This window comes from Salvelinus fontinalis, unplaced genomic scaffold (genome assembly GCF_029448725.1).
Source record: "Salvelinus fontinalis isolate EN_2023a unplaced genomic scaffold, ASM2944872v1 scaffold_0453, whole genome shotgun sequence".
NCBI classification, from domain to species: domain Eukaryota; kingdom Metazoa; phylum Chordata; class Actinopteri; order Salmoniformes; family Salmonidae; genus Salvelinus; species Salvelinus fontinalis.
Window position 1 is genome coordinate 8,162 of NW_026600662.1, and position 144,179 is coordinate 152,340.

The 144,179-nt window shown below is 42.8% G+C and overlaps 1 protein-coding gene across 1 annotated transcript; it reads right to left on the minus strand.

The window, feature by feature from the left end:
• Positions 1-38,428: 38,428 nt before the first annotated feature.
• LOC129846088 (speckle-type POZ protein-like A) lies at positions 38,429-93,291 on the minus strand. The gene is made up of 9 exons (XM_055914082.1): positions 93,104-93,291; positions 81,074-81,195; positions 80,731-80,882; positions 80,460-80,587; positions 58,618-58,795; positions 51,106-51,161; positions 50,859-50,981; positions 38,752-38,894; positions 38,429-38,664 (listed from the first exon to the last, which is right to left on the minus strand). The coding sequence occupies exons 1-9, from the start codon at positions 93,179-93,181 to the stop codon at positions 38,589-38,591; spliced, it is 1,056 nt and encodes a 351-aa protein (XP_055770057.1). The 5' UTR covers positions 93,182-93,291; the 3' UTR covers positions 38,429-38,588.
• Positions 93,292-144,179: the final 50,888 nt, after the last annotated feature.

Genomic DNA, 144,179 nt, shown 5'->3' on the forward strand with positions numbered 1-144,179 from the left:
GAGGTGGTGTGCCCATACTCCCTATTATTATTATTATGAGGTGGTGTGCCCATACTCCCTATTATTATTATTATTATTATGAGGTGGTGTGCCCATACTCCCTATTATTATTATTATTATGAGGTGGTGTGCCCATACTCCCTATTATTATTATTATGAGGTGGTGTGCCCATACTCCCTATTATTATTATTATTATGAGGTGGTGTGCCCATACTCCCTATTATTATTATGAGGTGGTGTGCCCATACTCCCTATTATTATTATTATTATGAGGTGGTGTGCCCATACTCCCTATTATTATTATTATTATGAGGTGGTGTGCCCATACTCCCTATTATTATTATGAGGTGGTGTGCCCATACTCCCTATTATTATTATTATTATGAGGTGGTGTGCCCATACTCCCTATTATTATTATTATTATTATTATTATTATTATGAGGTGGTGTGCCCATACTCCCTATTATTATTATTATTATTATGAGGTGGTGTGCCCATACTCCCTATTATTATTATTATTATTATGAGGTGGTGTGCCCATACTCCCTATTATTATTATTATTATGAGGTGGTGTACCCATACTCCCTATTATTATTATTATTATGAGGTGGTGTGCCCATACTCCCTATTATTATTATTATTATGAGGTGGTGTGCCCATACTCCCTATTATTATTATTATGAGGTGGTGTGCCCATACTCCCTATTATTATTATTATTATTATTATTATGAGGTGGTGTGCCCATACTCCCTATTATTATTATTATTATTATTATGAGGTGGTGTGCCCATACTCCCTATTATTATTATTATGAGGTGGTGTGCCCATACTCCCTATTATTATTATTATTATTATTATGAGGTGGTGTGCCCATACTCCCTATTATTATTATTATTATGAGGTGGTGTGCCCATACTCCCTATTATTATTATTATTATTATTATTATGAGGTGGTGTGCCCATACTCCCTATTATTATTATTATTATTATTATTATGAGGTGGTGTGCCCATACTCCCTATTATTATTATTATTATTATTATGAGGTGGTGTGCCCATACTCCCTATTATTATTATTATTATTATGAGGTGGTGTGCCCATACTCCCTATTATTATTATTATGAGGTGGTGTGCCCATACTCCCTATTATTATTATTATTATTATTATTATTATGAGGTGGTGTGCCCATACTCCCTATTATTATTATTATGAGGTGGTGTGCCCATACTCCCTATTATTATTATTATTATGAGGTGGTGTGCCCATACTCCCTATTATATTATTATTATTATGAGGTGGTGTGCCCATACTCCCTATTATTATTATTATTATTATTATTATTATGAGGTGGTGTGCCCATACTCCCTATTATTATTATTATTATTATTATGAGGTGGTGTACCCATACTCCCTATTATTATTATTATTATGAGGTGGTGTGCCCATACTCCCTATATATTATTATTATTATTATTATGAGGTGGTGTACCCATACTCCCTATTATTATTATTATTATGAGGTGGTGTGCCCATACTCCCTATTATTATTATTATGAGGTGGTGTGCCCATACTCCCTATTATTATTATTATTATGAGGTGGTGTGCCCATACTCCCTATTATTATTATTATTATGAGGTGGTGTGCCCATACTCCCTATTATTATTATTATTATGAGGTGGTGTGCCCATACTCCCTATTATTATTATGAGGTGGTGTGCCCATACTCCCTATTATTATTATGAGGTGGTGTGCCCATACTCCCTATTATTATTATGAGGTGGTGTGCCCATACTCCCTATTATTATTATGAGGTGGTGAGCCCATACTCCCTATTATTATTATTATTATGAGGTGGTGTGCCCATACTCCCTATTATTATTATTATTATGAGGTGGTGTGCCCATACTCCCTATTATTATTATTATTATGAGGTGGTGTGCCCATACTCCCTATTATTATTATTATTATGAGGTGGTGTGCCCATACTCCCTATTATTATTATTATTATTATGAGGTGGTGTGCCCATACTCCCTATTATTATTATTATTATGAGGTGGTGTGCCCATACTCCCTATTATTATTATGAGGTGGTGTGCCCATACTCCCTATTATTATTATTATGAGGTGGTGTGCCCATACTCCCTATTATTATTATTATTATTATGAGGTGGTGTACCCATACTCCCTATTATTATTATTATTATTATTATGAGGTGGTGTGCCCATACTCCCTATCATTATTATTATTATGAGGTGGTGTACCCATACTCCCTATTATTATTATTATTATTATGAGGTGGTGTACCCATACTCCCTATTATTATTATTATTATTATGAGGTGGTGTGCCCATACTCCCTATTATTATTATTATGAGGTGGTGTGCCCATACTCCCTATTATTATTATTATGAGGTGGTGTGCCCATACTCCCTATTATTATTATGAGGTGGTGTGCCCATACTCCCTATTATTATTATTATTATGAGGTGGTGTGCCCATACTCCCTATTATTATTATTATGAGGTGGTGTGCCCATACTCCCTATTATTATTATTATTATTATGAGGTGGTGTGCCCATACTCCCTATTATTATTATTATTATGAGGTGGTGTGCCCATACTCCCTATTATTATTATTATGAGGTGGTGTGCCCATACTCCCTATTATTATTATTATTATGAGGTGGTGTGCCCATACTCCCTATTATTATTATGAGGTGGTGTGCCCATACTCCCTATTATTATTATATTATTATGAGGTGGTGTGCCCATACTCCCTATTATTATTATTATTATGAGGTGGTGTGCCCATACTCCCTATTATTATTATGAGGTGGTGTGCCCATACTCCCTATTATTATTATTATTATGAGGTGGTGTGCCCATACTCCCTATTATTATTATTATTATTATTATTATTATTATGAGGTGGTGTGCCCATACTCCCTATTATTATTATTATTATTATGAGGTGGTGTGCCCATACTCCCTATTATTATTATTATTATTATGAGGTGGTGTGCCCATACTCCCTATTATTATTATTATTATGAGGTGGTGTGCCCATACTCCCTATTATTATTATTATTATGAGGTGGTGTGCCCATACTCCCTATTATTATTTTTATTATGAGGTGGTGTGCCCATACTCCCTATTATTATTATTATGAGGTGGTGTGCCCATACTCCCTATTATTATTATTATTATTATTATTATGAGGTGGTGTGCCCATACTCCCTATTATTATTATTATTATTATTATGAGGTGGTGTGCCCATACTCCCTATTATTATTATTATGAGGTGGTGTGCCCATACTCCCTATTATTATTATTATTATTATGAGGTGGTGTGCCCATACTCCCTATTATTATTATTATTATGAGGTGGTGTGCCCATACTCCCTATTATTATTATTATTATTATTATTATTATGAGGTGGTGTGCCCATACTCCCTATTATTATTATTTTATTATTATTATTATGAGGTGGTGTGCCCATACTCCCTATTATTATTATTATTATTATGAGGTGGTGTGCCCATACTCCCTATATTATTATTATTATTATGAGGTGGTGTGCCCATACTCCCTATTATTATTATTATGAGGTGGTGTGCCCATACTCCCTATTATTATTATTATTATTATTATTATGAGGTGGTGTGCCCATACTCCCTATTATTATTATTATGAGGTGGTGTGCCCATACTCCCTATTATTATTATTATTATTATTATTATTATGAGGTGGTGTGCCCATACTCCCTATTATTATTATTATTATGAGGTGGTGTGCCCATACTCCCTATTATTATTATTATTATGAGGTGGTGTGCCCATACTCCCTATTATTATTATTATTATTATGAGGTGGTGTGCCCATACTCCCTATTATTATTATTATGAGGTGGTGTGCCCATACTCCCTATTATTATTATTATAGAGGTGGTGTGCCCATACTCCCTATTATTATTATTATGAGGTGGTGTGCCCATACTCCCTATTATTATTATTATTATGAGGTGGTGTGCCCATACTCCCTATTATTATTATTATTATTATGAGGTGGTGTGCCCATACTCCCTATTATTATTATTATTATTATTATTATTATGAGGTGGTGTGCCCATACTCCCTATTATTATTATTATTATTATTATGAGGTGGTGTACCCATACTCCCTATTATTATTATTATTATGAGGTGGTGTGCCCATACTCCCTATTATTATTATTATTATTATTATTATGAGGTGGTGTACCCATACTCCCTATTATTATTATTATTATGAGGTGGTGTGCCCATACTCCCTATTATTATTATTATGAGGTGGTGTGCCCATACTCCCTATTATTATTATTATTATGAGGTGGTGTGCCCATACTCCCTATTATTATTATTATTATGAGGTGGTGTGCCCATACTCCCTATTATTATTATTATTATGAGGTGGTGTGCCCATACTCCCTATTATTATTATGAGGTGGTGTGCCCATACTCCCTATTATTATTATGAGGTGGTGTGCCCATACTCCCTATTATTATTATGAGGTGGTGTGCCCATACTCCCTATTATTATTATGAGGTGGTGAGCCCATACTCCCTATTATTATTATTATTATGAGGTGGTGTGCCCATACTCCCTATTATTATTATTATTATGAGGTGGTGTGCCCATACTCCCTATTATTATTATTATTATGAGGTGGTGTGCCCATACTCCCTATTATTATTATTATTATGAGGTGGTGTGCCCATACTCCCTATTATTATTATTATTATTATGAGGTGGTGTGCCCATACTCCCTATTATTATTATTATTATGAGGTGGTGTGCCCATACTCCCTATTATTATTATGAGGTGGTGTGCCCATACTCCCTATTATTATTATTATGAGGTGGTGTGCCCATACTCCCTATTATTATTATTATTATTATGAGGTGGTGTACCCATACTCCCTATTATTATTATTATTATTATGAGGTGGTGTGCCCATACTCCCTATCATTATTATTATTATGAGGTGGTGTACCCATACTCCCTATTATTATTATTATTATTATGAGGTGGTGTACCCATACTCCCTATTATTATTATTATTATTATGAGGTGGTGTGCCCATACTCCCTATTATTATTATTATGAGGTGGTGTGCCCATACTCCCTATTATTATTATTATGAGGTGGTGTGCCCATACTCCCTATTATTATTATGAGGTGGTGTGCCCATACTCCCTATTATTATTATTATTATGAGGTGGTGTGCCCATACTCCCTATTATTATTATTATGAGGTGGTGTGCCCATACTCCCTATTATTATTATTATTATTATGAGGTGGTGTGCCCATACTCCCTATTATTATTATTATTATGAGGTGGTGTGCCCATACTCCCTATTATTATTATTATGAGGTGGTGTGCCCATACTCCCTATTATTATTATTATTATGAGGTGGTGTGCCCATACTCCCTATTATTATTATGAGGTGGTGTGCCCATACTCCCTATTATTATTATTATTATTATGAGGTGGTGTGCCCATACTCCCTATTATTATTATTATTATGAGGTGGTGTGCCCATACTCCCTATTATTATTATGAGGTGGTGTGCCCATACTCCCTATTATTATTATTATTATGAGGTGGTGTGCCCATACTCCCTATTATTATTATTATTATTATTATTATTATTATGAGGTGGTGTGCCCATACTCCCTATTATTATTATTATTATTATGAGGTGGTGTGCCCATACTCCCTATTATTATTATTATTATTATGAGGTGGTGTGCCCATACTCCCTATTATTATTATTATTATGAGGTGGTGTACCCATACTCCCTATTATTATTATTATTATGAGGTGGTGTGCCCATACTCCCTATTATTATTTTTTATTATGAGGTGGTGTGCCCATACTCCCTATTATTATTATTATGAGGTGGTGTGCCCATACTCCCTATTATTATTATTATTATTATTATTATGAGGTGGTGTGCCCATACTCCCTATTATTATTATTATATTATTATTATGAGGTGGTGTGCCCATACTCCCTATTATTATTATTATGAGGTGGTGTGCCCATACTCCCTATTATTATTATTATTATTATTATGAGGTGGTGTGCCCATACTCCCTATTATTATTATTATTATGAGGTGGTGTGCCCATACTCCCTATTATTATTATTATTATTATTATTATTATGAGGTGGTGTGCCCATACTCCCTATTATTATTATTATTATTATTATTATTATTATGAGGTGGTGTGCCCATACTCCCTATTATTATTATTATTATTATGATTATGAGGTGGTGTGGCCATACTCCCTATTATTATTATTATTATTATTATGAGGTGGTGTGCCCATACTCCCTATTATTATTATTATGAGGTGGTGTGCCCATACTCCCTATTATTATTATTATTATTATTATTATGAGGTGGTGTGCCCATACTCCCTATTATTATTATTATTATTATTATGAGGTGGTGTGCCCATACTCCCTATTATTATTATTATTATGAGGTGGTGTGCCCATACTCCCTATTATTATTATTATTATGAGGTGGTGTGCCCATACTCCCTATTATTATTATTATTATTATTATTATGAGGTGGTGTGCCCATACTCCCTATTATTATTATTATTATGAGGTGGTGTGCCCATACTCCCTATTATTATTATTATTATGAGGTGGTGTGCCCATACTCCCTATTATTATTATTATTATTATGAGGTGGTGTGCCCATACTCCCTATTATTATTATTATGAGGTGGTGTGCCCATACTCCCTATTATTATTATTATTATGAGGTGGTGTGCCCATACTCCCTATTATTATTATTATTATGAGGTGGTGTGCCCATACTCCCTATTATTATTATTATGAGGTGGTGTGCCCATACTCCCTATTATTATTATTATTATGAGGTGGTGTGCCCATACTCCCTATTATTATTATTATTATGAGGTGGTGTGCCCATACTCCCTATTATTATTATTATTATTATTATGAGGTGGTGTGCCCATACTCCCTATTATTATTATTATTATGAGGTGGTGTGCCCATACTCCCTATTATTATTATGAGGTGGTGTGCCCATACTCCCTATTATTATTATTATTATGAGGTGGTGTGCCCATACTCCCTATTATTATTATTATTATGAGGTGGTGTGCCCATACTCCCTATTATTATTATTATTATTATTATGAGGTGGTGTGCCCATACTCCCTATTATTATTATGAGGTGGTGTGCCCATACTCCCTATTATTATTATTATTTGAGGTGGTGTGCCCATACTCCCTATTATTATTATTATTATGAGGTGGTGTGCCCATACTCCCTATTATTATTATTATTATGAGGTGGTGTGCCCATACTCCCTATTATTATTATTATTATGAGGTGGTGTGCCCATACTCCCTATTATTATTATTATTATTATGAGGTGGTGTGCCCATACTCCCTATTATTATTATTATTATGAGGTGGTGTGCCCATACTCCCTATTATTATTATGAGGTGGTGTGCCCATACTCCCTATTATTATTATTATTATTATGAGGTGGTGTGCCCATACTCCCTATTATTATTATTATTATTATGAGGTGGTGTGCCCATACTCCCTATTATTATTATGAGGTGGCGTGCCCATACTCCCTATTATTATTATGAGGTGGTGTGCCCATACTCCCTATTATTATTATGAGGTGGTGTGCCCATACTCCCTATTATTATTATTATGAGGTGGTGTGCCCATACTCCCTATTATTATTATTATTATGAGGTGGTGTGCCCATACTCCCTATTATTATTATTATTATTATGAGGTGGTGTGCCCATACTCCCTATTATTATTATTATTATGAGGTGGTGTGCCCATACTCCCTATTATTATTATGAGGTGGTGTGCCCATACTCCCTATTATTATTATTATTATGAGGTGGTGTGCCCATACTCCCTATTATTATTATTATTATGAGGTGGTGTGCCCATACTCCCTATTATTATTATTATTATTATGAGGTGGTGTGCCCATACTCCCTATTATTATTATTATTATGAGGTGGTGTGCCCATACTCCCTATTATTATTATTATTATGAGGTGGTGTGCCCATACTCCCTATTATTATTATTATTATGAGGTGGTGTGCCCATACTCCCTATTATTATTATTATTATGAGGTGGTGTGCCCATACTCCCTATTATTATTATTATTATGAGGTGGTGTGCCCATACTCCCTATTATTATTATTATGAGGTGGTGTGCCCATACTCCCTATTATTATTATTATTATGAGGTGGTGTGCCCATACTCCCTATTATTATTATGAGGTGGTGTGCCCATACTCCCTATTATTATTATTATTATGAGGTGGTGTGCCCATACTCCCTATTATTATTATTATTATTATTAGAGGTGGTGTGCCCATACTCCCTATTATTATTATTATTATGAGGTGGTGTGCCCATACTCCCTATTATTATTATTATTATTATTATGAGGTGGTGTGCCCATACTCCCTATTATTATTATTATTATTATGAGGTGGTGTGCCCATACTCCCTATTATTATTATTATTATGAGGTGGTGTGCCCATACTCCCTATTATTATTATTATTATTATTATGAGGTGGTGTGCCCATACTCCCTATTATTATTATTATTATTATGAGGTGGTGTGCCCATACTCCCTATTATTATTATTATTATTATGAGGTGGTGTGCCCATACTCCCTATTATTATTATTATTATGAGGTGGTGTGCCCATACTCCCTATTATTATTATTATTATGAGGTGGTGTGCCCATACTCCCTATTATTATTATTATTATTATTATGAGGTGGTGTGCCCATACTCCCTATTATTATTATTATTATGAGGTGGTGTGCCCATACTCCCTATTATTATTATTATGAGGTGGTGTGCCCATACTCCCTATTATTATTATTATTATTATGAGGTGGTGTGCCCATACTCCCTATTATTATTATTATTATGATTATGAGGTGGTGTGCCCATACTCCCTATTATTATTATTATTATGAGGTGGTGTGCCCATACTCCCTATTATTATTATTATTATGAGGTGGTGTGCCCATACTCCCTATTATTATTATTATTATTATTATTATGAGGTGGTGTGCCCATACTCCCTATTATTATTATTATTATGAGGTGGTGTGCCCATACTCCCTATTATTATTATTATTATGAGGTGGTGTGCCCATACTCCCTATTATTATTATTATTATTATGAGGTGGTGTGCCCATACTCCCTATTATTATTATTATGGGGTGGTGTGCCCATACTCCCTATTATTATTATTATTATGAGGTGGTGTGCCCATACTCCCTATTAGTATTATTATTATGAGGTGGTGTGCCCATACTCCCTATTATTATTATTATGAGGTGGTGTGCCCATACTCCCTATTATTATTATATATTATTATTATGAGGTGGTGTGCCCATACTCCCTATTATTATTATTATTATAGAGGTGGTGTGCCCATACTCCCTATTATTATTATTATTATTATTATTATGAGGTGGTGTGCCCATACTCCCTATTATTATTATTATTATTATTATGAGGTGGTGTGCCCATACTCCCTATTATTATTATGAGGTGGTGTGCCCATACTCCCTATTATTATTATTATTATGAGGTGGTGTGCCCATACTCCCTATTATTATTATTATTATGAGGTGGTGTGCCCATACTCCCTATTATTATTATTATTATATTATTATGAGGTGGTGTGCCCATACTCCCTATTATTATTATGAGGTGGTGTGCCCATACTCCCTATTATTATTATTATTGTGAGGTGGTGTGCCCATACTCCCTATTATTATTATTATTATTATGAGGTGGTGTGCCCATACTCCCTATTATTATTATTATTATTATTATGAGGTGGTGTGCCCATACTCCCTATTATTATTATTATTATTTGAGGTGGTGTGCACATACTCCCTATTATTATTATTATTATTATGAGGTGGTGTGCCCATACTCCCTATTATTATTATTATTATGAGGTGGTGTGCCCATACTCCCTATTATTATTATGAGGTGGTGTGCCCATACTCCCTATTATTATTATTATTATTATGAGGTGGTGTGCCCATACTCCCTATTATTATTATTATTATTATATGAGGTGGTGTGCCCATACTCCCTATTATTATTATGAGGTGGCGTGCCCATACTCCCTATTATTATTATGAGGTGGTGTGCCCATACTCCCTATTATTATTATGAGGTGGTGTGCCCATACTCCCTATTATTATTATTATGAGGTGGTGTGCCCATACTCCCTATTATTATTATTATTATGAGGTGGTGTGCCCATACTCCCTATTATTATTATTATTATTATTATGAGGTGGTGTGCCCATACTCCCTATTATTATTATTATTATGAGGTGGTGTGCCCATACTCCCTATTATTATTATGAGGTGGTGTGCCCATACTCCCTATTATTATTATTATTATGAGGTGGTGTGCCAATACTCCCTATTATTATTATTATTATGAGGTGGTGTGCCCATACTCCCTATTATTATTATTATTATTATGAGGTGGTGTGCCCATACTCCCTATTATTATTATTATTATGAGGTGGTGTGCCCATACTCCCTATTATTATTATTATTATGAGGTGGTGTGCCCATACTCCCTATTATTATTATTATTATGAGGTGGTGTGCCCATACTCCCTATTATTATTATTATTATGAGGTGGTGTGCCCATACTCCCTATTATTATTATTATTATGAGGTGGTGTGCCCATACTCCCTATTATTATTATTATGAGGTGGTGTGCCCATACTCCCTATTATTATTATTATTATGAGGTGGTGTGCCCATACTCCCTATTATTATTATGAGGTGGTGTGCCCATACTCCCTATTATTATTATTATTATTATTATGAGGTGGTGTGCCCATACTCCCTATTATTATTATTATTATGAGGTGGTGTGCCCATACTCCCTATTATTATTATTATTATGAGGTGGTGTGCCCATACTCCCTATTATTATTATTATTATATGAGGTGGTGTGCCCATACTCCCTATTATTATTATTATTATTATGAGGTGGTGTGCCCATACTCCCTATTATTATTATTATTATGAGGTGGTGTGCCCATACTCCCTATTATTATTATTATTATGAGGTGGTGTGCCCATACTCCCTATTATTATTATTATTATTATGAGGTGGTGTGCCCATACTCCCTATTATTATTATTATTATTATGAGGTGGTGTGCCCATACTCCCTATTATTATTATTATTATGAGGTGGTGTGCCCATACTCCCTATTATTATTATTATTATGAGGTGGTGTGCCCATACTCCCTATTATTATTATTATTATTATGAGGTGGTGTGCCCATACTCCCTATTATTATTATGAGGTGGTGTGCCCATACTCCCTATTATTATTATTATTATGAGGTGGTGTGCCCATACTCCCTATTATTATTATTATTATTATGAGGTGGTGTGCCCATACTCCCTATTATTATTATTATATTATTATGAGGTGGTGTGCCCATACTCCCTATTATTATTATTATTATTATGAGGTGGTGTGCCCATACTCCCTATTATTATTATTATTATTATGAGGTGGTGTGCCCATACTCCCTATTATTATTATTATTATGAGGTGGTGTGCCCATACTCCCTATTATTATTATGAGGTGGTGTGCCCATACTCCCTATTATTATTATTATTATTATTATGAGGTGGTGTGCCCATACTCCCTATTATTATTATTATTATTATTATGAGGTGGTGTGCCCATACTCCCTATTATTATTATGAGGTGGTGTGCCCATACTCCCTATTATTATTATGAGGTGGTGTGCCCATACTCCCTATTATTATTATGAGGTGGTGTGCCCATACTCCCTATTATTATTATTATGAGGTGGTGTGCCCATACTCCCTATTATTATTATTATTATGAGGTGGTGTGCCCATACTCCCTATTATTATTATTATTATTATTATGAGGTGGTGTGCCCATACTCCCTATTATCATTATTATTATGAGGTGGTGTGCCCATACTCCCTATTATTATTATGAGGTGGTGTGCCCATACTCCCTATTATTATTATTATTATGAGGTGGTGTGCCCATACTCCCTATTATTATTATTATTATGAGGTGGTGTGCCCATACTCCCTATTATTATTATTATTATTATGAGGTGGTGTGCCCATACTCCCTATTATTATTATTATGAGGTGGTGTGCCCATACTCCCTATTATTATTATTATATTATGAGGTGGTGTGCCCATACTCCCTATTATTATTATTATTATTATGAGGTGGTGTGCCCATACTCCCTATTATTATTATTATTATGAGGTGGTGTGCCCATACTCCCTATTATTATTATTATTATGAGGTGGTGTGCCCATACTCCCTATTATTATTATTATTATGAGGTGGTGTGCCCATACTCCCTATTATTATTATTATTATGAGGTGGTGTGCCCATACTCCCTATTATTATTATTATTATGAGGTGGTGTGCCCATACTCCCTATTATTATTATTATTATTATGAGGTGGTGTGCCCATACTCCCTATTATTATTATTATGAGGTGGTGTGCCCATACTCCCTATTATTATTATTATTATGAGGTGGTGTGCCCATACTCCCTATTATTATTATTATTATGAGGTGGTGTGCCCATACTCCCTATTATTATTATTATGAGGTGGTGTGCCCATACTCCCTATTATTATTATTATTATTGAGGTGGTGTGCCCATACTCCCTATTATTATTATTATTATTGAGGTGGTGTGCCCATACTCCCTATTATTATTATTATTATTATGAGGTGGTGTGCCCATACTCCCTATTATTATTATTATTATGAGGTGGTGTGCCCATACTCCCTATTATTATTATGAGGTGGTGTGCCCATACTCCCTATTATTATTATTATTATGAGGTGGTGTGCCCATACTCCCTATTATTATTATTATTATGAGGTGGTGTGCCCATACTCCCTATTATTATTATTATTATTATTATGAGGTGGTGTGCCCATACTCCCTATTATTATTATGAGGTGGTGTGCCCATACTCCCTATTATTATTATTATTATGAGGTGGTGTGCCCATACTCCCTATTATTATTATTATTATTATGAGGTGGTGTGCCCATACTCCCTATTATTATTATTATTATTATGAGGTGGTGTGCCCATACTCCCTATTATTATTATTATTATGAGGTGGTGTGCCCATACTCCCTATTATTATTATTATTATATGAGGTGGTGTGCCCATACTCCCTATTATTATTATTATTATGAGGTGGTGTGCCCATACTCCCTATTATTATTATGAGGTGGTGTGCCCATACTCCCTATTATTATTATTATTATTATGAGGTGGTGTGCCCATACTCCCTATTATTATTATTATTATTATTATGAGGTGGTGTGCCCATACTCCCTATTATTATTATGAGGTGGTGTGCCCATACTCCCTATTATTATTATGAGGTGGTGTGCCCATACTCCCTATTATTATTATGAGGTGGTGTGCCCATACTCCCTATTATTATTATTATGAGGTGGTGTGCCCATACTCCCTATTATTATTATTATTATGAGGTGGTGTGCCCATACTCCCTATTATTATTATTATTATTATTATGAGGTGGTGTGCCCATACTCCCTATTATTATTATTATTATGAGGTGGTGTGCCCATACTCCCTATTATTATTATGAGGTGGTGTGCCCATACTCCCTATTATTATTATTATTATGAGGTGGTGTGCCCATACTCCCTATTATTATTATTATTATGAGGTGGTGTGCCCATACTCCCTATTATTATTATTATTATTATGAGGTGGTGTGCCCATACTCCCTATTATTATTATTATTATGAGGTGGTGTGCCCATACTCCCTATTATTATTATTATTATGAGGTGGTGTGCCCATACTCCCTATTATTATTATTATTATGAGGTGGTGTGCCCATACTCCCTATTATTATTATTATTATGAGGTGGTGTGCCCATACTCCCTATTATTATTATTATTATGAGGTGGTGTGCCCATACTCCCTATTATTATTATTATGAGGTGGTGTGCCCATACTCCCTATTATTATTATTATTATGAGGTGGTGTGCCCATACTCCCTATTATTATTATGAGGTGGTGTGCCCATACTCCCTATTATTATTATTATTATGAGGTGGTGTGCCCATACTCCCTATTATTATTATGAGGTGGTGTGCCCATACTCCCTATTATTATTATTATGAGGTGGTGTGCCCATACTCCCTATTATTATTATTATTATGAGGTGGTGTGCCCATACTCCCTATTATTATTATTATTATTATGAGGTGGTGTGCCCATACTCCCTATTATTATTATTATTATGAGGTGGTGTGCCCATACTCCCTATTATTATTATGAGGTGGTGTGCCCATACTCCCTATTATTATTATTATTATTATGAGGTGGTGTGCCCATACTCCCTATTATTATTATTATTATGAGGTGGTGTGCCCATACTCCCTATTATTATTATTATTATTATGAGGTGGTGTGCCCATACTCCCTATTATTATTATTATTATGAGGTGGTGTGCCCATACTCCCTATTATTATTATGAGGTGGTGTGCCCATACTCCCTATTATTATTATGAGGTGGTGTGCCCATACTCCCTATTATTATTATGAGGTGGTGTGCCCATACTCCCTATTATTATTATTATGAGGTGGTGTGCCCATACTCCCTATTATTATTATTATTATGAGGTGGTGTGCCCATACTCCCTATTATTATTATTATTATTATGAGGTGGTGTGCCCATACTCCCTATTATTATTATTATTATGAGGTGGTGTGCCCATACTCCCTATTATTATTATGAGGTGGTGTGCCCATACTCCCTATTATTATTATTATTATGAGGTGGTGTGCCCATACTCCCTATTATTATTATTATTATGAGGTGGTGTGCCCATACTCCCTATTATTATTATTATTATTATGAGGTGGTGTGCCCATACTCCCTATTATTATTATTATTATGAGGTGGTGTGCCCATACTCCCTATTATTATTATTATTATGAGGTGGTGTGCCCATACTCCCTATTATTATTATTATTATGAGGTGGTGTGCCCATACTCCCTATTATTATTATTATTATGAGGTGGTGTGCCCATACTCCCTATTATTATTATTATTATGAGGTGGTGTGCCCATACTCCCTATTATTATTATTATGAGGTGGTGTGCCCATACTCCCTATTATTATTATTATTATGAGGTGGTGTGCCCATACTCCCTATTATTATTATGAGGTGGTGTGCCCATACTCCCTATTATTATTATTATTATGAGGTGGTGTGCCCATACTCCCTATTATTATTATTATTATAGAGGTGGTGTGCCCATACTCCCTATTATTATTATTATGAGGTGGTGTGCCCATACTCCCTATTATTATTATTATTATGAGGTGGTGTGCCCATACTCCCTATTATTATTATTATTATTATTATGAGGTGGTGTGCCCATACTCCCTATTATTATTATTATTATGAGGTGGTGTGCCCATACTCCCTATTATTATTATTATTATTATTATGAGGTGGTGTGCCCATACTCCCTATTATTATTATTATTATTATGAGGTGGTGTGCCCATACTCCCTATTATTATTATTATTATAGAGGTGGTGTGCCCATACTCCCTATTATTATTATTATGAGGTGGTGTGCCCATACTCCCTATTATTATTATGAGGTGGTGTGCCCATACTCCCTATTATTATTATTATTATGAGGTGGTGTGCCCATACTCCCTATTATTATTATTATTATGAGGTGGTGTGCCCATACTCCCTATTATTATTATTATTATGAGGTGGTGTGCCCATACTCCCTATTATTATTATTATTATGAGGTGGTGTGCCCATACTCCCTATTATTATTATTATTATGAGGTGGTGTGCCCATACTCCCTATTATTATTATTATTATGAGGTGGTGTGCCCATACTCCCTATTATTATTATTATTATGAGGTGGTGTGCCCATACTCCCTATTATTATTATTATGAGGTGGTGTGCCCATACTCCCTATTATTATTATTATTATGAGGTGGTGTGCCCATACTCCCTATTATTATTATTATGAGGTGGTGTGCCCATACTCCCTATTATTATTATTATTATTATTATGAGGTGGTGTGCCCATACTCCCTATTATTATTATTATGAGGTGGTGTGCCCATACTCCCTATTATTATTATTATTATTATTATGAGGTGGTGTGCCCATACTCCCTATTATTATTATGAGGTGGTGTGCCCATACTCCCTATTATTATTATTATTATGAGGTGGTGTGCCCATACTCCCTATTATTATTATTATTATGAGGTGGTGTGCCCATACTCCCTATTATTATTATTATGAGGTGGTGTGCCCATACTCCCTATTATTATTATTATTATTATTATGAGGTGGTGTGCCCATACTCCCTATTATTATTATTATTATGAGGTGGTGTGCCCATACTCCCTATTATTATTATTATTATTATGAGGTGGTGTGCCCATACTCCCTATTATTATTATTATTATTATTATTATGAGGTGGTGTGCCCATACTCCCTATTATTATTATTATTATTATGAGGTGGTGTGCCCATACTCCCTATTATTATTATTATTATGAGGTGGTGTGCCCATACTCCCTATTATTATTATTATTATTATTATGAGGTGGTGTGCCCATACTCCCTATTATTATTATTATTATGAGGTGGTGTGCCCATACTCCCTATTATTATTATTATGAGGTGGTGTGCCCATACTCCCTATTATTATTATTATTATGAGGTGGTGTGCCCATACTCCCTATTATTATTATTATTATGAGGTGGTGTGCCCATACTCCCTATTATTATTATTATTATTATTATGAGGTGGTGTGCCCATACTCCCTATTATTATTATGAGGTGGTGTGCCCATACTCCCTATTATTATTATGAGGTGGTGTGCCCATACTCCCTATTATTATTATGAGGTGGTGTGCCCATACTCCCTATTATTATTATTATTATGAGGTGGTGTGCCCATACTCCCTATTATTATTATTATTATGAGGTGGTGTGCCCATACTCCCTATTATTATTATTATTATGAGGTGGTGTGCCCATACTCCCTATTATTATTATTATTATGAGGTGGTGTGCCCATACTCCCTATTATTATTATTATTATTATGAGGTGGTGTGCCCATACTCCCTATTATTATTATTATTATGAGGTGGTGTGCCCATACTCCCTATTATTATTATGAGGTGGTGTGCCCATACTCCCTATTATTATTATTATGAGGTGGTGTGCCCATACTCCCTATTATTATATTATTATTATGAGGTGGTGTGCCCATACTCCCTATTATTATTATTATTATTATGAGGTGGTGTGCCCATACTCCCTATTATTATTATTATTATGAGGTGGTGTGCCCATACTCCCTATTATTATTATTATTATTATGAGGTGGTGTGCCCATACTCCCTATTATTATTATTATTATTATGAGGTGGTGTGCCCATACTCCCTATTATTATTATTATGAGGTGGTGTGCCCATACTCCCTATTATTATTATTATGAGGTGGTGTGCCCATACTCCCTATTATTATTATGAGGTGGTGTGCCCATACTCCCTATTATTATTATTATTATGAGGTGGTGTGCCCATACTCCCTATTATTATTATTATGAGGTGGTGTGCCCATACTCCCTATTATTATTATTATTATTATGAGGTGGTGTGCCCATACTCCCTATTATTATTATTATTATGAGGTGGTGTGCCCATACTCCCTATTATTATTATTATGAGGTGGTGTGCCCATACTCCCTATTATTATTATTATTATGAGGTGGTGTGCCCATACTCCCTATTATTATTATGAGGTGGTGTGCCCATACTCCCTATTATTATTATTATTATTATTATGAGGTGGTGTGCCCATACTCCCTATTATTATTATTATTATGAGGTGGTGTGCCCATACTCCCTATTATTATTATGAGGTGGTGTGCCCATACTCCCTATTATTATTATTATTATGAGGTGGTGTGCCCATACTCCCTATTATTATTATTATTATTATTATTATTATTATGAGGTGGTGTGCCCATACTCCCTATTATTATTATTATTATTATGAGGTGGTGTGCCCATACTCCCTATTATTATTATTATTATGAGGTGGTGTGCCCATACTCCCTATTATTATTATTATTATGAGGTGGTGTGCCCATACTCCCTATTATTATTATTATTATGAGGTGGTGTGCCCATACTCCCTATTATTATTTTTATTATGAGGTGGTGTGCCCATACTCCCTATTATTATTATTATTATGAGGTGGTGTGCCCATACTCCCTATTATTATTATTATTATTATTATGAGGTGGTGTGCCCATACTCCCTATTATTATTATTATGAGGTGGTGTGCCCATACTCCCTATTATTATTATTATTATTATTATGAGGTGGTGTGCCCATACTCCCTATTATTATTATTATTATGAGGTGGTGTGCCCATACTCCCTATTATTATTATTATTATGAGGTGGTGTGCCCATACTCCCTATTATTATTATTATTATGAGGTGGTGTGCCCATACTCCCTATTATTATTATTATTATTATAGAGGTGGTGTGCCCATACTCCCTATTATTATTATTATTATGAGGTGGTGTGCCCATACTCCCTATTATTATTATTATTATGAGGTGGTGTGCCCATACTCCCTATTATTATTATTATTATTATGAGGTGGTGTGCCCATACTCCCTATTATTATTATTATGAGGTGGTGTGCCCATACTCCCTATTATTATTATTATTATGAGGTGGTGTGCCCATACTCCCTATTAGTATTATTATTATGAGGTGGTGTGCCCATACTCCCTATTATTATTATTATGAGGTGGTGTGCCCATACTCCCTATTATTATATATTATTATTATTATGAGGTGGTGTGCCCATACTCCCTATTATTATTATTATTATTATTATTATGAGGTGGTGTGCCCATACTCCCTATTATTATTATTATTATATTATTATGAGGTGGTGTGCCCATACTCCCTATTATTATTATTATTATTATTATTATGAGGTGGTGTGCCCATACTCCCTATTATTATTATGAGGTGGTGTGCCCATACTCCCTATTATTATTATTATTATGAGGTGGTGTGCCCATACTCCCTATTATTATTATTATTATGAGGTGGTGTGCCCATACTCCCTATTATTATTATTATTATTATTATTATGAGGTGGTGTGCCCATACTCCCTATTATTATTATGAGGTGGTGTGCCCATACTCCCTATTATTATTATTATTGTGAGGTGGTGTGCCCATACTCCCTATTATTATTATTATTATTATGAGGTGGTGTGCCCATACTCCCTATTATTATTATTATTATGAGGTGGTGTGCCCATACTCCCTATTATTATTATTATTATTATGAGGTGGTGTGCCCATACTCCCTATTATTATTATTATTATTATGAGGTGGTGTGCCCATACTCCCTATTATTATTATTATTATGAGGTGGTGTGCCCATACTCCCTATTATTATTATGAGGTGGTGTGCCCATACTCCCTATTATTATTATTATTATTATTATGAGGTGGTGTGCCCATACTCCCTATTATTATTATTATTATTATTATGAGGTGGTGTGCCCATACTCCCTATTATTATTATGAGGTGGCGTGCCCATACTCCCTATTATTATTATGAGGTGGTGTGCCCATACTCCCTATTATTATTATGAGGTGGTGTGCCCATACTCCCTATTATTATTATTATGAGGTGGTGTGCCCATACTCCCTATTATTATTATTATTATGAGGTGGTGTGCCCATACTCCCTATTATTATTATTATTATTATTATGAGGTGGTGTGCCCATACTCCCTATTATCATTATTATTATGAGGTGGTGTGCCCATACTCCCTATTATTATTATGAGGTGGTGTGCCCATACTCCCTATTATTATTATTATTATGAGGTGGTGTGCCCATACTCCCTATTATTATTATTATTATGAGGTGGTGTGCCCATACTCCCTATTATTATTATTATTATTATGAGGTGGTGTGCCCATACTCCCTATTATTATTATTATTATGAGGTGGTGTGCCCATACTCCCTATTATTATTATTATTATGAGGTGGTGTGCCCATACTCCCTATTATTATTATTATTATGAGGTGGTGTGCCCATACTCCCTATTATTATTATTATTATGAGGTGGTGTGCCCATACTCCCTATTATTATTATTATTATGAGGTGGTGTGCCCATACTCCCTATTATTATTATTATGAGGTGGTGTGCCCATACTCCCTATTATTATTATTATTATGAGGTGGTGTGCCCATACTCCCTATTATTATTATGAGGTGGTGTGCCCATACTCCCTATTATTATTATTATTATTATTATGAGGTGGTGTGCCCATACTCCCTATTATTATTATTATTATGAGGTGGTGTGCCCATACTCCCTATTATTATTATTATTATGAGGTGGTGTGCCCATACTCCCTATTATTATTATTATTATTATTATGAGGTGGTGTGCCCATACTCCCTATTATTATTATTATTATTATTATGAGGTGGTGTGCCCATACTCCCTATTATTATTATTATTATGAGGTGGTGTGCCCATACTCCCTATTATATATTATTATTATGAGGTGGTGTGCCCATACTCCCTATTATTATTATTATTATTATTATGAGGTGGTGTGCCCATACTCCCTATTATTATTATTATTATTATGAGGTGGTGTGCCCATACTCCCTATTATTATTATTATTATGAGGTGGTGTGCCCATACTCCCTATTATTATTATTATTATGAGGTGGTGTGCCCATACTCCCTATTATTATTATTATTATTATTATTATGAGGTGGTGTGCCCATACTCCCTATTATTATTATGAGGTGGTGTGCCCATACTCCCTATTATTATTATTATTGTGAGGTGGTGTGCCCATACTCCCTATTATTATTATTATTATTATGAGGTGGTGTGCCCATACTCCCTATTATTATTATTATTATTATTATGAGGTGGTGTGCCCATACTCCCTATTATTATTATTATTATTATGAGGTGGTGTGCCCATACTCCCTATTATTATTATTATTATTATGAGGTGGTGTGCCCATACTCCCTATTATTATTATTATTATGAGGTGGTGTGCCCATACTCCCTATTATTATTATGAGGTGGTGTGCCCATACTCCCTATTATTATTATTATTATTATTATGAGGTGGTGTGCCCATACTCCCTATTATTATTATTATTATTATTATGAGGTGGTGTGCCCATACTCCCTATTATTATTATGAGGTGGCGTGCCCATACTCCCTATTATTATTATGAGGTGGTGTGCCCATACTCCCTATTATTATTATGAGGTGGTGTGCCCATACTCCCTATTATTATTATTATGAGGTGGTGTGCCCATACTCCCTATTATTATTATTATTATGAGGTGGTGTGCCCATACTCCCTATTATTATTATTATTATTATTATGAGGTGGTGTGCCCATACTCCCTATTATCATTATTATTATGAGGTGGTGTGCCCATACTCCCTATTATTATTATGAGGTGGTGTGCCCATACTCCCTATTATTATTATTATTATGAGGTGGTGTGCCAATACTCCCTATTATTATTATTATTATGAGGTGGTGTGCCCATACTCCCTATTATTATTATTATTATTATGAGGTGGTGTGCCCATACTCCCTATTATTATTATTATTATTATGAGGTGGTGTGCCCATACTCCCTATTATTATTATTATTATGAGGTGGTGTGCCCATACTCCCTATTATTATTATTATTATGAGGTGGTGTGCCCATACTCCCTATTATTATTATTATTATGAGGTGGTGTGCCCATACTCCCTATTATTATTATTATTATGAGGTGGTGTGCCCATACTCCCTATTATTATTATTATGAGGTGGTGTGCCCATACTCCCTATTATTATTATTATTATGAGGTGGTGTGCCCATACTCCCTATTATTATTATGAGGTGGTGTGCCCATACTCCCTATTATTATTATTATTATTATTATGAGGTGGTGTGCCCATACTCCCTATTATTATTATTATTATTATGAGGTGGTGTGCCCATACTCCCTATTATTATTATTATTATTATGAGGTGGTGTGCCCATACTCCCTATTATTATTATTATTATTATTATGAGGTGGTGTGCCCATACTCCCTATTATTATTATTATTATTATGAGGTGGTGTGCCCATACTCCCTATTATTATTATTATTATGAGGTGGTGTGCCCATACTCCCTATTATTATTATTATTATTATTATTATGAGGTGGTGTGCCCATACTCCCTATTATTATTATTATTATTATGAGGTGGTGTGCCCATACTCCCTATTATTATTATTATTATTATGAGGTGGTGTGCCCATACTCCCTATTATTATTATTATGAGGTGGTGTGCCCATACTCCCTATTATTATTATGAGGTGGTGTGCCCATACTCCCTATTATTATTATTATTATGAGGTGGTGTACCCATACTCCCTATTATTATTATTATTATGAGGTGGTGTACCCATACTCCCTATTATTATTATTATTATGAGGTGGTGTACCCATACTCCCTATTATTATTATTATTATGAGGTGGTGTGCCCATACTCCCTATTATTATTATTATTATGAGGTGGTGTGCCCATACTCCCTATTATTATTATTATTATGAGGTGGTGTACCCATACTCCCTATTATTATTATTATTATGAGGTGGTGTACCCATACTCCCTATTATTATTATTATGAGGTGGTGTGCCCATACTCCCTATTATTATTATTATTATGAGGTGGTGTGCCCATACTCCCTATTATTATTATTATGAGGTGGTGTGCCCATACTCCCTATTATTATTATTATTATTATTATGAGGTGGTGTGCCCATACTCCCTATTATTATTATTATGAGGTGGTGTGCCCATACTCCCTATTATTATTATTATTATTATTATTATGAGGTGGTGTGCCCATACTCCCTATTATTATTATGAGGTGGTGTGCCCATACTCCCTATTATTATTATTATTATGAGGTGGTGTGCCCATACTCCCTATTATTATTATTATTATGAGGTGGTGTGCCCATACTCCCTATTATTATTATTATGAGGTGGTGTGCCCATACTCCCTATTATTATTATTATTATTATTATTATGAGGTGGTGTGCCCATACTCCCTATTATTATTATTATTATGAGGTGGTGTGCCCATACTCCCTATTATTATTATTATTATGAGGTGGTGTGCCCATACTCCCTATTATTATTATTATTATTATTATTATTATGAGGTGGTGTGCCCATACTCCCTATTATTATTATTATTATTATTATGAGGTGGTGTACCCATACTCCCTATTATTATTATTATTATGAGGTGGTGTGCCCATACTCCCTATAATTATTATTATTATTATTATTATGAGGTGGTGTACCCATACTCCCTATTATTATTATTATTATGAGGTGGTGTGCCCATACTCCCTATTATTATTATTATGAGGTGGTGTGCCCATACTCCCTATTATTATTATTATTATGAGGTGGTGTGCCCATACTCCCTATTATTATTATTATTATGAGGTGGTGTGCCCATACTCCCTATTATTATTATTATTATTATGAGGTGGTGTGCCCATACTCCCTATTATTATTATGAGGTGGTGTGCCCATACTCCCTATTATTATTATGAGGTGGTGTGCCCATACTCCCTATTATTATTATGAGGTGGTGTGCCCATACTCCCTATTATTATTATGAGGTGGTGTGCCCATACTCCCTATTATTATTATTATTATGAGGTGGTGTGCCCATACTCCCTATTATTATTATTATTATGAGGTGGTGTGCCCATACTCCCTATTATTATTATTATTATGAGGTGGTGTGCCCATACTCCCTATTATTATTATTATTATGAGGTGGTGTGCCCATACTCCCTATTATTATTATTATTATTATGAGGTGGTGTGCCCATACTCCCTATTATTATTATTATTATGAGGTGGTGTGCCCATACTCCCTATTATTATTATGAGGTGGTGTGCCCATACTCCCTATTATTATTATTATGAGGTGGTGTGCCCATACTCCCTATTATTATTATTATTATTATGAGGTGGTGTACCCATACTCCCTATTATTATTATTATTATTATGAGGTGGTGTGCCCATACTCCCTATCATTATTATTATTATGAGGTGGTGTACCCATACTCCCTATTATTATTATTATTATTATGAGGTGGTGTACCCATACTCCCTATTATTATTATTATTATTATGAGGTGGTGTGCCCATACTCCCTATTATTATTATTATGAGGTGGTGTGCCCATACTCCCTATTATTATTATTATGAGGTGGTGTGCCCATACTCCCTATTATTATTATGAGGTGGTGTGCCCATACTCCCTATTATTATTATTATTATGAGGTGGTGTGCCCATACTCCCTATTATTATTATTATGAGGTGGTGTGCCCATACTCCCTATTATTATTATTATTATTATGAGGTGGTGTGCCCATACTCCCTATTATTATTATTATTATGAGGTGGTGTGCCCATACTCCCTATTATTATTATTATGAGGTGGTGTGCCCATACTCCCTATTATTATTATTATTATGAGGTGGTGTGCCCATACTCCCTATTATTATTATGAGGTGGTGTGCCCATACTCCCTATTATTATTATTATTATTATTATGAGGTGGTGTGCCCATACTCCCTATTATTATTATTATTATGAGGTGGTGTGCCCATACTCCCTATTATTATTATGAGGTGGTGTGCCCATACTCCCTATTATTATTATTATTATGAGGTGGTGTGCCCATACTCCCTATTATTATTATTATTATTATTATTATTATTATGAGGTGGTGTGCCCATACTCCCTATTATTATTATTATTATTATGAGGTGGTGTGCCCATACTCCCTATTATTATTATTATTATTATGAGGTGGTGTGCCCATACTCCCTATTATTATTATTATTATGAGGTGGTGTACCCATACTCCCTATTATTATTATTATTATGAGGTGGTGTACCCATACTCCCTATTATTATTATTATTATGAGGTGGTGTACCCATACTCCCTATTATTATTATTATTATGAGGTGGTGTGCCCATACTCCCTATTATTATTATTATTATGAGGTGGTGTGCCCATACTCCCTATTATTATTATTATTATGAGGTGGTGTACCCATACTCCCTATTATTATTATTATTATGAGGTGGTGTACCCATACTCCCTATTATTATTATTATGAGGTGGTGTGCCCATACTCCCTATTATTATTATTATTATGAGGTGGTGTGCCCATACTCCCTATTATTATTATTATGAGGTGGTGTGCCTATACTCCCTATTATTATTATTATTATTATTATTATGAGGTGGTGTGCCCATACTCCCTATTATTATTATTATGAGGTGGTGTGCCCATACTCCCTATTATTATTATTATTATTATTATTATGAGGTGGTGTGCCCATACTCCCTATTATTATTATGAGGTGGTGTGCCCATACTCCCTATTATTATTATTATTATGAGGTGGTGTGCCCATACTCCCTATTATTATTATTATTATGAGGTGGTGTGCCCATACTCCCTATTATTATTATTATGAGGTGGTGTGCCCATACTCCCTATTATTATTATTATTATTATTATTATTATGAGGTGGTGTGCCCATACTCCCTATTATTATTATTATTATGAGGTGGTGTGCCCATACTCCCTATTATTATTATTATTATGAGGTGGTGTGCCCATACTCCCTATTATTATTATTATTATTATTATTATTATGAGGTGGTGTGCCCATACTCCCTATTATTATTATTATTATTATTATGAGGTGGTGTACCCATACTCCCTATTATTATTATTATTATGAGGTGGTGTGCCCATACTCCCTATATTATTATTATTATTATTATTATGAGGTGGTGTACCCATACTCCCTATTATTATTATTATTATGAGGTGGTGTGCCCATACTCCCTATTATTATTATTATGAGGTGGTGTGCCCATACTCCCTATTATTATTATTATTATGAGGTGGTGTGCCCATACTCCCTATTATTATTATTATTATGAGGTGGTGTGCCCATACTCCCTATTATTATTATTATTATTATGAGGTGGTGTGCCCATACTCCCTATTATTATTATGAGGTGGTGTGCCCATACTCCCTATTATTATTATGAGGTGGTGTGCCCATACTCCCTATTATTATTATGAGGTGGTGTGCCCATACTCCCTATTATTATTATGAGGTGGTGAGCCCATACTCCCTATTATTATTATTATTATGAGGTGGTGTGCCCATACTCCCTATTATTATTATTATTATGAGGTGGTGTGCCCATACTCCCTATTATTATTATTATTATGAGGTGGTGTGCCCATACTCCCTATTATTATTATTATTATGAGGTGGTGTGCCCATACTCCCTATTATTATTATTATTATTATGAGGTGGTGTGCCCATACTCCCTATTATTATTATTATTATGAGGTGGTGTGCCCATACTCCCTATTATTATTATGAGGTGGTGTGCCCATACTCCCTATTATTATTATTATGAGGTGGTGTGCCCATACTCCCTATTATTATTATTATTATTATGAGGTGGTGTACCCATACTCCCTATTATTATTATTATTATTATGAGGTGGTGTGCCCATACTCCCTATCATTATTATTATTATGAGGTGGTGTACCCATACTCCCTATTATTATTATTATTATTATGAGGTGGTGTACCCATACTCCCTATTATTATTATTATTATGAGGTGGTGTGCCCATACTCCCTATTATTATTATTATGAGGTGGTGTGCCCATACTCCCTATTATTATTATTATGAGGTGGTGTGCCCATACTCCCTATTATTATTATGAGGTGGTGTGCCCATACTCCCTATTATTATTATTATTATGAGGTGGTGTGCCCATACTCCCTATTATTATTATTATGAGGTGGTGTGCCCATACTCCCTATTATTATTATTATTATTATGAGGTGGTGTGCCCATACTCCCTATTATTATTATTATTATGAGGTGGTGTGCCCATACTCCCTATTATTATTATTATGAGGTGGTGTGCCCATACTCCCTATTATTATTATTATTATGAGGTGGTGTGCCCATACTCCCTATTATTATTATGAGGTGGTGTGCCCATACTCCCTATTATTATTATTATTATTATGAGGTGGTGTGCCCATACTCCCTATTATTATTATTATTATGAGGTGGTGTGCCCATACTCCCTATTATTATTATGAGGTGGTGTGCCCATACTCCCTATTATTATTATTATTATGAGGTGGTGTGCCCATACTCCCTATTATTATTATTATTATTATTATTATTATTATTATGAGGTGGTGTGCCCATACTCCCTATTATTATTATTATTATTATGAGGTGGTGTGCCCATACTCCCTATTATTATTATTATTATTATGAGGTGGTGTGCCCATACTCCCTATTATTATTATTATTATGAGGTGGTGTACCCATACTCCCTATTATTATTATTATTATGAGGTGGTGTGCCCATACTCCCTATTATTATTTTTTATTATGAGGTGGTGTGCCCATACTCCCTATTATTATTATTATGAGGTGGTGTGCCCATACTCCCTATTATTATTATTATTATTATTATTATGAGGTGGTGTGCCCATACTCCCTATTATTATTATTATTATTATTATTATGAGGTGGTGTGCCCATACTCCCTATTATTATTATTATGAGGTGGTGTGCCCATACTCCCTATTATTATTATTATTATTATTATGAGGTGGTGTGCCCATACTCCCTATTATTATTATTATTATGAGGTGGTGTGCCCATACTCCCTATTATTATTATTATTATTATTATTATGAGGTGGTGTGCCCATACTCCCTATTATTATTATTGTTATTATTATTATTATGAGGTGGTGTGCCCATACTCCCTATTATTATTATTATTATTATGATTATGAGGTGGTGTGGCCATACTCCCTATTATTATTATTATTATTATTATGAGGTGGTGTGCCCATACTCCCTATTATTATTATTATGAGGTGGTGTGCCCATACTCCCTATTATTATTATTATTATTATTATTATTATGAGGTGGTGTGCCCATACTCCCTATTATTATTATTATTATTATTATGAGGTGGTGTGCCCATACTCCCTATTATTATTATTATTATGAGGTGGTGTGCCCATACTCCCTATTATTATTATTATTATGAGGTGGTGTGCCCATACTCCCTATTATTATTATTATTATTATTATTATTATGAGGTGGTGTGCCCATACTCCCTATTATTATTATTATTATGAGGTGGTGTGCCCATACTCCCTATTATTATTATTATTATGAGGTGGTGTGCCCATACTCCCTATTATTATTATTATTATTATGAGGTGGTGTGCCCATACTCCCTATTATTATTATGAGGTGGTGTGCCCATACTCCCTATTATTATTATTATTATGAGGTGGTGTGCCCATACTCCCTATTAGTATTATTATTATGAGGTGGTGTGCCCATACTCCCTATTATTATTATTATTATGAGGTGGTGTACCCATACTCCCTATTATTATGAGGTGGTGTGCCCATACTCCCTATTATTATTATTATTATTATTATTATGAGGTGGTGTGCCCATACTCCCTATTATTATTATTATTATTATTATTATTATTATTATGAGGTGGTGTGCCCATACTCCCTATTATTATTATTATTATTATTATGAGGTGGTGTGCCCATACTCCCTATTATTATTATTATTATTATGAGGTGGTGTGCCCATACTCCCTATTATTATTATTATTATTATTATGAGGTGGTGTGCCCATACTCCCTATTATTATTATTATGAGGTGGTGTGCCCATACTCCCTATTATTATTATTATTATGAGGTGGTGTGCCCATACTCCCTATTATTATTATTATTATGAGGTGGTGTGCCCATACTCCCTATTATTATTATTATTATTATGAGGTGGTGTGCCCATACTCCCTATTATTATTATGAGGTGGTGTGCCCATACTCCCTATTATTATTAGTGAGGTGGTGTGCCCATACTCCCTATTATTATTATTATTATTATGAGGTGGTGTGCCCATACTCCCTATTATTATTATTATTATTATGAGGTGGTGTGCCCATACTCCCTATTATTATTATTATTATTATGAGGTGGTGTGCCCATACTCCCTATTATTATTATTATTATGAGGTGGTGTGCCCATACTCCCTATTATTATTATTATTATGAGGTGGTGTGCCCATACTCCCTATTATTATTATGAGGTGGTGTGCCCATACTCCCTATTATATATTATTATTATTATGAGGTGGTGTGCCCATACTCCCTATTATTATTATTATTATTATTATGAGGTGGTGTGCCCATACTCCCTATTATTATTATGAGGTGGCGTGCCCATACTCCCTATTATTATTATGAGGTGGTGTGCCCATACTCCCTATTATTATTATGAGGTGGTGTGCCCATACTCCCTATTATTATTATTATGAGGTGGTGTGCCCATACTCCCTATTATTATTATTATTATGAGGTGGTGTGCCCATACTCCCTATTATTATTATTATTATTATTATGAGGTGGTGTGCCCATACTCCCTATTATTATTATTATTATGAGGTGGTGTGCCCATACTCCCTATTATTATTATGAGGTGGTGTGCCCATACTCCCTATTATTATATTATTATGAGGTGGTGTGCCCATACTCCCTATTATTATTATTATTATGAGGTGGTGTGCCCATACTCCCTATTATTATTATTATTATTATGAGGTGGTGTGCCCATACTCCCTATTATTATTATTATTATGAGGTGGTGTGCCCATACTCCCTATTATTATTATTATTATGAGGTGGTGTGCCCATACTCCCTATTATTATTATTATTATGAGGTGGTGTGCCCATACTCCCTATTATTATTATTATGAGGTGGTGTGCCCATACTCCCTATTATTATTATTATTATGAGGTGGTGTGCCCATACTCCCTATTATTATTATGAGGTGGTGTGCCCATACTCCCTATTATTATTATTATTATTATGAGGTGGTGTGCCCATACTCCCTATTATTATTATTATTATGAGGTGGTGTGCCCATACTCCCTATTATTATTATGAGGTGGTGTGCCCATACTCCCTATTATTATTATTATTATGAGGTGGTGTGCCCATACTCCCTATTATTATTATTATTATTATTATTATTATGAGGTGGTGTGCCCATACTCCCTATTATTATTATTATTATTATGAGGTGGTGTGCCCATACTCCCTATTATTATTATTATTATTATGAGGTGGTGTGCCCATACTCCCTATTATTATTATTATTATGAGGTGGTGTACCCATACTCCCTATTATTATTATTATTATGAGGTGGTGTGCCCATACTCCCTATTATTATTTTTTATTATGAGGTGGTGTGCCCATACTCCCTATTATTATTATTATGAGGTGGTGTGCCCATACTCCCTATTATTATTATTATTATTATTATTATGAGGTGGTGTGCCCATACTCCCTATTATTATTATTATTATTATTATTATGAGGTGGTGTGCCCATACTCCCTATTATTATTATTATGAGGTGGTGTGCCCATACTCCCTATTATTATTATTATTATTATTATTATGAGGTGGTGTGCCCATACTCCCTATTATTATTATTATTATGAGGTGGTGTGCCCATACTCCCTATTATTATTATTATTATTATTATTATTATTATGAGGTGGTGTGCCCATACTCCCTATTATTATTATTATTATTATTATTATTATTATGAGGTGGTGTGCCCATACTCCCTATTATTATTATTATTATTATGATTATGAGGTGGTGTGCCCATACTCCCTATTATTATTATTATTATTATGAGGTGGTGTGCCAATACTCCCTATTATTATTATTATGAGGTGGTGTGCCCATACTCCCTATTATTATTATTATTATTATTATTATGAGGTGGTGTGCCCATACTCCCTATTATTATTATTATTATGATTATGAGGTGGTGTGCCCATACTCCCTATTATTATTATTATTATGAGGTGGTGTGCCCATACTCCCTATTATTATTATTATTATGAGGTGGTGTGCCCATACTCCCTATTATTATTATTATTATTATGAGGTGGTGTGCCCATACTCCCTATTATTATTATTATGAGGTGGTGTGCCCATACTCCCTATTAGTATTATTATTATGAGGTGGTGTGCCCATACTCCCTATTATTATTATTATTATGAGGTGGTGTGCCCATACTCCCTATTATTATTATTATGAGGTGGTGTGCCCATACTCCCTATTATTATTATTATTATGAGGTGGTGTGCCCATACTCCCTATTATTATTATTATTATGAGGTGGTGTGCCCATACTCCCTATTATTATTATGAGGTGGTGTGCCCATACTCCCTATTATTATTATTATGAGGTGGTGTGCCCATACTCCCTATTATTATTATTATTATGAGGTGGTGTGCCCATACTCCCTATTATTATTATTATTATTATTATGAGGTGGTGTGCCCATACTCCCTATTATTATTATTATTATGAGGTGGTGTGCCCATACTCCCTATTATTATTATGAGGTGGTGTGCCCATACTCCCTATTATTATCATTATTATGAGGTGGTGTGCCCATACTCCCTATTATTATTATTATTATGAGGTGGTGTGCCCATACTCCCTATTATTATTAAGAGGTGGTGTGCCCATACTCCCTATTATTATTATTATTATGAGGTGGTGTGCCCATACTCCCTATTATTATTATTATTATGAGGTGGTGTGCCCATACTCCCTATTATTATTATTATTATGAGGTGGTGTGCCCATACTCCCTATTATTATTATTATGAGGTGGTGTGCCCATACTCCCTATTATTATTATTATTATGAGGTGGTGTGCCCATACTCCCTATTATTATTATGAGGTGGTGTGCCCATACTCCCTATTATTATTATTATTATTATTATAGAGGTGGTGTGCCCATACTCCCTATTATTATTATATTATTATGAGGTGGTGTGCCCATACTCCCTATTATTATTATGAGGTGGTGTGCCCATACTCCCTATTATTATTATTATTATGAGGTGGTGTGCCCATACTCCCTATTATTATTATTATTATTATTATTATTATGAGGTGGTGTGCCCATACTCCCTATTATTATTATTATTATTATGAGGTGGTGTGCCCATACTCCCTATTATTATTATTATTATGAGGTGGTGTACCCATACTCCCTATTATTATTATTATTATGAGGTGGTGTGCCCATACTCCCTATTATTATTTTTTATTATGAGGTGGTGTGCCCATACTCCCTATTATTATTATTATGAGGTGGTGTGCCCATACTCCCTATTATTATTATTATTATTATTATTATGAGGTGGTGTGCCCATACTCCCTATTATTATTATTTATATTATTATTATGAGGTGGTGTGCCCATACTCCCTATTATTATTATTATGAGGTGGTGTGCCCATACTCCCTATTATTATTATTATTATTATTATGAGGTGGTGTGCCCATACTCCCTATTATTATTATTATTATGAGGTGGTGTGCCCATACTCCCTATTATTATTATTATTATTATTATTATTATGAGGTGGTGTGCCCATACTCCCTATTATTATTATTATTATTATTATTATTATTATGAGGTGGTGTGCCCATACTCCCTATTATTATTATTATTATTATGATTATGAGGTGGTGTGCCCATACTCCCTATTATTATTATTATTATTATGAGGTGGTGTGCCCATACTCCCTATTATTATTATTATGAGGTGGTGTGCCCATACTCCCTATTATTATTATTATTATTATTATTATTATGAGGTGGTGTGCCCATACTCCCTATTATTATTATTATTATGATTATGAGGTGGTGTGCCCATACTCCCTATTATTATTATTATTATGAGGTGGTGTGCCCATACTCCCTATTATTATTATTATTATGAGGTGGTGTGCCCATACTCCCTATTATTATTATTATTATTATTATTATTATGAGGTGGTGTGCCCATACTCCCTATTATTATTATTATTATGAGGTGGTGTGCCCATACTCCCTATTATTATTATTATTATGAGGTGGTGTGCCCATACTCCCTATTATTATTATTATTATTATGAGGTGGTGTGCCCATACTCCCTATTATTATTATTATGAGGTGGTGTGCCCATACTCCCTATTATTATTATTATTATGAGGTGGTGTGCCCATACTCCCTATTAGTATTATTATTATGAGGTGGTGTGCCCATACTCCCTATTATTATTATTATTATGAGGTGGTGTACCCATACTCCCTATTATTATTATTATGAGGTGGTGTGCCCATACTCCCTATTATTATTATTATTATGAGGTGGTGTGCCCATACTCCCTATTATTATTATTATTATGAGGTGGTGTGCCCATACTCCCTATTATTATTATGAGGTGGTGTGCCCATACTCCCTATTATTATTATTATGAGGTGGTGTGCCCATACTCCCTATTATTATTATTATTATGAGGTGGTGTGCCCATACTCCCTATTATTATTATTATTATTATTATGAGGTGGTGTCCCCATACTCCCTATTATTATTATTATTATGAGGTGGTGTGCCCATACTCCCTATTATTATTATGAGGTGGTGTGCCCATACTCCCTATTATTATCATTATTATGAGGTGGTGTGCCAATACTCCCTATTATTATTATTATTATGAGGTGGTGTGCCCATACTCCCTATTATTATTATTATTATTAAGAGGTGGTGTGCCCATACTCCCTATTATTATTATTATTATGAGGTGGTGTGCCCATACTCCCTATTATTATTATTATTATGAGGTGGTGTGCCCATACTCCCTATTATTATTATTATTATGAGGTGGTGTGCCCATACTCCCTATTATTATTATTATGAGGTGGTGTGCCCATACTCCCTATTATTATTATTATTATTATGAGGTGGTGTGCCCATACTCCCTATTATTATTATGAGGTGGTGTGCCCATACTCCCTATTATTATTATTATTATTATTATTGTGAGGTGGTGTGCCCATACTCCCTATTATTATTATTATTATGAGGTGGTGTGCCCATACTCCCTATTATTATTATGAGGTGGTGTGCCCATACTCCCTATTATTATTATTATTATGAGGTGGTGTGCCCATACTCCCTATTATTATTATTATTATTATTATTATTATTATGAGGTGGTGTGCCCATACTCCCTATTATTATTATTATTATTATGAGGTGGTGTGCCCATACTCCCTATTATTATTATTATTATTATGAGGTGGTGTGCCCATACTCCCTATTATTATTATTATGAGGTGGTGTACCCATACTCCCTATTATTATTATTATTATGAGGTGGTGTGCCCATACTCCCTATTATTATTTTTTATTATGAGGTGGTGTGCCCATACTCCCTATTATTATTATTATGAGGTGGTGTGCCCATACTCCCTATTATTATTATTATTATTATTATGAGGTGGTGTGCCCATACTCCCTATTATTATTATTTATATTATTATTATGAGGTGGTGTGCCCATACTCCCTATTATTATTATTATGAGGTGGTGTGCCCATACTCCCTATTATTATTATTATTATTATTATGAGGTGGTGTGCCCATACTCCCTATTATTATTATTATTATGAGGTGGTGTGCCCATACTCCCTATTATTATTATTATTATTATTATTATTATGAGGTGGTGTGCCCATACTCCCTATTATTATTATTATTATTATTATTATTATGAGGTGGTGTGCCCATACTCCCTATTATTATTATTATTATTATGATTATGAGGTGGTGTGGCCATACTCCCTATTATTATTATTATTATTATTATGAGGTGGTGTGCCCATACTCCCTATTATTATTATTATGAGGTGGTGTGCCCATACTCCCTATTATTATTATTATTATTATTATTATTATGAGGTGGTGTGCCCATACTCCCTATTATTATTATTATTATTATGATTATGAGGTGGTGTGCCCATACTCCCTATTATTATTATTATTATGAGGTGGTGTGCCCATACTCCCTATTATTATTATTATTATGAGGTGGTGTGCCCATACTCCCTATTATTATTATTATTATTATTATTATTATGAGGTGGTGTGCCCATACTCCCTATTATTATTATTATTATGAGGTGGTGTGCCCATACTCCCTATTATTATTATTATTATGAGGTGGTGTGCCCATACTCCCTATTATTATTATTATTATTATTATGAGGTGTGCCCATACTCCCTATTATTATTATTATGAGGTGGTGTGCCCATACTCCCTATTATTATTATTATTATGAGGTGGTATGCCCATACTCCCTATTAGTATTATTATTATGAGGTGGTGTGCCCATACTCCCTATTATTATTATTATTATGAGGTGGTGTACCCATACTCCCTATTATTATTATTATGAGGTGGTGTGCCCATACTCCCTATTATTATTATTATTATGAGGTGGTGTGCCCATACTCCCTATTATTATTATTATTATGAGGTGGTGTGCCCATACTCCCTATTATTATTATGAGGTGGTGTGCCCATACTCCCTATTATTATTATTATTATTATGAGGTGGTGTGCCCATACTCCCTATTATTATTATTATTATGAGGTGGTGTGCCCATACTCCCTATTATTATTATGAGGTGGTGTGCCCATACTCCCTATTATTATTATGAGGTGGTGTGCCCATACTCCCTATTATTATTATTATGAGGTGGTGTGCCCATACTCCCTATTATTATTATTATGAGGTGGTGTGCCCATACTCCCTATTATTATTATTATGAGGTGGTGTGCCCATACTCCCTATTATTATTATTATGAGGTGGTGTGCCCATACTCCCTATTATTATTATTATTATTATTATTATGAGGTGGTGTGCCCATACTCCCTATTATTATTATTATTATTATTATTATTATGAGGTGGTGTGCCCATACTCCCTATTATTATTATTATTATGAGGTGGTGTGCCCATACTCCCTATTATTATTATTATTATTATTATTATTATGAGGTGGTGTGCCCATACTCCCTATTATTATTATTATTATGAGGTGGTGTGCCCATACTCCCTATTATTATTATGAGGTGGTGTGCCCATACTCCCTATTATTATTATTATTATGAGGTGGTGTGCCCATACTCCCTATTATTATTATTATGAGGTGGTGTGCCCATACTCCCTATTATTATTATTATTATGAGGTGGTGTGCCCATACTCCCTATTATTATTATTATTATGAGGTGGTGTGCCCATACTCCCTATTATTATTATTATGAGGTGGTGTGCCCATACTCCCTATTATTATTATTATTATTATTATTATTATGAGGTGGTGTGCCCATACTCCCTATTATTATTATTATTATTATTATTATGAGGTGGTGTGCCCATACTCCCTATTATTATTATTATTATGAGGTGGTGTGCCCATACTCCCTATTATTATTATTATTATGAGGTGGTGTGCCCATACTCCCTATTATTATTATTATGAGGTGGTGTGCCCATACTCCCTATTATTATTATTATTATTATTATTATGAGGCGGTGTGCCCATACTCCCTATTATTATTATTATTATTATGAGGTGGTGTGCCCATACTCCCTATTATTATTATTATTATGAGGTGGTGTGCCCATACTCCCTATTATTATTATTATTATGAGGTGGTGTGCCCATACTCCCTATTATTATTATTATTATGAGGTGGTGTGCCCATACTCCCTATTATTATTATGAGGTGGTGTGCCCATACTCCCTATTATTATTATTATTATGAGGTGGTGTGCCCATACTCCCTATTATTATTATTATTATTATTATTATGAGGTGGTGTGCCCATACTCCCTATTATTATTATGAGGTGGTGTGCCCATACTCCCTATTATTATTATTATTATGAGGTGGTGTGCCCATACTCCCTATTATTATTATTATTATTATTATTATTATTATTATGAGGTGGTGTGCCCATACTCCCTATTATTATTATTATTATGAGGTGGTGTGCCCATACTCCCTATTATTATTATTATGAGGTGGTGTGCCCATACTCCCTATTATTATTATTATGAGGTGGTGTACCCATACTCCCTATTATTATTATTATTATGAGGTGGTGTGCCCATACTCCCTATTATTATTATTATTATTATGAGGTGGTGTACCCATACTCCCTATTATTATTATTATTATGAGGTGGTGTGCCCATACTCCCTATTATTATTATTATTATGAGGTGGTGTGCCCATACTCCCTATTATTATTATTATTATGAGGTGGTGTACCCATACTCCCTATTATTATTATTATTATGAGGTGGTGTACCCATACTCCCTATTATTATTATTATGAGGTGGTGTGCCCATACTCCCTATTATTATTATTATTATGAGGTGGTGTGCCCATACTCCCTATTATTATTATTATTATGAGGTGGTGTGCCCATACTCCCTATTATTATTATTATGAGGTGGTGTGCCCATACTCCCTATTATTATTATTATTATGAGGTGGTGTACCCATACTCCCTATTATTATTATTATTATGAGGTGGTGTGCCCATACTCCCTATTATTATTATTATTATGAGGTGGTGTACCCATACTCCCTATTATTATTATTATTATGAGGTGGTGTGCCCATACTCCCTATTATTATTATTATTATGAGGTGGTGTGCCCATACTCCCTATTATTATTATTATTATGAGGTGGTGTACCCATACTCCCTATTATTATTATTATTATGAGGTGGTGTGCCCATACTCCCTATTATTATTATGAGGTGTGGTGCCCATACTCCCTATTATTATTATTATTATTATTATGAGGTGGTGTGCCCATACTCCCTATTATTATTATTATTATTATGAGGTGGTGTGCCCATACTCCCTATTTTTATTATTATTATTATGAGGTGGTGTGCCCATACTCCCTATTATTATTATTATTATTATGAGGTGGTGTGCCCATACTCCCTATTATTATTATTATGAGGTGGTGTGCCCATACTCCCTATTATTATTATGAGGTGGTGTGCCCATACTCCCTATTATTATTATGAGGTGGTGTGCCCATACTCCCTATTATTATTATTATTATGAGGTGGTGTGCCCATACTTGCTATTCCAGTTTTTCCCATCTTTACAGCCCAGCTGTCGGAGGACGCTGCACCTACAGGAGATAACAGAGCAGCGCTGAGAGAAAGTAAACACGGCTGGCAGGAGGGATTCATCACTGGGACTTTCTACAGATACTTGCCTGTTGATAAAATCTATGGCTTGTGCTTTGAGCTGCTCGGCACTGTGTAAATCCGCCAGGATGAGGGTATCAGCCACGTTCTCCACAGAGAGGCTGTTGCACAGAGCCTCTTCACACATCACCTTTAAACGCTCCAAGGCATACTGGTGGAGAGAAAGGGTGGTTAGGGTTGGTTAGGGGTCAGAACGGTCTGAATAGAAGAATAACACAGTCTAACAGTGTACTGGGAGAGAAGAGAATTGACTCTGTACCGTAATACCCTGTATATAGCCTCCACATTGACTCTGTACCGTAACACCCTGTATATAGCCTCCACATTGACTCTGTACCGGTACCCCCTGTATATAGCCTCCACATTGACTCTGTACCGGTAAACCCTGTATATAGCCTCCACATTGAATCTGTACCGTAATACCCTGTATATAGCCTCCACGTTTACTCTGTACCGTAACACCCTGTATATTGACTCTGTACCGGTAACCCCTGTAAATTGACTCTGTACCGGTAAACCCTGTATATAGCGTCCACATTTACCCTGTATATAGCCTCCACATTGACTCTGTACCGTAAAACCCTGTATATCGACTCTGTACCGTAATACCCTGTATATAGCCTCCACATTAACTGTGTACCGGTAACCCCAGTATATAGCCTCTACATTGACTCTGTACCGGTAACCCCTGTATATAGCCTCCACATTGACTCTGTACCATAATACCCAGTATATAGCCTCCACATTGACTCTGTACCGGTAACCCCTGTATATAGCCTCCACATTGACTCTGTACCGTAATACCCTGTATATAGCCTCCACATTGACTCTGTACCGTAACACCCTGTATATAGCCTCCACATTGACTCTGTACCGTAACACCCTGTATATAGCCTCCACATTGACTCTGTACCGTAACACCCTGTATATAGCCTCCACATTGACTCTGTACCGTAATACCCTTCTTTTTAGCCCCGCTATTGATATTTTACTGCTGTTTTTAAATTATTTATTAGTCTTATCTCTTATTTTTCTTAAAACTACATTGTTGGTTAAGGGTTGTAAGTCGGCATTTCACTGTAAGGTCTACACCTGTTGTATTCGGCGCATTAAAAAAATAAAAATTGATTTTAGGGTTACAATCATCTTGGCTCCTGGACTCTATCCACGCATTTCAAGGCTGCGTTGAAACAATGACTGGTAAATGATCCAGGACCAGCTCAGTTAATCCCTACCATTGTGACAATGAGTTGTCATAATGCTGCATTAAAAGTACATTATCCTAGGGCGTTGGCAGACACAATGTAAGTAACTTAACTTATGTCCCCCTAACTGCCCTGAATACCTTTGTTAATCCTACAGCTATTGGATGCAGTAATCATGAGCCGATGAACCAGAGTTACACTGAGGTGGTGTGTCCTAGTAGGAAGACCACTGTTAACACTGAGGAGGTGTGTCCTAGTAGGAAGACCACTGTTAACACTGAGGTGGTGTGTCCTAGTAGGAAGACCACTGTTAACACTGAGGCGGTGTGTCCTAGTAGGAAGACCACTGTTAACACTGAGGTGGTGTGTCCTAGTAGGAAGACCACTGTTAACACTGAGGTGGTCTGCCCTAGTAGGAAGTCCACTGTTAACACTGAGGTGGTGTGTCCTAGTAGGAAGACCACTGTTAACACTGAGGTGGTGTGTCCTAGTAGGAAGACCACTGTTAACACTGAGGTGGTGTGTTCTAGTAGGAAGACCACTGTTAACACTGAGGTGGTGTGTCCTAGTAGGAAGACCACTGTTAACACTGAGGTGGTGTGTCCTAGTAGGAAGACCACTGTTAACACTGAGGTGGTGTGTCCTAGTAGGAAGTCCACTGTTAACACTGAGGTGGTGTGTCCTAGTAGGAAGACCACTGTTAACACTGAGGTGGTGTGTCCTAATAGGAAGACCACTGTTAACACTGAGGAGGTGTGTCCTAGTAGGAAGACCACTGTTAACACTGAGGTGGTGTGTCCTAGTAGGAAGACCACTGTTAACACTGAGGTGGTCTGTCCTAGTAGGAAGACCACTGTTAACACTGAGGTGGTGTGTCCTAGTAGGAAGACCACTGTTAACACTGAGGTGGTGTGTCCTAGTAGGAAGACCACTGTTAACACTGAGGTGGTGTGTCCTAGTAGGAAGACCACTGTTAACACTGAGGTGGTGTGTCCTATAGGAAGACCACTGTTAACATTGAGGTGGTGTGTCCTAGTAGGAAGACCACTATTAACACTGAGGCGGTGTGTCCTAGGAGGAAGACCACTGTTAACACTGAGGCGGTGTGTCCTAGTAGGAAGACCACTGTTAACACTGAGGTGGTGTGTCCTAGTAGGAAGACCACTGTTAACACTGAGGTGGTGTGTCCTAGGAGGAAGACCACTGTTAACACTGAGGTGGTGTGTCCTAGTAGGAAGACCACTGTTAACACTGAGGTGGTGTGTCCTAGGAGGAAGACCACTGTTAACACTGAGGTGGTGTGTCCTAGTAGGAAGACCACTGTTAACACTGAGGTGGTGTGTCCTAGTAGGAAGACCACTGTTAACACTGAGGTGGTGTGTCCTAGTAGGAAGACCACTGTTAACACTGAGGTGGTGTGTCCTAGTAGGAAGACGACTGTTAACACTGAGGTGGTGTGTCCTAGTAGGAAGACCACTGTTAACACTGAGGTGGTGTGTCCTAGTAGGAATACCACTGTTAACACTGAGGTGGTGTGTCCTAGTAGGAAGACCACTGTTAACACTGAGGTGGTGTGTCCTAATAGGAAGACCACTGTTAACACTGAGGTGGTGTGTCCTAGTAGGAAGACCACTGTTAACACTGAGGTGGTGTGTCCTAGTAGGAAGACCACTGTTAACACTGAGGCGGTGTGTCCTAGTAGGAAGACCACTGTTAACACTGAGGTGGTGTGTCCTAGTAGGGAGACCACTGTTAACACTGAGGTGGTGTGTCCTAGTAGGAAGACCACTGTTAACACTGAGGTGGTGTGTTCTAGTAGGAAGACCACTGTTAACACTGAGGTGGTGTGTCCTAGTAGGAAGACCACTGTTAACACTGAGGTGGTGTGTCCTAGTAGGAAGACCACTGTTAACACTGAGGAGGTGTGTCCTAGTAGGAAGACCACTGTTAACACTGAGGTGGTGTGTCCTAGTAGGAAGACCACTGTTAACACTGAGGTGGTGTGTCCTAGTAGGGAGACCACTGTTAACACTGAGGTGGTGTGTCCTAGTAGGAAGACCACTGTTAACACTGAGGTGGTGTGTCCTATAGGAAGACCACTGTTAACACTGAGGTGGTGTGTCCTAGTAGGAAGACCACTGTTAACACTGAGGTGGTGTGTCCTAGTAGGGAGACCACTGTTAACACTGAGGAGGTGTGTCCTAGTAGGAAGACCACTGTTAACACTGAGGTGGTGTGTCCTAGTAGGAAGTCTACTGTTAACACTGAGGTGGTGTGTCCTATAGGAAGACCACTGTTAACACTGAGGTGGTGTGTCCTAGTAGGAAGACCACTGTTAACACTGAGGTGGTGTGTCCTAGTAGGAGGACCACTGTTAACACTGAGGTGGTGTGTCCTAGTGACCACTGTTAACACTGAGGTGGTGTGTCCTAGTAGGAAGACCACTGAGGCGGTGTGTCCTAGTAGGAAGACCACTGTTAACACTGAGGTGGTGTGTCCTAGTAGGAAGTCCACTGTTAACACTGAGGTGGTGGGTCCTAGTAGGAAGACCACTGTTAACACTGAGGTGGTGTGACCTAGTAGGAAGACCACTGTTAACACTGAGGTGGTGTGCCCTAGTAGGAAGACCACTGTTAACACTGAGGTGGTGTGCCCTAGTAGGAAGACCACTGTTAACACTGAGGTGGTGTGTCCTAGTAGGAAGACCACTGTTAACACTGAGGTGGTGTGTCCTAGTAGGAAGACCACTGTTAACACTGAGGTGGTGTGTCCTAGTAGGAAGACCACTGTTAACACTGAGGTGGTGTGTCCTAGTAGGAAGACCACTGTTAACACTGAGGTGGTGTGTCCTAGTGACCACTGTTAACACTGAGGCGGTGTGCAATAGTAGCTCACCCTGCACTATCAGCTCCAATGTAAATAACATGAGTAAGTCTACTTATGATAAGTATCCCAGTAAAGCACTAAAACAATCAAGCAACGAGGAAAAGTGCTAAAAAATATCCCATATTAAGAACCAAGGTCCATGAAGTTGAAAACATGCTTGTAACAGACGACATTCATATTCTGACTATCTCTGAAACTCTCTTAGATAACACCTTTGATGATACAGTGGTAGCAATACATGGTTATAACATTTACAGAAAAGACAGAAATACCAAAGGTGGAGGTGTTGCTGTTTATATTCAGGACCACATTCCTGTAAAGCTTAGAGATGATCTAATGTTAAAAACTGTTGAAGTAATATGGCTACAGGTTCATCTGCCTCACCTAAAGCCAATTCTGGTGGGAAGCTGCTATAGACCACCAAGTGTTAACAGTCAGTATCTGGATAACACGTGTGAAATGCTTGATAATGGATGTGATATCAACAGAGAGGTATATTTTCTGGGTGATTTAAATATTGACTGGCTTTCATCAAGCTGCCCACTCAGGAAAAAGCTTCAAACTGTAACCAGTCCCTGCAACCTGGTTCAGGTTTTCAGTCAACCTACCAGGGTCGTTACAAACAGCACAGGAATTAAATCCTGTATTAATCACATCTTTACTAATGCTACAGAAATTAGCTATAGTAGCCATATCTAGGTAAACCAAAGTTCCAAAGTCTGGGCCTAATATAGTGTATAAGAGGTCATACAATAAGTTTTATAATGATTCATATGTTGTTGATGTAAAGAATATTTGTTGGTCTGTGGTGTGTAATGAGGAGCAACCAGACGCTGCACTTGACACATTTATGAAACTACTTATTCCAGTTACTAATAAGCACCCATTAGAAAATGACTATTAAAACTGTTAAATCTCCTTGGATTGATGAGGAATTGAAAAATGGAATGGTTGAGAGGGATGAGGCAAAAGGTATGGCAAATAAGTCTGGCTGCCCAACTGATTGGCAAACATACAGCAAATTAAGAAATCATGTGACTAAACTGAATAAAAATAAACTATAGTATGAAACAAAGACTGATAGTAAAAAGCTTTTTCTTAAATTACATTTTGGGGAAAAAGCCAACTCAGCTCCATCATTCATTGAATCAGATGGCTCAATGAATCAGATGGCTCAATGAATCAGATGGCTCAATGAATCAGATGGCTCAATGAATCAGATGGCTCATTGAATCAGATGGCTCAATGAATCAGATGGCTCATTGAATCAGATGGCTCATTGAATCAGATGGCTCATTGAATCAGATGGCTCAATGAATCAGATGGCTCATTGAATCAGATGGCTCATTGAATCAGATGGCTCATTGAATCAGATGGCTCAATGAATCAGATGGCTCATTCATCACAAAGACCACTGATATTACCAACTACTTTCATGACTTTTTCATTGGCAAGATAAGCAAACTTAGGGATGACATGTCAGCAACAAACGCTGACACTACACATCCAAGTATATCGGACCAAATTATTTTTGAATTCCGTAAAGTGAGAGTGGAAGAGGTATTGTCTATCAGCAATGACAAGCCACCAGGGTCTGACAACTTGGATGGAAAATTACTGAGGATAATAGCAGACGATATTGCCACTCCTATTTGCCACATCTTCAATTTAAACCTACTAGAGAGTGTGTGCCCTCAGGCCTGGATGGAAGAAAAAGTCATTCTGCTACCTAAGAATAGAAAAAGCCCCCTTTACTGGCTCAAATAGCCAACCAATCAGACTGTTACCAATCCTTCGTAAACTTCTGGGAAAAAATGGTGTTCGACCAGATACAATGCTATTTCACAGTAAACAAATTGACAACAGACTTTCAGCTTCTAGAGAAGGACATTCAACAAGCATAGCACTTACATAAATGACTGATGATTGGCTGAGAAAAATTGATGGTAAAATGATTGGGGGGGCTGTCTTGTTAGACTTCAAATCAAATTGTATTGGTCACACGCGCCGAATACAACAGGTGTAGACCTTACAGTGAAATGCTTACTTACAACCCTTAACCAACAATGCAGTTTTAAGAACCCCCCCCCCCCCCCCAAAGTAAGAGATAAGAATGACAAATAATTAAAGAGCAGTAGTAAATAACAATAGTGGGGCTATATACAGGGGGTACTGGCACAGAGTCAATGTGGAGGCTATATACAGGGGGTACTGGCACAGAGTCAATGTGGAGGCTATATACAGGGGGTACTGGCACAGAGTCAATGTGGAGACTATATACAGGGGGTACCGGTACAGAGTCAATGTGGAGGCTATATACAGGGGGTACCGGTACAGAGTCAATGTGGAGGCTATATACAGGGGGTACTGGCACAGAGTCAATGTGGAGGCTATATACAGGGGGTACCGGTACAGAGTCAATGTGGAGGCTATATACAGGGGGTACCGGTACAGAGTCAATGTGGAGGCTATATACAGGGGGTACCGGTACAGAGTCAATGTGGAGGCTATATACAGGGTGTTACGGTACAGAGTCAATGTGGAGGCTATATACAGGGTATTACGGTACAGAGTCAATGTGGAGGCTATATACAGGGTGTTACGGTACAGAGTCAATGTGGAGGCTATATACAGGGGGTACCGGTACAGAGTCAATGTGGAGGCTATATACAGGGTGTTACGGTACAGTCAATGTGGAGGCTATATACAGGGTGTTACGGTACAGAGTCAATGTGGAGGCTATATACAGGGTGTTACGGTACAAAGTCAATGTGGAGGCTATATACAGGGTGTTACGGTACAGAGTCAATGTGGAGGCTATATACAGGGTGTTATGGTACAGAGTCAATGTGGAGGCTATATACAGGGGGTACCGGTACAGAGTCAATATACAGGGGGTACCGGTGCAGAGACAATGTGGAGGCTATATACAGGGTATTACGGTACAGAGTCAATGTGGAGGCTATATACAGGGTGTACCAGTACAGAGTCAATGTGGAGGCTATATACAGGGTATTACGGTACAGAGTCAATGTGGAGGCTATATACAGGGTGTACCAGTACAGAGTCAATGTGGAGGCTATATACAGGGGGTACCAGTACAGAGTCAATGTGGAGACTATATACAGGGTGTTACGGTACAGAGTCAATGTGGAGACTATATACAGAGGGTACCGGTATAGAGTCAATGTGGAGGCTATATAAAGGGTGTTACGGTACAGAGTCAATGTGGAGGCTATATACAGGGTATTACGGTACAGAGTCAATGTGGAGGCTATATACAGGGGGTACCGGTACAGAGTCAATGTGGAGGCTATATACAGGGGGTACCGGTACAGAGTCAATGTGGAGACTATATACAGGGTATTACGGTACAGAGTCAATGTGGAGGCTATATACAGGGTGTACCAGTACAGAGTCAATGTGGAGGCTATATACAGGGGGTACCGGTACAGAGTCAATGTGGAGACTATATACAGGGTGTTACGGTACAGAGTCAATGTGGAGACTATATACAGAGGGTACCGGTATAGAGTCAATGTGGAGGCTATATACAGGGGGTACCGGTACAGAGTCAATGTGGAGGCTATATACAGGGCATTACGGTACAGAGTCAATGTGGAGGCTATATAAAGGGTGTTACGGTACAGAGTCAATGTGGAGGCTATATACAGGGGGTACCGGTACAGAGTCAATGTGGAGGCTATATACAGGGGGTACCGGTACAGAGTCAATGTGGAGGCTATATACAGGGTGTTACGGTACAGAGTCAATGTGGAGGCTATATACAGGGTGTTACGGTACAGAGTCAATGTGGAGGCTATATACAGGGTATTACGGTACAGAGTCAATGTGGAGGCTATATACAGGGTGTTACGGTACAGAGTCAATGTGGAGGCTATATACAGGGGGTACCGGTACAGAGTCAATGTGGAGGCTATATACAGGGTGTTACGGTACAGAGTCAATGTGGAGGCTATATACAGGGTGTTACGGTACAGAGTCAATGTGGAGGCTATATACAGGGTGTTACGGTACAAAGTCAATGTGGAGGCTATATACAGGGTGTTACGGTACAGAGTCAATGTGGAGGCTATATACAGGGTGTTACGGTACAGAGTCAATGTGGAGGCTATATACAGGGGGTACCGGTACAGAGTCAATATACAGGGGGTACCGGTGCAGAGACAATGTGGAGGCTATATACAGGGTATTACGGTACAGAGTCAATGTGGAGGCTATATACAGGGTGTACCAGTACAGAGTCAATGTGGAGGCTATATACAGGGGGTACCGGTACAGAGTCAATGTGGAGACTATATACAGGGTATTACGGTACAGAGTCAATGTGGAGGCTATATACAGGGTGTACCAGTACAGAGTCAATGTGGAGGCTATATACAGGGGGTACCGGTACAGAGTCAATGTGGAGACTATATACAGGGTGTTACGGTACAGAGTCAATGTGGAGGCTATATACAGGGTATTACGGTACAGAGTCAATGTGGAGGCTATATACAGGGTGTACCAGTACAGAGTCAATGTGGAGGCTATATACAGGGGGTACCGGTACAGAGTCAATGTGGAGACTATATACAGGGTGTTACGGTACAGAGTCAATGTGGAGACTATATACAGAGGGTACCGGTATAGAGTCAATGTGGAGGCTATATACAGGGGGTACCGGTACAGAGTCAATGTGGAGGCTATATACAGGGTATTACGGTACAGAGTCAATGTGGAGGCTATATACAGGGGGTACAGGTACAGAGTCAATGTGGAGACTATATACAGGGGGTACCAGTACAGAGTCAATGTGGAGGCTATATACAGGGGGTACCGGTACAGAGTCAATATGGAAGCTATATACAGGGGGTACCGGTACAGAGTCAATGTGGATGCTATATACAGGGGGTACCGGTACAGAGTTAATGTGGAGACTATATACAGGGGGTACCGGTACAGAGTCAATGTGGAGGCTATATACAGGGGGTACCGGTACAGAGTCAATGTGGAGGCTATATACAGGGGGTACCGGTACAGAGTCAATGTGGAGGCTATATACAGGGGGTACCGGTACAGAGTCAATGTAGAGGCTATATACAGGGGGTACCGGTACAGAGTCAATGTGGAGGCTATATACAGGGTGTTACGGTACAGAGTCAATGTGGAGACTATATACAGGGTGTTACGGTACAGAGTCAATGTGGAGGCTATATACAGGGGGTACCGGTACAGAGTCAATGTGGAGGCTATATACAGGGTGTACCGGTACAGAGTCAATGTGGAGGCTATATACAGGGGGTACTGATACAGAGTCAATGTGGAGACTATATACAGGGGGTACCGGTACAGAGTCAATGTGGAGGCTATATACAGGGGGTACTGGTACAGAGTCAATGTGGAGGCTATATACAGGGGGTACCGGTACAGAGTCAATGTGGAGGCTATATACAGGGCGTTACGGTACAGAGTCAATGTGGAGGCTATATACAGGGTGTTACGGTACAGAGTCAATGTGGAGGCTATATACAGGGTATTACGGTACAGAGTCAATGTGGAGGCTATATACAGGGTATTACGGTACAGAGTCAATGTAGAAGCTATATACAGGGTGTACCAGTACAGAGTCAATGTGGAAGCTATATACAGGGTGTACCAGTACAGAGTCAATGTAGAAGCTATATACAGGGTGTTACAGCACAGAGTCAATGTGGAAGCTATATACAGGGTGTACCAGTACAGAGTCAATGTAGAAGCTATATACAGGGTGTTACAGCACAGAGTCAATGTGGAAGCTATATACAGGGTGTACCAGTACAGAGTCAATGTAGAAGCTATATACAGGGTGTTACAGCACAGAGTCAATGTGGAAGCTATATACAGGGTGTACCAGTACAGAGTCAATGTAGAAGCTATATACAGGGTGTACCAGTACAGAGTCAATGTAGAAGCTATATACAGGGTGTACGGTACATTTACATTTTTGTCATTTAGCAGACGCTCTTATCCAGAGCGACTTACAGTAGAGTGCATGCATTTTATTACATTTTTACATATTAAATACATTTTTATTTTTGACTATATACAGGGGGTAATGTGTTAATGTGCGGGGCACCGGTGTCGAGGTAATATGTACATGTCGGTAGAGTAAAGAGGGAAGAGTAGCTAATGGGGATCCCTAATAAACCACAGGAAGAGTAGCTAATGGGGATCCCTAATAAACCCCAGGAAGAGTAGCTAATGGGGATCCCTAATAAACCCCAGGAAGAGTAGCTAATGGGGATCCCTAATAAACCCCAGGAAGAGTAGCTAATGGGGATCCCTAATAAACCCCAGGAAGAGTAGCTAATGGGGATCCCTAATAAACCACAGGAAGAGTAGCTAACGGGGATCCCTGATAAAGCCCAGGAAGAGTAGCTAATGGGGATCCCTAATAAACCCCAGGAAGAGTAGCTAACGGGGATCCCTAATAAACCCCAGGAAGAGTAGCTAATGGGGATCCCTAATAAACCCCAGGAAGAGTAGCTAACGGGGATCCCTAATAAACCCCAGGAAGAGTAGCTAACGGGGATCCCTAATAAACCCCAGGAAGAGTAGCTAATGGGGATCCCTAATAAACCCCAGGAAGAGTAGCTAACGGAGATCCCTAATAAACCCCAGGAAGAGTAGCTAACGGGGATCCCTAATAAACCCCAGGAAGAGTAGCTAATGGAGATCCCTAATAAACCCCAGGAAGAGTAGCTAATGGGGATCCCTAATAAACCCCAGGAAGAGTAGCTAATGGGGATCCCTAATAAACCCCAGGAAGAGTAGCTAATGGGGATCCCTAATAAACCCCAGGAAGAGTAGCTAATGGGGATCCCTAATAAACCACAGGAAGAGTAGCTAACGGGGATCCCTGATAAAGCCCAGGAAGAGTAGCTAATGGGGATCCCTAATAAACCCCAGGAAGAGTAGCTAATGGGGATCCCTAATAAACCCCAGGAAGAGTAGCTAACGGGGATCCCTAATAAACCCCAGGAAGAGTAGCTAACGGGGATCCCTAATAAACCCCAGGAAGAGTAGCTAATGGGGATCCCTAATAAACCCCAGGAAGAGTAGCTAATGGGGATCCCCAATAAACCCCAGGAAGAGTAGCTAATGGGGATCCTTAATAAACCCCAGGAAGAGTAGCTAATGGGGATCCCTAATAAACCCCAGGAAGAGTAGCTAATGGAGATCCCTAATAAACCCCAGGAAGAGTAGCTAACGGGGATCCCTAATAAACCCCAGGAAGAGTAGCTAATGGAGATCCCTAATAAACCCCAGGAAGAGTAGCTAATGGGGATCCCTAATAAACCCCAGGAAGAGTAGCTAATGGGGATCCCTAATAAACCCCAGGAAGAGTAGCTAATGGGGATCCCTAATAAACCCCAGGAAGAGTAGCTAATGGGGATCCCTAATAAACCCCAGGAAGAATAGCTAATGGGGATCCCCAATAAACCCCAGGAAGAGTAGCTAATGGGGATCCTTAATAAACCCCAGGAAGAGTAGCTAATGGGGATCCCTAATAAACCCCAGGAAGAGTAGCTAACGGGGATCCCTAATAAACCCCAGGAAGAGTAGCTAATGGAGATCCCTAATAAACCCCAGGAAGAGTAGCTAATGGGGATCCCTAATAAACCCCAGGAAGAGTAGCTAATGGGGATCCCTAATAAACCCCAGGAAGAGTAGCTAATGGGGATCCCTAATAAACCCCAGGAAGAGTAGCTAATTGGGATCCCTAATAAACCCCAGGAAGAGTAGCTAACGGGGATCCCTAATAAACCCCAGGAAGAGTAGCTAATGGGGATCCCTAATAAACCCCAGGAAGAGTAGCTAATGGGGATCCCTAATAAATACAAATACACCTAATGGGGATCCCTAATAAATACAAATACACCATCTCCCCATAACAGTACAGGATAGTGGGAAAGAAGCACGGCACAGAACGTAGGGTTACAGTCTCCTCGCGTAACTCAACGTCTGACACTATGACTTACTTTGTCAGCAGCTGCCAGCAGGTTGTCGGCCATCTTGTCCAGGTTGGGAGCTTTCCCTGTGTAGATGAATCCCATCATCTCCTTAAACACGTCTGGCTCCACATCACTGATGTCCACACGGTTCTGAGACAGGACAATAGTGTGTTTGAAATCCCTGTGTCTACTATGTGGAGTAAAGCGGTAGTATCTTTCATCTCTGGAACGGTCATTCCGGTCAAATAAAAAAGGTCAATAAAACTAGACCCACCTTTTTACTCTCCTCCATCTCATGTTCAAACATGGCGTTAAAGACGGGGGATCTTGCTGTCAATCAAAGACAACAACATCAGTAAGATTCGAGGCAAAAACCCCATAACATATTAACACATTTTCATGTTGCAGCTACTGGCAATATTCAATTAGGGTCAGGGGTTAGAAACCAGGTACTGCTGGACGGAGAGTAAGGGAGATAGAGGGAGAGGAGGGCTAAGGTCAGGGATTAGAAACCAGGTACTGCTGGACGGAGAGTAAGGGAGATAGAGGGAGAGGAGGGCTAAGGTCAGGGGTTAGAAACCAGGTACTGCTGGACGGAGAGTAAGGGAGATAGAGGGAGAGGAGGGCTAAGGTCAGGGGTTAGAAACCAGGTACTGCTGGACGGAGAGTAAGGGAGATAGCCAGAGGGAGGGGAGGGGTAAGGTCAGGGGTTAGAAACCAGGTACTGCTGGACGGAGAGTAAGGGAGATAGCCAGAGGGAGCGGAGGGGTAAGGTCAGGGGTTAGAACCCAGGTGCTGCTGGACGGAGAGTAAGGGAGATAGCCAGAGGGAGGGGAGGGCTAAGGTCAGGGGATTAGAAACCAGGTACTGCTGGACGGAGAGTAAGGGAGATAGAGGGAGAGGAGGGCTAAGGTCAGGGGTTAGAAACCAGGTACTGCTGGACGGAGAGTAAGGGAGATAGCCCTCCCTCTGGCTACGGTCAGGGGATTAGAACCCAGGTACTGCTGGACAGTGGTGGTGTAGTAGTGGTGGTATAGTAGTGGTGGTGTTCTATTAGTGGTGTAGTACTGCTGGACGGAGGGGTATTACCTGCTAGGATGGATTTGTGTGCCTTAAACTCCTGCCCTCCCACATAACGGGAACTAGTAGTTTAGTTGTAATGGTGTATTAGTGGTGGTGTTGTATTAGTAATGGTGGTGTAGTAGTAGTGGTGGTGTGATAGTAGTGGTGGTGTCATAGTAGTGGTGGGGTAGTAGTAATGGTGTAGTAGTAGTGCTGGTGTAGTAGTAGTGGTGGTGTAGTAGTAGTGGTGGTGTAGTAGTAGTAATGGTGTAGTAGTAGTGGTGGGGTAGTAGTAGTAATGGTGTAGTAGTAGTGGTGGGGTAGTAGTGGTGGTGTAGTAGTAGTAATGGTGTAGTAGTAGTAATGGTGTAGTAGTAGTGCTGGTGTAGTAGTAGTGGTGGTGTAGTAGTAGTGGTGGTGTAGTAGTAGTAATGGTGTAGTAGTAGTGGTGGGGTAGTAGTAGTAATGGTGTAGTAGTAGTGGTGGGGTAGTAGTGGTGGTGTAGTAGTAGTAATGGTGTAGTAGTAGTGGTGGTGTAGTAGTAGTGGTGGTGTATTAGTGGTGGTGTAGTAGTAGTAATGGTGTAGTAGTAGTGGTGGTGTAGTAGTAGTGGTGGTGTAGTAGTGGTGGGGTAGTAGTAGTAATGGTGTAGTAGTAGTGGTGGTGTAGTAGTAGTAATGGTGTAGTAGTAGTGGTGGGGTAGTGGTGGTGGTGTAGTAGTAGTGGTGGTGTAGTAGTAGTGGTGGTGTCATAGTAGTGGTGGGGTAGTAGTAGTGGTGGTGAAGTAGTAGTGGTGGTGTAGTAGTAGTGGTGGTGAAGTAGTAGTGGTGGTGTAGTAGTAGTGGTGGGGTAGTGGTGGTGGTGTAGTAGTAGTAATGGTGTAGTAGTAGTGGTGGTGTAGTAGTAGTGGTGGTGTAGTAGTAGTGGTGGTGTAGTAGTGGTGGTGGTGTAGTAGTAGTAGTGTAGTAGTAGTGGTGGTGTCGTAGTAGTGGTGGTGTATTAGTGGTGGTGTAGTAGTAGTAATGGTGTAGTAGTAGTGGTGGCGGCCTCCCGGGTGGCGCAGTGGTCTAGGGCACTGCATCGCAGTGCTAGCTGCGCCACCAGAGTCTCTGGGTTCACGCCCAGGCTCTGTCGCAGCCGGCCGCAATCGGGAGGTCCGTGGGGCGACGCACAATTGGCATAGCGTCGTCCGGGTTAGGGGTTAGGGAGGGATTGGCCGGTAGGGATATCCTTGTCTCAGTATGTAAAAAATTTAATAAAATGTATTCACTCTACTGTAAGTCGCTCTGGATAAGAGCGTCTGCTAAATGACTAAAATGTAAATGTAAAATGAGTAGTAGTAGTGGTGGTGTAGTAGTAGTAATGGTGTAGTAGTAGTGGTGGTGTAGTAGTAGTAATGGTGTAGTAGTAGTGGTGGTGTTGTATTAGTGGTGGTGTAGTAGTAGTGGTGGTGTAGTAGTAGTAATGGTGTAGTAGTAGTGGTGGTGTAGTAGTAGTGGTGGTGTAGTAGTAGTGGTGGTGTATTAGTGGTGGTGTAGTAGTAGTAATGGTGTAGTAGTAGTGGTGGTGTAGTAGTAGTAATGGTGTAGTAGTAGTGGTGGTGTTGTATTAGTGGTGGTGTAGTAGTAGTGGTGGTGTAGTAGTAGTAATGGTGTAGTAGTAGTGGTGTAGTAGTAGTGGTGGTGTAGTAGTAGTGGTGGTGTAGTAGTAGTGGTGGTGTATTAGTGGTGGTGTAGTAGTAGTAATGGTGTAGTAGTAGTGGTGGTGGTGTAGTAGTAGTGGTGGTGTAGTAGTAGTAATGGTGTAGTAGTAGTGGTGGTGTTGTATTAGTGGTGGTGTAGTAGTAGTGGTGGTGTAGTAGTAGTAATGGTGTAGTAGTAGTGGTGTAGTAGTAGTGGTGGTGTAGTAGTAGTGGTGGTGTAGTAGTAGTGGTGGTGTTGTATTAGTGGTGGTGTAGTAGTAGTGGTGGTGTAGTAGTAGTAATGGTGTAGTAGTAGTGGTGTAGTAGTAGTGGTGGTGTAGTAGTAGTAGTGGTGGTGTTGTATTAGTGGGGGTGTAGTAGTAGTGGTGGTGTCGTAGTAGTGGTAGTAGTAGTGGTGGTGTAGTAGTAGTGGTGGTGTTGTAATAGTGGGGGTGTAGTAGTAGTGGTGGTGTCGTAGTAGTGGTAGTAGTAGTGGTGGTGTAGTAGTAGTGGTGGTGTAGTAGTAATGGTGTAGTAGTAGTGGTGGTGTCGTAATAGTGGGGGTGTAGTAGTAGTGGTGGTGTCGTAGTAGTGGTAGTAGTAGTGGTGGTGTAGTAGTAGTGGTGGTGTTGTAATAGTGGGGGTGTAGTAGTAGTGGTGGTGTCGTAGTAGTGGTAGTAGTAGTGGTGGTGTAGTAGTAGTGGTGGTGTAGTAGTAATGGTGTAGTAGTAGTGGTGGTGTCGTAATAGTGGGGGTGTAGTAGTAGTGGTGGTGTCGTAGTAGTGGTAGTAGTAGTGGTGGTGTAGTAGTAGTGGCGGTGTAGTAGTAGTGGTGGTGTAGTAGTAGTAGTGGTGGTGTAGTAGTAGTGGTGGGATAGTAGTAGTAGTAGTAGTGGTGTCGTAGTAGTGGTGGTGTCGTAATAGTAGTGGTGTCGTAGTAGTAGTGGTGGTGTAGCGGTGGTGTAGTAGTAGTGGTGTAGTAGTAGTAGTGGTGTCGTAATAGTAGTGGTGTAGTAGTAGTGGTGGTGTAGTAATAGTGGTGGGGTAGTGGTGTAGTAGATGCAGTGTATTAGTGATGTAGTAGTAGTTTAGTAGTAATGTAGTAGCAGTTGTGTAGTAGTATTGGTGTAGTAGTAGTGGTGTAGTAGTAGTAGTAGTAGTAGTAGTAGTTTAGCAGTAGTAGTAGAAGTAGTGTATTAGTCGTGTTGTTGTAGTAGTATAGGAAAAGTTTAGTAGTGGTGTAGTAGTAGCAGTGTATTTGTGTTGTAGAAGTGAAGTAGTAGTGTATTAGTGGTGCTGTAGTAGTATTGCAATATTAGTAGCAGTGTAGTAGTGGTGTAGTAGTACTTTCGTAGTGGTGTAGTGGTAGTAGTAGTGTAGTAGTAGTAGTGTTGTTATGGTAGTAGTAGTAGCAGTAGAAGTAGTGTAGTACTGATGTTGTAGTAGTATAGCAAAAGTTTAGTAGTGGTGTAGTAGTAGCAGTGTATTCGTGATGTAGAAGTGTAGCAGTAGTGTATTAGTGGTGTAGTAATAGTAGTAGTAGTAGTGTCGCAGTAGTTAAGTAGTGGTGTAGTAGTAGTGTTGTAGTAGTAGAAGTAGTGTATTAGTCGTGTAGTAGTAGTAGTAGTAGGTGTAGTGTAGCAAAAGTTTAGTAGTGGTGTAGTAGTAGTAGTGTATTCGTGATGTAGAAGTGTAGTAGTAGTGTATTAGTGGTGTTGTAGTAGTATTGCAATATTAGTAGCAGTGTAGTAGTAGTAGTAGTTCTGTAGTGGTAGCAGTAGTTTAGTAGTGTATTGGTGGTGTAGTAGTATTAGAAGTATTGTAGTAGTAGAAAAGTATTGGTGGTGTAGTAGTAGTAGTGTATTCGGGATGTAGAAGTGTCGCAGTAGAGTAGTACTGTAGTAGTAGTAGTAGTAGCATTAGTTGTGTATTAGTGGTGTAATAGTAGTAGTGGTGAAGCAGCAGTTTAGTAGTGGTGTAGTAGTAGTAGTGTAGCAGTAGTATTGTAGTAGTTGTAGTGTATTGGTGGTGTAGCAGTAGTTTAGTATTAGTGTAGTAGTAGTAGTAGTAGTAGTGTTGTTGTAGCAGAAGTAATGTATTGGTGTAGTAGTAGTGTATTAGGGATGTAGTAGTAGTGATGTAGTAGTGTAGCAGTAGTTTAGTAGCGGTGTAGAAGTAGTGGTGCAGTAGTATTAGTGGTGTAGTAGTCGTTTAGTCGTAGTGTATTAGTGGTGTAGCAGCAGTAGTGGTATATTGGTGGTGTAGTAGTAGTGGTGTAGTAGTAGTGGTGTAGTAGTAGTAGTAGCGGTGGTGTAATAGTAGTAGAAGTAGTGTATTTGTGACGTGGTAGTAGTCGTAGTAATAGTGTAGCAGTAGTGTATTCGTGATGTAGTATTAGTAGTGTAGCAGTAGTTTAGTAGTGGTGTATTAGTGGTGTAGTAGTAGTGTATAGATGGTGTAGTAGCAGAAGTAGTGGAGCAGTAGTTTATTAGTGGTGTAGTAGTGTTGTAGTAGTAGTATCAGTAGAAGGAGTGTATTAGTGGTGTAGTACTAGTAGTGTAGCAAAGTTTAGTAGTAGTAGTAGTAGTGTATTCCTGATGTAGAAGTGTATCAGTAGTTTTAGTGGTGTACTAGTAGTATTGCAATAGCAATAATAGTAGTAGTAGTGTATTAGCGGTGTAGTAGAAGTAGTATTATAGTCATAGTAGTTGTGTAGTAATAGTCAAAGTGGCGTATTAGTGGTGAAGTAGTAGTAGTGTAGCAGTAGTTTAGTACTAGTGTAGTAGTAGTAGTAGTAGTTTAGTAGTGGTGTAGTAGTAGTAGTACTAGTGTTGCAGTTGTATTTGTGTAGTACTGGTAGCGTTGTAGTAATGGTGTAGTAGTAAAGGTGCAGTAGTAAAGGTACATTATTAGTGGTGTAGTAGCAGTGTAGTAGTAGTTGCAGTAGTAGTATAATAATGGTGTAGTAGTTGTAGTAGGCAAAGTAGTAGAAGTCTTAGCAGTATGGTGGTATATGTAGTTGTGATGTCGTAGCTGTGTAGTAGTAGTGGTGCAGTCCTGTAGTAGTGTAGCAGTTGTAGTAGTGTAGATGTAGTAGGAGTAGCAATGTAGCAGTGATGGAGTAGTAGTAGTGTAGTGGTAAGGTAGGAGTAGGAGGTGTGGATTGGTAATGGTGTAGTAGTGTAGTAGTAATGGTGCAGTAGCATAGTAGTAGTGAAGTGGTAATGGAGTAGTAGTAGTAAATGAGTGGTGTAGAAGTAATGCATTAGTGATGTAGTAGCAGTAGTAGTAGAGGTGTAGTAGTAGTATTGAAGTAGTAGTAGAAGTGGTGCATTAGTGGTGGTGTAGTAGTAGTGTAGTAGTATTGTAGTAGTGGTGTAGTAGCAGAAGAAGTAGTGTATTAGTAGTGTAGCAGTAGTATAGTGGTGGTGCAGTAGTAGTGTATTAGTGATGTAGTAATAGTAGTGTGGCTGTAGTTTAGTAGAGTGTATTAGTGGTGTAGTAATAGTAGTATTATAGTAGAGGTAGTGTATTGGTGGTGTAGTAGTAGTAGTAGTAGTGGTCTAGTAGAAGTAGTGTTGTAGTAGTAGTAGACGTAGTGTTGTAGTAGTAGAAGAAATGTATTGGTGGTGTAGTAGTAGTTGTGTAGCAGTAGTTTAGTAGTAGTGTAGCAGTAGTGTATTAGTGGTGTAGTAGTAGTATAGCAGTAGTTTAGTAGTAGTTGTAGTGTTGTAGTAGAAGTAGTGTATTAGTAGAAGTAGTAGTAGCAGTATTGTATTAGTAGCAGTAGTGTTGTAGTAGTGGTAGTAGTAGGAGTAGTGTTGTAGTAGTGGTAGTAGTAGGAGTAGTGTTGTAGTAGTGGTAGTAGTAGTAGAAGTAATGTATTAGTGGTAGTGTAGCAATGGTGTAGTATTAGTAGCGGTGTAGTAGTAGTAGTATATTAGTAGTAGTAGCAGTGTATTCGAGATGTAGTAGTAGTAGTATATTAGTAGTAGTATCAGTGTATTAGTGGTGTAGTAGTAGAAGTATATTAGTAGTAGAAGTGGTGCATTAGTGGTGGTGTAGTAGTAGTGTAGTAGTATTGTAGTAGTGGTGTAGTAGCAGAAGAAGTAGTGTATTAGTAGTGTAGCAGTAGTATAGTGGTGGTGCAGTAGTAGTGTATTAGTGATGTAGTAATAGTAGTGTGGCTGTAGTTTAGTAGAGTGTATTAGTGGTGTAGTAATAGTAGTATTATAGTAGAGGTAGTGTATTGGTGGTGTAGTAGTAGTAGTAGTAGTGGTCTAGTAGAAGTAGTGTTGTAGTAGTAGTAGACGTAGTGTTGTAGTAGTAGAAGAAATGTATTGGTGGTGTAGTAGTAGTTGTGTAGCAGTAGTTTAGTAGTAGTGTAGCAGTAGTGTATTAGTGGTGTAGTAGTAGTATAGCAGTAGTGTAGTTGTAGTGTTGTAGTAGAAGTAGTAGTAGCAGTATTGTATTAGTAGTAGTAGTGTTGTAGTAGTGGTAGTAGTAGGAGTAGTGTTGTAGTAGTGGTAGTAGTAGGAGTAGTGTTGTAGTAGTGGTAGTAGTAGTAGAAGTAATGTATTAGTGGTAGTGTAGCAATGGTGTAGTATTAGTAGCGGTGTAGTAGTAGTAGTATATTAGTAGTAGTAGCAGTGTATTCGAGATGTAGTAGTAGTAGTATATTAGTAGTAGTAGTAGTGTATTAGTGGTAGCATATTAGTAGTAATAGTAGTAGTGTATTAGTGGTGTAGTAGTAGTAGTAGTATATTAGTAGTAGTAGTAGTGGTGTAGTATTAGTAGTATATTAGTAGTAGAAGTATATTAGTAGTAGTAGTAGTGTATTAGTGGTAGTATAGTAGTAGTAGTGTATTAGTGGTGTAGTAGTAGTAGTATATTAGTAGTAGTAGTGTATTAGAGATGTAGTAGTAGTGTATTAATGGTGGTGTAGTATTAGTAGTGCATTAGTGGTGTAGTAGTAGTGGTGGTGTAGTAGTAGTGGTGGTGTAGTAGTAGTGGTGGTGTAGTAGTAGTGGTGGTGTAGTGTTACCTGCCAGGATGGATTTGTGGGCCTTGAACTCCTGCCCCCCCACATAGAGGGAACAGTCAGTGAAGCGGGAACACTGCCACAGGTTCCCCAAGTCATCTGACAGCTGGCACTCTGGAACCTTCAGCATGTTCATGTTGGACTGACCAGAGATGTTCACCGAGTCCTGAACCACACTCACCTAGAATAAAATATAACATACAATACATTATCTATACATTTACATGATCAATACATTATCTATACATTTACATGATCAATACTAAACCATGTTGGGCTGGCCAGAGATGTTCACAGTCCTGCACCACACTCACCTACAACACAATACATGAATCTCTACTAAAACACTATGTGGACGGACACAATAATAGATGGTTTGGAGAGAATTTCTAAAGCCTTGTTCACACTGCAAGCCTTAATGCTCAATCCGTTTTGGAATACTGACTGTCCAAACAGCAAGTTAAAAGTGACATGGCTACGCTAGTTGTCTGAGTAATGATGTGTGTTTGCGCAGTAATGTAGGCTGATCGGTTGTGGTGCTCGTGCTTGCTATCACTCAGAAGTTATGTTGCAGCCCAAGGTGACAATGCCTGCCAATGGACATTTTCCAGTTGCTTTGACAGACGACGCAACATATCCACCCCGCTGATCCTCAACACAGGGGCCCCACAAGGGTGCGTTCTGAGCCCCCTACTGTGGTGAGGGTAGGTAACAACATATCCACTCCGCTGATCCTCAACACAGGGGCCCCACAAGGGTGCGTTCTGAGCCCCCTACTGTACTCCCTGTTCACCCACGACTGCGTGGCCATGCACGCCTCCAACTCAATCATCAAGTTTGCAGACGACACTACAGTGGTAGGCTTGATTACCATCAATGACGAGACGGCCTACAGGGAGGAGGTGAGGGCCCTCGGAGTGTGGTGTCAGGAAAATAACCTGCACAACGGTCTGCACAACGCATCACCGGGGGCAAACTACCTGCCCTCCAGGACACCTACACCACCCGATGTCACAGGAAGGCCATAAAGATCATCAAGGACAACAACCACCCGAGCCACTGCCTGTTCACCCTGCTATCATCCAGAAGGCGAGGTCAGTACAGGTGCATCAAAGCAGGGACCGAGAGACTGAAAAACAGCTTCTATCTCAAGGCCATCAGACTGTTAAACAGCCACCACTAACATTTAGTGGCCGCTGCCAACATACTGACTCAACTCCAGTCACTTTAATAATGGGAATTGATGGAAATTATGTAAAAATTTATCACTAGCCACTTTAAACAATGCCACTTATTATAATGTTTACATACCCTGCATTACTCATCTCATATGTATATGTATATACTGTACTCTATATCATCTACTGCATCTTGCCATCTTTATGTAATACATGTATCACTAGCCACTTTAAACTATGCCACTTTATGTTTATATACCCTACATTACTCATCTCATATGTATATACTGTACTCTATACCATCTACTGCATCTTGCCTATGCCGTTCTGTACCATCACTCATTCATATATCTTTATGTACATATTCTTTATCCCTTTACACTTGTGTGTGTATAAGGTAGTAGTTGTGGAATTGTTAGGTTAGATTACTTGTTGGTTATTACTGCATTGTCGGAACTAGAAGCACAAGCATTTCGCTACACTCGCATTAACATCTGCTAACCATGTGTATGTGACAAATACAATTTGATTTGATTTGATTTGATAACCAGCTCTGCTAGGGCAAGTAAAATGGTCAGAGTGAGCGGTTCTCTCATTTGTGTCTGGAAGTAGCTAGCCAACATTAGCCAGTCAACAGGGCTATCCTCTCCCCTGCCTGCCTACGACCACCAGAGCCAAGACCACACCACCAGAGCCAAGACCACACTAGCCCCCCAGCTACACCACCTCCAGACTGCTGAGAGACAGGCTGGTTCTGTTAGAGGTATGGGTTACTGAGCTGAAGGAGCAGTCCCCCAGCTACACCACCTCCAGACTGCTGAGAGACAGGCTGGCTCTGTTAGAGGTATGGGTTACTGAGCTGAAGGAGCAGTCCCTCAGCTACACCACCTCCAGACAGGCTGGCTGTGTTAGAGGTATGGGTTACTGAGCTGAAGGAGCAGCCCCCCAGCTACACCACCTCCAGACTGCTGAGAGACAGGCTGGCTCTGTTAGAGGTATGGGTTACTGAGCTGAAGGAGCAGTCCCCCAGCGACACCACCTCCAGACTGCTGAGAGACAGGCTGGCTCTTTTAGAGGTATGGGTTACAGAGCTGAAGGAGCAGTCCCCCAGCTACACCACCTCCAGACTGCTGAGAGACAGGCTGGCTCTGTTAGAGGTATGGGTTACTGAGCTGAAGGAGCAGTCCCCCCAGCTACACCACCTCCAGACTGCTGAGAGACAGGCTGGCTCTGTTAGAGGTATGGGTTACTGAGCTGAAGGAGCAGTCCCCCAGCTACACCACCTCCAGACTGCTGAGAGACAGGCTGGCTCTGTTAGAGGTATGGGTTACTGAGCTGAAGGAGCAGTCCCCCAGCTACACCACCTCCAGACTGCTGAGAGACAGGCTGGCTCTGATAGAGGTATGGGTTACTGAGCTGAAGGAGCAGTCCCCCAGCTACACCACCTCCAGACTGCTGAGAGACAGGTTGGCTCTGTTAGAGGTATGGGTTACTGAGCTGAAGGAGCAGTCCCCCAGGCTCTGTTAGAGGTATGGGTTACTGAGCTGAAGGAGCAGTCCCCCAGCTACACCACCTCCAGACAGGCTGGCTCTGTTAGAGGTATGGGTTACTGAGCTGAAGGAGCAGTTCCTCAGCTACACCACCTCCAGCCTGCTAAGAGACAGGCTGGCTCTGTTAGAGGTATGGGTTACTGAGCTGAAGGAGCAGTCCCCCAGCTACACCACCTCCAGCCTGCTAAGAGACAGGCTGGTTCTGTTAGAGGTATGGGTTACTGAGCTGAAGGAGCAGTCCCCCAGCTACACCACCTCCAGACTGCTGAGAGACAGGCTGGCTGTGATAGAGGTATGGGTTACTGAGCTGAAGGAGCAGTCCCCCAGCTACACCACCTCCAGACTGCTGAGAGACAGGCTGGCTCTGTTAGAGGTATGGGTTACTGAGCTGAAGGAGCAGTCCCCCAGGCTCTGTTAGAGGTATGGGTTACTGAGCTGAAGGAGCAGTCCCCCAGCTACACCACCTCCAGACAGGCTGGCTCTGTTAGGGGTATGGGTTACTGAGCTGAAGGAGCAGTTCCTCAGCTACACCACCTCCAGCCTGCTAAGAGACAGGCTGGCTCTGTTAGAGGTATGGGTTACTGAGCTGAAGGAGCAGTCCCCCAGCTACACCACCTCCAGACAGGCTGGCTCTGTTAGAGGTATGGGTTACTGAGCTGAAGGAGCAGTCCCTCAGCTACACCACCTCCAGCCTGCTAAGAGACAGGCTGGCTCTGTTAGAGGTATGGATTACTGAGCTGAAGGAGCAGCCCCCCAGCTACACCACCTCCAGACTGCTGAGAGACAGGCTGGCTCTGTTAGAGGTATGGGTTACTGAGCTGAAGGAGCAGTCCCCCCAGCTACACCACCTCCAGACTGCTGAGAGACAGGCTGGTTCTGTTAGAGGTATGGGTTACTGAGCTGAAGGAGCAGTCCCTCAGCTACACCACCTCCAGACTGCTGAGAGACAGGCTGGCTCTGTTAGAGGTATGGGTTACTGAGCTGAAGGAGCAGTCCCTCAGCTACACCACCTCCAGACAGGCTGGCTGTGTTAGAGGTATGGGTTACTGAGCTGAAGGAGCAGTCCCCCAGCTACACCACCTCCAGACTGCTGAGAGACAGGCTGGCTCTGTTAGAGGTATGGGTTACTGAGCTGAAGGAGCAGCCCCCCAGCTACACCACCTCCAGCCCAGACACAGAGCTTCTACAGGACCAGATCAACCAGTGCAGGACCCAGCTGAAGAACTCTGTCTAGGAGCTGAGAGAGACAGCTCTTGAGGAGGTAAAGGTCACCATGAGGAGAAAGTCGTACCACAGCTCATGAGGAGGTAAAGGTCACCATGAGGAGAGAGCCTTACCACAGCTCTTGAGGAGGTAAAGGTCACAATGAGGAGAGAGCCTTACCACAGCTCTGGAGGAGGTAAAGGTCACCATGAGGAGAGAGCCTTACCACAGCTCATGAGGAGGTAAAGGTCACCATGAGGAGAGAGCCTTACCACAGCTCTGGAGGAGGTAAAGGTCACCATGAGGAGAGAGCCTTACCACAGCTCTTGAGGAGGTAAAGGTCACCATGAGGAGAGAGCCTTACCACAGCTCATGAGGAGGTAAAGGTCACCATGAGGAGAGAGCCTTACCACAGCTCTGGAGGAGGTAAAGGTCACCATGAGGAGAGAGCCTTACCACAGCTCTTGAGGAGGTAAAGGTCACCATGAGGAGAGAGTCTTACCACAGCTCTTGAGGAGGTAAAGGTCACCATGAGGAGGTAAAGGACACCATGAGGAGAGAGCCTTACCACAGCTCTGGAGGAGGTAAAGGTCACAATGAGGAGAGAGCCTTACCACAGCTCTTGAGGAGGTAAAGGTCACCATGAGGAGAGAGCCTTACCACAGCTCTTGAGGAGGTAAAGGTCACCATGAGGAGAGAGCCTTACCACAGCTCTTGAGGAGGTAAAGGTCACCATGAGGAGAGAGCCTTACCACAGCTCATGAGGAGGTAAAGGTCACCATGAGGAGAGAGCCTTACCACAGCTCTGGAGGAGGTAAAGGTCACCATGAGGAGAGAGCCTTACCACAGCTCTTGAGGAGGTAAAGGTCACCGTGAGGAGAGAGTCTTATCACAGCTCTTGAGGAGGTAAAGGCCACCATGAGGAGAGAGCCTTACCACAGCTCTTGAGGAGGTAAAGGTCGCCATGAGGAGAGAGCCTTACCACAGCTCTGGAGGAGGTAAAGGTCACCATGAGGAGAGAGTCTTACCACAGCTCTTGAGGAGGTAAAGGTCACCATGAGGAGAGCACTAGAGCAGGTAAAGGAGAAGATGGTAAAGGAGTTGTCTGTCATCAAGAGGGTGCTGCAGCACAGAGAACAGACTGTAGAGACTCCTGGAGAGAAGCTGCAGAAAGTCAACGCTGACATCACCAGAGGGTGTGGCCTACTCCCGAACGTACCCAACAATCACCCCAGAGCATCTGCACGACCACTCCCACCTGAGGAAGCAGACAGTAGGGATGTTTGCCAAGTCTCTAAAGGACGTGGCACTTGGTAGACAAACACCCCATGATGTACTGGGCAGAGGACCACCCAGAGACCCCTACCAGACCACTGCACCGAGGAGCCCCAGGCCCCTTCAACGCCACACCAGACCACCACCTCTACCAGACCAGAGAGGAAGCCCCAGGGCCCAGATCTGGCCCCCCTCCACTCCAGAGGGCCCAACAGCAGGACCAGCGCAGCTACGCAGAGGTCGTCAGAGGACAGGAGAACCCTGTAGGATTGAGTGAGATTAAACAGCTCCTCCAATACATCTGCACTAAACACACACACACACACACACACACACACACACACACACACACACACACACACACACACACACACACACACACACACACACACACACACACACACACACACACACACACACACACACACACACACACACACACACACACACACACACACACACACACACACACACAGATGCACGTTAGCTGTTATCCTGTTTATCTCACTCCTAACAACTTATTAGTTAGTAGTCACTGTATTTCTGACTGCTATTCTTCCCTTTTGCAACATGGAATCACTATCAGTTAGCATGTGGAACATTCAGGGCCTAACCTCATCAACCTTTGGACTGAAGAGTTTAGCACTGGAGTTCAACTAACATCTGAAAGATGTTGACATCATCATTCTGCAGGAGACATGGTGTAAGGCTGACATTGTCACTCACTGTCCCACAGGCTACAGAGAGGTAATTGTGCCGTCACAGAAACACAGCTCTGTCAATAGAGGCAGAGACTCTGGAGGACTGATCATTTGGTACAAATCCGAACTACAAAATCGAATTGATCCCCTCAAAATTGGTAAATATCACATTTGGTTAAAACTGAAAAAATAACTTCTACTGACAGAAAAATATGTGTTCCTTTGCGCAATATATATCCCCTCTCAGAATCCCCATATTACTCAGAGGAGATCTTCCCCACCCTTGAGAAAGACGTGCCATTTCCAGGCCCAGGGAAATGTGCTCATCTGTGGGGACAAATGCTCTCACAGGAACACTACCTGATCTAACAACCACACGAGGGGACAGCTTTATTACAGGCCATACTGTTTCTAACTGCCTTAATCTCCCCCATAGAAACAACAGTGACAGCACCATCAACAAAAACGGAAGGGATCTGTTGCAGCTCTGTAGAAGCCTGGGTCTGTACTTTGTCAATGGTAGGTTACAGGGGGACTCTTTGGGGAGATTCACCTACTGCTCACCTCTTGGCCACAGTACAGTGGACTATATGATCACAGACATTGACCCTTTCTCTCTCAGCTCATTCACTGTCAAGCCACTAACACCTCTGACCGATCACAGCCAAATTACGTTGTTCCTCAAAAGAACAGACATGGAAACAACCACACATTCACAGCCCAGTAAGCTGTATAACATCAGACATTCACAGCCCAGTAAGCTGTATAACATCACACATTCACAGCCCAGTAAGCTGTATAACATCAGACATTCACAGCCCAGTAAGCTGTACATCTGAAATTCACAAAGATGGGCCCAAAACAGCACAGAAGAATACCAGAAAGCAACCTGGAACCAAAATATCCAAACACTCTTAGATAACTTTCTGGATAGCACATTCACTCACAGTAAAGAAGGCATCCATCTAGCAGTAAAAACATCAACTATATATTCAGGCAAATGGCAAAAGAAGCACAATTGAAATTGATAAAAATAAAAAGACCACAGATGACAACTGGTTTGATGCAGATTGTAAAATTATAAGGAAAAAAACTAGAACACTATCCAACCAAAATCACAGAGACCCAAATAATGGGGAATTACGCCTTCATTACTGTGAGACTTTAAAACTCTATAAACGTACACTCAGAACCAAAAAAGCAAGAAAGCACGCAGGGCTATCTACACCATTAAAAAACAAATTCAAATTGAAATACCTATTAATACCTACTAAAACCAGATTTCACCAAATGGGAAAACCCCCCCATTGAAACCCTGCATGCAGAGGTCTATAAGATTCTCCTACATGTCCAGAGGAAAACTACAAACAATGCATGCAGGGCAGAATTGACAACTGACGTTTGATGCAGATTGTGCTTTTGGTTGGATAATGTTCTACGTTTTATCCTTATAATTTTACAGAGACCCAAATAATGGTGAATTACGCCTTCATTACTGTGAGACTTTAAAACTCTATAAACGTACATTCAGAACCAAAAAAGCACAGTACAACAGCAAGCAGCTGACACTAATTGAGGAGTCCATAAACACAAACAACTTCTGGCAAAATTGGAAAAAACTTTAAAAAATCGAAACAAGAGGAATTAGCGATACAAAAGGGTGACATAAGGACAACCCATTTTAAAACACTCGACAACACCGTTCAAATTGACACTAACGCAGAACAACGCCAAATTCATGAGAAGTTGAATGGATTAGAAAAAGCTAAAGGACAATCAAAATCCACTGGACTCCCCAATTACTGACCAGGAGCTCGATAAGAAACTTCAGGCCCTCAAATTTAAAAAACCATGCGGACTTGATGGCATCCTAAATGAGATGCTCAAACTCACTAGTGCAAAATGTCAATTGACTATATTAAAACTGTTTAATTTGATCCTGAGTGTAGGTTATTTCCATGACATCTGGAATCAAGGATTCATAACCCGAATCTTTAAGAACAGAGACAAATTTGACCATAACAAGAGGCATTTGTGTGAACAGTAACCTGGGGAAGGTTTTCTGTAGGATTATAAATGTAAGAGTTCTAAACTATGGTAAAGTTATTTTTAAAAATCTAACACGGCGGTTGCATTAAGAACTAGTGTATCTTTCATTTGCTGTCCAACATGTATTTTTTAGTAAAGTTTATGATGAGTTCTTTGGTCAGATTAGGTGAGTGTCCAAAATAGCTCCGGACAATTTGGTGAATCGATGCTACATATTCACAATGTATAACCACGGTTTGCAGCTCTAAATATGCACATTTTCGAACAAAACATAAGTGTATTGTATAACCTGATGTTATAAGACTGTCATCTGATGAAGTTGGTCAAGGTTAGTGATTAATTTTATATCTTTTGCTGGTTTTTGCGATCGCTACCTTTTGCTGCTAATAAATGCATTTGTGTGTTTGGCTATTGTGGTAAGCTAATATAATGCTATATTGTGTTTTCGCTGTAAAACACTTCAAAAATCAGAAATATTGGCTGGATTCACAAGATGTTTATCTTTCATTTGCTATACACCATGTATTTTTCATAAATGTTTTATGATGAGTATTTAGGTATTTCACGTTGCTCTCTGTAATTATTCTGGCTGCTTTGGTGATATTTTTGATGGTAGCTGCAATGTAAAACTATGATTTATACCTCAAATATGCACATTTTCGAACAAAACATAAATGTATTGTATAACATGTTATAAGACTGTCATCTGATGAAGTTGTTTCTTGGTTAGTGACTAATTATATCTCTATTTGGTCGGTTTTGTGATAGCTACCTATGCGGTAGAAAAATGGTGAAAATATGCGGTTGAGTCTTTTGCGATTGTGGTTAGCTAATTGAAATACATATTGTGTTTTCGCTGTAAAACATTTAAAAAATCAGAAATGATGGCTGGATTCACAAGATGTTTATCTTTCATTTGCTGTATTGGACTTGTGATTTCATGAAAATTATATTATATGATATCCCTGTCGCGTTAGGCTAGGCTATGCTACTCAGCTTTTTTGATGAGGATGCTCCCGGATCCGGGTAGCAATGAAAGGTTAATAAGCACAATGTCTTGAGTAAAAGCCAAATTGGATTTATACCAAAACATCGCACGACTGATCATATTTACACTCTACACACCCTGATAGATAAACATGTCCACCAAAATATACGCTTGCTTTATCGACTTCCAAAAAGCATTTGATTCTATCAGAAACTTCAGGCCCTCAAATTTAAAAAAGCATGCGGACTTGATGGTATCCTAAATGAGATGCTCAAACTCACATTGTGCTTATTCTATTTGGCATACAAGACTGTTCTACAAAGTTATTGAAAGTGGTGTAGAGGGTAAAACATATGACATAATTAAATCAATGTATACTGGCAAGAAAATAACAGAATTCTTTAACCAAGGGCGGGGCCTTCGCCAGGGTTGCAATCTGAGCCCTGCACTCTTCAATATTTACATCAACGAATTGGCCACTATTCTAGAAAAATCCTCAGCCCCTGGTGTTAGTCTCCACAATTCAGAGGTTAGATGCCTACTCTTCGCAGATGACTTATGCCTGCTGTCACCCACAGCACATGGCCTACAGCAGAGCTTGGACCTGCTAGAGCAGGACTGCCAGACCTGGGCCCTGGTAGTAAACCCCAAAAATACTAAAATAATGATTCTCAGGGAATTAGACCAAAGTTCTCAATTGGTACAAAATATATAGAGTACTGCACACACTACAATTACTTAGGTTTAAAAATAAGCTCAACTGGACACCTTAATGAGGCAGTGAATGAACTGAGACAGAAAGCACGCAGGGCATTCTACGCCATTAAAAAACTAATTCAAATTGAAATACGTATTAAAATTTGGCTAAAACTAATTGAATATGTCATTGAACCCATTGCACTTTATGGCAGCGCGGTGTGGGGTCCACTTGCAAAACAAGATTTCATCAAATGGGACAAACACCCCATTGAAACCCTGCATGCAGAGTTCTGTAAGATTCTCCTACATGTCCAGAGGAAAACTACAAACAATGCATGCAGGGCAGAATTAGGCCAACATCCACTAATAATAACATCTCAAAAAATAGTAATTAAGTTTTGGAAACATCTAAAATACAGTGACCCCCTCTCATATCATTACCAAGCCCTGCAATGCCAAGAGCTGAGCAAAGTAAATAGTCCTCTCATCCAGCTGGTCCTGGGGCTGAGTTCACAAACCTGTTCTACTAACACACTGAAGCCTCAGGACCAGAACATCCAATCAATCAGAATAAACCAAATTACAACATAGTCCCCCCCCAAAAATACATTACTTATTGAGAAAGACAAGCACCAAGCAAAATGCAGTGCTATCTGGCCCTAAATTGACAGTACACCATGGCAAACTATTTGACCATGGTTACTGAACAGAACCTTAGAAAAACCTAAACAAAGTACAGGCTCAGTGAGCACAGCCTTGCCATTGAGAAGGGTAGACACAGGAAAACATGGCTCCCTGTAGAGGAAAGGCTGTGCAACCACTGCACAACAGCAGAACCTGAGACAGAGCTGCATTTCCTAACAAAATGTAAAAAATATAAAACAATTAGAGTGTGTAATTTCCCCAAATTTGAAACCCTTATTCAAGGTTTCAAAGACCTCTCTGATGAGGATAGGCTACCCGTCCTGTTGGGGGAGGACGCAGAGAGCTGTGGGTTGGCAGCGCACTACATTGCTGCCTGCCATAAGATGAGGGACAGTGTCTGACAGACCAATCAACCTGCACATGTCCTCTACTGTATGTTTATTGTTATTGTTGAATGTATGGTTATTTTGACCCTTGTTTATTGTTGTTACTGTTGTCCCGTTGACAATTTTGATCCTTATTATTTTCATATTGTAAATATTCAAAGTAAGCTTTGGCAATATGTACATTGTTACGTCATGCCAATAAAGCAAATTGAAAGAGAGAGAGAAGTGTGGATACTCTGTTAACTACCCTAGAGAGAGAAGTGTGGATACTCTGTTAACTACCCTAGAGAGATAAGTGTGGATACTCTGTTAACTACCCTAGAGAGAGAAGTGTGGATACTCTGTTAACCTCTACAGAGTACCTAACCCGGATCCGGGAGCACCCCCCCCCCCCCACACACTGATTAGCATCGCTAGCATAGCGTCACAATTAAATAGTAGCATCTAAATATCATTAAATCACAAGTCCAAGACACCCAATGAAAGACACAGATCTTGTGAATAAAACCACCATTTCAGATTTTTTAAATGTTTTACAGGGAAGACAAAATATGTAAATCTATTAGCTAAACACGTTAGCAAAAGACACCATTTTCTTACTCCAACAGTTTCTTACTCCATCAGGTGCTATCACCAATTCGGCTAAACTAAGATATTGATAGCCACAAACCAACATACAAATTTATAAGATGACAGTCTGATAACATATTTATGGTATAGCATAGTTTTTTTTTTTTAAATGTGCATTTTTCAGGTATAAATCACAGTTCTACATTGCAGCTGCAATCTGATATAGTGCTGATGCAGCTAGAACAATTACAGAGACCAACGTTATATAACTAATTACTTGTCTTAAAACATTTCAGAAAAAATACACAGCGTACAGACATTGAAAGCCCAACATCTGGTGAATCCAAACAATATTTCAGATTTTTTAAATGTTTTATAGCGAAAACAAAATGTATCGCTAATTAGCATAACCAGGCCAGCCAAAACCAGCTGGACGCGCGCGACCAGTTCACATGCACGACAGATATATGAAATAACATCGTAAATTGGGTCTTACTATTGCTGGTCTTTCATCAGAATGTTGATCAAGGTGTCCTTAGTCCTGATGAGTCGTTCAATCCATTCACAATGGCAACCTCCCCTCTTCATTCAGCCTGGGTACTGGTCGACTGGCACGGTCAATTCCCAAAGTTAAAAAACTCAAAGAACGGAACACGGCAAAACTCCCGAAAAAATTCTAATAATCTGATTAAACTATATTGAAAAAACATACATTACGGTGATATGGTCACATGTAGCAAACAAACTTCGACACGGAGATAGTTTTCATCCATAACGTCAGCATAACAAAAGACAATGCCACCTCTGAAAACGCGCATCTCAGAAACCGGAAGTTGTCGGTCACGCTAAAGAAATAAGTCTTATTTCACGTCAGTACAAGATAAACAAAAAATTTCTCCTCTGACGTCTTCCAAACACCCATAGGAAGAAGTAGGAAGTGTCATTCGGGTCATAGGTGGCGTGACCATATATAGGCAGAGCTTTGAAGCGAGCATACACATCTTGCAATCTTTTTCAGGCTCAGGGAAAGTGCTGTGAAATGACCTGTGTTTGACTCAGAGACTCAATTGGAACGGTTTTAGAAACCATAGATTGTTTTCTATCCAATGCTATATGGTTATATGCATATAGTAACAGCAATAATTGAATAAGAGGCAGTTTAGTCTGTAGAGGCAATTATGCTAATGCGAAATAGCACCCCCTGTATTCTCAAGAAGTTAACTACCCTAGAGAGAGAAGTGTGGATACTCCGTTAACTACCCTAGAGAGAGAAGTGTGGATACTCCGTTAACTACCATAGAGAGAGAAGTGTGGATACTCTGTTAACTACCCTAGAGAGAGAAGTGTGGATACTCCGTTAACTACCCTAGAGAGAGAAGTGTGGATACTCTGTTAACTACCCTAGAGAGAGAAGTGTGGATACTCCGTTAACTACCCTAGAGAGAGAAGTGTGGATACTCTGTTAACTACCCTAGAGAGAGAAGTGTGGATACTCTGTTAACTACCCTAGAGAGAGAAAACTGTGAAAACAATGTACTGACCAAATGTCAAATTGGCTTTTTACCAAATTATCGTACGAAAGACCACGTATTCACCCTGCACACCCTAATTGACAAACAAACAAACCAAAACAATGGCAAAGTCTTCTCTTGCTTTTTTGATTTCAAAAAAGCTTTTGACTCAATTTGGCGGAAAGTGGTGTTGAGGGAAAAACATACATCATTATAAAATCCATGTACACAAACAACAAGTGTGGGGTTAAAATAGGCACATTTCTTCCCACAGGGTTGTGGGGTGAGACAGGGATGCAGGTTAAGCCCCACCCTCTTCAACATATATATCAACGAATTGGCGAGGGCACTAGAACAGTCTGCAGCACCCGGCCTCACCCTACTAACCCAGTCTGCAGCACCTCACCCTACTAGAACAGTCTGCAGCACCCGGCCTCACCCTACTAGAATCTGAAGTCAAATGTATACTGTTTGCTGATGATCTGGTGCTTCTGTCCCCAACCAAGGAGGGCCTACAGCAGCACCTAGATCTTCTGCACAGATTCTGTCAGACCTGGGCCCTAACAGTAAATCTCAGTAATTCAAAATAATGGTGTTCCAAAAAAGGTACAAATACAAATTCCACCGTTGCCCTAGAGCACACAAAAAACTATACATACCTCGGCCTAAACATCAGCGCCACAGGTAACTTCCACAAAGCTGTGAACGATCTGAGAGACAAGGCAAGAAGAACATTCTATGCCATTAAAAGGAACATAAAATTCAACATACCAATTAGGATCTGGCTAAAAATACTTGAATCAGTTATAGAACCCATTGCCCTTTATGGTTGTAAGGTTTGGGGTCCGCTCACCAACCAAGATTTCACAAAATGGGATTAAAACCAAATTGGGACTCAGCATGCAGAATTCTGCAAAAAATAACTTCTGTGTACAACGTAGAACACCAAATAATGCATGCAGAGCAGAATTAGGCCGATACCACTAATTATCAAAATCCAGAAAAGAGCCATTCAATTCTACAACCACCTAAAAGGAAGCGATTCCCAAACCTTCCATAACAAAGCCATCACCTACATAGAGATGAACCTGGAGAAGAGTCCCCTAAGCAAGCTGGTCCTAGGGCTCTGTTCACAAACACAAACACACCCCACAGAGCCCCAGGACACCAACACAATTAGACCCAACCAAATCATGAGAAAACAAAAAGATAATTACTTGACACATTGGAAAGAATTAACAAAAAAACTGAGCAAACTAGAATGCTATTTGGCCCTAAACAGAGAGTACACAGTGGCAGAATACCTGACCACTGTGACTGACTCAAACTTAAGGAAAGCTTTGACTATGTACAGACTCAGTCAGCATAGCCTTGCTATTGAGAAAGGCTGCCGTAGGCAGACATGGCTCTCAAGAGAAGACAGGCTATGTGCACACTGCCCACAAAATGAGGTGGAAACTGAGCTGCACTTCCTAACCTCCTGCCAAATGTATGACTATATCAGAGACACATATTTCCCTCAGATTACACAGACCCACAAAGAATTTGAAAACAAACCAAATTTTGATAAACTCCCATATCTACTGGGTGAAATATCAGTGTGCCATCACTGCAGTAAGATCTGTGACCTGTTGCCACAAGAAAAGGCCAACCAGTGAAGAACAATGGCTCATTCATCCCCCTCCTCTCCCCTGTAACTATTCCCCAGGTCGTTGCTGCAAATGAGAACGTGTTCTCAGTCAACTTACCTGGTAAAATAATGGATAAATAAAATAAATAAATGAATAAAATTGTAAATAGAACCCATATTTATGCTGATTTATTTTCCCCTTTGTACATTGTTACAACACTGTATGTATACATGTCAATAAAGCCCCTTTGGGGGGGGGGGGGGGAGAGAGAGAGAGAGAGAGACAAAGAGAGAGACAAAGAGAGACAGAGAGAGAGAGAGAGAGAGAGAGAGAGAGAGAGAGAGAGAGAGAGAGAGAGAGAGAGAGAGAGAGAGCTCACACACCCACAAGCCACAGATTGTACTCCTTATGGACTCAAACAGAAAATATATAGCAAAATAGACTTTTTCGCAAACACCCAGCGCACCCTAGACCTTCTGTCTAAGGACCAACTAGTGTCACCCAGCCACATAATAATACACAGTGTCTAAACTCTGGTGTCCAAACACGAGTATATCCTGTGACTCAAAACCTAATGTCTACCTGGCCCACCACTCCACTCTGGACTTGAACAGCCCTTACGACCAGGTTCACTTATACAAGGCAGCAGTGCCCACCTTCACCCAGACCCTAAAGGACATCGCCTTCAACCGCAGCCCCATCACTTCACACCGGAGCAAAAGATCAATAGACACCCCACCCAGACCTGCGGTACCACCCCCTCGGACCTACACATAGAGGACACATGCCGAGAGGACCTACATCCAGACCAGAGCACCACCATTCACATCCACACCGCCATCAATCAATAACCCCCCCCCCCAAACCAACCATGCCCACACCCCATACAGGCCCACTCAGATCAGACCTATGCCCCTCCTGCCCACCCCATGCCCCCCACTCCCGCAAAGAGGGCCTCAACATGAAAGTCACACATACGCCCGGATCTCAATCCCACTGACCACGTCTGGGACCTGTTGGATTGGAGGGTGAGGGCTAGGGTCATTCCTCCAGAAATGTCCGGGAACCTGCAGGTGCCTTGGTGGAAGTGTGGGGTAACATCTCATAGCAAGAACTGGCAAATCTGGTGCAGTCCATGAGGAGATGCACTGCTGTACGTAATGCAGCTGGTGGCCACATCAGATACTGACTGTTACTATTTTGACCCCCCCTTTTGTTCAAGGACACATTATTCCATTTCTGTTAGTCACATGTCTGTGGAACTTGTTCAGTTTATGTCTCAGTTGTCGAATCTTGTTATGTTCATACAAATATTTATAATATTTATAAACGAGTCATCCCGCAGTGTCTGTGATTGTACCCTGATGAAGACAGCTTGCCTGTCGAAACGTTGGTAATTAAATATTTTTGCATCTGAGTTCCTAGAGTGTGCGGCTCTCCTTTATTTTCTAGTTTTCTACTCCGCTAGCCAGCACCTCGCCTAAATAGGTGTTCCACTCCGCTAGCCAGCACCTCACCTACATAGGTGTGCGTTTCTTTTTCTTCTAGATCATACAAATATTTACACATGTTAAGTTTGCTGTAATTAAACGCAGTTGATAGTGGCCTGTGGGTAAGGTTTATGACCCCCCCAATAAATACCTTTCTCCCTTCCCTCTCTCTCTGACTCTACAGAGGGACTCTTGAATAGCCTTTGTTAAACAGAGAGTCTGGGAACATCAAACAAGTGGAGGGAAAGGAACCATATTTCAGTAATAGAACCAGTTGACAATATGCGTTGGTACTTAATGAATATGATGTCAGTTCGGTTGTCATCGGTCTACCACACAACGACGACACTACAGCGTTTCCCGTTCACCACCAGAAACACTCTTCAAAGGACTCTGTTGGGCAACACGGCCTTCCATCTACCACCAACCTATTGAAGCGCAGCTCAGAGTAAATATTTATTGCATTTTCCTTTTCCAAATGAGCGGTAATTTAGAATGCATAAGATTCTGTATTTACGATAGAGTAGCTGCCTACGGCCCGATAGAGACATCGCTTCTCCCTTTGTTCTTCAGTCTTCCCGCTCTTTCACTCAAACCCAACCCCCTTTCCTTTGGATAACCAGCTGTCATATCTGTACCGTCCGCTAGGGACGTTTTCCTTTATGACATCATTTGTAATCAAGGTATGATTCATTCTATGTGATTAGTTAGGTATTGAGTAAATAAATAATTAAATCTAATTTTGTATTGCTGATTCAACTTGTTAGCCAGGGTTCGTGAAGATAACCAATAATTTACAACTTTCAGATGAGACTGAAATAAGGTGACGATTAATATTGACTCCTATTGATGTAAAATATTACTAGGTCTTTAAGAGTTTATTCGGAAGATAACTGCTCTATAAATATTATTTTGTGGTGCCCCAACTTTCTAGTTAATTACATTTACATGATTAGCTTAATCGGGTAATATTAATTACAGAGAAAGGATTTTATGGAATAGCATGTCATATCACTTAATCTGGCATTGCCAAAGACACGACAACAGAGCTGGTGTAACTGAGTCAGGTTTGTCGGCCTTATTGCTCGCACAAATTTTTTCAGTTCTGCCCACACATTTTCTATGGGATTGAGGTCAAGGCTTTGTGATGGCCACTCCAATACCTTGACCTTGTTATCCTTAGGTCATTTTGCCACAACTTTGGAAGTATGCTTGGGGTCATTGTCCATTTGGAAGACCCATTTGCGACCAAGCTTTAACTTCCTGACTGATGTCTTGAGATCTTGCTTCAATATATCCACACAATTTTACTTCCTCATGATGCCATCTATTTTGTGAAGTGCACCAGTCTCTCCTGAAGCAAAGCACCCCCCCGTGCTTCACGGTTGGGATGATGTTCTTCGGCTTGCAAGCCTCCCCCTTTTTCCTCCAAACATAACGATGGTCATTATGGCCAAAGAGGTCTATTTTGTTTCATCAGACCAGAGGACATTTCTCCAAAAAGTACGATTTTTGTCCCCATGTGCAGTTGCAAACCGTTGTCTGGCTTTTTTATGGCGGTTTTGGAGCGACCTTGCTGAGCGACCTTTCAGGTTATGTCGATATAGGACTTGTTTTACTGTGGATATAGATACTTTTGTATTCTCCAGCATCTTCACAAGGTCCTTTGATGTTGTTCTGGGATTGATTTGCAATTTTCGCACCAAAGTACGTTAATCTCTAAGAGACAGAACGCGTCTCCTTCCTGAGCAGTATGACGGCTGCGTGGTCCCATGGTGTTTATACTTGCGTACTATTGTTTGTACAGATGAACGTGGTACCTTCAGTCATTTGGAAATTGCTCCCAAGGATAAACCAGACTTGTGGATGTCTACAATTTTTTTTCTGAGGTCTTGGCTGATTTCTTTTGATTTTCCCATAATGTCAAGCAGAGAGGCACTGAGTTAGAATGTAGGCCTTGAAATACATCCACAGGTACACCTCCAATTATGTCAATTAGCCTATCAGAAGCTTCTAAAGTCATGACATAATTTTCTGGAATTTTCCAAGCTGTTTAAAGGCACAGTCAACTTAGTGTATGTAAACTTCTGACCCACTGGAATTGTGATACAGTGAATTATAAGTGAAATAATCTGTCTGTAAACAATTGTTGGAAAAATACTTGTGTCATGCACGAAGTAGACGTCCTAACCGACTTGGCAAAACTATAGTTTGTTAACAAGACATTTGTGGAGTGGATGAAAAAGGAGTTTTAATGACTACAACCTAAGTGAATGTAAACTTCCGACTTCAACTGTACATAGTCAATGGTAGGCTTAGAGGGGACTCCTACGGTTGATACACCTCAACCCAGTCTCTCAGAGCGTTCACAGTCAACCCACTGATATCAGATCACAGCAAAATCACAGTCTACTTAGAGGGGACTCCTACGGTAGGTACACCTCAACCCAGTCTCTCAGAGCGTTCACAGTCAACCCACTGATATCAGATCACAGCAAAATCACAGTCTACTTAGAGGGGACTCCTACGGTAGATACACCTCAACCCAGTCTCTCAGAGTCTCTCAGAGCATTCACAGTCAACCCACTGATATCAGATCACAGCAAAATCACAGTCTACTTTTGTGTTTTGTGTTTGTATTTATTATGGATACCCATCAGGGGGGGGGGCTCCCGAGTGACGCAGCGGATCCCCATCGGGGGGGGGGGGGCTCCTGAGTGACGCAGCGGTCTAAGGCACTGCATCTCAGTGCCAGAGGGTTCGTTCCCAGGCTGTATCACAACCGGCCGTGATTTGGAGTCACATAGGGAGGCGCACAATTTGCCCAGCATCGTCCGGGTTAGGGTTTGGCCGGTGTAGGCCATCATTGTAAATAAGAAGTTGTATTTAACAAGGCAAGTTAGTTAAGAAAAGGTTAAATAAAAAATAAAATTAGCTGCTGCCAAGTAAGCAGCTACTCTTCCTAAGCAGCTACTCTTCCTAAACAGCTACTCTTCCAAAGCAGCTACTCTTCCTAAGCAGCTACTCTTCCTAAGCAGCTACTCTTCCTAAGCAGCTACTCTTCCTAAGCAGCTACTCTTCCTAAGCAGCTACTCTTCCTAAGCAGCTACTCTTCCTAAGCAGCTACTCTTCCAAAGCAGCTACTCTTCCTAAGCAGCTACTCTTCCTAAGCAGCTACTCTTCCTAAGCAGCTACTCTTCCTAAGCAGCTACTCTTCCTAAGCAGCTACTCATCCAGCAAAATTAAGGCTCTTCATACAATTTTAAAAACATTACAATGCATTCACAGATTTCACCCCAACTCCACCACTACCACATATTTACAATACAAAACCCATGTGTACGTGTGTGTGTATAGTGCGTATATTATCGTCTGTTATCATGTGTGTTTATGCATGTGTCTGTGCCTATGTTTGCATTGCTTCACAGACCCAGCTGTTCCATAAGGTGTTTTTTTATCTGTTTTTATCAAATTTTACTGCTTGAATCAGTTACCTGATGTGGAATAGAGTTCCATGTAGTCATGGCTCTATGTAGTACTGTGGAATAGAGTTCCATGTAGTCATGGCTCTATGTAGTACTGTGGAATAGAGTTCCATGTAGTCATGGCTCTATGTAGTACTGTGGAATAGAGTTCCATGTAGTCATGGCTCTATGTAGTACTGTGGAATAGAGTTCCATGTAGTCATGGCTCTATGTAGTACTGTGGAATAGAGTTCCATGTAGTCATGGCTCTATGTAGTACTGTGGAATAGAGTTCCATGTAGTCATGGCTCTATGTAGTACTGTGGAATAGAGTTCCATGTAGTCATGGCTCTATGTAGTACTGTGGAATAGAGTTCCATGTAGTCATGGCTCTATGTAGTACTGTGGAATAGAGTTCCATGTAGTCATGGCTCTATGTAGTACTGTGGAATAGAGTTCCATGTAGTCATGGCTCTATGTAGTACTGTGGAATAGAGTTCCATGTAGTCATGGCTCTATGTAGTACTGTGGAATAGAGTTCCATGTAGTCATGGCTCTATGTAGTACTGTGGAATAGAGTTCCATGTAGTCATGGCTCTATGTAGTACTGTGGAATAGAGTTCCATGTAGTCGTGGCTCTATGTAGTACTGTGGAATAGAGTTCCATGTAGTCATGGCTCTATGTAGTACTGTGCCCCTCCCATAGTCTGTTCTGGACTTGGGGACTGTGAAGACACCTCTTGTGGCATGTCTTGTGGGGTATGCATGGGTGTCTGAGCTGTGTGTTAGTAGTTTAGACAGACCTCTGGTGTCTTGTGGGGTATGCATGGGTGTCTGAGCTGTGCACCTGTAGATCAAACAGACAGCTCGTTGCATTCAACATGTCAATACCGCTCACAAATAGTACTGATGAAGTCAATCTCTCCTTCACTTTGAGCCAGGAGAGATTTGACATGCATATTATTAATGTTAGCTCTCTGTGTACATCCAAGGGCCAGCCGTTCTGCCCTGTTCTGAGCCAATTGCAATTTTCCTAAGACCCTTTTTGTGGCACCTGACCACATGACTGAACAGTAGTCTAGGTGCGACAAAACCAGGGCCTGGAGGACCTGCCTTGTTGATAGTGTTAAGAAAGTAGAGCAGTGCTTTATCATGGACAGACTTCTCCCCATTTAGCTACTGTTTTATCAATATGTTTTGACTATGACAGTTTACAATCCAGGGTTACTCCAAGCAGTTTAGTCACCTCAACTTGCTCAATTTCCACATTATTCATTACGAGATTAGGGTTTAGTGACTGATTTGTCCCAAAAAAAATGCTTTTAGTTTTAGAAATATTTAGGACTAACTTATTCCTTGCTATCCACTCTGAAACTAACTGCAGCTCTTTGTTAAGTGTTGCAGTAATTTTACTCGCTGTAGGAGCTGGCTTTACTCAAATCCAGTGGCATGTCATTAGTAAAGATTGAAAAAAGTAATGGGCCTAGACAGCTGCCCTGGGGAATTCCTGATTCTACCTGGATTATGTTGGAGAGGCTTCCATTAAAGAACACCCTCTGTGTTCTGTTAGACATGTAACTCTTTATCCATAATATAACAAGTGGTTATAAAGCCAAAACACATATGTTTTTTCAGCAGCAGACTATGATCGATAATGTCAAAAGCTGAACTGAAGTCTAAAAAAAACATATTTTTATCATCAATTCCTTGAACAGAGCTATGCTCAGCCATGAGGCATCAAAGCCAAAGGAACTGAATAATATTAATAAATGCTATAGATGAAAGGAAAGTAGTGTGGAAACCTACCAAAAAAACAATTAGGCAACAACAAATTCTATCCCTTTTAGACAACTTCTTGGACAAAAAATGCCACTGTAATAGTGAAGGTGTAAACTTGGCAGTAGAGAACTAAACAGTATATTTGACCTATCAGCTTCAAATCAAACTTTATGAATTACCTGTTGCACAACATTCGGCAGGTGTTGGTAACTGTTTCACCATACACCTGCACTGAACGTTGTGCAACAGGTAATTCATAAGTGTACCTATGTAGTTAGATGATTTGTCATTAAATGATTTAGATAGACATGCTTCTAATATCCGTACATGACCCGTGACAATTTAAGTACGTTAGCTAAAACTGTCTATTTAAGTAGGCAATAGAAAAAAAGCCCGTCTATCATGTTCCTTGATTGGGTAAAGACGAACCGTCACTCCAAAACTAGTGGACCAATGGAGATTCATTGTCTACGCCTCTTAATAACTTCACCCTACATACACACAAAAAAATAACAATGGTGGAACCAGAAGAGTCCCTGCCCATCTTCTGAAAACATCTAAAACCTTACCTCTTCAAAGAGTATCTTTCCCCTCTTACCATCTCTGACTCCGCTTACTATGACTGTGATGTCTGGTTGTCCCACCTAGCTATCTGAAGATGAATGCACTAACCGTAAGTCACTCTGTATAAGTGTCTGCTAAATGACTCAAATGTAAATGTCTTACCTCACAAAACAGGGTGAGTTTGTCATCAGGTAACAGCCCATTGGCTTCATCAAGCAGGAAATCTCTTCTAATAAACTTTTTGAAGCCCCAGTCTTTCCCCTGGACAAACCGATAGGCTCTTTGGCTTTCTGCAGGGAGGAGGAAGAATCCAAAACACACTTAGTTTGTGTCTATAAGGCTCTAACTAGGAGAATACAGGTACATAGTATGTTATTTGAATGGTGATTTCCTTAACGTAATATAGTTGTAGACTGTCAGGTCTGTTACTAACCCATAGCTTTAGTCTCTTCTCTTTTAGTGTTCAATAAGGAAAACTTGAACTTTGCTCTGACTTCACTTTTTGGACAACTAACAAGAAGTAAATACAACGACAGATAATCTTTGCTTTCATCATCTAGTCCTTTTGGGTTGACTCTCAGACACCTGGGCAGGAAACAGAGGAGGAACAAAACAGAATATTAGTTCAGCAGAGGCTGTATTACTCCAGTCGTTATTAACAAAGAAACAACAAGCTGTTGAGATCAGTATGATACTCTTTCTCCTGCCTAGAAGCATTTTATAAGCAAGTTAGAATTAATTGATGACAGTAGTAATACAGTAAATGTTAAGTTTACCATTTCATCTTGTCGTTGGGTCCAGAGGAGAAGGTGGAACTCTTTAAAACCTCCCCCATCTCCTCTCTACAGAAGCTGAAGTTGGTGATGCTCCACATGTAGGAGAACTTGACTACTTTCACCTGAAACAAAAGGGCAACAATCACAACGCTTCCATCCACTTCAAAAGACAGCCTTTCTTTTTTAGTTTGGATCCTGCGACGCAGTTGGCATCAGTTGCTGGGACTGCTAGTCTCTGTCCATTGATCCTGCCAACCAAGGCCAGGTCTGAGGAGCTATTTGGCGTAGCAGCTAGCCTAGCTGCTAGCTAGCGGGGTTTTCTTGAGGGCTTGAACGCAGCCCGCAACACGGTTAGCCATTGTGGCTGGGACTGGGGATTAGGTTTGTGGCTGTCTAGTTCCCTGCTGTTTGTTGTTTTCCATCTTCCCTGTGACCTGCCCTGTCTGGAACTGCGAGGAGTAACAGCATTACCTACGTTGCTAGCTACCATGACAAAGACCAAAGCCAGTGGGAGTACCGTTGAGGACAGTGGTGTCTATCACATGTGAAGGATATTTTAAACAAACAAAAATAGTTCTACAAGCAGTTGTTACAACAAGAAAATATCTTCAAGTGTTTTGTCCAAATACTGGTGGATTCGACTAATACAAGAATGGACGACCTGACCAGAGAGGTCCAGGACCTGAAGAACAGTTAGCAGTTCTCCCAGGATCAGCTCAATGAGTTGAAACAGGAGAACAGCAAGATGACAGCAATCTGTAAGTCAATGAGAGAGTTCAAGGCGGAACAACATGGTTGAGGACAAAGTGAGGGGAAATGGACCACAGGAAGATTGAGGTGGAACGCGCCCACAGGATTGGAAAACCCACCACCGGCCCAGGTGACAGGCCCAATAGTGGTGAAGTTCCTGAGGTTGAAGGACAAGGTAGCTGTTCTTTAAAGAGCCAAGAACTTGAGAGGAACATATATCTTCCTAAAAAAAGGACTAGCCTGAAACTGAAGAGGAAGGAACTGATCCCAGCCATGAAAGCTGCCAGAGTGCGTGGGGACATTGCTTACATCCGCTATGACAGGCTCATTGTCCAACCCTCCCACCCAGAAGCCAGGAAGGGATGAGAGAGCCAAGTCTATGGGTTCATAGCTTCAACTCCGCAGCACAACACACACACACACACACACACACACACACACATACACATACACACACACACACACACACACACACACACACACACACACACACACACACACACACACACACACACACACACACACACACACTGATTAACTGATTAATGGACGGCTGAATGTATATTTTTGTCTCTTGCTTTGTTTGCTCTTTTCCATATTATGTCTCTGATCAGCTACCCAGGAAAGGGCTGAAAACATCCCATAATAATATATGGGGCCTTAGAAATAAGGTTCATGAAATCAATAACTTGATGACATCAGATAACATTCATATATTAGCCATTTCTGAGACTCACTTAGATCATTAACATGATGATACATCTGTAGCAATACAAGGATATAACATCTATAGAAGAGACAGGAATGCTCATGAGGGAGGTGTTACTGTATATATTCAGAGCCATATCCCTGTAATGCTTATGGGGGAGGTGTTGCTGTATATATTCAGAGCCATATCCCTGTAATGCTTATGGGGGAGGTGTTACTGTATATAGTCAGAGCCATATCCCTGTAATGCTTATGGGGGGGTGTTGCTGTATATATTCAGAGCCATATCCCTGTAATGCTTATGGGGGAGGTGTTACTGTATATATTCAGAGCCATATCCCTGTAATGCTTATGGGGGAGGTGTTACTGTATATATTCAGAGCCATATCCCTGTAATGCTTATGGGGGAGGTGTTGCTGTATATATTCAGAGCCATATCTGTCACGTTCCTGACCTATTTATGTTAGTTGTTATGTGTGTTAGTTGGTCAGGACGTGAGGTTGGGTGGGCATTCTATGTTTTCTGTTTCTGTGTTGGTTTTGGGTTGCCTGGTATGGCTCTTAATTAGAGGCAGGTGTTTGGCGTTCCTCTAATTAAGAGTCATATTTAGGTAGGCGTTGTCACAGTGTTCGTTGTGGGTGATTGTCTCCTGTGTTTGTGTATGTCGTTGCGCCACAAGGGACTGGTTTCGGTTTGTTTGTTAAGTGTCATTTATGTGTAGGCTTTTTCCCTGTTCGTGCGTTCTCGTGTGTTATGTGAGTCCGTCGTTCAGATCTGTTCTACACCGTTTATTTGTTTTGTTAGTGTATAGTCAAGTTCGTGTTTTTTCGTCTTGTCATTAAATTCATTATGTATTCAAACTCCACTGCGCCTTGGTTCAATCCCTGCTCCTCTTCGGATGAAGAAGAGGAGGACAGCCGTTACAATATCCCTGTAATGCTTATGGGGGGGGTGTTACTGTATATATTCAGAGCCATATCCCTGTAATGCTTATGGGGGAGGTGTTACTGTATATATTCATATCCCTGTAATGCTTATGGGGGAGGTGTTACTGTATATATTCAGAGCCATATCCCTGTAATGCTTATGGGGGAGGTGTTGCTGTATATATTCAGAGCCATATCCCTGTAATGCTTATGGGGGAGGTGTTACTGTATATATTCAGAGCCATATCCCTGTAATGCTTATGGGGGAGGTGTTGCTGTATATATTCAGAGCCATATCCCTGTAATGTTTATGGGGGAGGTGTTGCTGTATATATTCAGAGCCATATCCCTGTAATGCTTATGGGGGAGGTATTACTGTATATATTCAGAGCCATATCCCTGTAATGCTTATGGGGGAGGTGTTACTGTATATATTCAGAGCCATATCCCTGTAATGCTTATGGGGGAGGTGTTGCTGTATATATTCAGAGCCATATCCCTGTAATGCTTATGGGGGAGGTGTTACTGTATATATTCAGAGCCATATCCCTGTAATGCTTATGGGGGGGGGGGGGGGGGGATGTTGCTGTATATATTCAGAGCCATATCCCTGTAATGTTTATGGGGGGGGGGGGGGGGGGGGGGTGTTACTGTATATATTCAGAGCCATATCCCTGTAATGCTTATGGGGGAGGTGTTGCTGTATATATTCAGAGCCATATCCCTGTAATGCTTATGGGGGAGGTGTTGCTGTATATATTCAGAGCCATATCCCTGTAATGCTTATGGGGGAGGTGTTACTGTATATATTCAGAGCCATATCCCTGTAATGCTTAGAGAAGATCTTATGTCAAGTGGTATTGAAGTGTTGTGATTGCAGGTTCACTTGGCACATCTAAAGCCTTTTCTTTTGGGGTGTTGCTATAGGCCACCAAGTGCCAACAGTCAGTATCTAAATAATATGTGTGAAATGCTTGATAGTGTATGTGATGTAAACAGAGAGGTCTACTTTCTTGGGGACCTGAATATTGACTGGTTTTCATCAAGCTGTCCGCTCAAGAGGAAGCTTCTCACTGTAACCAGTGCCTGTAACCTGGTTCAGGTTATTAATCAACCTACCAGGGTGTTTAACAAGAGCAAGATTCTCACTGTAACCAGTGCCTGTAATCTGGTTCAGGTTATTAATCAACCTACCAGGGTGTTTTACAAGAGGAAGCTTCTCACTGTAACCAGTGCCTGTAATCTGGTTCAGGTTATTAATCAACCTACCAGGGTGTTTAACAAGAGGAAGCTTCTCACTGTAACCAGTGCCTGTAATCTGGTTCAGGTTATTAATCAACCTACCAGGGTGTTTTACAAGAGGAAGCTTCTCACTGTAACCAGTGCCTGTAATCTGGTTCAGGTTATTAATCAACCTACCAGGGTGTTTAACAAGAGGAAGCTTCTCACTGTAACCAGTGCCTGTAATCTGGTTCAGGTTATTAATCAACCTACCAGGGTGTTTTACAAGAGGAAGCTTCTCACTGTAACCAGTGCCTGTAATCTGGTTCAGGTTATTACTCAACCTACCAGGGTGTTTTACAAGAGGAAGCTTCTCACTGTAACCAGTGCCTGTAATCTGGTTCAGGTTAATAATCAACCTACCAGGGTGTTTTACAAGAGGAAGCTTCTCACTGTAACCAGTGCCTGTAATCTGGTTCAGGTTATTACTCAACCTACCAGGGCGTTTTCAAACACTACAGGAACAAGATCCTCCACGTGTATCGATCACATTTTTACTAATACTGTAGATCTTGGTTCTAAAGCTGTATCCGTACCCATTGGATGCAGTGATCACAATATGTGACCCGATTCAGGAAACTAGGTGTATGTCACAAGTCACGACTTCACAGGGGAGCTGTTTGAACATAGATTTTTATTTTTAATCAAAATGCATTTTTTGGGCAGAAATGGCTTCTGGAACATGTGAACTTTCATGTCCCTCAACATCAAACTTGTATGCCATCTGTGGCTACTTGGTTTAGCCACAGAAAAAGTGAGCAACCTTCCCACTGGCCATGATTGGCTGAGATAATGAGTGGGCTGGACATGTCGAGAGACGGGTTTGGATTGGTCTACCATATAGCACGCGTCTGTCTATTGGAGCTGGTCAGTATGTTTAGGTAATCGTCTCTAACGCTGCTTTAAAAAAATATATTGTTTAGTAATACTGCATAAACCTAATGTCAAGTTAAAGTACTGTTAGCTAGCTAATGTTAGCAGGCTGGCTCGCTCGCTAACGTTATGTGTTTGCTCTCCACTTTCTGGAGGACCGAGTTTTGAAATCAGTGGAATTCGAGTATGATAGCTAAGGAGATGGAGAAAACAGCAGTCTGGAATACATCGTCAAACTAAGGCAACAATGCATGGCATCAGACAGGAGACCCGTCCAACCATGATGTATACTGGTAAGATTTTCAGATATTACAATTTCTAATTTTGACAGAAAGTGGTTTCATTTCAAGTGTATTGTTAGCTAGCTAACGTTATGTGTATGATCTTATTCTTCGTATCTCAGACACATTTGCTTGACTAGTTATAGCCATAGAACCTGGTTGTCAGCTACCTGCAGATTCATGCAGGGTAGTAATGTCATGAGTTGTGACTATGGGCCATTGTTTAGCTAGCTAGCTAGCTACATGTCTTAACAAAACACTCCACTCTAATTTTGACAAAGGATTTTCATTTCAAGTTAAAGTGTACTGTTAGCTAGCTAGCTAACGTTAGTTGGCTGACTCACTAATTAATGTTACGTCATGCGTTGGGATTCATTGTTTACCTAGCTAGCTATCTAGCTACATTTCTTAACAGAAGACTCTCGTCTTAGTGTGCCAGAGCACAGAATAACTGATGCATTTTTGAACGCTCAATACCCGTTGAATATGTCCGGTGTCAGTAAACGTCGGCAACAAAGCATCATTAAATAGTTGCCAGCAGCACAGGTACAGTCACCAACGCTCTGGTTAACATGAAAACAGCCTAACCAGCTCTGCTAGGGGGAGTAAAATGGTCAGAGTGGGGTGTTCTCTCATTATGTGTCTGGAAGTAGATAGCCAATGTTAGCAAGTTAGCTTGGGTGCTTGACTGTAGTTGTGAGGTCAGAGCTTTCGGAACAACCCTACTCATTGGCCAGAGCGTCCAGTGTGCGCTCTGAACGCGAAACTACAGATAGAGCGATAGGGCGAGTAATGTTCAGTGAGCTGTTCCATCTCTCGTAGATGTCTGGAAGTAGCTAGCAAGTTAGTACAGAACGCTCAGATCAAACCTTAAAAGAGATGGGTGGGGCTAAGGCTTAAGAGGGTGTGAACAATGCTGAATGGGTGTAGACAAATAAGGGCTCTCCAACAGTAGTACCAAAACATTGAAAGACGGTTTCCTCAAAAGTGAGTTTCCAAGTTTATCAAATAGTGTATAATAGAGCATACAAAGATGTTGATGTGACTCATGTGGATTCTGTAAAAAATATTTGTTGGTCTGATGTGATTAATAAGGAGCATCCAGACACTGCACTTGATGAATTTATGAAATTGCTTCTTCCAATTATTGATAAACATGAACCTGTTAAGCAATTGACATGCAAAAGGAGTGGCTAATAAGTCTGGCTGCACATCTGACTGGCTGACTTATTGCAAACTGAGAAATTATGTGACTAAACTCAACAAAAAGAAGAAGAAACTATATTATGAAGCCAAGATCAATGATATAAAAAAATGAAATTAATTTAATTATGGGCAGAAAGACAAATTCAACTCCATCTTTCATTGAATCAGATAGCTTATTCATCACAAAACCATTTGATGTTGCAAATAATTTTTATGGTTCCTTCATTGGCAAAGTGGGCAAACTTAGATAGCAAATGCCAACAACGAACAGTGAGCCATCGTATTCATGCATAAAAAAACTAATAATGAAAGAAAAGCATTGCAAGTTTGAATTTTGTAAAGTTAGTGTGAGAGAGGTGGACAAATGATTGTTATCGATCAATAATGACAAACCTCCAGACATTGACAACTTAGATGGAAAGCTACTGAGGATGGAAGCTGACTCTATAGCCACTCCTATCTGTCATATCTTTAATCTGAGCCTAGAGGAAAGTCTTTGTCCTCAGTCCTGGAGGGAAGCCAAAGTAATTCCGCTACCCAAGAGTGGTAAAGCGGCCTTTACTGGTCCTAACAACAGACCTATCAGCTTGCTAACAGCTCTTAGCAAAATGTTGGAAAAAATGTTGCTTGACCAAATACAGTGCTATTTCTCTGTAAACAGATTAACAACAGACTTTCAGCATGCTTATAGAGAAGGGCACTCAACATGTACTGCACCGACACAAATGACTGATGATTGGTTGAAAGAAATTGATAATAAGAAGATAGTGGGAGCTGTACTGTTAGATTTCAGTGTAGCCTTTTATATTATTGACCATAACCTGTTGTTGAGAAAACGTAAAGTATGTGTTATGGCTTTTCAACCTCTGCCATTTAGTGGATTCAGAGCTATCTATCAGATAGAACTCAAAGGGTTTTCTTTAATGAAAGCTTCTCTAATGTCAAACAGGTGAAGTGTGGTGTACCGCAGGGCAGCTCTTTAGGCCCTCTACTCTTTTCTATTTTTACCAATGACCTGCCACTGGCATTAAACAAAGCATATGTGTCCATGTATGCTGATGATTCAACCATATACGCATCAGCAACCACAGCTAATGAAGTCACTGAAACCCTTAACAAAGAGTTGCAGTCTGTTTTGGAATGGGTGGCCAGTAATAAACTGGTCCTGAACATCTCTAAAACTAAGAGCAGTGCATTTGGTACAAATCAATCCTTAAGTTCTAGACCTCAGCTGAATCTGGTAATGAATGATGTGGCTGTTGAACAAGTTGAGACTAAATTACTTGGTGTTACCTTAGATTGATTCAATTGTTGTAACGATGGGGAGAGGTCTGTCTGTAATAAAGAGATGCTCTGCTTTTTTGACACCAGACTCCAAAAAGCAAGTCCTGCAGACTCTAGTTTTGTCTTATCTTGATTATTGTCCAGTCGTGTGGTCGAGTGCTGCAAGGAAAGACCTAGTTAAGCTGCAGCTGGCCCAGAACAGAGCGGCACGTCTTGCTCTTCATTGTAATCAGAGGGCTGATATAAATACTATGTATACCAGTCTCTCTTGGCTAAGAGTTGAGGAGAGACTGACTGCATCACTTCTTCTTTTTATCAGAAACATTCATGTGTTGAAAATCCCCAAATGTTTGCATAGTCAACTTACACACAGCTCTGACACACACACCTACCCCACCAGACATGCCACCAGGGGTCTTTTCATAGTCCACAAATCCAGAACAAATTCCAGAAGGCGTACAGTATTATATAGAACCATTAATGCATGTAACTCTGTTCCATCTCATAGTGCTCAAATAAACAGCAAACCTGGTTTCAACCCCTGATACCTCACGGCACAACCCCTGATACCTCACGGCACAACCCCTGATACCTCACGGCACAACCCCTCTCCCCTATTGGACCTATTAGATAGTTTGTGTCTATGCATTGATATGGAGGCTACGTGTGCCTTTAAAAAATAATAAAAATAATCGTAGTTCTGTCCTTGAGATTTTCTTGCCTATTAATGTTCTGTATTATATCATGTTTCATGTTTTGTGTGGACCCAAGGAAGAGTAGCTGCTGCTTCTGCTACAGCTAATGAGGATCCTAATAAAATACCAAATACTAAAATCAAAACATCCAATATAGAAATTGAAAATAATATGAGGACAAACCAAAAATGTTTGGTGATCGGAGCTAGTGAACTAATCTAACAGATTTCTGTCTGAGAGCATACAGCGACTTCAGACAGTATTCACACCAGTGTTACAGCCTGAATTCAAAAAGTATTTAATATATTTTTCCCTACAATTCTACACAAAATACCCCATTTATCTCAATCTCGTCATTCAAAGACTCGATCATGGAAACTCTTACTGACAGTTGTGGCTGCTTTGTGTGATGTATTGTTGTCTCTACCTTCTTGCCCTTTGTGCTGTTGCCTGGGCCCAATAATGTTTGTACCATGTTGTTTTCCTACCATGCTGTGTCGTCATGTGTTGCTGCCTTGCTATGTGGTGTTGTGTTGTCTCTTGCCGTGATGTGTGTTTTGTCCTATATATATTTTTAATCCCACCCCCTGTCCCCGCAGGAGGCCTTTTGCCTTCTAGTAGGCCGTTATTGTAAATAACAATTTGTTCTTAACTGACTTGCCTGGTTAAATAAAGGTTAAATAGAGTGATTAAGAGTGATTACAGCTGTGAGTCTTTCTGGGTAAGTCTCTAAGAGTGATTACAGCTGTGAGTCTTTCTGGGTAAGTCTCTAAGAGTGATTACAGCTGTGAGTCTTTCTGGGTAAGTCTCTAAGAGCGATTACAGCTGTGAGTCTTTATGGGTAAGTCTCTAAAAGCGATTACAGCTGTGAGTCTTTATGGGTAAGTCTCTAAAAGCGATTACAGCTGTGAGTCTTTATGGGTAAGTCTCTAAGAGTGATTATAGCTGTGAGTGTATCTGGGTAAGTCTCTAAGAGTGATTACAGCTGTGAGTCTTTCTGGGTAAGTCTCTAAGAGCGATTACAGCTGTGAGTGTTTCTGGGTAAGTCTCTAAGAGCGATTACAGCTGTGAGTCTTTCTGGGTAAGTCTCTAAGAGCGATTACAGCTGTGAGTGTTTCTGGGTAAGTCTCTAAGAGCGATTACAGCTGTGAGTCTTTCTGGGTAAGTCTCTAAGAGCGATTACAGCTGTGAGTCTTTCTGGGTAAATCTCTAAGAGCTTTTCACACTTGGATTGTACAACATCTGCACATTATTCTTTTTTAAATTATTCAAGCTCTGTCAAGTTGATTGTTGATCATTTCTAGACAGCCATTTGCAAGTCTTGACATAGATTTTCAAGCCAATATATTTAAAAACTGTAACTATGCCACTCAGGAACATTCACTGTCTTCTTGGTAAGCAACTCAAGCATAGATTTGGCCTTGTGTTTTAGGTTATTATCCTGCTGAAAGGTGAATTCATTTTCCAGTGTCTGGTGGAAAGCAGACTGAACCAGGTTTTCCTCTAGGATTTTGTCTGTGCTTAGCTCCATTCCATTTCATTTCATCCTCAAAAACTCCCCAGTACTGAACGATTACAAGCATACCCATAACAGAATGCAGCCACCACTATGCTTGAAAATATGGAGAGTGGTACTCATGAATGTGTTGTATTGGATTTTCCCCAAACATAAAACTTTGTATTCAGGACAAAACTGTAATTTGCTTTGCAACATTTTTTGCAGTATTACTTTAGTGCCTTATTGCAAACAGGATGCATGTTTTGGAATATTTGCATTCTGTACAGGTTTCCTCTTTTACACTGTCAATTGGGTTAGTATTGTGGAGTAACTACAATGTTGTTGATCCACCCTCAGTTTTCTCCGATCACAGACATTAAACTCTGTAAATGTTTTAATCCTTAAAAACCTCTCTGGGATAAGGTCTAGTTTCCTGAATTTCCGCCAGTCTGACGTGCCCAAAGTAAACTGCCTGTTACTCAGGGCCAGAAGCTAGGATATGCATATAATTGGTAGCATTGATAGAAAACACTTTGAAGTTTCTAAAACTGTTAAAACAATATCTGTGAGTATAACAGAATTGATATGGCAGGCGAAAATCCGAAGAAAATCCAACCTAAATATTATTATTTTTTGCTCCCAGGCTCTTTCAATGCAAAGCTATTGCTCATATATATTTCTGTCTCCCAGATTGCAGTACCTATGGCTTCCACTAGATGTCAACAGTCTTTATACAAAGTTTCAGGCTTGTTTCTTGAAAAACTAACAAATAATTGGAGTTTTTCTGAAGGTAACTCCATTAGAAAAGTAGTCTTTCAGCGCGCGTGAATGAGGGCGTGCTCTTAGTTATTTTCCTTTCCTATTGAACATACTACTTTCGGTATGAAATATTATAGTTTATTTACATTTTAGAGTAACTGAGGATTAATTAGAAATGTTGTTTGACTTGTTTGGACGAAGTTTACCGTAGCTTTTTGGATTCCTTTGTCTGCATGTTGAACAAGTGGATTACTGAAATCAATGGCGCCAACTAAACAGACCTTTTGGGATATAAAGAAGGACTTCATCGAACAAAACAACCCTTCATTGTGTAGCTGGGACCCTTGGGATTGCAAACAGAGGAAGATCTTCAAAGGTAAGTGATTTATTTAATCGCTATTTGTGATTTTGTGAAGCCTGTGCTGGTGGAAAAATATGTTGTGGGGCGCCGTCCTCAGACAATCACATGGTATGCTTTCGCCGTAAAGCCCTTTTGAAATCTGACAACGCAGTTCGATTAACAAGAAGTTAAGCTTTTAAATGATATCAGACACTTGTATGTTCATGAATGTTTAATATTACAAATATTTATTTGAATTGCGCGCCCTCCAATTTCACCGGTAGCGGAACACTTGTCCCTATTAAGAGTCTAGCATTACTGCTATTAGCCCATAGAAGCGCATTAATTAACTAATTTTTACATGGGAAAAGTTCAATAAATAAAGTTTATTTAAATGTCTGTCCTATATCTGAGAGATACAGTGCATTTGGAAAGTATTCAGACCCCTTGACTTTTTCAACAAAGTACTGAATACCTATGTAAATGTGATCAGTTTTAATTTTTGATAAATCTGTAAAAATGTCTAAAAACCTATTTTCACGTTCTCATTATGGGGTATTGTGATGTCATTATGGGGTATTGTGGTGTCATTATGGGGTATTGTGATGTCATTATGGGGTATTGTGATGTCATTATGGGGTATTGTGGTGTCATTATGGGGTATTGTGGTGTCATTATGGGGTATTGTGTGTAGATTGATGAGGAAAAAACTAATTTAATCCATTTTAGAATAAGGTTGTAAAGTAACAAAATGTGAAAAAAGGGAAGGGGTCTGAATACTTTACAAATGCACTGTATAAGAAATATCAATAATTAATTATTTATTATTTATTAATTATTTATTTATTATTAATTATTATAACAAAAAGAAAAATCGCACTAAACTTCTTCCATATACACCTTCCTGGTATTGAGTTGCACCCCATTTTGCCCTCAGAACAGCCTACCTTCAGACGAGTCTTGAGGCGTGAATTAGATTTCCACGGGGCGTGGACAATAAATTAATTAAAAAGACCCTGCTCAAAAGGATATTCAATGTCAGATTTTTTTTTACCCATCTACCAATAGGTGCTCTTCTTTGCGAGGCATTGGAAAACCTCTCTTGTCTTGGTGGTTGAAATTCACTGCTCGACTGAGGGACCTTACAGGTAAATTGTATGTGTGGGGTACAAAGATGAGGTAGTAATTTCAAAAATCATGGTAAACACTATTCTTGAACATGGAATAAGTCCATGCAACTTATTATGTGACTTGTTAAGCACATTTATACTCCTGAACGTATTTAGGCTTGCCATAACAAAGGGGTTGAATACTTAATGTCTAAAATGTCTAAAAACATAATTCCACTTTATAATTCTAGTGGGTGTGAATACTTTCTTTAGACACTAGATGTTGATGATGGAGAGACAGTGGACAGACACACACCTACCTGTGTGTAACACCAGCTCTCTGCCACAGGTCCAGTAGACATGTCCCCTGGTGGAGGAGGGGTAGGAACCCGTGACATGGCCAGCTTCCCCCTCAGCAGCAGCTTTAACACTTAACCTTTCCTACAGGGGAGCAGAGGAGTGGTTAAGACTAATAAACACCTTCTAAACCCAACATCAGACTGGGCCATCAGCACTGCATTACCACATCAGATGACAAGTCACAACATTCTACTGAAACCAGGTTAGAGGTTAAGGAACAGGGTTTGTAGAGGGGAAGGGGAGAGAGAGATGGGGATGAGGGGGGAAGGGGGGAGGGAGATGGGGGGAAGGGGAGAGAGAGATGGGGATGAGGGGGGAAGGGGGGGAGAGATGGGGATGAGGGGGGAAGGGGGGAGAGAACGATAGAGAGAGAGGGGAAGGGGAGAGAGAGCGAGAGAGAGAAGGGGAGAGTGGGGAGAGAACGATAGAGAGAGAGGGGAAGGGGAGAGAAGGGGAGAGCGCGATAGAGATGGGGGTAAGGGGAGAGAGAGAGGGGGGGAAGGGGAGAGAGAGAGATGGGGGAAGGGGAGAGAAGAGAGAGAGGGAAGGGGAGAGAAGAGAGAGAGGCCGGAAGGGAAGAGGGGGGGAAGGGGAGAGAGAGAGATGGGGGAAGGAGATCGAGAGAGATGGGGAAGGGGAGAGTGAAGGGGAGAGAGACCAAGAGAGAGGGGGGAAGGGGAGAGTGAAGGGGAGAGAGACCAAGAGAGAGGGGGGAAGGGGAGAAAGAGAGGGGAAGGGGAGAGAGATCGAGAGAGGGGGTGAAGGGGAGAGTGAGAGGGAAGGGGAGAGAGATCGAGACAGAGGGTGAGAGAGAGGGGGGGAGAGGGTGAGAGAGAGGGGGAAGGGGAGAGTGTGAGAGAGAGGGAGGGGAGAGTGTGAGAGAGAGGAAGGGGAGAGTGTGAGACATAGATAGAGAGGTGGAAGGGGAGAGAAAGAGAGAGGGGGAGGGGAGAGAGAGAAAGAGGGAAGGGGAGCAAAATCCCAATCTACTTGAACGGAGCTATAATCAACCATGAGGCATCGAAGCCAAACAAACTGTTAAGAAATTATATAGATGGAAGGTGTAGAAACCAGAAAAATATTGGCCAAGAACAAATAGAATCCCTCCTAGACAACTTCCTGGACAAAATGTTTTCCTGCAATAGTGAAGGTGTAAACTTAGCAGTAGGAAGCCTTAAAAAAGATTTGACCTATCAGCTAACATATCAAATTTTAATTCCGGCAGAAAACCTGAGACTTTTATTTAATTAAACCTTTATTTAACAAGTCAGTTAAGAACCAATTCTTATTTACAATGACGGCCCACCAAAAGGCCTCCTGCGGGGACGGGGGCTGGGGTTAATATAATATATATATATATATATATATGACAAAACACACATCCCGAAGAGAGAGACCGAAAGAGTGTAGTGTTGGAGACACGGAGCCCCACCGATCCATCACAACTGGACTGCCGACGCGATCGCCCGATGCGGTCCACCGATCCATCACAACTGGACTGCCGACGCGATCCCCCGATGTGGTCCACCGATCCATCACAACTGGACTGCCGACGCGATCGCCCGATGTGGCCTACCGATCCATCACAACCGGACTGCCGACGCGATCGCCCGATGTGGCCTACCGATCCATCACAACTGGACTGCCGACGCGATCGCCCGATGTGGTCTACCGATCCATCACAACTGGACTGCCGACGCGATCGCCCGATGTGGTCCACCGATCCATCACAGCTGGACTGCCGACGCGATCGCCCGATGTGGTCCACCGATCCATCACAGCTGGACTGCCGACGCGATCGCCCGATGTGGTCTACCGATCCATCACAACTGGACTGCCGACGCGATCGCCCGATGTGGCCTACCGATCCATCACAACTGGACTGCCGACGCGATCGCCCGATGTGGTCTACCGATCCATCACAGCTGGACTGCCAACGCGATCGCCCGATGTGGTCTACTGATCCATCACAACTGGACTGCCGACGCGATCGCCCGACGTGGTCCACTGATCCATCACAGCTGGACTGCCAACGCGATCGCCCGATGTGGTCTACTGATCCATCACAACTGGACTGCCGACGCGATCGCCCGATGTGGTCGACCGATCCATCACAACTGGACTGCCGACGCGATCGCCCGATGTGGTCTACCGATCCATCACAGCTGGACTGCCGACGCGATCGCCCGATGTGGTCCACCGATCCATCACAGCTGGACTGCCGACGCGATCGCCCGACGTGGTCTACCGATCCATCACAGCTAGACTGCCGACGCGATCGCCCGACGTGGTCCACCGATCCATCACAACTGGACTGCCGACGCGATCGCCCGATGTGGTCCACCGATCCATCACAACTGGACTGCCGACGCGATCGCCCGATGTGGTCCACCGATCCATCACAACTGGACTGCCGACGCGATCGCCCGATGTGGTCGACCGATCCATCACAACTGGACTGCCGACGCGATCGCCCGATGTGGTCCACCGATCCATCACAACTGGACTGCCGACGCGATCGCCCGTTGTGGTCCACCGATCCATCACAACTGGACTGCCGACGCGATCGCCCGATGTGGTCCACCGATCCATCACAACTGGACTGCCGACGCGATCGCCCGATGCGGTCCACCGATCCATCACAACTGGACTGCTGACGCGATCGCCCGATGTGGTCGACCGATCCATCACAACTGGACTGCCGACGCGATCGCCCGATGTGGTCCACCGATCCATCACAACTGGACTGCCGACGCGATCGCCCGATGTGTTCTCAACAGGCTATTCTGTTACGATGTCGCCGAAGAACCCTCTACTAGCCCCGGCCCGCTAGCTTTTCTGAACGCTGTGTCCCCTGCTCACCTAGCGTAGTAGTGACTACCGAACAGCACCCTGCTCACCTAGCGTAGTAGTGACTACCGAACAGCACCCTGACTCACCTAGCGTAGTAGTGACGACCTAACAGCACCCTGCTCGCCTAGTGTAGTAGTGACTACCGAACAGCACCCTGCTCGCCTAGTGTAGTAGTGACGACCAAACGGCACCCTGCTCGCCTAGTGTAGTAGTGACTACCGAACAGCACCCTGACTCACCTAGCGTAGTAGTGACTACCTAACAGCACCCTGCTCGCCTAGCGTAGTAGTGACGACCAAACGGCACCCTGCTCGCCTAGCGTAGTAGTGACTACCTAACAGCACCCTGACTCACCTAGCGTAGTAGTGACTACCTAACAGCACCCTGCTCGCCTAGCGTAGTAGTGACTACCTAACAGCACCCTGCTCGCCTAGCGTAGTAGTGACGACCAAACAGCACCCTGCTCGTCTAGCGTAGTAGTGACTACCGAACAGCACCCTGCTCGTCTAGCGTAGTAGTGACTACCGAACAGCACCCTGACTCACCTATTGCTGCTCTTTTGACCCTATGATCACTCAGCTACACAGCTGATGCCCCCTGGACTGTTTCAACAACACTGTACGTCATTTAGTTTACCTGTCGGCCCCAGCCTCGAACTCAGGTCCTGTATGTACCTAACTGACCCACTCTGCCCATTCATCGCCATTTACCCGTTGCCTTAGCTCTCCTGATCAACACCTGTGATTTCTTTATGCCTTGTCTACTGCTGTCTTGGCTTGTCCTTATTGTTTTATTTCACTGTAGAGGCCTCAGTCCCGCTCAACATGCCTTAGATAACTCTTTTGTCCCACCCCACACACATATGGAGACCTCACCTGGCTTAACTGGTGCCTCCAGAGACGAAACCTCTCTCATCATCACTCAACGCCTAGGTTTACCTCCACTGTACTCACATCCTATCATACCATTGTCTGTACATTATGCCCTGAATCTATTCTGCCACACCCAGAAATCTGCTCCTTTTATTCTGTTTCCAACACACTAGATGACCAGTTCTTATAGGCTTTAGCCGTACCCTTATCCTACTCCTCCTCTGTTCCTCTGGTGATGTAGAGGTTAATCCAGTAGCCCCCAATTCCACTCCTATTCCCCAGGCGCTCTCATTTGTTGACTTCTATAACCGTAAAAGCCTTGGTTTCATGCATGTTAACATCAGAAGCCTCCTCCCTAACTTTGTTTTATTCACAGCTTTAGCACACTCCGCTAACCTTGATGTCCTAGCCGTGACTGAATCCTGGCTTAGAAAGGCCACCAAAAATCCAGAAATTTCCATCCCCAACAACATCATCTTCTGACAAGATAGAACTGCCAAAAGTGGTGGAGTTGCAATCTACTGCAGATATGGCCTGCAGAGTTCTATCATACTATCCAGTTCTGTACCCAAATAATTTTAGCTTCTACTTTTAAAAACCCACCTTTCCAGAAACAAGTCTCTCACCGTTGCCGCTTGCTATTGACCACCCTCTGCCCCCAGCTGCGTCCTGGACACCATATGTGAATTGATTGCCCTCTATCTATCTTCAGAGTTTGTTCTGTTAGGTGACATAAACTGGGATATGCTTAACACCCCGGCAGTCCTACAATCTAAGCTTGATGCCCTCAATCTCACACAAATCATCAAGGAACCTACCAGGTACAACCCTAAATCAGTAAACACGGGAACCCTCATAGATATCATCCTAACCAACTTGCCCTCTAAATACACCTCTGCTGTTTTCAACCAAGATCTCAGCGATCACTGCCTCATTGCCTGCATCCGCAATGGGTCAGCGGTCAAACGACCTCCACTCATCACTGTCAAACGCTCCCTAAAACACTTCAGCGAGCAAGCCTTTCTAATCGACCTGGCCCCGGGTATCCTGGAAGTATATTGACCTCATTCCGTCAGTAGAGGATGCCTGGTTATTCTTTAAAAGTGCTTTCCTCACCATCTTAAATAAGCATGCCCCACTCAAAAAAATAAAAATCTTGATTTAGAAATTGAAGACAAATTGAACATCCTTGAATCAGTCATTAAATATTTAGATTTCTCTCATTTGAATTTGGCGCTCTGCAATTTCACCGGATGTTGTCAACGTGGGTCGCTAGCGGAACGCCAGCACCAGAAAGGTTAAACAATGCCACTTTATGTTTACATACCCTACATTACTCATCTCATATGTATATACTGTACTCGATACCATCTACTGCATCTTGCCTATGCCATTCGGCCATCGCTCATCCATTTATTTTTATGTGCATATTCTTATTCATTCCTTTACACTTGTGTGTATAAGGTAGTTGTTGTGAAATTGTTAGATTACTTGTTAGATATTCCTGCATGGTCGGAACTAGAAGCACAAGCATTTCGCTACACTCGCATTAACATCTGCTAACCATGTGTATGTGACCAATAAAATTTGATTTGATTTGTGATTATTATTCCAAATAGTAGTGGTACGGGTAGTAGGGGTGAAGGTAATGATAGCAGTTTCGTGATGGTGGTGGTAGTAGTAGTAATGATGATGGTAATGATAGCAGTTTACTGATGGTGGTGGTAGTAGTAGTAATGATGATGGTAATGATAGCAGTTTACTGATGGTGGTGGTAGTAGTAGTAATGATGATGGTAATGATAGCAGTTTACTGATGGTGGTGGTAGTAGTAGTAATGATGATGGTAATGATAGCAGTTTACTGATGGTGGTGGTAGTAGTAGTAATGATGATGGTAGTTTTAGTACTTATGTAATGGTGAGGATGACAGTTAGTTTCATTTTCCATGTTTAGCTTTTTATATTTATTATACTATTGTATAATTATACTATTTATTCTACTTTTGACTGTTACCATTTTTTATTATTATTATTATTAACTACCATTTTATATTATTATTTGCTATACTTTATTATTTTATTACAATGTATATTGTTTACATTGTTGTTATGGTAATATTGATGCAATGTTTTTCATGCCAATAAAGCAGCTTGAATTTGACAGAGAGTGAGAGACAGACAGAGAGAGCCAGAGAGACAGACAGAGAGAGCCAGAGAGACAGACAGAGAGACAGAGAGAGACAGACAGAGAGAGCCAGGAGACAGACAGAGAGTGAGAGAGAGCACCCGGCCTTACCCCACTAGAATGTGAAGTCAAATGTCTACTGTTTGCTGATGATCTGGTGCTTCTGTCACCAAACCAAGGAGGGCCTACAACAGCACCTAGATATTATGCACAGATTCTGCCAGACCTGGGCCCTGACAGTAAATCTCAGTAAGACCTAAATAATGGTGTTCCAAAAAAGGTCCAGTCGCCAGGACCACAAACACAAGAGAGGCAAGGCAAGAAGAACATTCTATGCGATCAAAAGGAAGATAAAATTCAACATACCAATTAGGATCTGGCTAAAAATACTTGAATGAGTTATAGAACCCATTGCCCTTTATGGTTGTGAGGTCTGGAGTCCGCTCACCAACCAAGAATTCACGAAATGGGACAAACACCAAATTGAGACTCTGCATGCAGAATTCTGCAAAAATATCCTCCGTGTACAACGTAGAACACCAAATAATGCAGAGCAGAATTAGGCCGATACCCGCTAATGATCCAAATCCAGAAAAGAGACATTAAATTCTACAACCACCTAAAAGGAGGCGATTCCCAAACCTTCCATAACAAAGCCATCACCTACAGAGAGATGAACCTGGAGAAGAGTCCCCTATAAGCAAGCTGGTCCTGGGGCTTGTTCACAAACACAAAAAGACCCCACAGAGCCCCAGGACCGCAACACAATAAGACCCAACCAAATCATAAGACAACAAAAAGATAATTACTTGACACATTGGAAAGAATTAACAAAAAAACAGAGCAGGCTATAATGCTATTTGGCCCTAAACAGAGAGTACACAGTGGCAGAATACCTGACCACTGTGACTGACCCTAAACAGAGAGTACACAGTGGCAGAAAACATGACCACTGTGACTGACCCAAAATGAAGGAAAGCTTTGACTATGCACAGACTCAGTGAGCATAGCCTTGCTATTGAGAAAGGCCGCCATAGCCTGTCTTCTCTTGAGAGCCAGGTCTGCCTATGTGCACACTGCCAACAAAATGAGGTGCACTTCCTAACCTCCTGACAAATGTATGACCATATTATAGACACATATTTCCCTCAGATTACACAGACCCACAAAGAATTTGAAAACAAACCCGATTTTGATAAACTCCCATATCTACCACTAGTGTGCCATCACTGCAACAAGATTTGTGACCTGTTGCCACAAGAAAAGGGCAACCAGTGAAGAACAAACACCATTGCAAATACAACCCATATTTATGCTTATTTATTTTCCCTTTGTACTTTAACCATTCGTACATCGTTACAACACTGTATTTATACATAATATGACATTTGTAATGTCTTTATTCTTTTGAAACTTCTGTGAGTGTAATGTTAACTGTTAATTTTTATTTCACTTTTGTATATTATCTACCTCACTTGCTTTGGCAATGTTAACATATGTTTCCCATGTCAATAAAGCCCCTTGAATTGAATTGAGAGAAACAGACAGAGAAAAGTCATGCAGAAGAACAGCTCCTTACATGTTATAACTTTCTGGTTAACAAGATTAAATTCGCAAAAAATATATATTTAATCAAATTGTACAACCGAAGAGCAACCCAGGAGAAAAATACTGGTCTTTTAACTCACTCTCTGTCAATCTTCATCGTGCTAGCTAGCCAAATTCAGATCTGTCAGCTAGCTTAGCGTCTAGCTCCAACTGTTTACTGCTGGTAACCATAGCAACATGGCCGCTGAGGCAGCTGTCAGCAGCAGCAGAAACTGACTTTCCCCACCTTTTGGGGGGGATTTCCAGCAGAAATCAAATCAGAGAAGAATCCATTTTAAACACAGAATTCAGAGGGAGAACACAGAAACTTTGTTTGCCGTCTGCTCACAAAACAGGACTGTTACAAACCTGTTATTTTACACAGACCACACTACTGCCTGGCATGCAGCTGTAACCAGGCATTTCAGCTGTATAACAAAGAAAGGCCTCTGCAAGGGAAGGCAAATCCACATGTTTCAGGACAGCGATAGGGACCAGGAAAACAAGTTTCTGACGGGAAACATGTACCAGAACGGCACTGTCATGGTCCAGGGCAGTGGGGCTGCACTCAGCTCTGTTGTGCAGGACTTCCCCACCCTGGGATAGATGGAGGAAACCAAAAAGGACAAGGACAGCACCCCGACCTCTCCCCTCACCTCAGGCACCCCAACAGCAGGACAATCCTCACCCCTGCCTGCCTACGACCACCAGAGCCTAGACCACACTACCATCAGACTGCTGAGAGACAGGCTGGCTCTGTTAGAGGTATGGGTTACTGAGCTGAAGGAGCAGTCCCCCAGCTACACCACCTCCAGACTGCTGAGAGACAGGCTGGCTCTGTTAGAGGTATGGGTTACTGAGCTGAAGGAGCAGTCCCCCAGCTACACCACCTCCAGACTGCTGAGAGACAGGCTGGCTCTGTTAGAGGTATGGGTTACTGAGCTGAAGGAGCAGTCCCCCAGCTACACCACCTCCAGACTGTTGAGAGACAGGCTGGCTCTGTTAGAGGTATGGGTTACTGAGCTGAAGGAGCAGTCCCCCAGCTACACCACCTCCAGACTGCTGAGAGACAGGCTGGCTGTGATGGAGGTATGGGTTACTGAGATGAAGGAGCAGCCCCCCAGCTACACCACCTCCAGACTGCTGAGAGACAGGCTGGCTCTGTTAGAGGTATGGGTTACTGAGCTGAAGGAGCAGTCCCCCAGCTACACCACCTCCAGACTGTTGAGAGACAGGCTGGCTCTGTTAGAGGTATGGGTTACTGAGCTGAAGGAGCAGTCCCCCAGCTACACCACCTCCAGACTGTTGAGAGACAGGCTGGCTCTGTTAGAGGTATGGGTTACTGAGCTGAAGGAGCAGTCCCCCAGCTACACCACCTCCAGACTGCTGAGAGACAGGCTGGCTGTGATAGAGGTATGGGTTACTGAGCTGAAGGAGCAGCCCCCCAGCTACACCACCTCCAGACTGCTGAGAGACAGGCTGGCTCTGTTAGAGGTATGGGTTACTGAGCTGAAGGAGCAGTCCCCCAGCTACACCACCTCCAGACTGTTGAGAGACAGCCTGGCTCTGTTAGAGGTATGGGTTACTGAGCTGAAGGAGCAGTCCCCCAGCTACACCACCTCCAGACTGCTGAGAGACAGGCTGGCTGTGATAGAGGTATGGGTTACTGAGCTGAAGGAGCAGCCACCCAGCTACACCACCTCCAGACTGCTGAGAGACAGGCTGGCTCTGTTAGAGGTATGGGTTACTGAGCTGAAGGAGCAGTCCCCCAGCTACACCACCTCCAGACTGTTGAGAGACAGGCTGGCTCTGTTAGAGGTATGGGTTACTGAGCTGAAGGAGCAGTCCCCCAGCTACACCACCTCCAGACTGCTGAGAGACAGGCTGGCTGTGATGGAGGTATGGGTTACTGAGATGAAGGAGCAGCCCCCCAGCTACACCACCTCCAGACTGCTGAGAGACAGGCTGGCTCTGTTAGAGGTATGGGTTACTGAGCTGAAGGAGCAGTCCCCCAGCTACACCACCTCCAGACTGTTGAGAGACAGGCTGGCTCTGTTAGAGGTATGGGTTACTGAGCTGAAGGAGCAGTCCCCCAGCTACACCACCTCCAGACTGTTGAGAGACAGGCTGGCTCTGTTAGAGGTATGGGTTACTGAGCTGAAGGAGCAGTCCCCCAGCTACACCACCTCCAGACTGCTGAGAGACAGGCTGGCTGTGATAGAGGTATGGGTTACTGAGCTGAAGGAGCAGCCCCCCAGCTACACCACCTCCAGACTGCTGAGAGACAGGCTGGCTCTGTTAGAGGTATGGGTTACTGAGCTGAAGGAGCAGTCCCCCAGCTACACCACCTCCAGACTGTTGAGAGACAGCCTGGCTCTGTTAGAGGTATGGGTTACTGAGCTGAAGGAGCAGTCCCCCAGCTACACCACCTCCAGACTGCTGAGAGACAGGCTGGCTCTGTTAGAGGTATGGGTTACTGAGCTGAAGGAGCAGCCCCCCAGCTACACCACCTCCAGACTGCTGAGAGACAGGCTGGCTCTGTTAGAGGTATGGGTTACTGAGCTGAAGGAGCAGTCCTCCAGCTACACCACCTCCAGACTGCTGAGAGACAGGCTGGCTCTGTTAGAGGTATGGGTTACTGAGCTGAAGGAGCAGTCCCCCAGCTACACCACCTCCAGACTGCTGAGAGACAGGCTGGCTGTGATAGAGGTATGGGTTACTGAGCTGAAGGAGCAGCCCCCCAGCTACACCACCTCCAGACTGCTGAGAGACAGGCTGGCTCTGTTAGAGGTATGGGTTACTGAGCTGAAGGAGCAGTCCCCCAGCTACACCACCTCCAGACTGCTGAGAGACAGGCTGGCTCTGTTAGAGGTATGGGTTACTGAGCTGAAGGAGCAGCCCCCCAGCTACACCACCTCCAGACTGCTGAAAGACAGGCTGGCTCTGTTAGAGGTATGGGTTACTGAGCTGAAGGAGCAGTCCCCCAGCTACACCACCTCCAGACTGTTGAGAGACAGGCTGGCTCTGTTAGAGGTATGGGTTACAGAGCTGAAGGAGCAGTCCCCCAGCTACACCACCTCCAGACTGCTGAGAGACAGGCTGGATCTGTTAGAGGTATGGGTTACTGAGCTGAAGGAGCAGCCCCCCAGCTACACCACCTCCAGACTGCTGAGAGACAGGCTGGCTCTGTTAGAGGTATGGGTTACTGAGCTGAAGGAGCAGTCCCCCAGCTACACCACCTCCAGACTGTTGAGAGACAGGCTGGCTCTGTTAGAGGTATGGGTTACAGAGCTGAAGGAGCAGTCCCCCAGCTACACCACCTCCAGATTGCTGAAAGACAGGCTGGCTCTGTTAGAGGTATGGGTTACTGAGCTGAAGGAGCAGTCCCCCAGCTACACCACCTCCAGACTGCTGAGAGACAGGCTGGCTCTGTTAGAGGTATGGGTTACTGAGCTGAAGGAGCAGCCCACCAGCTACACCACCTCCAGACTGCTGAGAGACAGGCTGGCTCTGTTAGAGGTATGGGTTACTGAGCTGAAGGAGCAGTCCCCCAGCTACACCACCTCCAGACTGCTGAGAGACAGGCTGGCTCTGTTAGAGGTATGGGTTACTGAGCTGAAGGAGCAGTCCCCCAGCTACACCACCTCCAGACTGCTGAGAGACAGGCTGGCTCTGTTAGAGGTATGGGTTACAGAGCTGAAGGAGCAGTCCCCCAGCTACACCACCTCCAGTCTGCTGAGAGACAGACTCGCTCTGTTAGAGGTATGGGTTACTGAGCTGAAGGAGCAGTCCCTCAGCTACACCACCTCCAGACTGCTGAGAGACAGGCTGGCTCTGTTAGAGGTATGGGTTACTGAGCTGAAGGAGCAGTCCCCCAGCTACACCACCTCCAGACTGCTGAGAGACAGGCTGGCTCTGTTAGAGGTATGGGTTACTGAGCTGAAGGAGCAGCCCCCCAGCTACACCATCTCCAGACAGGCTGGCTCTGTTAGAGGTATGGGTTACTGAGCTGAAGGAGCAGTCCCCCAGCTACACCACCTCCAGACTGCTGAGAGACAGGCTGGCTCTGTTAGAGGTATGGGTTACTGAGCTGAAGGAGCAGTCCCCCAGCTACACCACCTCCAGCCTGCTGAGAGACAGGCTGGCTCTGTTAGAGGTATGGGTTACTGAGCTGAAGGAGCAGTCCCCCAGCTACACCACCTCCAGACTGCTGAGAGACAGGCTGGCTCTGTTAGAGGTATGGGTTACAGAGCTGAAGGAGCAGTCCCCCAGCTACACCACCTCCAGTCTGCTGAGAGACAGACTGGCTCTGTTAGAGGTATGGGTTACTGAGCTGAAGGAGCAGTCCCTCAGCTACACCACCTCCAGACTGCTGAGAGACAGGCTGGCTCTGTTAGAGGTATGGGTTACTGAGCTGAAGGAGCAGTCCCCCAGCTACACCACCTCCAGACTGCTGAGAGACAGGCTGGCTCTGTTAGAGGAATGGGTTACTGAGCTGAAGGAGCAGCCCCCCAGCTACACCACCTCCAGACTGCTGAGAGACAGGCTGGCTCTGTTAGAGGTATGGGTTACTGAGCTGAAGGAGCAGCCCCCCAGCTACACCACCTCCAGACTGCTGAGAGACAGGCTGGCTCTGTTAGAGGTATGGGTTACTGAGCTGAAGGAGCAGCCCCCCAGCTACACCACCTCCAGACTGCTGAGAGACAGGCTGGCTCTGTTAGAGGTATGGGTTACTGAGCTGAAGGAGCAGTCCCCCAGCTACACCACCTCCAGACTGCTGAGAGACAGGCTGGCTCTGTTAGAGGTATGGGTTACTGAGCTGAAGGAGCAGTCCCCCAGCTACACCACCTCCAGACTGCTGAGAGACAGGCTGGCTCTGTTAGAGGTATGGGTTACTGAGCTGAAGGAGCAGTCCCCCAGCTACACCACCTCCAGCCTGCTGAGAGACAGGCTGGCTCTGTTAGAGGTATGGGTTACTGAGCTGAAGGAGCAGTCCCTCAGCTACACCACCTCCAGACTGCTGAGAGACAGGCTGGCTCTGTTAGAGGTATGGGTTACTGAGCTGAAGGAGCAGTCCCCCAGCTACACCACCTCCAGACTGCTGAGAGACAGGCTGGCTCTGTTAGAGGAATGGGTTACTGAGCTGAAGGAGCAGCCCCCCAGCTACACCACCTCCAGACTGCTGAGAGACAGGCTGGCTCTGTTAGAGGTATGGGTTACTGAGCTGAAGGAGCAGCCCCCCAGCTACACCACCTCCAGACTGCTGAGAGACAGGCTGGCTCTGTTAGAGGTATGGGTTACTGAGCTGAAGGAGCAGCCCCCCAGCTACACCACCTCCAGACTGCTGAGAGACAGGCTGGCTCTGTTAGAGGTATGGGTTACTGAGCTGAAGGAGCAGTCCCCCAGCTACACCACCTCCAGACTGCTGAGAGACAGGCTGGCTCTGTTAGAGGTATGGGTTACTGAGCTGAAGGAGCAGTCCCCCAGCTACACCACCTCCAGACTGCTGAGAGACAGGCTGGCTCTGTTAGAGGTATGGGTTACTGAGCTGAAGGAGCAGTCCCCCAGCTACACCACCTCCAGCCTGCTGAGAGACAGGCTGGCTCTGTTAGAGGTATGGGTTACTGAGCTGAAGGAGCAGTCCCCCAGCTACACCACCTCCAGCCTGCTGAGAGACAGGCTGGCTCTGTTAGAGGTATGGGTTACTGAGCTGAAGGAGCAGCCCCCCAGCAACACCACCTCCAGACTGCTGAGAGACAGGCTGGCTCTGATAGAGGTATGGGTTACTGAGCTGAAGGAGCAGTCCCCCAGCTACACCACCTCCAGACTGCTGAGAGACAGGCTGGCTCTGTTAGAGGTATGGGTTACTGAGCTGAAGGAGCAGTCCCCCAGCTACACCACCTCCAGCCTGCTGAGAGACAGGCTGGCTCTGTTAGAGGTATGGGTTACTGAGCTGAAGGAGCAGTCCCCCAGCTACACCACCTCCAGACTGCTCACCTATTGCTCACCTCTTGGCCACAGTACAGTAGACTATATGATTACAGACATTGACCCTTTCTCTCTCAGCTCATTCACCATGAAGACACTAACACCTCTGACTGATCACAGCCAAATTACGTTGTTCCTCAAAAGAACAGACATGGAAACAACCAGACATTCACAGCCCAGTAAGCTGTATAACATCAGACATTCACAGCCCAGTAAGCTGTATAACATCAGACATTCACAGCCCAGTAAGCTGTATAACATCAGACATTCACAGCCCAGTAAGCTGTATAACATCAGACATTCACAGCCCAGTAAGCTGTATAACATCAGACATTCACAGCCCAGTAAGCTGTATAACATCAGACATTCACAGCCCAGTAAGCTGTACATCAGACATTCATACAGATGGGCCCAAAACAGCACAGAAGAATACCAGACAGCAACCTGGAACCAAAATATCCAAACACTCTTAGATAACTTTCTGGATAGTACATTCACTCACAGTAAAGAAGGCATCCATCTAGCAGTACAAAACATCAACTATATATGCAGGCAAATGGCAAAAGAAGCACAATTGAAATTGATAAAAATAAAAAGACCACAGATGACAACTGGTTTGATGCAGATTGTAAAATGATAAGGAAAAAAACTAGAACACTATCCAACCAAAAGCACAGACCCAAATAATGGGGAATTACGCCTTCATTACTGTGAGACTTTAAAACTCTATAAACGTAACACTCAGAACCAAAAAAGCAAGAAAGCACGCAGGGCAATCTACACCATTAAAAAACAAATTCAAATTGAAATACCTATTAATACCTACTAAAACCAGATTTCACCAAATGGGAAACCCCCCCCCCCATTGAAACCCTGCATGCAGAGGTCTATAAGATTCTCCTACATGTCCAGAGGAAAACTACAAACAATGCATGCAGGGCAGAATTAGGCCAATATCCACTAATAATAAAAACTCAAAAAAGAGCCATTTAGTTTTGAAAACATCTAAAATACAGTGACCCCCTCTCATATCATTACCAAGCCCTGCAATACCAAGAGCTGAGCAAAGAAAAGAGTCCCCTCATCCAGCTGGTCCTGGGGCTGAGTTCACAAACCTGTTCTACTTACACACTGAAGCCTCAGGACCAGAACATGAACAATAAACCAAATTACAACATAGTCCCCCCCAAAAATACATTACTTATTGGGAAACACAAGCACCAAGCAAAATGCAGTGCTATCTGGCCCTAAATTGACAGTACACCGTGGCAAACTATTTGACCATGGTTACTGAACAGAACCTTAGAAAAACAAAGTACAGGCTCAGTGAGCACAGCCTTGCCATTGAGAAGGGTAGACACATGAAAACATGGCTCCCTGTAGAGGAAAGGCTGTGCAACCACAGCAGAACCTGAGAGAGAGCTGCATTTCCTGACAAAATGTAAAACGATTAGAGAGTGTAATTTCCCCAAATTTGAAACCCGTATTCAAGGTTTGAAAGACCACTCTGATGAGGATAGGCTACCCGTCCTGTTGGGGGAGGACGCAGAGAGCTGTGGGTTGGCAGCGCACTACATTGCTGCCTGCCATAAGATGAGGGACATGTCCTCTATGCTTATTGTTATTGTTCAATGTATGGTTATTTTGAAATGGCTAGTGGCGCAGCGGTCTAAGGCACTGCATCTCAGTGCTAGAGGTGTCACTACAGACACCCTGGTTTGAATCCAGGCTGTATCACAACCGGCCGTGATTGAGAGTCCCATAGGGTGGCGCACAATTGGCCCAGCATCGTCCGGGTTTGGCCGGTGTAGGCCGTCATTGTAAATAAGAATTTGTTCTTAACTGACTTGCCTGGTTAAATAAAGCACACTTTGGGTGAAAGGAGTTAATATTGGGACGCACCCTTAATCTAGGCCTGTCTCCTCAGCATCTAGCTAGTTGTTTCATGGCCTGTCTCCTCAGCATCTAGCTAGTTGTTTCATGGCCTGTCTCCTCAGCATCTAGCTAGTTGTTTCATGGCCTGTCTCCTCAGCATCTAGCTAGTTGTTTCATGGCCTGTCTCCTCAGCATCTAGCTAGTTGTTTCATGGCCTGTCTCCTCAGCATCTAGCTAGTTGTTTCATGGCCTGTCTCCTTAGCATCTAGCTAGTTGTTTCATGGCCTGTCAACTGTCTCCTCAGCATCTAGCTAGTTGTTTCATGGCCTGTCTCCTCAGCATCTAGCTAGTTGTTTCATGGCCTGTCTCAACTGTCTCCTCAGCATCTAGCTAGTTGTTTCATGGCCTGTCTCCTCAGCATCTAGCTAGTTGTTTCATGGCCTGTCTCCTCAGCATCTAGCTAGTTGTTTCATGGCCTGTCTCCTTAGCATCTAGCTAGTTGTTTCATGGCCTGTCTCCTCAGCATCTAGCTAGTTGTTTCATGGCCTGTCTCCTCAGCATCTAGCTAGTTGTTTCATGGCCTGTCTCCTCAGCATCTAGCTAGTTGTTTCATGGCCTGTCTCAACTGTCTCCTCAGCATCTAGCTAGTTGTTTCATGGCCTGTCTCCTCAGCATCTAGCTAGTTGTTTCATGGCCTGTCTCCTTAGCATCTAGCTAGTTGTTTCATGGCCTGTCTCCTCAGCATCTAGCTAGTTGTTTCATGGCCTGTCTCCTCAGCATCTAGCTAGTTGTTTCATGGCCTGTCTCCTCAGCATCTAGCTAGTTGTTTCATGGCCTGTCTCCTCAGCATCTAGCTAGTTGTTTCATGGCCTGTCTCCTCAGCATCTAGCTAGTTGTTTCATGGCCTGTCTCCTCAGCATCTAGCTAGTTGTTTCATGGCCTGTCTCCTCAGCATCTAGCTAGTTGTTTCATGGCCTGTCTCCTCAGCATCTAGCTAGTTGTTTCATGGCCTGTCTCAACTGTCTCCTCAGCATCTAGCTAGTTGTTTCATGGCCTGTCTCCTCAGCATCTAGCCAGTTGTTTCATGGCCTGTCTCCTCAGCATCTAGCTAGTTGTTTCATGGCCTGTCTCCTTAGCATCTAGCTAGTTGTTTCATGGCCTGTCTCCTCAGCATCTGGCTAGTTGTTTCATGGCCTGTCTCCTCAGCATCTAGCTAGTTGTTTCATGGCCTGTCTCCTTAGCATCTAGCTAGTTGTTTCATGGCCTGTCTCCTTAGCATCTAGCTAGTTGTTTCATGGCCTGTCTCCTCAGCATCTAGCTAGTTGTTTCATGGCCTGTCTCAACTGTCTCCTCAGCATCTAGCTAGTTGTTTCATGGCCTGTCTCCTCAGCATCTAGCTAGTTGTTTCATGGCCTGTCTCAACTGTCTCCTTAGCATCTAGCTAGTTGTTTCATGGCCTGTCTCCTCAGCATCTAGCTAGTTGTTTCATGGCCTGTCTCCTCAGCATCTAGCTAGTTGTTTCATGGCCTGTCTCCTCAGCATCTAGCTAGTTGTTTCATGGCCTGTCTCCTCAGCATCTAGCTAGTTGTTTCATGGCCTGTCTCAACTGTCTCCTCAGCATCTAGCTAGTTGTTTCATGGCCTGTCTCCTCAGCATCTAGCTAGTTGTTTCATGGCCTGTCTCCTCAGCATCTAGCTAGTTGTTTCATGGCCTGTCTCCTCAGCATCTAGCTAGTTGTTTCATGGCCTGTCTCCTTAGCATCTAGCTAGTTGTTTCATGGCCTGTCTCCTCAGCATCTAGCTAGTTGTTTCATGGCCTGTCTCCTCAGCATCTAGCTAGTTGTTTCATGGCCTGTCTCCTCAGCATCTAGCTAGTTGTTTCATGGCCTGTCTCCTCAGCATCTAGCTAGTTGTTTCATGGCCTGTCTCCTCAGCATCTAGCTAGTTGTTTCATGGCCTGTCTCAACTGTCTCCTCAGCATCTAGCTAGTTGTTTCATGGCCTGTCTCCTCAGCATCTAGCTAGTTGTTTCATGGCCTGTCTCCTTAGCATCTAGCTAGTTGTTTCATGGCCTGTCTCAACTGTCTCCTCAGCATCTAGCTAGTTGTTTCATGGCCTGTCTCAACTGTCTCCTCAGCATCTAGCTAGTTGTTTCATGGCCTGTCTCAACTGTCTCCTCAGCATCTAGCTAGTTGTTTCATGGCCTGTCTCCTTAGCATCTAGCTAGTTGTTTCATGGCCTGTCTCCTTAGCATCTAGCTAGTTGTTTCATGGCCTGTCTCCTCAGCATCTAGCTAGTTGTTTCATGGCCTGTCTCCTCAGCATCTAGCTAGTTGTTTCATGGCCTGTCTCCTTAGCATCTAGCTAGTTGTTTCATGGCCTCTCTCCTTAGCATCTAGCTAGTTGTTTCATGGCCTGTCTCCTCAGCATCTAGCTAGTTGTTTCATGGCCTGTCTCCTCAGCATCTAGCTAGTTGTTTCATGGCCTGTCTCCTTAGCATCTAGCTAGTTGTTTCATGGCCTGTCTCCTCAGCATCTAGCTAGTTGTTTCATGGCCTGTCTCCTCAGCATCTAGCTAGTTGTTTCATGGCCTGTCTCCTCAGCATCTAGCTAGTTGTTTCATGGCCTGTCTCCTCAGCATCTAGCTAGTTGTTTCATGGCCTTTCTCCTTAGCATCTAGCTAGTTGTTTCATGGCCTGTCTCCTCAGCATCTAGCTAGTTGTTTCATGGCCTGTCTCCTCAGCATCTAGCTAGTTGTTTCATGGCCTGTCTCCTCAGCATCTAGCCAGTTGTTTCATGGCCTGTCTCCTCAGCATCTAGCTAGTTGTTTCATGGCCTGTCTCAACTGTCTCCTCAGCATCTAGCTAGTTGTTTCATGGCCTGTCTCCTCAGCATCTAGCCAGTTGTTTCATGGCCTGTCTCCTCAGCATCTAGCTAGTTGTTTCATGGCCTGTCTCCTCAGCATCTAGCTAGTTGTTTCATGGCCTGTCTCCTTAGCATCTAGCTAGTTGTTTCATGGCCTGTCTCCTCAGCATCTAGCTAGTTGTTTCATGGCCTGTCTCCTCAGCATCTAGCTAGTTGTTTCATGGCCTGTCTCCTCAGCATCTAGCTAGTTGTTTCATGGCCTTTCTCCTTAGCATCTAGCTAGTTGTTTCATGGCCTGTCTCCTCAGCATCTAGCTAGTTGTTTCATGGCCTGTCTCCTCAGCATCTAGCTAGTTGTTTCATGGCCTGTCTCCTCAGCATCTAGCCAGTTGTTTCATGGCCTGTCTCCTCAGCATCTAGCTAGTTGTTTCATGGCCTGTCTCAACTGTCTCCTCAGCATCTAGCTAGTTGTTTCATGGCCTGTCTCCTCAGCATCTAGCCAGTTGTTTCATGGCCTGTCTCCTCAGCATCTAGCTAGTTGTTTCATGGCCTGTCTCCTCAGCATCTAGCTAGTTGTTTCATGGCCTGTCTCCTTAGCATCTAGCTAGTTGTTTCATGGCCTGTCTCCTCAGCATCTAGCTAGTTGTTTCATGGCCTGTCTCCTCAGCATCTAGCTAGTTGTTTCATGGCCTGTCTCCTCAGCATCTAGCTAGTTGTTTCATGGCCTGTCTCCTCAGCATCTAGCTAGTTGTTTCATGGCCTGTCTCCTCAGCATCTAGCTAGTTGTTTCATGGCCTGTCTCCTCAGCATCTAGCTAGTTGTTTCATGGCCTGTCTCCTTAGCATCTAGCTAGTTGTTTCATGGCCTGTCTCCTCAGCATCTAGCTAGTTGTTTCATGGCCTGTCTCCTCAGCATCTAGCTAGTTGTTTCATGGCCTGTCTCCTCAGCATCTAGCTAGTTGTTTCATGGCCTGTCTCCTTAGCATCTAGCTAGTTGTTTCATGGCCTGTCTCCTCAGCATCTAGCTAGTTGTTTCATGGCCTGTCTCCTCAGCATCTAGCTAGTTGTTTCATGGCCTGTCTCAACTGTCTCCTCAGCATCTAGCTAGTTGTTTCATGGCCTGTCTCCTTAGCATCTAGCTAGTTGTTTCATGGCCTGTCTCCTCAGCATCTAGCTAGTTGTTTCATGGCCTGTCTCCTCAGCATCTAGCTAGTTGTTTCATGGCCTGTCTCCTCAGCATCTAGCTAGTTGTTTCATGGCCTGTCTCAACTGTCTCCTCAGCATCTAGCTAGTTGTTTCATGGCCTGTCTCCTCAGCATCTAGCTAGTTGTTTCATGGCCTGTCTCCTCAGCATCTAGCTAGTTGTTTCATGGCCTGTCTCCTCAGCATCTAGCTAGTTGTTTCATGGCCTTTCTCCTTAGCATCTAGCTAGTTGTTTCATGGCCTGTCTCCTCAGCATCTAGCTAGTTGTTTCATGGCCTGTCTCCTCAGCATCTAGCTAGTTGTTTCATGGCCTGTCTCCTTAGCATCTAGCTAGTTGTTTCATGGCCTGTCTCCTCAGCATCTAGCTAGTTGTTTCATGGCCTGTCTCCTCAGCATCTAGCTAGTTGTTTCATGGCCTGTCTCCTCAGCATCTAGCTAGTTGTTTCATGGCCTGTCTCAACTGTCTCCTCAGCATCTAGCTAGTTGTTTCATGGCCTGTCTCCTTAGCATCTAGCTAGTTGTTTCATGGCCTGTCTCCTCAGCATCTAGCTAGTTGTTTCATGGCCTGTCTCCTCAGCATCTAGCTAGTTGTTTCATGGCCTGTCTCCTCAGCATCTAGCTAGTTGTTTCATGGCCTGTCTCCTCAGCATCTAGCTAGTTGTTTCATGGCCTGTCTCCTCAGCATCTAGCTAGTTGTTTCATGGCCTGTCTCCTTAGCATCTAGCTAGTTGTTTCATGGCCTGTCTCCTCAGCATCTAGCTAGTTATTTCATGGCCTGTCTCCTCAGCATCTAGCTAGTTGTTTCATGGCCTGTCTCCTCAGCATCTAGCTAGTTGTTTCATGGCCTGTCTCCTTAGCATCTAGCTAGTTGTTTCATAGCCTGTCTCCTCAGCATCTAGCTAGTTGTTTCATGGCCTGTCTCCTCAGCATCTAGCTAGTTGTTTCATGGCCTGTCTCAACTGTCTCCTCAGCATCTAGCTAGTTGTTTCATGGCCTGTCTCCTTAGCATCTAGCTAGTTGTTTCATGGCCTGTCTCCTCAGCATCTAGCTAGTTGTTTCATGGCCTGTCTCCTCAGCATCTAGCTAGTTGTTTCATGGCCTGTCTCCTCAGCATCTAGCTAGTTGTTTCATGGCCTGTCTCCTTAGCATCTAGCTAGTTGTTTCATGGCCTGTCTCCTCAGCATCTAGCTAGTTGTTTCATGGCCTGTCTCCTCAGCATCTAGCTAGTTGTTTCATGGCCTGTCTCCTCAGCATCTAGCTAGTTGTTTCATGGCCTGTCTCCTTAGCATCTAGCTAGTTGTTTCATAGCCTGTCTCCTCAGCATCTAGCTAGTTGTTTCATTTCCTGTCTCCTCAGCATCTAGCTAGTTGTTTCATGGCCTGTCTCAACTGTCTCCTCAGCATCTAGCTAGTTGTTTCATGGCCTGTCTCCTTAGCATCTAGCTAGTTGTTTCATGGCCTGTCTCCTCAGCATCTAGCTAGTTGTTTCATGGCCTGTCTCCTCAGCATCTAGCTAGTTGTTTCATGGCCTGTCTCCTCAGCATCTAGCTAGTTGTTTCATGGCCTGTCTCCTTAGCATCTAGCTAGTTGTTTCATGGCCTGTCTCCTCAGCATCTAGCTAGTTGTTTCATGGCCTGTCTCCTCAGCATCTAGCTAGTTGTTTCATGGCCTGTCTCCTTAGCATCTAGCTAGTTGTTTCATGGCCTGTCTCCTCAGCATCTAGCTAGTTGTTTCATGGCCTGTCTCCTTAGCATCTAGCTAGTTGTTTCATGGCCTGTCTCCTCAGCATCTAGCTAGTTGTTTCATGGCCTGTCTCCTCAGCATCTAGCTAGTTGTTTCATGGCCTGTCTCCTTAGCATCTAGCTAGTTGTTTCATGGCCTGTCTCCTCAGCATCTAGCTAGTTGTTTCATGGCCTGTCTCCTCAGCATCTAGCTAGTTGTTTCATGGCCTGTCTCCTCAGCATCTAGCTAGTTGTTTCATGGCCTGTCTCCTTAGCATCTAGCTAGTTGTTTCATGGCCTGTCTCAACTGTCTCCTCAGCATCTAGCTAGTTGTTTCATGGCCTGTCTCCTCAGCATCTAGCTAGTTGTTTCATGGCCTGTCTCCTCAGCATCTAGCTAGTTGTTTCATGGCCTGTCTCCTCAGCATCTAGCTAGTTGTTTCATGGCCTGTCTCCTCAGCATCTAGCTAGTTGTTTCATGGCCTGTCTCCTCAGCATCTAGCTAGTTGTTTCATGGCCTTTCTCCTTAGCATCTAGCTAGTTGTTTCATGGCCTGTCTCCTCAGCATCTAGCTAGTTGTTTCATGGCCTGTCTCCTCAGCATCTAGCTAGTTGTTTCATGGCCTGTCTCAACTGTCTCCTCAGCATCTAGCTAGTTGTTTCATGGCCTGTCTCCTTAGCATCTAGCTAGTTGTTTCATGGCCTGTCTCCTCAGCATCTAGCTAGTTGTTTCATGGCCTGTCTCCTCAGCATCTAGCTAGTTGTTTCATGGCCTGTCTCCTCAGCATCTAGCTAGTTGTTTCATGGCCTGTCTCAACTGTCTCCTCAGCATCTAGCTAGTTGTTTCATGGCCTGTCTCCTCAGCATCTAGCTAGTTGTTTCATGGCCTGTCTCCTCAGCATCTAGCTAGTTGTTTCATGGCCTGTCTCCTCAGCATCTAGCTAGTTGTTTCATGGCCTGTCTCCTCAGCATCTAGCTAGTTGTTTCATGGCCTGTCTCCTCAGCATCTAGCTAGTTGTTTCATGGCCTGTCTCCTCAGCATCTAGCTAGTTGTTTCATGGCCTGTCTCCTCAGCATCTAGCTAGTTGTTTCATGGCCTGTCTCCTCAGCATCTAGCTAGTTGTTTCATGGCCTGTCTCAACTGTCTCCTTAGCATCTAGCTAGTTGTTTCATGGCCTGTCTCCTCAGCATCTAGCTAGTTGTTTCATGGCCTGTCTCCTCAGCATCTAGCTAGTTGTTTCATGGCCTGTCTCCTCAGCATCTAGCTAGTTGTTTCATGGCCTGTCTCCTCAGCATCTAGCTAGTTGTTTCATGGCCTGTCTCAACTGTCTCCTCAGCATCTAGCTAGTTGTTTCATGGCCTGTCTCCTCAGCATCTAGCTAGTTGTTTCATGGCCTGTCTCCTCAGCATCTAGCTAGTTGTTTCATGGCCTGTCTCCTTAGCATCTAGCTAGTTGTTTCATGGCATGTCTCCTCAGCATCTAGCTAGTTGTTTCATGGCCTGTCTCCTCAGCATCTAGCTAGTTGTTTCATGGCCTGTCTCCTTAGCATCTAGCTAGTTGTTTCATGGCCTGTCTCCTCAGCATCTAGCTAGTTGTTTCATGGCCTGTCTCCTCAGCATCTAGCTAGTTGTTTCATGGCCTGTCTCCTTAGCATCTAGCTAGTTGTTTCATGGCCTGTCTCCTCAGCATCTAGCTAGTTGTTTCATAGCCTGTCTCCTCAGCATCTAGCTAGTTGTTTCATGGCCTGTCTCCTCAGCATCTAGCTAGTTGTTTCATGGCCTGTCTCAACTGTCTCCTCAGCATCTAGCTAGTTGTTTCATGGCCTTTCTCCTTAGCATCTAGCTAGTTGTTTCATGGCCTGTCTCCTCAGCATCTAGCTAGTTGTTTCATGGCCTGTCTCCTCAGCATCTAGCTAGTTGTTTCATGGCCTGTCTCCTCAGCATCTAGCTAGTTGTTTCATGGCCTGTCTCCTCAGCATCTAGCTAGTTGTTTCATGGCCTGTCTCAACTGTCTCCTCAGCATCTAGCTAGTTGTTTCATGGCCTGTATCCTTAGCATCTAGCTAGTTGTTTCATGGCCTGTCTCCTCAGCATCTAGCTAGTTGTTTCATGGCCTGTCTCCTCAGCATCTAGCTAGTTGTTTCATGGCCTGTCTCCTCAGCATCTAGCTAGTTGTTTCATGGCCTGTCTCAACTGTCTCCTCAGCATCTAGCTAGTTGTTTCATGGCCTGTCTCAACTGTCTCCTCAGCATCTAGCTAGTTGTTTCATGGCCTGTCTCAACTGTCTCCTCAGCATCTAGCTAGTTGTTTCATGGCCTGTCTCAACTGTCTCCTCAGCATCTAGCTAGTTGTTTCATGGCCTGTCTCCTCAGCATCTAGCTAGTTGTTTCATGGCCTGTCTCCTTAGCATCTAGCTAGTTGTTTCATGGCCTGTCTCCTCAGCATCTAGCTAGTTGTTTCATGGCCTGTCTCCTCAGCATCTAGCTAGTTGTTTCATGGCCTGTCTCCTCAGCATCTAGCTAGTTGTTTCATGGCCTGTCTCCTCAGCATCTAGCTAGTTGTTTCATGGCCTGTCTCCTCAGCATCTAGCTAGTTGTTTCATGGCCTGTCTCCTCAGCATCTAGCTAGTTGTTTCATGGCCTGTCTCAACTGTCTCCTCAGCATCTAGCTAGTTGTTTCATGGCCTGTCTCCTCAGCATCTAGCTAGTTGTTTCATGGCCTGTCTCCTCAGCATCTAGCTAGTTGTTTCATGGCCTGTCTCCTTAGCATCTAGCTAGTTGTTTCATGGCCTGTCTCCTCAGCATCTAGCTAGTTGTTTCATGGCCTGTCTCCTCAGCATCTAGCTAGTTGTTTCATGGCCTGTCTCCTTAGCATCTAGCTAGTTGTTTCATGGCCTGTCTCCTCAGCATCTAGCTAGTTGTTTCATGGCCTGTCTCCTTAGCATCTAGCTAGTTGTTTCATGGCCTGTCTCCTTAGCATCTAGCTAGTTGTTTCATGGCCTGTCTCCTCAGCATCTAGCTAGTTGTTTCATAGCCTGTCTCCTCAGCATCTAGCTAGTTGTTTCATGGCCTTTCTCCTCAGCATCTAGCTAGTTGTTTCATGGCCTGTCTCAACTGTCTCCTCAGCATCTAGCTAGTTGTTTCATGGCCTGTCTCCTTAGCATCTAGCTAGTTGTTTCATGGCCTGTCTCCTCAGCATCTAGCTAGTTGTTTCATGGCCTGTCTCCTCAGCATCTAGCTAGTTGTTTCATGGCCTGTCTCCTCAGCATCTAGCTAGTTGTTTCATGGCCTGTCTCCTCAGCATCTAGCTAGTTGTTTCATGGCCTGTCTCCTCAGCATCTAGCTAGTTGTTTCATGGCCTGTCTCCTCAGCATCTAGCTAGTTGTTTCATGGCCTGTCTCCTCAGCATCTAGCTAGTTGTTTCATGGCCTGTCTCCTCAGCATCTAGCTAGTTGTTTCATGGCCTGTCTCAACTGTCTCCTCAGCATCTAGCTAGTTGTTTCATGGCCTGTCTCCTCAGCATCTAGCTAGTTGTTTCATGGCCTGTCTCCTCAGCATCTAGCTAGTTGTTTCATGGCCTGTCTCCTTAGCATCTAGCTAGTTGTTTCATGGCCTGTCTCCTCAGCATCTAGCTAGTTGTTTCATGGCCTGTCTCCTCAGCATCTAGCTAGTTGTTTCATGGCCTGTCTCCTTAGCATCTAGCTAGTTGTTTCATGGCCTGTCTCCTCAGCATCTAGCTAGTTGTTTCATGGCCTGTCTCCTTAGCATCTAGCTAGTTGTTTCATGGCCTGTCTCCTTAGCATCTAGCTAGTTGTTTCATGGCCTGTCTCCTCAGCATCTAGCTAGTTGTTTCATAGCCTGTCTCCTCAGCATCTAGCTAGTTGTTTCATGGCCTGTCTCCTCAGCATCTAGCTAGTTGTTTCATGGCCTGTCTCAACTGTCTCCTCAGCATCTAGCTAGTTGTTTCATGGCCTGTCTCCTTAGCATCTAGCTAGTTGTTTCATGGCCTGTCTCCTCAGCATCTAGCTAGTTGTTTCATGGCCTGTCTCCTCAGCATCTAGCTAGTTGTTTCATGGCCTGTCTCCTCAGCATCTAGCTAGTTGTTTCATGGCCTGTCTCCTCAGCATCTAGCTAGTTGTTTCATGGCCTGTCTCAACTGTCTCCTCAGCATCTAGCTAGTTGTTTCATGGCCTGTATCCTTAGCATCTAGCTAGTTGTTTCATGGCCTGTCTCCTCAGCATCTAGCTAGTTGTTTCATGGCCTGTCTCCTCAGCATCTAGCTAGTTGTTTCATGGCCTGTCTCCTCAGCATCTAGCTAGTTGTTTCATGGCCTGTCTCAACTGTCTCCTCAGCATCTAGCTAGTTGTTTCATGGCCTGTCTCAACTGTCTCCTCAGCATCTAGCTAGTTGTTTCATGGCCTGTCTCAACTGTCTCCTCAGCATCTAGCTAGTTGTTTCATGGCCTGTCTCAACTGTCTCCTCAGCATCTAGCTAGTTGTTTCATGGCCTGTCTCCTCAGCATCTAGCTAGTTGTTTCATGGCCTGTCTCCTTAGCATCTAGCTAGTTGTTTCATGGCCTGTCTCCTCAGCATCTAGCTAGTTGTTTCATGGCCTGTCTCCTCAGCATCTAGCTAGTTGTTTCATGGCCTGTCTCCTCAGCATCTAGCTAGTTGTTTCATGGCCTGTCTCCTCAGCATCTAGCTAGTTGTTTCATGGCCTGTCTCCTCAGCATCTAGCTAGTTGTTTCATGGCCTGTCTCCTCAGCATCTAGCTAGTTGTTTCATGGCCTGTCTCCTCAGCATCTAGCTAGTTGTTTCATGGCCTGTCTCCTCAGCATCTAGCTAGTTGTTTCATGGCCTGTCTCCTTAGCATCTAGCTAGTTGTTTCATGGCCTGTCTCCTCAGCATCTAGCTAGTTGTTTCATGGCCTGTCTCCTCAGCATCTAGCTAGTTGTTTCATGGCCTGTCTCCTCAGCATCTAGCTAGTTGTTTCATGGCCTGTCTCCTCAGCATCTAGCTAGTTGTTTCATGGCCTGTCTCCTCAGCATCTAGCTAGTTGTTTCATGGCCTGTCTCCTTAGCATCTAGCTAGTTGTTTCATGGCCTGTCTCCTCAGCATCTAGCTAGTTGTTTCATGGCCTGTCTCCTCAGCATCTAGCTAGTTGTTTCATGGCCTGTCTCCTTAGCATCTAGCTAGTTGTTTCATGGCCTGTCTCCTCAGCATCTAGCTAGTTGTTTCATGGCCTGTCTCCTTAGCATCTAGCTAGTTGTTTCATGGCCTGTCTCCTCAGCATCTAGCTAGTTGTTTCATGGCCTGTCTCCTTAGCATCTAGCTAGTTGTTTCATGGCCTGTCTCCTTAGCATCTAGCTAGTTGTTTCATGGCCTGTCTCCTCAGCATCTAGCTAGTTGTTTCATGGCCTGTCTCCTCAGCATCTAGCTAGTTGTTTCATGGCCTGTCTCCTCAGCATCTAGCTAGTTGTTTCATGGCCTGTCTCCTTAGCATCTAGCTAGTTGTTTCATGGCCTGTCTCCTCAGCATCTAGCTAGTTGTTTCATGGCCTGTCTCAACTGTCTCCTCAGCATCTAGCTAGTTGTTTCATGGCCTGTCTCCTCAGCATCTAGCTAGTTGTTTCATGGCCTGTCTCCTCAGCATCTAGCTAGTTGTTTCATGGCCTGTCTCCTCAGCATCTAGCTAGTTGTTTCATGGCCTTTCTCCTTAGCATCTAGCTAGTTGTTTCATGGCCTGTCTCCTCAGCATCTAGCTAGTTGTTTCATGGCCTGTCTCCTCAGCATCTAGCTAGTTGTTTCATGGCCTGTCTCAACTGTCTCCTCAGCATCTAGCTAGTTGTTTCATGGCCTGTCTCCTTAGCATCTAGCTAGTTGTTTCATGGCCTGTCTCCTCAGCATCTAGCTAGTTGTTTCATGGCCTGTCTCAACTGTCTCCTCAGCATCTAGCTAGTTGTTTCATGGCCTGTCTCAACTGTCTCCTCAGCATCTAGCTAGTTGTTTCATGGCCTGTCTCCTCAGCATCTAGCTAGTTGTTTCATGGCCTGTCTCCTTAGCATCTAGCTAGTTGTTTCATGGCCTGTCTCCTCAGCATCTAGCTAGTTGTTTCATGGCCTGTCTCCTCAGCATCTAGCTAGTTGTTTCATGGCCTGTCTCCTCAGCATCTAGCTAGTTGTTTCATGGCCTGTCTCCTCAGCATCTAGCTAGTTGTTTCATGGCCTGTCTCCTCAGCATCTAGCTAGTTGTTTCATGGCCTGTCTCCTCAGCATCTAGCTAGTTGTTTCATGGCCTGTCTCCTCAGCATCTAGCTAGTTGTTTCATGGCCTGTCTCCTCAGCATCTAGCTAGTTGTTTCATGGCCTGTCTCCTCAGCATCTAGCTAGTTGTTTCATGGCCTGTCTCCTTAGCATCTAGCTAGTTGTTTCATGGCCTGTCTCCTCAGCATCTAGCTAGTTGTTTCATGGCCTGTCTCCTCAGCATCTAGCTAGTTGTTTCATGGCCTGTCTCCTCAGCATCTAGCTAGTTGTTTCATGGCCTGTCTCCTCAGCATCTAGCTAGTTGTTTCATGGCCTGTCTCCTCAGCATCTAGCTAGTTGTTTCATGGCCTGTCTCCTTAGCATCTAGCTAGTTGTTTCATGGCCTGTCTCCTCAGCATCTAGCTAGTTGTTTCATGGCCTGTCTCCTCAGCATCTAGCTAGTTGTTTCATGGCCTGTCTCCTTAGCATCTAGCTAGTTGTTTCATGGCCTGTCTCCTCAGCATCTAGCTAGTTGTTTCATGGCCTGTCTCCTTAGCATCTAGCTAGTTGTTTCATGGCCTGTCTCCTCAGAATCTAGCTAGTTGTTTCATGGCCTGTCTCCTTAGCATCTAGCTAGTTGTTTCATGGCCTGTCTCCTTAGCATCTAGCTAGTTGTTTCATGGCCTGTCTCCTCAGCATCTAGCTAGTTGTTTCATGGCCTGTCTCCTCAGCATCTAGCTAGTTGTTTCATGGCCTGTCTCCTCAGCATCTAGCTAGTTGTTTCATGGCCTGTCTCCTTAGCATCTAGCTAGTTGTTTCATGGCCTGTCTCCTCAGCATCTAGCTAGTTGTTTCATGGCCTGTCTCAACTGTCTCCTCAGCATCTAGCTAGTTGTTTCATGGCCTGTCTCCTCAGCATCTAGCTAGTTGTTTCATGGCCTGTCTCCTCAGCATCTAGCTAGTTGTTTCATGGCCTGTCTCCTCAGCATCTAGCTAGTTGTTTCATGGCCTTTCTCCTTAGCATCTAGCTAGTTGTTTCATGGCCTGTCTCCTCAGCATCTAGCTAGTTGTTTCATGGCCTGTCTCCTCAGCATCTAGCTAGTTGTTTCATGGCCTGTCTCAACTGTCTCCTCAGCATCTAGCTAGTTGTTTCATGGCCTGTCTCCTTAGCATCTAGCTAGTTGTTTCATGGCCTGTCTCCTCAGCATCTAGCTAGTTGTTTCATGGCCTGTCTCCTCAGCATCTAGCTAGTTGTTTCATGGCCTGTCTCCTCAGCATCTAGCTAGTTGTTTCATGGCCTGTCTCAACTGTCTCCTCAGCATCTAGCTAGTTGTTTCATGGCCTGTCTCCTCAGCATCTAGCTAGTTGTTTCATGGCCTGACTCCTCAGCATCTAGCTAGTTGTTTCATGGCCTGTCTCCTCAGCATCTAGCTAGTTGTTTCATGGCCTGTCTCCTCAGCATCTAGCTAGTTGTTTCATGGCCTGTCTCCTCAGCATCTAGCTAGTTGTTTCATGGCCTGTCTCCTCAGCATCTAGCTAGTTGTTTCATGGCCTGTCTCCTCAGCATCTAGCTAGTTGTTTCATGGCCTGTCTCCTCAGCATCTAGCTAGTTGTTTCATGGCCTGTCTCAACTGTCTCCTCAGCATCTAGCTAGTTGTTTCATGGCCTGTCTCCTCAGCATCTAGCTAGTTGTTTCATGGCCTGTCTCCTCAGCATCTAGCTAGTTGTTTCATGGCCTGTCTCCTCAGCATCTAGCTAGTTGTTTCATGGCCTGTCTCCTCAGCATCTAGCTAGTTGTTTCATGGCCTGTCTCCTCAGCATCTAGCTAGTTGTTTCATGGCCTGTCTCCTTAGCATCTAGCTAGTTGTTTCATGGCCTGTCTCCTCAGCATCTAGCTAGTTGTTTCATGGCCTGTCTCCTCAGCATCTAGCTAGTTGTTTCATGGCCTGTCTCCTCAGCATCTAGCTAGTTGTTTCATGGCCTGTCTCCTCAGCATCTAGCTAGTTGTTTCATGGCCTGTCTCCTCAGCATCTAGCTAGTTGTTTCATGGCCTGTCTCCTTAGCATCTAGCTAGTTGTTTCATGGCCTGTCTCCTCAGCATCTAGCTAGTTGTTTCATGGCCTGTCTCCTCAGCATCTAGCTAGTTGTTTCATGGCCTGTCTCCTTAGCATCTAGCTAGTTGTTTCATGGCCTGTCTCCTCAGCATCTAGCTAGTTGTTTCATGGCCTGTCTCCTTAGCATCTAGCTAGTTGTTTCATGGCCTGTCTCCTCAGAATCTAGCTAGTTGTTTCATGGCCTGTCTCCTTAGCATCTAGCTAGTTGTTTCATGGCCTGTCTCCTTAGCATCTAGCTAGTTGTTTCATGGCCTGTCTCCTCAGCATCTAGCTAGTTGTTTCATGGCCTGTCTCCTCAGCATCTAGCTAGTTGTTTCATGGCCTGTCTCCTCAGCATCTAGCTAGTTGTTTCATGGCCTGTCTCCTTAGCATCTAGCTAGTTGTTTCATGGCCTGTCTCCTCAGCATCTAGCTAGTTGTTTCATGGCCTGTCTCAACTGTCTCCTCAGCATCTAGCTAGTTGTTTCATGGCCTGTCTCCTCAGCATCTAGCTAGTTGTTTCATGGCCTGTCTCCTCAGCATCTAGCTAGTTGTTTCATGGCCTGTCTCCTCAGCATCTAGCTAGTTGTTTCATGGCCTTTCTCCTTAGCATCTAGCTAGTTGTTTCATGGCCTGTCTCCTCAGCATCTAGCTAGTTGTTTCATGGCCTGTCTCCTCAGCATCTAGCTAGTTGTTTCATGGCCTGTCTCAACTGTCTCCTCAGCATCTAGCTAGTTGTTTCATGGCCTGTCTCCTTAGCATCTAGCTAGTTGTTTCATGGCCTGTCTCCTCAGCATCTAGCTAGTTGTTTCATGGCCTGTCTCCTCAGCATCTAGCTAGTTGTTTCATGGCCTGTCTCCTCAGCATCTAGCTAGTTGTTTCATGGCCTGTCTCCTCAGCATCTAGCTAGTTGTTTCATGGCCTGTCTCCTCAGCATCTAGCTAGTTGTTTCATGGCCTGTCTCCTTAGCATCTAGCTAGTTGTTTCATGGCCTGTCTCCTCAGCATCTAGCTAGTTGTTTCATGGCCTGTCTCCTCAGCATCTAGCTAGTTGTTTCATGGCCTGTCTCAACTGTCTCCTCAGCATCTAGCTAGTTGTTTCATGGCCTGTCTCCTCAGCATCTAGCTAGTTGTTTCATGGCCTGTCTCCTTAGCATCTAGCTAGTTGTTTCATGGCCTGTCTCCTCAGCATCTAGCTAGTTGTTTCATGGCCTGTCTCCTTAGCATCTAGCTAGTTGTTTCATGGCCTGTCTCCTTAGCATCTAGCTAGTTGTTTCATGGCCTGTCTCCTCAGCATCTAGCTAGTTGTTTCATGGCCTGTCTCAACTGTCTCCTCAGCATCTAGCTAGTTGTTTCATGGCCTGTCTCCTCAGCATCTAGCTAGTTGTTTCATGGCCTGTCTCCTCAGCATCTAGCTAGTTGTTTCATGGCCTGTCTCCTCAGCATCTAGCTAGTTGTTTCATGGCCTGTCTCCTTAGCATCTAGCTAGTTGTTTCATGGCCTGTCTCCTCAGCATCTAGCTAGTTGTTTCATGGCCTGTCTCCTCAGCATCTAGCTAGTTGTTTCATGGCCTGTCTCAACTGTCTCCTCAGCATCTAGCTAGTTGTTTCATGGCCTGTCTCCTTAGCATCTAGCTAGTTGTTTCATGGCCTGTCTCCTCAGCATCTAGCTAGTTGTTTCATGGCCTGTCTCCTCAGCATCTAGCTAGTTGTTTCATGGCCTGTCTCCTCAGCATCTAGCTAGTTGTTTCATGGCCTGTCTCCTCAGCATCTAGCTAGTTGTTTCATGGCCTGTCTCCTCAGCATCTAGCTAGTTGTTTCATGGCCTGTCTCCTTAGCATCTAGCTAGTTGTTTCATGGCCTGTCTCCTCAGCATCTAGCTAGTTGTTTCATGGCCTGTCTCCTCAGCATCTAGCTAGTTGTTTCATGGCCTGTCTCAACTGTCTCCTCAGCATCTAGCTAGTTGTTTCATGGCCTGTCTCCTCAGCATCTAGCTAGTTGTTTCATGGCCTGTCTCCTTAGCATCTAGCTAGTTGTTTCATGGCCTGTCTCCTCAGCATCTAGCTAGTTGTTTCATGGCCTGTCTCCTTAGCATCTAGCTAGTTGTTTCATGGCCTGTCTCCTTAGCATCTAGCTAGTTGTTTCATGGCCTGTCTCCTCAGCATCTAGCTAGTTGTTTCATGGCCTGTCTCCTCAGCATCTAGCTAGTTGTTTCATGGCCTGTCTCAACTGTCTCCTCAGCATCTAGCTAGTTGTTTCATGGCCTGTCTCCTCAGCATCTAGCTAGTTGTTTCATGGCCTGTCTCCTCAGCATCTAGCTAGTTGTTTCATGGCCTGTCTCCTCAGCATCTAGCTAGTTGTTTCATGGCCTGTCTCCTCAGCATCTAGCTAGTTGTTTCATGGCCTGTCTCCTTAGCATCTAGCTAGTTGTTTCATGGCCTGTCTCCTCAGCATCTAGCTAGTTGTTTCATGGCCTGTCTCCTCAGCATCTAGCTAGTTGTTTCATGGCCTGTCTCCTTAGCATCTAGCTAGTTGTTTCATGGCCTGTCTCAACTGTCTCCTCAGCATCTAGCTAGTTGTTTCATGGCCTGTCTCCTTAGCATCTAGCTAGTTGTTTCATGGCCTGTCTCCTCAGCATCTAGCTAGTTGTTTCATGGCCTGTCTCCTCAGCATCTAGCTAGTTGTTTCATGGCCTGTCTCCTCAGCATCTAGCTAGTTGTTTCATGGCATGTCTCAACTGTCTCCTCAGCATCTAGCTAGTTGTTTCATGGCCTGTCTCCTCAGCATCTAGCTAGTTGTTTCATGGCCTGTCTCCTCAGCATCTAGCTAGTTGTTTCATGGCCTGTCTCCTCAGCATCTAGCTAGTTGTTTCATGGCCTGTCTCCTCAGCATCTAGCTAGTTGTTTCATGGCCTGTCTCCTTAGCATCTAGCTAGTTGTTTCATGGCCTGTCAACTGTCTCCTCAGCATCTAGCTAGTTGTTTCATGGCCTGTCAACTGTCTCCTCAGCATCTAGCTAGTTGTTTCATGGCCTGTCTCCTCAGCATCTAGCTAGTTGTTTCATGGCCTGTCTCCTTAGCATCTAGCTAGTTGTTTCATGGCCTGTCAACTGTCTCCTCAGCATCTAGCTAGTTGTTTCATGGCCTGTCTCCTCAGCATCTAGCTAGTTGTTTCATGGCCTGTCTCAACTGTCTCCTCAGCATCTAGCTAGTTGTTTCATGGCCTGTCTCCTCAGCATCTAGCTAGTTGTTTCATGGCCTGTCTCCTCAGCATCTAGCTAGTTGTTTCATGGCCTGTCTCCTTAGCATCTAGCTAGTTGTTTCATGGCCTGTCTCCTCAGCATCTAGCTAGTTGTTTCATGGCCTGTCTCCTCAGCATCTAGCTAGTTGTTTCATGGCCTGTCTCCTTAGCATCTAGCTAGTTGTTTCATGGCCTGTCTCCTCAGCATCTAGCTAGTTGTTTCATGGCCTGTCTCCTTAGCATCTAGCTAGTTGTTTCATGGCCTGTCTCCTTAGCATCTAGCTAGTTGTTTCATGGCCTGTCTCCTCAGCATCTAGCTAGTTGTTTCATGGCCTGTCTCCTCAGCATCTAGCTAGTTGTTTCATGGCCTGTCTCCTCAGCATCTAGCTAGTTGTTTCATGGCCTGTCTCCTCAGCATCTAGCTAGTTGTTTCATGGCCTGTCTCCTCAGCATCTAGCTAGTTGTTTCATGGCCTGTCTCCTCAGCATCTAGCTAGTTGTTTCATGGCCTGTCTCAACTGTCTCCTCAGCATCTAGCTAGTTGTTTCATGGCCTGTCTCCTCAGCATCTAGCTAGTTGTTTCATGGCCTGTCTCCTCAGCATCTAGCTAGTTGTTTCATGGCCTGTCTCCTCAGCATCTAGCTAGTTGTTTCATGGCCTGTCTCCTCAGCATCTAGCTAGTTGTTTCATGGCCTGTCTCCTTAGCATCTAGCTAGTTGTTTCATGGCCTGTCTCCTCAGCATCTAGCTAGTTGTTTCATGGCCTGTCTCCTCAGCATCTAGCTAGTTGTTTCATGGCCTGTCTCCTCAGCATCTAGCTAGTTGTTTCATGGCCTGTCTCCTTAGCATCTAGCTAGTTGTTTCATGGCCTGTCTCCTTAGCATCTAGCTAGTTGTTTCATGGCCTGTCTCCTCAGCATCTAGCTAGTTGTTTCATGGCCTGTCTCCTCAGCATCTAGCTAGTTGTTTCATGGCCTGTCTCAACTGTCTCCTCAGCATCTAGCTAGTTGTTTCATGGCCTGTCTCCTCAGCATCTAGCTAGTTGTTTCATGGCCTGTCTCCTCAGCATCTAGCTAGTTGTTTCATGGCCTGTCTCCTCAGCATCTAGCTAGTTGTTTCATGGCCTGTCTCCTCAGCATCTAGCTAGTTGTTTCATGGCCTGTCTCCTTAGCATCTAGCTAGTTGTTTCATGGCCTGTCTCCTCAGCATCTAGCTAGTTGTTTCATGGCCTGTCTCCTCAGCATCTAGCTAGTTGTTTCATGGCCTGTCTCCTTAGCATCTAGCTAGTTGTTTCATGGCCTGTCTCAACTGTCTCCTCAGCATCTAGCTAGTTGTTTCATGGCCTGTCTCCTTAGCATCTAGCTAGTTGTTTCATGGCCTGTCTCCTCAGCATCTAGCTAGTTGTTTCATGGCCTGTCTCCTCAGCATCTAGCTAGTTGTTTCATGGCCTGTCTCCTCAGCATCTAGCTAGTTGTTTCATGGCATGTCTCAACTGTCTCCTCAGCATCTAGCTAGTTGTTTCATGGCCTGTCTCCTCAGCATCTAGCTAGTTGTTTCATGGCCTGTCTCCTCAGCATCTAGCTAGTTGTTTCATGGCCTGTCTCCTCAGCATCTAGCTAGTTGTTTCATGGCCTGTCTCCTCAGCATCTAGCTAGTTGTTTCATGGCCTGTCTCCTTAGCATCTAGCTAGTTGTTTCATGGCCTGTCACTGTCTCCTCAGCATCTAGCTAGTTGTTTCATGGCCTGTCACTGTCTCCTCAGCATCTAGCTAGTTGTTTCATGGCCTGTCTCCTCAGCATCTAGCTAGTTGTTTCATGGCCTGTCTCCTTAGCATCTAGCTAGTTGTTTCATGGCCTGTCAACTGTCTCCTCAGCATCTAGCTAGTTGTTTCATGGCCTGTCTCCTCAGCATCTAGCTAGTTGTTTCATGGCCTGTCTCAACTGTCTCCTCAGCATCTAGCTAGTTGTTTCATGGCCTGTCTCCTCAGCATCTAGCTAGTTGTTTCATGGCCTGTCTCCTCAGCATCTAGCTAGTTGTTTCATGGCCTGTCTCCTTAGCATCTAGCTAGTTGTTTCATGGCCTGTCTCCTCAGCATCTAGCTAGTTGTTTCATGGCCTGTCTCCTCAGCATCTAGCTAGTTGTTTCATGGCCTGTCTCCTTAGCATCTAGCTAGTTGTTTCATGGCCTGTCTCCTCAGCATCTAGCTAGTTGTTTCATGGCCTGTCTCCTTAGCATCTAGCTAGTTGTTTCATGGCCTGTCTCCTTAGCATCTAGCTAGTTGTTTCATGGCCTGTCTCCTCAGCATCTAGCTAGTTGTTTCATGGCCTGTCTCCTCAGCATCTAGCTAGTTGTTTCATGGCCTGTCTCCTCAGCATCTAGCTAGTTGTTTCATGGCCTGTCTCCTCAGCATCTAGCTAGTTGTTTCATGGCCTGTCTCCTCAGCATCTAGCTAGTTGTTTCATGGCCTGTCTCCTCAGCATCTAGCTAGTTGTTTCATGGCCTGTCTCAACTGTCTCCTCAGCATCTAGCTAGTTGTTTCATGGCCTGTCTCCTCAGCATCTAGCTAGTTGTTTCATGGCCTGTCTCCTCAGCATCTAGCTAGTTGTTTCATGGCCTGTCTCCTCAGCATCTAGCTAGTTGTTTCATGGCCTGTCTCCTCAGCATCTAGCTAGTTGTTTCATGGCCTGTCTCCTTAGCATCTAGCTAGTTGTTTCATGGCCTGTCTCCTCAGCATCTAGCTAGTTGTTTCATGGCCTGTCTCCTCAGCATCTAGCTAGTTGTTTCATGGCCTGTCTCCTCAGCATCTAGCTAGTTGTTTCATGGCCTGTCTCAACTGTCTCCTCAGCATCTAGCTAGTTGTTTCATGGCCTGTCTCCTCAGCATCTAGCTAGTTGTTTCATGGCCTGTCTCCTCAGCATCTAGCTAGTTGTTTCATGGCCTGTCTCCTCAGCATCTAGCTAGTTGTTTCATGGCCTGTCTCCTCAGCATCTAGCTAGTTGTTTCATGGCCTGTCTCAACTGTCTCCTCAGCATCTAGCTAGTTGTTTCATGGCCTGTCTCCTTAGCATCTAGCTAGTTGTTTCATGGCCTGTCTCCTTAGCATCTAGCTAGTTGTTTCATGGCCTGTCTCCTCAGCATCTAGCTAGTTGTTTCATGGCCTGTCTCCTTAGCATCTAGCTAGTTGTTTCATGGCCTGTCTCCTTAGCATCTAGCTAGTTGTTTCATGGCCTGTCTCCTTAGCATCTAGCTAGTTGTTTCATGGCCTGTCTCCTCAGCATCTAGCTAGTTGTTTCATGGCCTGTCTCCTTAGCATCTAGCTAGTTGTTTCATGGCCTGTCTCCTCAGCATCTAGCTAGTTGTTTCATGGCCTGTCTCCTTAGCATCTAGCTAGTTGTTTCATGGCCTGTCTCCTCAGCATCTAGCTAGTTGTTTCATGGCCTGTCTCCTCAGCATCTAGCTAGTTGTTTCATGGCCTGTCTCCTCAGCATCTAGCTAGTTGTTTCATGGCCTGTCTCCTTAGCATCTAGCTAGTTGTTTCATGGCCTGTCTCCTTAGCATCTAGCTAGTTGTTTCATGGCCTGTCTCCTCAGCATCTAGCTAGTTGTTTCATGGCCTGTCTCCTTAGCATCTAGCTAGTTGTTTCATGGCCTGTCTCCTTAGCATCTAGCTAGTTGTTTCATGGCCTGTCTCCTCAGCATCTAGCTAGTTGTTTCATGGCCTGTCTCCTTAGCATCTAGCTAGTTGTTTCATGGCCTGTCTCCTCAGCATCTAGCTAGTTGTTTCATGGCCTGTCTCCTTAGCATCTAGCTAGTTGTTTCATGGCCTGTCTCCTCAGCATCTAGCTAGTTGTTTCATGGCCTGTCTCAACTGTCTCCTCAGCATCTAGCTAGTTGTTTCATGGCCTGTCTCCTTAGCATCTAGCTAGTTGTTTCATGGCCTGTCAACTGTCTCCTCAGCATCTAGCTAGTTGTTTCATGGCCTGTCTCCTCAGCATCTAGCTAGTTGTTTCATGGCCTGTCTCAACTGTCTCCTCAGCATCTAGCTAGTTGTTTCATGGCCTGTCTCCTCAGCATCTAGCTAGTTGTTTCATGGCCTGTCTCCTCAGCATCTAGCTAGTTGTTTCATGGCCTGTCTCCTTAGCATCTAGCTAGTTGTTTCATGGCCTGTCTCCTCAGCATCTAGCTAGTTGTTTCATGGCCTGTCTCCTCAGCATCTAGCTAGTTGTTTCATGGCCTGTCTCCTTAGCATCTAGCTAGTTGTTTCATGGCCTGTCTCCTCAGCATCTAGCTAGTTGTTTCATGGCCTGTCTCCTTAGCATCTAGCTAGTTGTTTCATGGCCTGTCTCCTTAGCATCTAGCTAGTTGTTTCATGGCCTGTCTCCTCAGCATCTAGCTAGTTGTTTCATGGCCTGTCTCCTCAGCATCTAGCTAGTTGTTTCATGGCCTGTCTCCTCAGCATCTAGCTAGTTGTTTCATGGCCTGTCTCCTCAGCATCTAGCTAGTTGTTTCATGGCCTGTCTCCTCAGCATCTAGCTAGTTGTTTCATGGCCTGTCTCCTCAGCATCTAGCTAGTTGTTTCATGGCCTGTCTCAACTGTCTCCTCAGCATCTAGCTAGTTGTTTCATGGCCTGTCTCCTCAGCATCTAGCTAGTTGTTTCATGGCCTGTCTCCTCAGCATCTAGCTAGTTGTTTCATGGCCTGTCTCCTCAGCATCTAGCTAGTTGTTTCATGGCCTGTCTCCTCAGCATCTAGCTAGTTGTTTCATGGCCTGTCTCCTTAGCATCTAGCTAGTTGTTTCATGGCCTGTCTCCTCAGCATCTAGCTAGTTGTTTCATGGCCTGTCTCCTCAGCATCTAGCTAGTTGTTTCATGGCCTGTCTCCTCAGCATCTAGCTAGTTGTTTCATGGCCTGTCTCAACTGTCTCCTCAGCATCTAGCTAGTTGTTTCATGGCCTGTCTCCTCAGCATCTAGCTAGTTGTTTCATGGCCTGTCTCCTCAGCATCTAGCTAGTTGTTTCATGGCCTGTCTCCTCAGCATCTAGCTAGTTGTTTCATGGCCTGTCTCCTCAGCATCTAGCTAGTTGTTTCATGGCCTGTCTCAACTGTCTCCTCAGCATCTAGCTAGTTGTTTCATGGCCTGTCTCCTCAGCATCTAGCTAGTTGTTTCATGGCCTGTCTCCTTAGCATCTAGCTAGTTGTTTCATGGCCTGTCTCCTCAGCATCTAGCTAGTTGTTTCATGGCCTGTCTCCTTAGCATCTAGCTAGTTGTTTCATGGCCTGTCTCCTTAGCATCTAGCTAGTTGTTTCATGGCCTGTCTCCTCAGCATCTAGCTAGTTGTTTCATGGCCTGTCTCCTCAGCATCTAGCTAGTTGTTTCATGGCCTGTCTCCTTAGCATCTAGCTAGTTGTTTCATGGCCTGTCTCCTCAGCATCTAGCTAGTTGTTTCATGGCCTGTCTCCTTAGCATCTAGCTAGTTGTTTCATGGCCTGTCTCCTCAGCATCTAGCTAGTTGTTTCATGGCCTGTCTCCTCAGCATCTAGCTAGTTGTTTCATGGCCTGTCTCCTCAGCATCTAGCTAGTTGTTTCATGGCCTGTCTCCTTAGCATCTAGCTAGTTGTTTCATGGCCTGTCTCCTTAGCATCTAGCTAGTTGTTTCATGGCCTGTCTCCTCAGCATCTAGCTAGTTGTTTCATGGCCTGTCTCCTTAGCATCTAGCTAGTTGTTTCATGGCCTGTCTCCTTAGCATCTAGCTAGTTGTTTCATGGCCTGTCTCCTCAGCATCTAGCTAGTTGTTTCATGGCCTGTCTCCTTAGCATCTAGCTAGTTGTTTCATGGCCTGTCTCCTCAGCATCTAGCTAGTTGTTTCATGGCCTGTCTCCTTAGCATCTAGCTAGTTGTTTCATGGCCTGTCTCCTCAGCATCTAGCTAGTTGTTTCATGGCCTGTCTCAACTGTCTCCTCAGCATCTAGCTAGTTGTTTCATGGCCTGTCTCCTTAGCATCTAGCTAGTTGTTTCATGGCCTGTCTCCTCAGCATCTAGCTAGTTGTTTCATGGCCTGTCTCAACTGTCTCCTCAGCATCTAGCTAGTTGTTTCATGGCCTGTCTCCTCAGCATCTAGCTAGTTGTTTCATGGCCTGTCTCCTTAGCATCTAGCTAGTTGTTTCATGGCCTGTCTCCTCAGCATCTAGCTAGTTGTTTCATGGCCTGTCTCCTCAGCATCTAGCTAGTTGTTTCATGGCCTGTCTCCTTAGCATCTAGCTAGTTGTTTCATGGCCTGTCTCCTTAGCATCTAGCTAGTTGTTTCATGGCCTGTCTCCTCAGCATCTAGCTAGTTGTTTCATGGCCTGTCTCCTTAGCATCTAGCTAGTTGTTTCATGGCCTGTCTCCTCAGCATCTAGCTAGTTGTTTCATGGCCTGTCTCCTCAGCATCTAGCTAGTTGTTTCATGGCCTGTCTCCTTAGCATCTAGCTAGTTGTTTCATGGCCTGTCACTTCTCCTCAGCATCTAGCTAGTTGTTTCATGGCCTGTCTCCTCAGCATCTAGCTAGTTGTTTCATGGCCTGTCTCCTCAGCATCTAGCTAGTTGTTTCATGGCCTGTCTCCTCAGCATCTAGCTAGTTGTTTCATGGCCTGTCTCCTCAGCATCTAGCTAGTTGTTTCATGGCCTGTCAACTGTCTCCTCAGCATCTAGCTAGTTGTTTCATGGCCTGTCTCCTCAGCATCTAGCTAGTTGTTTCATGGCCTGTCTCCTCAGCATCTAGCTAGTTGTTTCATGGCCTGTCTCCTCAGCATCTAGCTAGTTGTTTCATGGCCTGTCTCCTTAGCATCTAGCTAGTTGTTTCATGGCCTGTCTCCTCAGCATCTAGCTAGTTGTTTCATGGCCTGTCTCCTTAGCATCTAGCTAGTTGTTTCATGGCCTGTCTCCTCAGCATCTAGCTAGTTGTTTCATGGCCTGTCTCCTCAGCATCTAGCTAGTTGTTTCATGGCCTGTCTCCTCAGCATCTAGCTAGTTGTTTCATGGCCTGTCTCCTTAGCATCTAGCTAGTTGTTTCATGGCCTGTCAACTGTCTCCTCAGCATCTAGCTAGTTGTTTCATGGCCTGTCAACTGTCTCCTCAGCATCTAGCTAGTTGTTTCATGGCCTGTCTCCTCAGCATCTAGCTAGTTGTTTCATGGCCTGTCTCCTCAGCATCTAGCTAGTTGTTTCATGGCCTGTCAACTGTCTCCTCAGCATCTAGCTAGTTGTTTCATGGCCTGTCTCCTCAGCATCTAGCTAGTTGTTTCATGGCCTGTCTCAACTGTCTCCTCAGCATCTAGCTAGTTGTTTCATGGCCTGTCTCCTTAGCATCTAGCTAGTTGTTTCATGGCCTGTCAACTGTCTCCTCAGCATCTAGCTAGTTGTTTCATGGCCTGTCTCCTCAGCATCTAGCTAGTTGTTTCATGGCCTGTCTCAACTGTCTCCTCAGCATCTAGCTAGTTGTTTCATGGCCTGTCTCCTCAGCATCTAGCTAGTTGTTTCATGGCCTGTCTCCTCAGCATCTAGCTAGTTGTTTCATGGCCTGTCTCCTTAGCATCTAGCTAGTTGTTTCATGGCCTGTCTCCTCAGCATCTAGCTAGTTGTTTCATGGCCTGTCTCCTCAGCATCTAGCTAGTTGTTTCATGGCCTGTCTCCTCAGCATCTAGCTAGTTGTTTCATGGCCTGTCTCCTCAGCATCTAGCTAGTTGTTTCATGGCCTGTCTCCTCAGCATCTAGCTAGTTGTTTCATGGCCTGTCTCCTCAGCATCTAGCTAGTTGTTTCATGGCCTGTCTCCTCAGCATCTAGCTAGTTGTTTCATGGCCTGTCTCCTCAGCATCTAGCTAGTTGTTTCATGGCCTGTCTCCTCAGCATCTAGCTAGTTGTTTCATGGCCTGTCTCAACTGTCTCCTCAGCATCTAGCTAGTTGTTTCATGGCCTGTCTCCTCAGCATCTAGCTAGTTGTTTCATGGCCTGTCTCCTCAGCATCTAGCTAGTTGTTTCATGGCCTGTCTCCTCAGCATCTAGCTAGTTGTTTCATGGCCTGTCTCCTCAGCATCTAGCTAGTTGTTTCATGGCCTGTCTCCTCAGCATCTAGCTAGTTGTTTCATGGCCTGTCTCCTCAGCATCTAGCTAGTTGTTTCATGGCCTGTCTCCTTAGCATCTAGCTAGTTGTTTCATGGCCTGTCTCCTCAGCATCTAGCTAGTTGTTTCATGGCCTGTCTCCTCAGCATCTAGCTAGTTGTTTCATGGCCTGTCTCCTCAGCATCTAGCTAGTTGTTTCATGACCTGTCTCAACTGTCTCCTCAGCATCTAGCTAGTTGTTTCATGGCCTGTCTCCTCAGCATCTAGCTAGTTGTTTCATGGCCTGTCTCCTCAGCATCTAGCTAGTTGTTTCATGGCCTGTCTCAACTGTCTCCTCAGCATCTAGCTAGTTGTTTCATGGCCTGTCTCCTCAGCATCTAGCTAGTTGTTTCATGGCCTGTCTCCTCAGCATCTAGCTAGTTGTTTCATGGCCTGTCTCCTCAGCATCTAGCTAGTTGTTTCATGGCCTGTCTCCTCAGCATCTAGCTAGTTGTTTCATGGCCTGTCTCCTTAGCATCTAGCTAGTTGTTTCATGGCCTGTCTCCTCAGCATCTAGCTAGTTGTTTCATGGCCTGTCTCCTCAGCATCTAGCTAGTTGTTTCATGGCCTGTCTCCTCAGCATCTAGCTAGTTGTTTCAGTGCCTGTCTCAACTGTCTCCTCAGCATCTAGCTAGTTGTTTCATGGCCTGTCTCCTCAGCATCTAGCTAGTTGTTTCATGGCCTGTCTCCTCAGCATCTAGCTAGTTGTTTCATGGCCTGTCTCACTGTCTCCTCAGCATCTAGCTAGTTGTTTCATGGCCTGTCTCCTCAGCATCTAGCTAGTTGTTTCATGGCCTGTCTCCTCAGCATCTAGCTAGTTGTTTCATGGCCTGTCTCCTCAGCATCTAGCTAGTTGTTTCATGGCCTGTCTCCTCAGCATCTAGCTAGTTGTTTCATGGCCTGTCTCCTCAGCATCTAGCTAGTTGTTTCATGGCCTGTCTCCTCAGCATCTAGCTAGTTGTTTCATGGCCTGTCTCCTCAGCATCTAGCTAGTTGTTTCATGGCCTGTCTCCTCAGCATCTAGCTAGTTGTTTCATGCCTGTCACTGTCTCCTCAGCATCTAGCTAGTTGTTTCATGGCCTGTCTCCTCAGCATCTAGCTAGTTGTTTCATGGCCTGTCTCCTCAGCATCTAGCTAGTTGTTTCATGGCCTGTCTCACTGTCTCCTCAGCATCTAGCTAGTTGTTTCATGGCCTGTCTCCTCAGCATCTAGCTAGTTGTTTCATGGCCTGTCTCCTCAGCATCTAGCTAGTTGTTTCATGGCCTGTCTCCTCAGCATCTAGCTAGTTGTTTCATGGCCTGTCTCCTCAGCATCTAGCTAGTTGTTTCATGGCCTGTCTCCTTAGCATCTAGCTAGTTGTTTCATGGCCTGTCTCCTTAGCATCTAGCTAGTTGTTTCATGGCCTGTCTCCTCAGCATCTAGCTAGTTGTTTCATGGCCTGTCTCCTCAGCATCTAGCTAGTTGTTTCATGGCCTGTCTCCTTAGCATCTAGCTAGTTGTTTCATGGCCTGTCTCCTCAGCATCTAGCTAGTTGTTTCATGGCCTGTCTCCTTAGCATCTAGCTAGTTGTTTCATGGCCTGTCTCCTCAGCATCTAGCTAGTTGTTTCATGGCCTGTCTCCTCAGCATCTAGCTAGTTGTTTCATGGCCTGTCTCCTCAGCATCTAGCTAGTTGTTTCATGGCCTGTCTCCTCAGCATCTAGCTAGTTGTTTCATGGCCTGTCTCCTCAGCATCTAGCTAGTTGTTTCATGGCCTGTCTCCTCAGCATCTAGCTAGTTGTTTCATGGCCTGTCTCCTCAGCATCTAGCTAGTTGTTTCATGGCCTGTCTCCTCAGCATCTAGCTAGTTGTTTCATGGCCTGTCTCCTCAGCATCTAGCTAGTTGTTTCATGGCCTGTCTCCTTAGCATCTAGCTAGTTGTTTCATGGCCTGTCTCCTCAGCATCTAGCTAGTTGTTTCATGGCCTGTCTCCTCAGCATCTAGCTAGTTGTTTCATGGCCTGTCTCCTCAGCATCTAGCTAGTTGTTTCATGGCCTGTCCGTCTCCTCAGCATCTAGCTAGTTGTTTCATGGCCTGTCTCCTCAGCATCTAGCTAGTTGTTTCATGGCCTGTCTCAACTGTCTCCTCAGCATCTAGCTAGTTGTTTCATGGCCTGTCTCCTCAGCATCTAGCTAGTTGTTTCATGGCCTGTCTCCTCAGCATCTAGCTAGTTGTTTCATGGCCTGTCTCCTCAGCATCTAGCTAGTTGTTTCATGGCCTGTCTCCTCAGCATCTAGCTAGTTGTTTCATGGCCTGTCTCCTCAGCATCTAGCTAGTTGTTTCATGGCCTGTCTCCTCAGCATCTAGCTAGTTGTTTCATGGCCTGTCTCCTCAGCATCTAGCTAGTTGTTTCATGGCCTGTCTCCTTAGCATCTAGCTAGTTGTTTCATGGCCTGTCTCCTCAGCATCTAGCTAGTTGTTTCATGGCCTGTCTCCTCAGCATCTAGCTAGTTGTTTCATGGCCTGTCTCCTCAGCATCTAGCTAGTTGTTTCATGGCCTGTCTCAACTGTCTCCTCAGCATCTAGCTAGTTGTTTCATGGCCTGTCTCCTCAGCATCTAGCTAGTTGTTTCATGGCCTGTCTCCTCAGCATCTAGCTAGTTGTTTCATGGCCTGTCTCCTCAGCATCTAGCTAGTTGTTTCATGGCCTGTCTCCTCAGCATCTAGCTAGTTGTTTCATGGCCTGTCTCCTCAGCATCTAGCTAGTTGTTTCATGGCCTGTCTCCTCAGCATCTAGCTAGTTGTTTCATGGCCTGTCTCCTCAGCATCTAGCTAGTTGTTTCATGGCCTGTCTCCTCAGCATCTAGCTAGTTGTTTCATGGCCTGTCTCCTCAGCATCTAGCTAGTTGTTTCATGGCCTGTCTCCTCAGCATCTAGCTAGTTGTTTCATGGCCTGTCTCCTCAGCATCTAGCTAGTTGTTTCATGGCCTGTCTCCTCAGCATCTAGCTAGTTGTTTCATGGCCTGTCTACTGTCTCCTCAGCATCTAGCTAGTTGTTTCATGGCCTGTCTCCTCAGCATCTAGCTAGTTGTTTCATGGCCTGTCTCCTCAGCATCTAGCTAGTTGTTTCATGGCCTGTCTCCTCAGCATCTAGCTAGTTGTTTCATGGCCTGTCTCCTCAGCATCTAGCTAGTTGTTTCATGGCCTGTCTCCTCAGCATCTAGCTAGTTGTTTCATGGCCTGTCTCCTCAGCATCTAGCTAGTTGTTTCATGGCCTGTCTCCTCAGCATCTAGCTAGTTGTTTCATGGCCTGTCTCCTCAGCATCTAGCTAGTTGTTTCATGGCCTGTCTCCTCAGCATCTAGCTAGTTGTTTCATGGCCTGTCTCCTCAGCATCTAGCTAGTTGTTTCATGGCCTGTCTCCTCAGCATCTAGCTAGTTGTTTCATGGCCTGTCTCCTCAGCATCTAGCTAGTTGTTTCATGGCCTGTCTCAACTGTCTCCTCAGCATCTAGCTAGTTGTTTCATGGCCTGTCTCCTTAGCATCTAGCTAGTTGTTTCATGGCCTGTCTCCTCAGCATCTAGCTAGTTGTTTCATGGCCTGTCAACTGTCTCCTCAGCATCTAGCTAGTTGTTTCATGGCCTGTCTCCTCAGCATCTAGCTAGTTGTTTCATGGCCTGTCTCCTCAGCATCTAGCTAGTTGTTTCATGGCCTGTCTCCTCAGCATCTAGCTAGTTGTTTCATGGCCTGTCTCCTCAGCATCTAGCTAGTTGTTTCATGGCCTGTCTCAACTGTCTCCTCAGCATCTAGCTAGTTGTTTCATGGCCTGTCTCCTCAGCATCTAGCTAGTTGTTTCATGGCCTGTCTCCTCAGCATCTAGCTAGTTGTTTCATGGCCTGTCTCCTCAGCATCTAGCTAGTTGTTTCATGGCCTGTCTCCTCAGCATCTAGCTAGTTGTTTCATGGCCTGTCTCCTCAGCATCTAGCTAGTTGTTTCATGGCCTGTCTCCTCAGCATCTAGCTAGTTGTTTCATGGCCTGTCTCCTCAGCATCTAGCTAGTTGTTTCATGGCCTGTCTCCTTAGCATCTAGCTAGTTGTTTCATGGCCTGTCTCCTCAGCATCTAGCTAGTTGTTTCATGGCCTGTCTCCTCAGCATCTAGCTAGTTGTTTCATGGCCTGTCTCCTCAGCATCTAGCTAGTTGTTTCATGGCCTGTCTCCTCAGCATCTAGCTAGTTGTTTCATGGCCTGTCTCAACTGTCTCCTCAGCATCTAGCTAGTTGTTTCATGGCCTGTCTCCTCAGCATCTAGCTAGTTGTTTCATGGCCTGTCTCCTCAGCATCTAGCTAGTTGTTTCATGGCCTGTCTCCTCAGCATCTAGCTAGTTGTTTCATGGCCTGTCTCCTCAGCATCTAGCTAGTTGTTTCATGGCCTGTCTCCTTAGCATCTAGCTAGTTGTTTCATGGCCTGTCTCCTCAGCATCTAGCTAGTTGTTTCATGGCCTGTCTCCTCAGCATCTAGCTAGTTGTTTCATGGCCTGTCTCCTCAGCATCTAGCTAGTTGTTTCATGGCCTGTCTCCTCAGCATCTAGCTAGTTGTTTCATGGCCTGTCTCCTCAGCATCTAGCTAGTTGTTTCATGGCTGTCCACTGTCTCCTCAGCATCTAGCTAGTTGTTTCATGGCCTGTCTCCTCAGCATCTAGCTAGTTGTTTCATGGCCTGTCTCCTCAGCATCTAGCTAGTTGTTTCATGGCCTGTCTCAACTGTCTCCTCAGCATCTAGCTAGTTGTTTCATGGCCTGTCTCCTCAGCATCTAGCTAGTTGTTTCATGGCCTGTCTCCTCAGCATCTAGCTAGTTGTTTCATGGCCTGTCTCCTTAGCATCTAGCTAGTTGTTTCATGGCCTGTCCTCCCTCAGCATCTAGCTAGTTGTTTCATGGCCTGTCTCCTCAGCATCTAGCTAGTTGTTTCATGGCCTGTCACTGTCTCCTCAGCATCTAGCTAGTTGTTTCATGGCCTGTCACTGTCTCCTCAGCATCTAGCTAGTTGTTTCATGGCCTGTCTCCTCAGCATCTAGCTAGTTGTTTCATGGCCTGTCTCACTGTCTCCTCAGCATCTAGCTAGTTGTTTCATGGCCTGTCTCCTCAGCATCTAGCTAGTTGTTTCATGGCCTGTCTCCTCAGCATCTAGCTAGTTGTTTCATGGCCTGTCTCCTTAGCATCTAGCTAGTTGTTTCATGGCCTGTCTCCTCAGCATCTAGCTAGTTGTTTCATGGCCTGTCTCCTCAGCATCTAGCTAGTTGTTTCATGGCCTGTCTCCTCAGCATCTAGCTAGTTGTTTCATGGCCTGTCTCCTCAGCATCTAGCTAGTTGTTTCATGGCCTGTCTCCTCAGCATCTAGCTAGTTGTTTCATGGCCTGTCTCCTTAGCATCTAGCTAGTTGTTTCATGGCCTGTCTCCTCAGCATCTAGCTAGTTGTTTCATGGCCTGTCTCACTGTCTCCTCAGCATCTAGCTAGTTGTTTCATGGCCTGTCTCCTCAGCATCTAGCTAGTTGTTTCATGGCCTGTCTCCTCAGCATCTAGCTAGTTGTTTCATGGCCTGTCTCCTCAGCATCTAGCTAGTTGTTTCATGGCCTGTCTCCTCAGCATCTAGCTAGTTGTTTCATGGCCTGTCTCCTCAGCATCTAGCTAGTTGTTTCATGGCCTGTCTCCTCAGCATCTAGCTAGTTGTTTCATGGCCTGTCTCCTCAGCATCTAGCTAGTTGTTTCATGGCCTGTCTCCTCAGCATCTAGCTAGTTGTTTCATGGCCTGTCTCCTCAGCATCTAGCTAGTTGTTTCATGGCCTGTCTCCTTAGCATCTAGCTAGTTGTTTCATGGCCTGTCTCCTCAGCATCTAGCTAGTTGTTTCATGGCCTGTCTCCTCAGCATCTAGCTAGTTGTTTCATGGCCTGTCTCAACTGTCTCCTCAGCATCTAGCTAGTTGTTTCATGGCCTGTCTCCTCAGCATCTAGCTAGTTGTTTCATGGCCTGTCTCCTCAGCATCTAGCTAGTTGTTTCATGGCCTGTCTCCTCAGCATCTAGCTAGTTGTTTCATGGCCTGTCTCCTCAGCATCTAGCTAGTTGTTTCATGGCCTGTCTCCTCAGCATCTAGCTAGTTGTTTCATGGCCTGTCTCCTCAGCATCTAGCTAGTTGTTTCATGGCCTGTCTCCTCAGCATCTAGCTAGTTGTTTCATGGCCTGTCTCCTTAGCATCTAGCTAGTTGTTTCATGGCCTGTCTCCTCAGCATCTAGCTAGTTGTTTCATGGCCTGTCTCCTCAGCATCTAGCTAGTTGTTTCATGGCCTGTCTCCTCAGCATCTAGCTAGTTGTTTCATGGCCTGTCTCCTCAGCATCTAGCTAGTTGTTTCATGGCCTGTCTCAACTGTCTCCTCAGCATCTAGCTAGTTGTTTCATGGCCTGTCTCCTCAGCATCTAGCTAGTTGTTTCATGGCCTGTCTCCTCAGCATCTAGCTAGTTGTTTCATGGCCTGCACTGTCTCCTCAGCATCTAGCTAGTTGTTTCATGGCCTGTCTCCTCAGCATCTAGCTAGTTGTTTCATGGCCTGTCTCCTCAGCATCTAGCTAGTTGTTTCATGGCCTGTCTCCTCAGCATCTAGCTAGTTGTTTCATGGCCTGTCTCCTCAGCATCTAGCTAGTTGTTTCATGGCCTGTCTCAACTGTCTCCTCAGCATCTAGCTAGTTGTTTCATGGCCTGTCTCCTCAGCATCTAGCTAGTTGTTTCATGGCCTGTCTCCTCAGCATCTAGCTAGTTGTTTCATGGCCTGTCTCCTCAGCATCTAGCTAGTTGTTTCATGGCCTGTCTCCTCAGCATCTAGCTAGTTGTTTCATGGCCTGTCTCCTCAGCATCTAGCTAGTTGTTTCATGGCCTGTCTCCTCAGCATCTAGCTAGTTGTTTCATGGCCTGTCTCCTCAGCATCTAGCTAGTTGTTTCATGGCCTGTCTCCTTAGCATCTAGCTAGTTGTTTCATGGCCTGTCTCCTCAGCATCTAGCTAGTTGTTTCATGGCCTGTCTCCTCAGCATCTAGCTAGTTGTTTCATGGCCTGTCTCCTCAGCATCTAGCTAGTTGTTTCATGGCCTGTCTCCTCAGCATCTAGCTAGTTGTTTCATGGCCTGTCCTGCCCTCAGCATCTAGCTAGTTGTTTCATGGCCTGTCTCCTCAGCATCTAGCTAGTTGTTTCATGGCCTGTCTCCTCAGCATCTAGCTAGTTGTTTCATGGCCTGTCTCCTCAGCATCTAGCTAGTTGTTTCATGGCCTGTCTCCTCAGCATCTAGCTAGTTGTTTCATGGCCTGTCTCCTTAGCATCTAGCTAGTTGTTTCATGGCCTGTCTCCTCAGCATCTAGCTAGTTGTTTCATGGCCTGTCTCCTCAGCATCTAGCTAGTTGTTTCATGGCCTGTCTCCTCAGCATCTAGCTAGTTGTTTCATGGCCTGTCTCCTCAGCATCTAGCTAGTTGTTTCATGGCCTGTCTCCTCAGCATCTAGCTAGTTGTTTCATGGCTGTCACTGTCTCCTCAGCATCTAGCTAGTTGTTTCATGGCCTGTCTCCTCAGCATCTAGCTAGTTGTTTCATGGCCTGTCTCCTCAGCATCTAGCTAGTTGTTTCATGGCCTGTCTCAACTGTCTCCTCAGCATCTAGCTAGTTGTTTCATGGCCTGTCTCCTCAGCATCTAGCTAGTTGTTTCATGGCCTGTCTCCTCAGCATCTAGCTAGTTGTTTCATGGCCTGTCTCCTTAGCATCTAGCTAGTTGTTTCATGGCCTGTGTCTCCTCAGCATCTAGCTAGTTGTTTCATGGCCTGTCTCCTTAGCATCTAGCTAGTTGTTTCATGGCCTGTCTCCTCAGCATCTAGCTAGTTGTTTCATGGCCTGTCAACTGTCTCCTCAGCATCTAGCTAGTTGTTTCATGGCCTGTCTCCTCAGCATCTAGCTAGTTGTTTCATGGCCTGTCTCACTGTCTCCTCAGCATCTAGCTAGTTGTTTCATGGCCTGTCTCCTCAGCATCTAGCTAGTTGTTTCATGGCCTGTCTCCTTAGCATCTAGCTAGTTGTTTCATGGACTGTCTCCTCAGCATCTAGCTAGTTGTTTCATGGCCTGTCTCCTCAGCATCTAGCTAGTTGTTTCATGGCCTGTCTCAACTGTCTCCTCAGCATCTAGCTAGTTGTTTCATGGCCTGTCTCCTCAGCATCTAGCTAGTTGTTTCATGGCCTGTCTCCTCAGCATCTAGCTAGTTGTTTCATGGCCTGTCTCCTCAGCATCTAGCTAGTTGTTTCATGGCCTGTCTCCTCAGCATCTAGCTAGTTGTTTCATGGCCTGTCTCCTCAGCATCTAGCTAGTTGTTTCATGGCCTGTCTCCTTCAGCATCTAGCTAGTTGTTTCATGGCCTGTCTCCTCAGCATCTAGCTAGTTGTTTCATGGCCTGTCTCCTCAGCATCTAGCTAGTTGTTTCATGGCCTGTCTCCTCAGCATCTAGCTAGTTGTTTCATGGCCTGTCTCCTCAGCATCTAGCTAGTTGTTTCATGGCCTGTCTCCTCAGCATCTAGCTAGTTGTTTCATGGCCTGTCTCCTCAGCATCTAGCTAGTTGTTTCATGGCCTGTCACTGCTCCTCAGCATCTAGCTAGTTGTTTCATGGCCTGTCTCCTCAGCATCTAGCTAGTTGTTTCATGGCCTGTCTCCTCAGCATCTAGCTAGTTGTTTCATGGCCTGTCTCCTCAGCATCTAGCTAGTTGTTTCATGGCCTGTCTCCTCAGCATCTAGCTAGTTGTTTCATGGCCTGTCTCCTCAGCATCTAGCTAGTTGTTTCATGGCCTGTCTCCTCAGCATCTAGCTAGTTGTTTCATGGCCTGTCCACTGTCTCCTCAGCATCTAGCTAGTTGTTTCATGGCCTGTCTCCTCAGCATCTAGCTAGTTGTTTCATGGCCTGTCTCCTCAGCATCTAGCTAGTTGTTTCATGGCCTGTCTCACTGTCTCCCAGCATCTAGCTAGTTGTTTCATGGCCTGTCTCCTTAGCATCTAGCTAGTTGTTTCATGGCCTGTCTCCTCAGCATCTAGCTAGTTGTTTCATGGCCTGTCTCCTCAGCATCTAGCTAGTTGTTTCATGGCCTGTCTCCTCAGCATCTAGCTAGTTGTTTCATGGCCTGTCTCCTCAGCATCTAGCTAGTTGTTTCATGGCCTGTCTCCTCAGCATCTAGCTAGTTGTTTCATGGCCTGTCTCCTTAGCATCTAGCTAGTTGTTTCATGGCCTGTCTCCTCAGCATCTAGCTAGTTGTTTCATGGCCTGTCTCCTCAGCATCTAGCTAGTTGTTTCATGGCCTGTCTCCTCAGCATCTAGCTAGTTGTTTCATGGCCTGTCTCCTCAGCATCTAGCTAGTTGTTTCATGGCCTGTCTCCTCAGCATCTAGCTAGTTGTTTCATGGCCTGTCTCCTCAGCATCTAGCTAGTTGTTTCATGGCCTGTCTCCTCAGCATCTAGCTAGTTGTTTCATGGCCTGTCTCCTCAGCATCTAGCTAGTTGTTTCATGGCCTGTCTCCTCAGCATCTAGCTAGTTGTTTCATGGCCTGTCTCCTCAGCATCTAGCTAGTTGTTTCATGGCCTGTCTCCTCAGCATCTAGCTAGTTGTTTCATGGCCTGTCTCCTTAGCATCTAGCTAGTTGTTTCATGGCCTGTCTCCTCAGCATCTAGCTAGTTGTTTCATGGCCTGTCTCCTCAGCATCTAGCTAGTTGTTTCATGGCCTGTCTCCTCAGCATCTAGCTAGTTGTTTCATGGCCTGTCTCACTGCTCCTCAGCATCTAGCTAGTTGTTTCATGGCCTGTCTCCTCAGCATCTAGCTAGTTGTTTCATGGCCTGTCTCCTCAGCATCTAGCTAGTTGTTTCATGGCCTGTCTCCTCAGCATCTAGCTAGTTGTTTCATGGCCTGTCTCCTCAGCATCTAGCTAGTTGTTTCATGGCCTGTCTCCTCAGCATCTAGCTAGTTGTTTCATGGCCTGTCTCCTCAGCATCTAGCTAGTTGTTTCATGGCCTGTCTCCTCAGCATCTAGCTAGTTGTTTCATGGCCTGTCTCCTCAGCATCTAGCTAGTTGTTTCATGGCCTGTCTCCTCAGCATCTAGCTAGTTGTTTCATGGCCTGTCTCCTCTAGCATCTAGCTAGTTGTTTCATGGCCTGTCTCCTCA

Coding starts and splice junctions, on each gene's coding strand:
- LOC129846088 (XM_055914082.1), bottom strand. CDS start 93,181: ATGTCACGGGTTCCTACCCCTCCTCCACCAGGGGACATGTCTACTGGA. Junction 80,883..81,073: donor CCCAACGACAAGATGAAATG/GTAAACTTAACA, acceptor TTTCCTGCCCAG/GTGTCTGAGAGTCAACCCAA. Junction 38,665..38,751: donor GCCATAGATTTTATCAACAG/GCAAGTATCTGT, acceptor TATCTCCTGTAG/GTGCAGCGTCCTCCGACAGC.